This window comes from Phallusia mammillata, chromosome 8, assembly GCF_965637545.1.
Source record: "Phallusia mammillata chromosome 8, kaPhaMamm4.hap1.1, whole genome shotgun sequence".
NCBI classification, from domain to species: Eukaryota; Metazoa; Chordata; class Ascidiacea; order Phlebobranchia; family Ascidiidae; genus Phallusia; species Phallusia mammillata.
In genome coordinates this window covers 15,598,834-15,721,462 of record NC_137259.1, presented here as the reverse complement: position 1 = coordinate 15,721,462, position 122,629 = coordinate 15,598,834, and the positions used below count along the sequence as shown (strand labels likewise).

The window sequence follows — 122,629 nt, the reverse complement described above, 5'->3', positions numbered from 1 at the left end:
TCATTTCGTTATTGGCAGTGTCACTTTTTAATTAGTTTCACATTTGCAACACAACTTTTACAAAATGTGTTTTATTTTTTACCTAAATTTTTGAAGTCACGCCAGTAAAAAGAAGCACAAAGTGGTATTTTTGCACGAATACTTGATATTTACAAGCTGGCAAGCTGAGAATGTGACAGCTTAAGTGTGTTTTAATGTCACGCTTTTGTGACATATAAATACGTGCTAATTTGATCACGAAATAAGATTTGCATAGAATTTGGGTCAATTGACTGGTATATGCAATGTCAGTTTGCCATGCGCATTGTTGCAGGACTCAGTATGTGTAAAGATGCTGCATATCAAATAACTCAGTTAAAACGCAGTTTATTTTTTGAGGTATAAAAAGTTGCGGAACTGCTTTGAATTTCGAGAAAGTAGTTCTTTTTGCTACATCTTAGATTTTTAAAGCTTCTAAAGGATACTGAAATACAATTGCAAAATGTCAAAAATTACTACTATGCAACGGTGATTTTTTTTTTAAGTTGCGCCGTTTTTTCGTGTTAAACTTGTGTAAAAAAAACGATATTTTGATATTGGTGGGATTTATGTAAATGGTCATAACACTTTCGCTTGTGATTTTTTTTGCAATTCTTTGCATTTTTTGTAATCTAGCCTTTGCATTTATTTCACTTTTTTGCAATATTCTGACACTTTTATAACCTTGTGTCGTAAACCAAATATTTGCAAAACCTTTTAGGATTTACCCCGGCAGGAACAATGAGGGAGAAATATTCAATTGACACTTTACCAAACACACCGATGGTAAGTTTTTTTTTCACAAACTAATACTACGAGTATTGATGCTAAAGTAGGGGATAAATTTAATTGCTAATATTTTTCATGTGGTAAACGGGATAAAAAAGGTGATAGTTTATGGGGTAACATATATGCAAACCATTCAAGATCTTGGTCATTTTTGCAGATGTTGTTTGCGTGGTTGATGGGATTTTCTTCCATAGCAGCTGCCTACATCTATTTCAATCGCTGTTCTTTGGAAATGTCCATGCTTTTTTCTCCGGTAAGTTTTCAATCGCCAGGTTTAGCATGAAGTATTTGTTTTGTTTTTATTTTCGTAACGTGGCAATTGTGTAGACAAAGGCACTCTAACTTGGGTGCAGGATAAATTACAAGGGGCACTAAAACAATCACATAGGTAATGGGTACCAAAGAGGTATTTAGGGGTTCACTAAAAAAGGTGCATAGTGTGAGTAATTTTCTGGTTATGTATGATGACCATTTTCGAACACTTTTGTCATTTGAAAAATATAAGCTGAGACGAATACATTTATGCTGGGATCATAACGCCTTTAATTGGTCTGGCGTACTATGATTAAAAAATACAAATTCACACTTATGTTTTCCGAGCCTAAAGTTTTCATGTCGTGTATGTAATCTTCAAAAAGTCTCTAAGTTGTTTCATCAATCACACAAGTGTGTATGTATGGGGTCGCAACATCAGTTGTAAAGGATGCATAAGGTAAAAAGAGTTAAAGAGTACCGATAAAGAAGACATGCATGCTTGTATTTTATTTCTATGCTTTTTTTTCAAAGGTTTATAACATGTGCGTGGTGGGAGCATTGTCAACAGGAGTCACACCATGGGTGATTGTATTCGGATACGAGAAACTCCTTGCGTCCAATGTACTACTCTACATCGCAGCTACTTTGTTCAACATTGCTCTTGTTACCTCCGCCAAAAAACGTGCTTCAGTCAGAAATGCAGACGTGAAGGATCTATGGTGGTTTGACAGGACTGCATTGGACGGCATGGCAGTTTGCAGTGTATGGTTTGCCAACGCAGCAGTACCTTTTGGGGCACGGTCTCTTGCTTACAAAGATGGACCTAGTGAATTGGCACAGCTAAGAGGCAAGTAGAACTATCTGGATTGTCTTTAGCATAAACGTTTAGTTGTGGTAATTTGTGTTTGTTGCAACATAAGATAAATATCTGACATGACAAAATGCACAGGTAATGGTGCTAATGTGTTTATTATTCAAACGTTTCGGCAAATTACCATGCCAAGCTGTGTCGCTTTTTACGTCTATTTGGGCCTAATTTTGGTCACAGGCTGTTGGCTTTTAGTTTGGGTTCACAATAGAAAAGCATATACATTAACCCATCAATTAATGATAACCAAAATAACTTCATTATTTCAGGTTGGTGTGATCCAAATGCAACCTGTGCTACCATACTCATGCCAATCTACATTACATATGTGCTGGTCTGGTTATACCTCGATCTCTACTATTGCCCAAACTACACGAAAAACATCAAGACAATGTATCCTATGATGATCTATACAAGCTTCACAGTTTATATCATACCTTTTTCAAAAGGTATTTGGTTGCATGGGTTGGGTAATTTGTGTTCCGAGTTTAACAAAACAAATATTGCAGGTCGTACACTCAACCACGCCATTCATTTGGTTATTCTGATCATTGTGGTTTTCGTTTGGCTGTTCAGAAATTCACTCCGAAGACATGTCTGCCCTGACAAGAAAGAGACATAGCACCAAAGATCATTACATTAAAAAGCTGTTGAAAAAAGTGTTTCATTTCAAATATGCGTAAAGTGTACAGTTCAAATGGAACGCATTTTGTTTGTAACCTAAAACCTCAGTGAGACGTACTACTGCACACTTTTATTTTACACAACCTCATAATGTGCCACGGTTTTTACAATTGTAATGGAAAATAATCAAAAATATATCTCAACCATATCAACACTACACACGGATCTGTTTAAAAGTCTACTACGTAATACACTGACCTCAGTTGACGGAAAAAGCCTCATGCTTCATTATTTAGGCGTTCAGAGCTACGAACACCCTACCTTACGTCAGCCACACATTTAGCTAAATTTCGACAGGTGACCCAATAAGCTGAATCTTTAATTTTGCTGCTAAAGAGGGTCAAGGTGAGGAAAGTAAGTTTTTGAAAATGTTACATTAGGATCTAAATTTTAAAGTTTGTTTTAATAATTTTGTAATGATAATATCTAACCCTAATAGCTCACAGTACGCCAGGTCCAATGAGGGCGCCATACCGAATCAGCCGGTCACCAAGCATTAACCCCAATAGCCATAACCGTCAGCATTTATGGATATATACCGTTTAAATAGGTGTTAGTGTTTTTTGTGCCACCTATCGAAAATTAGCTAAATGTGTGGCTAACGTGAGGTATGATGTTAGTAGAATTACTTATTTTCTAAATCAGTGGTTCCCAACTGGGGTGCCGCGGCACCCTGGGGTGCCAATTGCAATGCTCAAGGGTGCCGCGAGATATTAACGTTGCATTGCTGCGGCCCATTCTTTATTTTAACTTTAACCCGTGCCTTGCGGAATTTATTTATTTTTAGCCGAGTTTCAGTAATAAATGCTAAGCACTCATTTATTTCATTTAACACTAGACGGCGATTCGCTTGGTTCATCATGATAACATTGTTGGAAACTTTTGCATGGGAATACGACACATAGCTAACCGATCTATACATAGCTAATAGCACGATGCATAGCTAATCGAGAAATGGCTAAGATATAAACCCTCTAACTGCGGCGGGTCATAAATGGCCACGAAGACATTTGTCAATTTGTAAATCGCGATAGAATACAAACTGGTACGAATTTTGTTTGCCAACTAAGGTGCGTTTGAAAGCATAGCCTATGTGCAAATGGCTTCTATGTGTGAGTGGCTTTTTCGTATTGACGAACATAAAAAAACGACAACGGCGACTTATTGTCAAAGAAGAAATGCGGGTGTCTTTATCGAATGTGCCCCCAGATATTAAGGGACTTTGTGCAAGAAGCCAAGCCCAAATTTCACACTGACTTTTAAATAGATACATTTATTTACGCGCGCTATACTGTACAACTCATTCTGTGTTATTACATACAGTTATTTGAAATACAGAAACCTCATAAAATTGATCCAATTTTGCCAGGGTGCCGCAAACCATTTATCTCTTTGATAAGGTGCCGCAAGGTCAAAAAGGTTGGGAACCACTCAGGGGCGGCTCGTGCGAGATATTACAGATAACTTCCATTATATTCTTTTTTATTCTTTAGCAATAAATAATTAGAAAAAAATCCACCTTGATCGGCATTTTTTTCCTTTTTTTTCTATGGTGGAGCTGCAGCTACAGTTTCGTGATGTTTTGCAGTGGTGCGCATGCGCACTTGGAAAAGCAACATGTCGGGCGAAATAGGCGAGAGGGGACTGTGGCTGCCGCAGTCCCTCCTGTGACGTAGCGCTAGTTGTGTTGTCTGCTTCGCGTCAGTGAACTTCAAAGCCAAACCCGTGTACTATATTCTTAAGTTCGGCAGTGAGAACAGTTAGATAATTATTTTGCCATCTTATAATTTATTTGTTTGAAGGTTAGTGGTAACTTTTTAGGATGACTGTAAGTGGGTTTCAGTTGTTGCAGTTATCATTGAATTAAATAAGTGTATCTAACACCTTGAAAAGTCACAATTAACATTTATAATAAATAACCGAATTAAGAACTTTTAAGAAAATATGATATAAAACATCTTCTACTCCAATGCCATGCAGGAATATGGGTAGCACTAATTTACGGAATGATGAATGGTCGGAATGGTCGGAACGCTCACTAATTTACGGAATGGTCGGAATTGTCGGAATGGAATGAATAAGGCCAAAACTAATTTGATGAATGGTCGGAATAGAATGAACTGTCGGAATGGAATGAATGACGCTGTAAGAGCAGAATGAACTGTCGGAATGAAATGAACGAAGCTGTAGGAACAGAATGAACTGTCGGAATGAGATGAACGAAGCTGTAGGAACAGAATGAACTGTCGGAATGAGATGAACGAAGCTGTATGAAAAGAATGAACTGTCGGAATGGAATGAACGAAGCTGTAGGAACAGAATGAACTGTCGGAATGAGATGAACGAAGCTGTAAGAGCAGAATGAACTGTCGGAATGAAATGAACGAAGCTGTAGGAACAGAATGAACCGTCGGAATGAGATGAACGAAGCTGTAGGAACAGAATGAACTGTCGGAATGAAATGAACGAAGCTGTATGAACAGAATGAACTGTCGGAATGGAACGAACGAAGCTGTATGAACAGAATGAACTGTCGGAATGGAATGAATGACGCTGTAAGAGCAGAATGAACTGTCGGAATGAAATGAACGAAGCTGTAGGAACAGAATGAACTGTCGGAATGAGATGAACGAAGCTGTAGGAACAGAATGAACTGTCGGAATGAAATGAACGAAGCTGTATGAACAGAATGAACTGTCGGAATGGAACGAACGAAGCTGTATGAACAGAATGAACTGTCGGAATGGAATGAACGAAGCTGTAGGAACAGAATGAACTGTCGGAATGAAATCAACGAAGCTGTAGGAACAGAATGAACTGTCGGAATGAGATGAACGAAGCTGTAGGAACAGAATGAACTGTCGGAATGAGATGAACGAAGCTGTATGAACAGAATGAACTGTCGGAATGGAATGAACTGTCGGAATGGAATGAATGACGCTGTAAGAGCAGAATGAACTGTCGGAATGAAATCAACGAAGCTGTAGGAACAGAATGAACTGTCGGAATGAGATGAACGAAGCTGTAGGAACAGAATGAACTGTCGGAATGAGATGAACGAAGCTGTATGAACAGAATGAACTGTCGGAATGAAATGAACGAAGCTGTATGAACAGAATGAACTGTCGGAATGGAACGAACGAAGCTGTATGAACAGAATGAACTGTCGGAATGGAACGAACGAAGCTGTATGAACAGAATGAACTGTCGGAATGGAACGAACGAAGCTGTATGAACAGAATGAACTGTCGGAATGGAACGAACGAAGCTGTATGAACAGAATGAACTGTCGGAATGAAATGAACGAAGCTGTATGAACAGAATGAACTGTCGGAATGGAACGAACGAAGCTGTATGAACAGAATGAACTGTCGGAATGGAACGAACGAAGCTGTATGAACAGAATGAACTGTCGGAATGGAATGAATGACGCTGTAAGAGCAGAATGAACTGTCGGAATGAAATGAACGAAGCTGTAGGAACAGAATGAACTGTCGGAATGAGATGAACGAAGCTGTAGGAACAGAATGAACTGTCGGAATGAAATGAACGAAGCTGTAGGAACAGAATGAACTGTCGGAATGAGATGAACGAAGCTGTAGGAACAGAATGAACTGTCGGAATGAGATGAACGAAGCTGTATGAAAAGAATGAACTGTCGGAATGGAATGAATGACGCTGTAAGAGCAGAATGAACTGTCGGAATGAAATCAACGAAGCTGTAGGAACAGAATGAACCGTCGGAATGAGATGAACGAAGCTGTAGGAACAGAATGAACTGTCGGAATGAAATGAACGAAGCTGTATGAACAGAATGAACTGTCGGAATGGAACGAACGAAGCTGTATGAACAGAATGAACTGTCGGAATGGAATGAATGACGCTGTAAGAGCAGAATGAACTGTCGGAATGAAATGAACGAAGCTGTAGGAACAGAATGAACTGTCGGAATGAGATGAACGAAGCTGTAGGAACAGAATGAACTGTCGGAATGAAATGAACGAAGCTGTATGAACAGAATGAACTGTCGGAATGGAACGAACGAAGCTGTATGAACAGAATGAACTGTCGGAATGGAATGAACGAAGCTGTAGGAACAGAATGAACTGTCGGAATGAAATCAACGAAGCTGTAGGAACAGAATGAACTGTCGGAATGAGATGAACGAAGCTGTAGGAACAGAATGAACTGTCGGAATGAGATGAACGAAGCTGTATGAACAGAATGAACTGTCGGAATGGAATGAACTGTCGGAATGGAATGAATGACGCTGTAAGAGCAGAATGAACTGTCGGAATGAAATCAACGAAGCTGTAGGAACAGAATGAACTGTCGGAATGAGATGAACGAAGCTGTAGGAACAGAATGAACTGTCGGAATGAGATGAACGAAGCTGTATGAACAGAATGAACTGTCGGAATGAAATGAACGAAGCTGTATGAACAGAATGAACTGTCGGAATGGAACGAACGAAGCTGTATGAACAGAATGAACTGTCGGAATGGAACGAACGAAGCTGTATGAACAGAATGAACTGTCGGAATGGAACGAACGAAGCTGTATGAACAGAATGAACTGTCGGAATGGAACGAACGAAGCTGTATGAACAGAATGAACTGTCGGAATGAAATGAACGAAGCTGTATGAACAGAATGAACTGTCGGAATGGAACGAACGAAGCTGTATGAACAGAATGAACTGTCGGAATGGAACGAACGAAGCTGTATGAACAGAATGAACTGTCGGAATGGAATGAATGACGCTGTAAGAGCAGAATGAACTGTCGGAATGAAATGAACGAAGCTGTAGGAACAGAATGAACTGTCGGAATGAGATGAACGAAGCTGTAGGAACAGAATGAACTGTCGGAATGAAATGAACGAAGCTGTAGGAACAGAATGAACTGTCGGAATGAGATGAACGAAGCTGTAGGAACAGAATGAACTGTCGGAATGAGATGAACGAAGCTGTATGAAAAGAATGAACTGTCGGAATGGAATGAATGACGCTGTAAGAGCAGAATGAACTGTCGGAATGAAATCAACGAAGCTGTAGGAACAGAATGAACCGTCGGAATGAGATGAACGAAGCTGTAGGAACAGAATGAACTGTCGGAATGAAATGAACGAAGCTGTATGAACAGAATGAACTGTCGGAATGCAACGAACGAAGCTGTATGAACAGAATGAACTGTCGGAATGGAATGAATGACGCTGTAAGAGCAGAATGAACTGTCGGAATGAAATGAACGAAGCTGTAGGAACAGAATGAACTGTCGGAATGAGATGAACGAAGCTGTAGGAACAGAATGAACTGTCGGAATGAAATGAACGAAGCTGTATGAACAGAATGAACTGTCGGAATGGAACGAACGAAGCTGTATGAACAGAATGAACTGTCGGAATGGAATGAACGAAGCTGTAGGAACAGAATGAACTGTCGGAATGAAATCAACGAAGCTGTAGGAACAGAATGAACTGTCGGAATGAGATGAACGAAGCTGTAGGAACAGAATGAACTGTCGGAATGAGATGAACGAAGCTGTATGAACAGAATGAACTGTCGGAATGGAATGAACTGTCGGAATGGAATGAATGACGCTGTAAGAGCAGAATGAACTGTCGGAATGGAACGAACGAAGCTGTATGAACAGAATGAACTGTCGGAATGGAACGAACGAAGCTGTATGAACAGAATGAACTGTCGGAATGGAATGAATGACGCTGTATGAACAGAATGAACTGTCGGAATGGAACGAACGAAGCTGTATGAACAGAATGAACTGTCGGAATGGAACGAACGAAGCTGTATGAACAGAATGAACTGTCGGAATGGAACGAACGAAGCTGTATGAACAGAATGAACTGTCGGAATGGAATGAATGACGCTGTAAGAGCAGAATGAACTGTCGGAATGAAATGAACGAAGCTGTAAGAGCAGAATGAACTGTCGGAATGAAATGAACGAAGCTGTATGAACAGAATGAACTGTCGGAATGGAACGAACGAAGCTGTAGGAACAGAATGAACTGTCGGAATGAGATGAACGAAGCTGTAGGAACAGAATGAACTGTCGGAATGAAATGAACGAAGCTGTATGAACAGAATGAACTGTCGGAATGGAACGAACGAAGCTGTATGAACAGAATGAACTGTCGGAATGGAATGAACGAAGCTGTAGGAACAGAATGAACTGTCGGAATGAAATCAACGAAGCTGTAGGAACAGAATGAACTGTCGGAATGAGATGAACGAAGCTGTAGGAACAGAATGAACTGTCGGAATGAGATGAACGAAGCTGTATGAACAGAATGAACTGTCGGAATGAAATGAACGAAGCTGTAGGAACAGAATGAACTGTCGGAATGGAACGAACGAAGCTGTATGAACAGAATGAACTGTCGGAATGGAATGAATGACGCTGTAAGAGCAGAATGAACTGTCGGAATGAAATGAACGAAGCTGTAGGAACAGAATGAACTGTCGGAATGGAATGAACGAAGCTGTAGGAACAGAATGAACTGTCGGAATGAGATGAACGAAGCTGTAGGAACAGAATGAACTGTCGGAATGAAATCAACGAAGCTGTATGAACAGAATGAACTGTCGGAATGGAACGAACGAAGCTGTATGAACAGAATGAACTGTCGGAATGGAACGAACGAAGCTGTAGGAACAGAATGAACTGTCGGAATGAAATGAACGAAGCTGTATGAACAGAATGAACTGTCGGAATGGAACGAACGAAGCTGTATGAACAGAATGAACTGTCGGAATGGAACGAACGAAGCTGTATGAACAGAATGAACTGTCGGAATGGAATGAATGACGCTGTAAGAGCAGAATGAACTGTCGGAATGAAATGAACGAAGCTGTAGGAACAGAATGAACTGTCGGAATGAGATGAACGAAGCTGTAGGAACAGAATGAACTGTCGGAATGAAATGAACGAAGCTGTATGAACAGAATGAACTGTCGGAATGGAACGAACGAAGCTGTATGAACAGAATGAACTGTCGGAATGGAATGAACGAAGCTGTAGGAACAGAATGAACTGTAGAAATGAAATCAACGAAGCTGTAGGAACAGAATGAACTGTCGGAATGAGATAAACGAAGCTGTAGGAACAGAATGAACTGTCGGAATGAGATGAACGAAGCTGTATGAACAGAATGAACTGTCGGAATGGAATGAACTGTCGGAATGGAATGAACTGTCGGAATGAAATCAACGAAGCTGTAGGAACAGAATGAACTGTCGGAATGAGATGAACGAAGCTGTAGGAACAGAATGAACTGTCGGAATGAGATGAACGAAGCTGTAGGAACAGAATGAACTGTCGGAATGAAATGAACGAAGCTGTAGGAACAGAATGAACTGTCGGAATGGAACGAACGAAGCTGTATGAACAGAATGAACTGTCGGAATGGAATGAATGACGCTGTAAGAGCAGAATGAACTGTCGGAATGAAATGAACGAAGCTGTAGGAACAGAATGAACTGTCGGAATGGAATGAACGAAGCTGTAGGAACAGAATGAACTGTCGGAATGAGATGAACGAAGCTGTAGGAACAGAATGAACTGTCGGAATGAAATGAACGAAGCTGTAGGAACAGAATGAACCGTCGGAATGAGATGAACGAAGCTGTAGGAACAGAATGAACTGTCGGAATGAAATGAACGAAGCTGTATGAACAGAATGAACTGTCGGAATGGAACGAACGAAGCTGTATGAACAGAATGAACTGTCGGAATGGAATGAATGACGCTGTAAGAGCAGAATGAACTGTCGGAATGAAATGAACGAAGCTGTAGGAACAGAATGAACTGTCGGAATGAGATGAACGAAGCTGTAGGAACAGAATGAACTGTCGGAATGAAATGAACGAAGCTGTATGAACAGAATGAACTGTCGGAATGGAACGAACGAAGCTGTATGAACAGAATGAACTGTCGGAATGGAATGAACGAAGCTGTAGGAACAGAATGAACTGTCGGAATGAAATCAACGAAGCTGTAGGAACAGAATGAACTGTCGGAATGAGATGAACGAAGCTGTAGGAACAGAATGAACTGTCGGAATGAGATGAACGAAGCTGTATGAACAGAATGAACTGTCGGAATGAAATGAACGAAGCTGTAGGAACAGAATGAACTGTCGGAATGGAACGAACGAAGCTGTATGAACAGAATGAACTGTCGGAATGGAATGAATGACGCTGTAAGAGCAGAATGAACTGTCGGAATGAAATGAACGAAGCTGTAGGAACAGAATGAACTGTCGGAATGGAATGAACGAAGCTGTAGGAACAGAATGAACTGTCGGAATGAGATGAACGAAGCTGTAGGAACAGAATGAACTGTCGGAATGAAATGAACGAAGCTGTATGAACAGAATGAACTGTCGGAATGGAACGAACGAAGCTGTATGAACAGAATGAACTGTCGGAATGGAACGAACGAAGCTGTAGGAACAGAATGAACTGTCGGAATGAAATGAACGAAGCTGTATGAACAGAATGAACTGTCGGAATGGAACGAACGAAGCTGTATGAACAGAATGAACTGTCGGAATGGAACGAACGAAGCTGTATGAACAGAATGAACTGTCGGAATGGAATGAATGACGCTGTAAGAGCAGAATGAACTGTCGGAATGAAATGAACGAAGCTGTAGGAACAGAATGAACTGTCGGAATGAGATGAACGAAGCTGTAGGAACAGAATGAACTGTCGGAATGAAATGAACGAAGCTGTAGGAACAGAATGAACTGTCGGAATGAGATGAACGAAGCTGTAGGAACAGAATGAACTGTCGGAATGAGATGAACGAAGCTGTATGAAAAGAATGAACTGTCGGAATGGAATGAATGACGCTGTAAGAGCAGAATGAACTGTCGGAATGAAATCAACGAAGCTGTAGGAACAGAATGAACCGTCGGAATGAGATGAACGAAGCTGTAGGAACAGAATGAACTGTCGGAATGAAATGAACGAAGCTGTATGAACAGAATGAACTGTCGGAATGCAACGAACGAAGCTGTATGAACAGAATGAACTGTCGGAATGGAATGAATGACGCTGTAAGAGCAGAATGAACTGTCGGAATGAAATGAACGAAGCTGTAGGAACAGAATGAACTGTCGGAATGAGATGAACGAAGCTGTAGGAACAGAATGAACTGTCGGAATGAAATGAACGAAGCTGTATGAACAGAATGAACTGTCGGAATGGAACGAACGAAGCTGTATGAACAGAATGAACTGTCGGAATGGAATGAACGAAGCTGTAGGAACAGAATGAACTGTCGGAATGAAATCAACGAAGCTGTAGGAACAGAATGAACTGTCGGAATGAGATGAACGAAGCTGTAGGAACAGAATGAACTGTCGGAATGAGATGAACGAAGCTGTATGAACAGAATGAACTGTCGGAATGGAATGAACTGTCGGAATGGAATGAATGACGCTGTAAGAGCAGAATGAACTGTCGGAATGGAACGAACGAAGCTGTATGAACAGAATGAACTGTCGGAATGGAACGAACGAAGCTGTATGAACAGAATGAACTGTCGGAATGGAATGAATGACGCTGTATGAACAGAATGAACTGTCGGAATGGAACGAACGAAGCTGTATGAACAGAATGAACTGTCGGAATGGAACGAACGAAGCTGTATGAACAGAATGAACTGTCGGAATGGAACGAACGAAGCTGTATGAACAGAATGAACTGTCGGAATGGAATGAATGACGCTGTAAGAGCAGAATGAACTGTCGGAATGAAATGAACGAAGCTGTAGGAACAGAATGAACTGTCGGAATGAGATGAACGAAGCTGTAGGAACAGAATGAACTGTCGGAATGAAATGAACGAAGCTGTATGAACAGAATGAACTGTCGGAATGGAACGAACGAAGCTGTATGAACAGAATGAACTGTCGGAATGGAATGAACGAAGCTGTAGGAACAGAATGAACTGTCGGAATGAAATCAACGAAGCTGTAGGAACAGAATGAACTGTCGGAATGAGATGAACGAAGCTGTAGGAACAGAATGAACTGTCGGAATGAGATGAACGAAGCTGTATGAACAGAATGAACTGTCGGAATGAAATGAACGAAGCTGTAGGAACAGAATGAACTGTCGGAATGGAACGAACGAAGCTGTATGAACAGAATGAACTGTCGGAATGGAATGAATGACGCTGTAAGAGCAGAATGAACTGTCGGAATGAAATGAACGAAGCTGTAGGAACAGAATGAACTGTCGGAATGGAATGAACGAAGCTGTAGGAACAGAATGAACTGTCGGAATGAGATGAACGAAGCTGTAGGAACAGAATGAACTGTCGGAATGAAATCAACGAAGCTGTATGAACAGAATGAACTGTCGGAATGGAACGAACGAAGCTGTATGAACAGAATGAACTGTCGGAATGGAACGAACGAAGCTGTAGGAACAGAATGAACTGTCGGAATGAAATGAACGAAGCTGTATGAACAGAATGAACTGTCGGAATGGAACGAACGAAGCTGTATGAACAGAATGAACTGTCGGAATGGAACGAACGAAGCTGTATGAACAGAATGAACTGTCGGAATGGAATGAATGACGCTGTAAGAGCAGAATGAACTGTCGGAATGAAATGAACGAAGCTGTAGGAACAGAATGAACTGTCGGAATGAGATGAACGAAGCTGTAGGAACAGAATGAACTGTCGGAATGAAATGAACGAAGCTGTATGAACAGAATGAACTGTCGGAATGGAACGAACGAAGCTGTATGAACAGAATGAACTGTCGGAATGGAATGAACGAAGCTGTAGGAACAGAATGAACTGTAGAAATGAAATCAACGAAGCTGTAGGAACAGAATGAACTGTCGGAATGAGATAAACGAAGCTGTAGGAACAGAATGAACTGTCGGAATGAGATGAACGAAGCTGTATGAACAGAATGAACTGTCGGAATGGAATGAACTGTCGGAATGGAATGAACTGTCGGAATGAAATCAACGAAGCTGTAGGAACAGAATGAACTGTCGGAATGAGATGAACGAAGCTGTAGGAACAGAATGAACTGTCGGAATGAGATGAACGAAGCTGTAGGAACAGAATGAACTGTCGGAATGAAATGAACGAAGCTGTAGGAACAGAATGAACTGTCGGAATGGAACGAACGAAGCTGTATGAACAGAATGAACTGTCGGAATGGAATGAATGACGCTGTAAGAGCAGAATGAACTGTCGGAATGAAATGAACGAAGCTGTAGGAACAGAATGAACTGTCGGAATGGAATGAACGAAGCTGTAGGAACAGAATGAACTGTCGGAATGAGATGAACGAAGCTGTAGGAACAGAATGAACTGTCGGAATGAAATGAACGAAGCTGTATGAACAGAATGAACTGTCGGAATGGAACGAACGAAGCTGTATGAACAGAATGAACTGTCGGAATGGAACGAACGAAGCTGTAGGAACAGAATGAACTGTCGGAATGAAATGAACGAAGCTGTATGAACAGAATGAACTGTCGGAATGGAACGAACGAAGCTGTATGAACAGAATGAACTGTCGGAATGGAACGAACGAAGCTGTATGAACAGAATGAACTGTCGGAATGGAACGAACGAAGCTGTATGAACAGAATGAACTGTCGGAATGGAACGAACGAAGCTGTATGAACAGAATGAACTGTCGGAATGGAATGAACGAAGCTGTAGGAACAGAATGAACTGTCGGAATGAAATCAACGAAGCTGTAGGAACAGAATGAACTGTCGGAATGAGATAAACGAAGCTGTATGAACAGAATGAACTGTCGGAATGGAATGAATGACGCTGTAAGAGCAGAATGAACTGTCGGAATGAAATGAACGAAGCTGTAGGAACAGAATGAACTGTCGGAATGAGATGAACGAAGCTGTAGGAACAGAATGAACTGTCGGAATGAAATGAACGAAGCTGTATGAACAGAATGAACTGTCGGAATGGAACGAACGAAGCTGTATGAACAGAATGAACTGTCGGAATGGAATGAACGAAGCTGTAGGAACAGAATGAACTGTCGGAATGAAATCAACGAAGCTGTAGGAACAGAATGAACTGTCGGAATGAGATAAACGAAGCTGTAGGAACAGAATGAACTGTCGGAATGAGATGAACGAAGCTGTATGAACAGAATGAACTGTCGGAATGGAATGAACTGTCGGAATGGAATGAATGACGCTGTAAGAGCAGAATGAACTGTCGGAATGAAATCAACGAAGCTGTAGGAACAGAATGAACTGTCGGAATGAGATGAACGAAGCTGTAGGAACAGAATGAACTGTCGGAATGAGATGAACGAAGCTGTAGGAACAGAATGAACTGTCGGAATGAAATGAACGAAGCTGTAGGAACAGAATGAACTGTCGGAATGGAACGAACGAAGCTGTATGAACAGAATGAACTGTCGGAATGGAATGAATGACGCTGTAAGAGCAGAATGAACTGTCGGAATGAAACGAACGAAGCTGTAGGAACAGAATGAACTGTCGGAATGGAATGAACGAAGCTGTAGGAACAGAATGAACTGTCGGAATGAAATCAACGAAGCTGTAGGAACAGAATGAACTGTCGGAATGAAATCAACGAAGCTGTAGGAACAGAATGAACTGTCGGAATGAGATGAACGAAGCTGTATGAACAGAATGAACTGTCGGAATGGAATGAACTGTCGGAATGGAATGAATGACGCTGTAAGAGCAGAATGAACTGTCGGAATGAAATCAACGAAGCTGTAGGAACAGAATGAACTGTCGGAATGAGATGAACGAAGCTGTAGGAACAGAATGAACTGTCGGAATGAGATGAACGAAGCTGTAGGAACAGAATGAACTGTCGGAATGAAATGAACGAAGCTGTAGGAACAGAATGAACTGTCGGAATGGAACGAACGAAGCTGTATGAACAGAATGAACTGTCGGAATGGAATGAATGACGCTGTAAGAGCAGAATGAACTGTCGGAATGAAATGAACGAAGCTGTAGGAACAGAATGAACTGTCGGAATGAGATGAACGAAGCTGTAGGAACAGAATGAACTGTCGGAATGAAATGAACGAAGCTGTATGAACAGAATGAACTGTCGGAATGGAACGAACGAAGCTGTATGAACAGAATGAACTGTCGGAATGGAATGAACGAAGCTGTAGGAACAGAATGAACTGTCGGAATGAAATCAACGAAGTTGTAGGAACAGAATGAACTGTCGGAATGAGATGAACGAAGCTGTATGAACAGAATGAACTGTCGGAATGGAATGAACTGTCGGAATGGAATGAATGACGCTGTAAGAGCAGAATGAACTGTCGGAATGAAATCAACGAAGCTGTAGGAACAGAATGAACTGTCGGAATGAGATGAACGAAGCTGTAGGAACAGAATGAACTGTCGGAATGAGATGAACGAAGCTGTAGGAACAGAATGAACTGTCGGAATGAGATGAACGAAGCTGTAGGAACAGAATGAACTGTCGGAATGAGATGAACGAAGCTGTAGGAACAGAATGAACTGTCGGAATGAGATGAACGAAGCTGTAGGAACAGAATGAACTGTCGGAATGAAATGAACGAAGCTGTATGAACAGAATGAACTGTCGGAATGGAACGAACGAAGCTGTAGGAACAGAATGAACTGTCGGAATGAAATCAACGAAGCTGTAGGAACAGAATGAACTGTCGGAATGAGATGAACGAAGCTGTATGAACAGAATGAACTGTCGGAATGGAATGAACTGTCGGAATGGAATGAATGACGCTGTAAGAGCAGAATGAACTGTCGGAATGAAATGAACGAAGCTGTAGGAACAGAATGAATTGTCGGAATGAGATGAACGAAGCTGTAGGAACAGAATGAACTGTCGGAATGAAATGAACGAAGCTGTATGAACAGAATGAACTGTCGCAATGGAAAGAATGACGCTTTAAGAGCAGAATGAACTGTCGGAATGAAATGAACGAAGCTGTAAGAGCAGAATGAACTGTCGGAATGAAATGAACGAAGCTGTAGGAACAGAATGAACTGTCGGAATGAGATGAACGAAGCTGTAGGAACAGAATGAACTGTCGGTATGGAATCAACTGTCGGAATGGAATGAATGACGCTGTAAGAGCAAAATGAACTGTCGGAATGAAATCAACGAAGCTGTAGGAACAGAATGAACTGTCGGAATGAGATGAACGAAGCTGTAGGAACAGAATGAACTGTCGGAATGAGATGAACGAAGCTGTAGGAACAGAATGAACTGTCGGAATGAGATGAACGAAGCTGTAGGAACAGAATGAACTGTCGGAATGGAACGAACGAAGCTGTAGGAACAGAATGAACTGTCGGAATGGAACGAACGAAGCTGTAGGAACAGAATGAACTGTCGGAATGGAACGAACGAAGCTGTATGAACAGAATGAACTGTCGGAATGGAACGAACGAAGCTGTATGAACAGAATGAACTGTCGGAATGGAACGAACGAAGCTGTATGAACAGAATGAACTGTCGGAATGGAACGAACGAAGCTGTAGGAACAGAATGAACTGTCGGAATGAAATGAACGAAGCTGTATGAACAGAATGAACTGTCGGAATGGAACGAACGAAGCTGTATGAACAGAATGAACTGTCGGAATGGAACGAACGAAGCTGTAGGAACAGAATGAACTGTCGGAATGAGATGAACGAAGCTGTAGGAACAGAATGAACTGTCGGAATGAAATGAACGAAGCTGTATGAACAGAATGAACTGTCGGAATGGAACGAACGAAGCTGTATGAACAGAATGAACTGTCGGAATGGAATGAACGAAGCTGTAGGAACAGAATGAACTGTCGGAATGAAATCAACGAAGCTGTAGGAACAGAATGAACTGTCGGAATGAGATAAACGAAGCTGTAGGAACAGAATGAACTGTCGGAATGAGATGAACGAAGCTGTATGAACAGAATGAACTGTCGGAATGGAATGAACTGTCGGAATGGAATGAATGACGCTGTAAGAGCAGAATGAACTGTCGGAATGAAATGAACGAAGCTGTAGGAACAGAATGAACTGTCGGAATGAGATGAACGAAGCTGTAGGAACAGAATGAACTGTCGGAATGAGATGAACGAAGCTGTAGGAACAGAATGAACTGTCGGAATGAAATGAACGAAGCTGTAGGAACAGAATGAACTGTCGGAATGGAACGAACGAAGCTGTATGAACAGAATGAACTGTCGGAATGGAATGAATGACGCTGTAAGAGCAGAATGAACTGTCGGAATGAAATGAACGAAGCTGTAGGAACAGAATGAACTGTCGGAATGAGATGAACGAAGCTGTAGGAACAGAATGAACTGTCGGAATGAAATGAACGAAGCTGTATGAACAGAATGAACTGTCGGAATGGAACGAACGAAGCTGTATGAACAGAATGAACTGTCGGAATGGAATGAACGAAGCTGTAGGAACAGAATGAACTGTCGGAATGAAATCAACGAAGCTGTAGGAACAGAATGAACTGTCGGAATGAGATGAACGAAGCTGTATGAACAGAATGAACTGTCGGAATGGAATGAACTGTCGGAATGGAATGAATGACGCTGTAAGAGCAGAATGAACTGTCGGAATGAAATCAACGAAGCTGTAGGAACAGAATGAACTGTCGGAATGAGATGAACGAAGCTGTAGGAACAGAATGAACTGTCGGAATGAGATGAACGAAGCTGTAGGAACAGAATGAACTGTCGGAATGAGATGAACGAAGCTGTAGGAACAGAATGAACTGTCGGAATGAGATGAACGAAGCTGTAGGAACAGAATGAACTGTCGGAATGAGATGAACGAAGCTGTAGGAACAGAATGAACTGTCGGAATGAAATGAACGAAGCTGTATGAACAGAATGAACTGTCGGAATGGAACGAACGAAGCTGTAGGAACAGAATGAACTGTCGGAATGAAATCAACGAAGCTGTAGGAACAGAATGAACTGTCGGAATGAGATGAACGAAGCTGTATGAACAGAATGAACTGTCGGAATGGAATGAACTGTCGGAATGGAATGAATGACGCTGTAGGAACAGAATGAATTGTCGGAATGAGATGAACGAAGCTGTAGGAACAGAATGAACTGTCGGAATGAGATGAACGAAGCTGTAGGAACAGAATGAACTGTCGGAATGAAATGAACGAAGCTGTAGGAACAGAATGAATTGTCGGAATGAGATGAACGAAGCTGTAGGAACAGAATGAACTGTCGGAATGAAATGAACGAAGCTGTATGAACAGAATGAACTGTCGCAATGGAAAGAATGACGCTGTAAGAGCAGAATGAACTGTCGGAATGAAATGAACGAAGCTGTAAGAGCAGAATGAACTGTCGGAATGAAATGAACGAAGCTGTAGGAACAGAATGAACTGTCGGAATGAGATGAACGAAGCTGTAGGAACAGAATGAACTGTCGGTATGGAATCAACTGTCGGAATGGAATGAATGACGCTGTAAGAGCAGAATGAACTGTCGGAATGAAATGAACGAAGCTGTAGGAACAGAATGAACTGTCGGAATGAGATGAACGAAGCTGTAGGAACAGAATGAACTGTCGGAATGAGATGAACGAAGCTGTAGGAACAGAATGAACTGTCGGAATGAGATGAACGAAGCTGTAGGAACAGAATGAACTGTCGGAATGGAACGAACGAAGCTGTAGGAACAGAATGAACTGTCGGAATGGAACGAACGAAGCTGTAGGAACAGAATGAACTGTCGGAATGAAATGAACGAAGCTGTATGAACAGAATGAACTGTCGGAATGGAACGAACGAAGCTGTATGAACAGAATGAACTGTCGGAATGGAACGAACGAAGCTGTATGAACAGAATGAACTGTCGGAATGGAATGAATGACGCTGTAAGAGCAGAATGAACTGTCGGAATGAAATGAACGAAGCTGTAGGAACAGAATGAACTGTCGGAATGAGATGAACGAAGCTGTAGGAACAGAATGAACTGTCGGAATGAAATGAACGAAGCTGTATGAACAGAATGAACTGTCGGAATGGAACGAACGAAGCTGTATGAACAGAATGAACTGTCGGAATGGAATGAACGAAGCTGTAGGAACAGAATGAACTGTCGGAATGAAATCAACGAAGCTGTAGGAACAGAATGAACTGTCGGAATGAGATAAACGAAGCTGTAGGAACAGAATGAACTGTCGGAATGAGATGAACGAAGCTGTATGAACAGAATGAACTGTCGGAATGGAATGAACTGTCGGAATGGAATGAATGACGCTGTAAGAGCAGAATGAACTGTCGGAATGAAATCAACGAAGCTGTAGGAACAGAATGAACTGTCGGAATGAGATGAACGAAGCTGTAGGAACAGAATGAACTGTCGGAATGAGATGAACGAAGCTGTAGGAACAGAATGAACTGTCGGAATGAAATGAACGAAGCTGTAGGAACAGAATGAACTGTCGGAATGGAACGAACGAAGCTGTATGAACAGAATGAACTGTCGGAATGGAATGAATGACGCTGTAAGAGCAGAATGAACTGTCGGAATGAAATGAACGAAGCTGTAAGAGCAGAATGAACTGTCGGAATGAAATGAACGAAGCTGTAGGAACAGAATGAACTGTCGGAATGAGATGAACGAAGCTGTATGAACAGAATGAACTGTCGGAATGAAATGAACGAAGCTGTATGAACAGAATGAACTGTCGGAATGGAACGAACGAAGCTGTATGAACAGAATGAACTGTCGGAATGGAATGAACGAAGCTGTAGGAACAGAATGAACTGTCGGAATGAAATCAACGAAGCTGTAGGAACAGAATGAACTGTCGGAATGAGATGAACGAAGCTGTATGAACAGAATGAACTGTCGGAATGGAATGAACTGTCGGAATGGAATGAATGACGCTGTAAGAGCAGAATGAACTGTCGGAATGAAATCAACGAAGCTGTAGGAACAGAATGAACTGTCGGAATGAGATGAACGAAGCTGTAGGAACAGAATGAACTGTCGGAATGAGATGAACGAAGCTGTAGGAACAGAATGAACTGTCGGAATGAGATGAACGAAGCTGTAGGAACAGAATGAACTGTCGGAATGAGATGAACGAAGCTGTAGGAACAGAATGAACTGTCGGAATGAGATGAACGAAGCTGTAGGAACAGAATGAACTGTCGGAATGAAATGAACGAAGCTGTATGAACAGAATGAACTGTCGGAATGGAACGAACGAAGCTGTAGGAACAGAATGAACTGTCGGAATGAAATCAACGAAGCTGTAGGAACAGAATGAACTGTCGGAATGAGATGAACGAAGCTGTATGAACAGAATGAACTGTCGGAATGGAATGAACTGTCGGAATGGAATGAATGACGCTGTAAGAGCAGAATGAACTGTCGGAATGAAATGAACGAAGCTGTAGGAACAGAATGAATTGTCGGAATGAGATGAACGAAGCTGTAGGAACAGAATGAACTGTCGGAATGAAATGAACGAAGCTGTATGAACAGAATGAACTGTCGCAATGGAAAGAATGACGCTGTAAGAGCAGAATGAACTGTCGGAATGAAATGAACGAAGCTGTAAGAGCAGAATGAACTGTCGGAATGAAATGAACGAAGCTGTAGGAACAGAATGAACTGTCGGAATGAGATGAACGAAGCTGTAGGAACAGAATGAACTGTCGGAATGAGATGAACGAAGCTGTAGGAACAGAATGAACTGTCGGAATGAAATGAACGAAGCTGTATGAACAGAATGAACTGTCGGAATGGAACGAACGAAGCTGTATGAACAGAATGAACTGTCGGAATGGAACGGACGAAGCTGTATGAACAGAATGAACTGTCGGAATGGAACGAACGAAGCTGTATGAACAGAATGAACTGTCGGAATGGAACGAACGAAGCTGTATGAACAGAATGAACTGTCGGAATGGAACGAACGAAGCTGTATGAACAGAATGAACTGTCGGAATGGAATGAATGACGCTGTAAGAGCAGAATGAACTGTCGGAATGAAATGAACGAAGCTGTAGGAACAGAATGAACTGTCGGAATGAGATGAACGAAGCTGTAGGAACAGAATGAACTGTCGGAATGAAATGAACGAAGCTGTATGAACAGAATGAACTGTCGGAATGGAACGAACGAAGCTGTATGAACAGAATGAACTGTCGGAATGGAATGAACGAAGCTGTAGGAACAGAATGAACTGTCGGAATGAGATGAACGAAGCTGTAGGAACAGAATGAACTGTCGGAATGAGATGAACGAAGCTGTATGAACAGAATGAACTGTCGGTATGGAATCAACTGTCGGAATGGAATGAATGACGCTGTAAGAGCAGAATGAACTGTCGGAATGAAATGAACGAAGCTGTAGGAACAGAATGAACTGTCGGAATGAGATGAACGAAGCTGTAGGAACAGAATGAACTGTCGGAATGAGATGAACGAAGCTGTAGGAACAGAATGAACTGTCGGAATGAGATGAACGAAGCTGTAGGAACAGAATGAACTGTCGGAATGGAACGAACGAAGCTGTATGAACAGAATGAACTGTCGGAATGGATTGAATGACGCTGTAAGAGCAGAATGAACTGTCGGAATGAAATGAACGAAGCTGTAGGAACAGAATGAACTGTCGGAATGGAACGAACGAAGCTGTATGAACAGAATGAACTGTCGGAATGGATTGAATGACGCTGTAGGAACAGAATGAACTGTCGGAATGAAATGAACGAAGCTGTAGGAACAGAATGAACTGTCGGAATGAGATGAACGAAGCTGTAGGAACAGAATGAACTGTCGGAATGAAATGAACGAAGCTGTATGAACAGAATGAACTGTCGGAATGGAACGAACGAAGCTGTATGAACAGAATGAACTGTCGGAATGGAATGAACGAAGCTGTAGGAACAGAATGAACTGTCGGAATGAAATCAACGAAGCTGTATGAACAGAATGAACTGTCGGAATGAGATGAACGAAGCTGTAGGAACAGAATGAACTGTCGGAATGAGATGAACGAAGCTGTATGAACAGAATGAACTGTCGGAATGGAATGAACTGTCGGAATGGAATGAATGACGCTGTAAGAGCAGAATGAACTGTCGGAATGAAATCAACGAAGCTGTAGGAACAGAATGAACTGTCGGAATGAGATGAACGAAGCTGTAGGAACAGAATGAACTGTCGGAATGAGATGAACGAAGCTGTAGGAACAGAATGAACTGTCGGAATGAAATGAACGAAGCTGTAGGAACAGAATGAACTGTCGGAATGGAATGAATGACGCTGTAAGAGCAGAATGAACTGTCGGAATGAAATGAACGAAGCTGTAAGAGCAGAATGAACTGTCGGAATGAAATGAACGAAGCTGTAGGAACAGAATGAACTGTCGGAATGAGATGAACGAAGCTGTATGAACAGAATGAACTGTCGGAATGAAATGAACGAAGCTGTATGAACAGAATGAACTGTCGGAATGGAACGAACGAAGCTGTATGAACAGAATGAACTGTCGGAATGGAATGAACGAAGCTGTAGGAACAGAATGAACTGTCGGAATGAAATCAACGAAGCTGTAGGAACAGAATGAACTGTCGGAATGAGATGAACGAAGCTGTATGAACAGAACGAAGCTGTATGAACAGAATGAACTGTCGGAATGAAATCAACGAAGCTGTAGGAACAGAATGAACTGTCGGAATGAGATGAACGAAGCTGTAGGAACAGAATGAACTGTCGGAATGAGATGAACGAAGCTGTAGGAACAGAATGAACTGTCGGAATGAGATGAACGAAGCTGTAGGAACAGAATGAACTGTCGGAATGAGATGAACGAAGCTGTAGGAACAGAATGAACTGTCGGAATGAGATGAACGAAGCTGTAGGAACAGAATGAACTGTCGGAATGAAATGAACGAAGCTGTAGGAACAGAATGAACTGTCGGAATGGAACGAACGAAGCTGTAGGAACAGAATGAACTGTCGGAATGAAATCAACGAAGCTGTAGGAACAGAATGAACTGTCGGAATGAGATGAACGAAGCTGTATGAACAGAATGAACTGTCGGAATGGAATGAACTGTCGGAATGGAATGAATGACGCTGTAAGAGCAGAATGAACTGTCGGAATGAAATGAACGAAGCTGTAGGAACAGAATGAATTGTCGGAATGAGATGAACGAAGCTGTAGGAACAGAATGAACTGTCGGAATGAAATGAACGAAGCTGTATGAACAGAATGAACTGTCGCAATGGAAAGAATGACGCTGTAAGAGCAGAATGAACTGTCGGAATGAAATGAACGAAGCTGTAAGAGCAGAATGAACTGTCGGAATGAAATGAACGAAGCTGTAGGAACAGAATGAACTGTCGGAATGAGATGAACGAAGCTGTAGGAACAGAATGAACTGTCGGAATGAGATGAACGAAGCTGTAGGAACAGAATGAACTGTCGGAATGAAATGAACGAAGCTGTATGAACAGAATGAACTGTCGGAATGGAACGAACGAAGCTGTATGAACAGAATGAACTGTCGGAATGGAACGGACGAAGCTGTATGAACAGAATGAACTGTCGGAATGGAACGAACGAAGCTGTATGAACAGAATGAACTGTCGGAATGGAACGAACGAAGCTGTATGAACAGAATGAACTGTCGGAATGGAACGAACGAAGCTGTATGAACAGAATGAACTGTCGGAATGGAATGAATGACGCTGTAAGAGCAGAATGAACTGTCGGAATGAAATGAACGAAGCTGTAGGAACAGAATGAACTGTCGGAATGAGATGAACGAAGCTGTAGGAACAGAATGAACTGTCGGAATGAAATGAACGAAGCTGTATGAACAGAATGAACTGTCGGAATGGAACGAACGAAGCTGTATGAACAGAATGAACTGTCGGAATGGAATGAACGAAGCTGTAGGAACAGAATGAACTGTCGGAATGAAATCAACGAAGCTGTAGGAACAGAATGAACTGTCGGAATGAGATGAACGAAGCTGTAGGAACAGAATGAACTGTCGGAATGAGATGAACGAAGCTGTATGAACAGAATGAACTGTCGGTATGGAATCAACTGTCGGAATGGAATGAATGACGCTGTAAGAGCAGAATGAACTGTCGGAATGAAATGAACGAAGCTGTAGGAACAGAATGAACTGTCGGAATGAGATGAACGAAGCTGTAGGAACAGAATGAACTGTCGGAATGAGATGAACGAAGCTGTAGGAACAGAATGAACTGTCGGAATGAGATGAACGAAGCTGTAGGAACAGAATGAACTGTCGGAATGGAACGAACGAAGCTGTATGAACAGAATGAACTGTCGGAATGGATTGAATGACGCTGTAAGAGCAGAATGAACTGTCGGAATGAAATGAACGAAGCTGTAAGAGCAGAATGAACTGTCGGAATGAAATGAACGAAGCTGTAGGAACAGAATGAACTGTCGGAATGAGATGAACGAAGCTGTAGGAACAGAATGAACTGTCGGAATGAAATGAACGAAGCTGTATGAACAGAATGAACTGTCGGAATGGAACGAACGAAGCTGTATGAACAGAATGAACTGTCGGAATGGAATGAACGAAGCTGTAGGAACAGAATGAACTGTCGGAATGAAATCAACGAAGCTGTAGGAACAGAATGAACTGTCGGAATGAGATGAACGAAGCTGTAGGAACAGAATGAACTGTCGGAATGAGATGAACGAAGCTGTATGAACAGAATGAACTGTCGGAATGGAATGAACTGTCGGAATGGAATGAATGACGCTGTAAGAGCAGAATGAACTGTCGGAATGAAATCAACGAAGCTGTAGGAACAGAATGAACTGTCGGAATGAGATGAACGAAGCTGTAGGAACAGAATGAACTGTCGGAATGAGATGAACGAAGCTGTAGGAACAGAATGAACTGTCGGAATGAAATGAACGAAGCTGTAGGAACAGAATGAACTGTCGGAATGGAACGAACGAAGCTGTATGAACAGAATGAACTGTCGGAATGGAATGAATGACGCTGTAAGAGCAGAATGAACTGTCGGAATGGAATGAACGAAGCTGTAGGAACAGAATGAACTGTCGGAATGAGATGAACGAAGCTGTAGGAACAGAATGAACTGTCGGAATGGAATGAACGAAGCTGTATGAACAGAATGAACTGTCGGAATGGAACGAACGAAGCTGTATGAACAGAATGAACTGTCGGAATGGAATGAACGAAGCTGTAGGAACAGAATGAACTGTCGGAATGAAATGAACGAAGCTGTAGGAACCGAATGAACTGTCGGAATGGAACGAACGAAGCTGTATGAACAGAATGAACTGTCGGAATGGAATGAATGACGCTGTAAGAGCAGAATGAACTGTCGAAATGAAATGAACGAAGCTGTAGGAACAGAATGAACTGTCGGAATGAAATGAACGAAGCTATATGAACAGAATGAACTGTCGGAATGAAATCAATGGGTCTGTAGGAACGAATGAACGTTGGAATCGAATGAATGTTATCGTATGAACGAAACAAAATGAATTTAGATGATTCCAATGTTATATTATTTCCGGCTCGATGTTTGTTAATAATACAATTTACTTGTTCAATGTTCTTCGGTCAGGCAAATATATTAATCTGAATAAAAGTTTTAACAAAGACTAAGCTTGTCCAAAAACGGCAACCTACGGCCTTTGGCTTTCTTAAAAACGAAGCTAGGTTACTTTGGAAAAAATACTTTTTAAGTAAAATAACGTCTCCCAAGTGGATAAATGTTATTTTCAGCACAATCGTTAATCTTCACAAATTGCATAGTCGTGAATTCAACGTAGCGTTGTCCGAACTATTTTTCAAGTGTGTTTGGTTTCGCAAAGTAAGGTAGAGCAAGGATGGCAGTACGGTACAGTCGCTTTGAATGATTAATGTCACGTTTTTGAGCCTGCAGAATGAGAAGTCACGTAGCATATCTGTTAAACTCGCAATTGGTAAATATTTCTACCCTAAATTCCCTTTTTAGAAATGCAATTGTCTAAGCCCAAAATAGACGAATGTGTCATTGCATGTTGGGGACTGTAAATAATCCACATGATATCACTGACCCAAAAACCTATACGACTAAATCACAAAGTATGTGTCAAATGATCATCTCACTTGCGTGTCTGGTGTTACGTTTTACGATTGTACAACACTGAAAAACTAACCTATTAAACTACCCTATTATCGCAATAGAACTTTTGATTATTATTTTGCAAAATGGGTCCTTTTTCGATTGTTTTCAACTGTTTCAATGGACTTTTTTTCTTCAAAGCGAGAAGCTGAAAAGCACGCCTTCTTGAGTTATTTTTCTCGTTTGCAGTGCACAAACAAAATCGTACAGCACACATTAAACAGTTTCGGCAAATAATTTGTATCTTTAAATCGGCACATAATTTACCTGGTTCACCAACGGTATTAATATACCAGCTTTATTTGACAATGTTACTGGGATTCGAGTGGCATTTAGCCTATAGCAATTTGCCATCTTAGTGTGGGAAACATAAAAGTAATGCTTTTTTCCAAGTATAGTGCGGCGGCAAGTAAAAGTTGGAACATGGCCAAATCTATGACAAAACCGTATTGAGCATCACATTGTCAGTCTTGTCATACTTTGCATTCCTTACACAGCCATAATGGCGTAATTATCACTTTACTGTGGCTTTACAGCGTTTGGAAATAGTTGGACAGTCAAACTAGTGTTGTAAGTGGGTCCTTCTTAAATGGCCTGAGTCCAAATCATTTGGAAACAAAGCTTGTATTAGACAGGACGTTGGTGCAATTACGGGACAAATGTCGAGTGCGAGGCCAAGTCCGAATTGAACCTGTTTCGTACAAACTTAAGCCGGAAACCGGGCTGACCTATCAACTGAGAGGCAAACTTGTGAAGATGTGAGACGTTGGCAATGTGTACAAAAGTGCTGTTTTACCAAATGCAAATACCGTTTTGCAATGCCAACCACGTAAGCTGTGCATAGTTTTGGACAATAGTTGCAATCAGTAGTGGAATTCAATTTTTTTCAGTCGGTTCTATTACAAAAGTCTTTTTTTTTTTCAGTTGGTTCTACAAAACCGTTGCGAGCCGGCTGAATCCCACCACTGGTTTTTTTCAGTTCATTGACAGTAACCAGTAATGCTAACCGGTTCGCTGATCTGATAAATCTTCGTGAGACTGAGGCGGTTCTACAAAACCGGTGCGAACCGGCTGAATCCCACCACTGGTTGCAAAACAAAACGGCTGTCAGCAGATTAATGATGTTATTACTTCAGCTGATTAAATTGGGCATCCTTAAAAAAACATTTTGCGGGCGTTAGATCGCTGGCACCGGACCATCTCATGGCGTCCAGTCGTGTCTATCAGTTGACAGAAACGAGAAATGACATGTTTTCTTGGTTGGTAACCATGTATGCTGTTTAGCTACACGTTTTGCTGTTGTTTCGCAAAGGGCCTTCCCGGTTTTAGTTTTACGTGTAAAGTAATGTTAAGAAAGTAACATGTTGCTTTGGCCTATTCTATCGTATCCTTCATTAATGGTCATTTTTTTCCCAGTAGGCGTCAAAAACAAGTATATCCGCCACGTGAGTAAACACATAATTCCTCCAAGACGATTTTTGATCATTTGAAACGATATACGGATGCTCAAATGTTTTTGTATTTACGCCTTCAAGTATTTTTCAGGGGTGTCGATTACACTTTAGATTTTCATCAATTTTGTTATTATCGTCAATTAACTTTAAGTTATCGAATTAACCGGGTCAAACTAGTTAATTTGGAAGTCTGAACACACAATACGATAGTAGCGGGTGAGATAGTTGCATCCAGGTTTTTTAAGGTTTGGTTTGGGTGACCGCTAAGTAGTTTTAAGAGACCGCAAGTGTTTCATTTAAATACCAAAAACTGTAGTTGTAGTTGCAAGTCCAAATTTTGGGAAACCGCTGGATAAATTTGGGGGACCGTTTCGGAACACCTTAAAAAAACACTGGTTGCATCCTCAAAAATTATTCATATCATTTAGTTATCGCAGGTCAGGTCCGCACAGCTATAGGGCCCACGGGCATAAACGCAGGGAGTTTTCTGGACCACTTGTTTTCTTGGCTCCTGGTCATATTTCGTGCCAAGTGGTTTACGATTTTTTTGCGCCCGGCAAGTCGTGATTAAATGTCGCCTAAAGCAAGGCTTTTTTCCGAAAACGTTTTGCAGAGATTTTGGCTTGGTACTAAAATGCTATCTTATTAGAAGTGTGCATTTGTGCACATTAACAGGCACTGCGGTTATGCACGCTATTGTGGTGTAAAAACGAATTATTTTAATTTATTTTGACAAAAATATATCTAGTCATAGTTTTGGTCACTATTTTTCCATTAGGCTTGATATTTTTTTTTCTTTTTTTGTCATATTTGAATCAGACTTTTTAATTTTATCATAAAAATGTGTTTAAAAAAGAGCTGGCAGAAAATTTTAGCGGTCACACCTGGCTATTGAGTTTTATCGTCTGTTTTTGTTCAGTCAGTCTAGAACCAGATTAACAAACAAACTTTTAAACAGCGCATGATGTGGTGTTACAAACTACTTCGTTTTTAAAAAACCTTACAGTAACAATTGTTAGTCTGGCAAAAAACTGTGCGCGGCAGTAATTCAAAAAAGGGCGTCCAACTTGAAAATATATCTGTTTCACATAGAAAATACAAACCGCCCTCGATTGAAAACCCACTAACCGTATGCTAAGAAAGGTTCGTTTGCCGCGGCTTGCAATCGAACAGATACGGTAGAACGAAAAAGCGAAACTGTTTAAATGGCACAAACACAACTATTTTTTATAATTTTCTTCACTTTTGTGATAGTATATTGTCTTTTTGTTTAGCTATATGCGTAACACGTATTTTAGGCGCAATTGTTGGCGCTAAAGTATTTTACTTGTGACGATGAATGTTTACTAAATAATGCTAATCCGTTGACACGTTCTTAGACATCAACTTTCCAAGTCACCCAGCAAGAATTGAAACCTAATGACGGAAAAATCTTTGAAAACATTTTAAAGCCAATGTAACACGCATGTTTTTTTTATCGCAGACAAAGTGCTGCAAAATATCAATTAAATTTAGGAAAAATAACTACTGTGAAAAAATGATACCTCGCCAGAAATGGGTTTCGCGTATGGTGTTGTCAATTGTACTGGTCTCTTTTTCGACAATGGCTTGTTATCCAAAACTTCCAGTATGGCTGCCAGGTATTTACATTTGCGGTTGTTTTGAATCTTTAAAGATGAGATTTCTTATTTTCTTCTGTTTTATCATATTGCCACTTTTGATAATTAATTTTCACTTTTGTTTTTCCTCACTAATTTAGCAAAAGTATTTAAAAAATGTTCGCCTACTTAATTTCTAGTTAGTGACCTTGTTAAATTGCCGACTGCGATGATGGCATTGTGACAATAACAGGAAAAGGAGATTTGTAAAAGAAAGTTGCGATTGCTATCATTTCGTTATTGGCAGTGTCACTTTTTAATTAGTTTCACATTTGCAACACAACTTTTACAAAATGTGTTTTATTTTTTACCTAAATTTTTAAAGTCACGCCAGTAAAAAGAAGCACAAAGTGGTATTTTTGCACGAATACTTGATATTTACAAGCTGGCAAGCTGAGAATGTGACAGCTTAAGTGTGTTTTAATGTCACGCTTTTGTGACATATAAATACGTGCTAATTTGATCACGAAATAAGATTTGCATAGAATTTGGGTCAATTGACTGGTATATGCAATGTCAGTTTGCCATGCGCATTGTTGCAGGACTCAGTATGTGTAAAGATGCTGCATATCAAATAACTCAGTTAAAACGCAGTTTATTTTTTGAGGTATAAAAAGTTGCGGAACTGCTTTGAATTTCGAGAAAGTAGTTCTTTTTGCTACATCTTAGATTTTTAAAGCTTCTAAAGGATACTGAAATACAATTGCAAAATGTCAAAAATTACTACTATGCAAGGGTGATTTTTTTCCTCACAAATAAAACAAGTTGCGCCGTTTTTTCGTGTTAAACTTGTGTAAAAAAACGATATTTTGATATTGGTGGGATTTGTGTAAATGGTCATAACACTTCCGCTTGTGATTTTTTTGCAATTCTTTGCATTTTTTGTAATCTAGTCTTTGCATTTATTTCACTTTTTTGCAATATTCTGACACTTTTATAACCTTGTGTCGTAAACCTAATATTTACAAAACCTTTTAGGATTTACCCCGGCAGGAACAATGAGGGAGAAATATTCAATTGACACTTTACCAAACACACCGATGGTAAGTTTTTTTTTTCACAAACTAATACTACGAGTATTGATGCTAAAGTAGGGGATAAATTTAATTGCTAATATTTTTCAAGTGGTAAACGGGATAAAAAAGGTGATAGTTTATGGGGTAACATATATGCAAACCATTCAAGATCTTGGTCATTTTTGCAGATGTTGTTTGCGTGGTTGATGGGATTTTCTTCCATAGCAGCTGCCTACATCTATTTCAATCGCTGCTCTTTGGAAATGTCCATGCTTTTTTCTCCGGTAAGTTTTCAATCGCCAGGTTTAGCATGAAGTATTTGTTTTGTTTTTATTTTCGTAACGTGGCAATTGTGTAGACAAAGGCACTCCAACTTGGGTGCAGGATAAATTACAGGGGGCACTAAAACAATCACATAGGTAATGGGTACCAAAGAGGTATTTAGGGGTTCACTAAAAAAGGTGCATAGTGTGAGTAATTTTCTGGTTATGTATGATGACCATTTTCGAACACTTTTGTCATTTGAAAAATATAAGCTGAGACGAATACATTTATGCTGGGATCATAACGCCTTTAATTGGTCTGGCGTACTATGAATAAAAAATACAAATTCATACTTATGTTTTCCGAGCCTAACGTTTTCATGTCGTGTATGTAATCTTCAAAAAGTCTCTAAGTTGTTTCATCAATCACACAAGTGTGTATTTATGGGGTCGCAACATCAGTTGTAAAGGATGCATCAGGTAAAAAGAGTTAAAGAGTACCGATAAAGAAGACATGCATGCTTGTATTTTATTTCTATGCTTTTTTTCAAAGGTTTATAACATGTGCGTGGTGGGAGCATTGTCAACAGGAGTCACACCATGGGTGATTGTATTCGGATACGAGAAACTCCTTGCGTCCAATGTACTACTCTACATCGCAGCTACTTTGTTCAACATTGCTCTTGTTACCTCCGCCAAAAAACGTGCTTCAGTCAGAAATGCAGACGTGAAGGATCTATGGTGGTTTGACAGGACTGCATTGGACGGCATGGCAGTTTGCAGTGTATGGTTTGCCAACGCAGCAGTACCTTTTGGGGCACGGTCTCTTGCTTACAAAGATGGACCTAGTGAATTGGCACAGCTAAGAGGCAAGTAGAACTATCTGGATTGTCTTTAGCATAAACGTTTAGTTGTGGTAATTTGTGTTTGTTGCAACATAAGATAAATATCTGACATGACAAAATGCACAGGTAATGGTGCTAATGTGTTTATTATTCAAACGTTTCGGCAAATTACCATGCCATTATCAGTGATAAGTGGCCACATCAGTTCCACCCTTTTATAACCGCTTAAGCTGTGTCGCTTTTTACGTCTATTTGGGCCTAATTTTAGTCACAGGCTGTTGGCTTTTAGTTTGGGTTCACAATAGAAAAGCATATACATTAACCCATCAATTAATGATAACCAAAATAACTTCATTATTTCAGGTTGGTGTGATCCAAATGCAACCTGTGCTACCATACTCATGCCAATCTACATTACATATGTGCTGGTCTGGTTATACCTCGATCTCTACTATTGCCCAAACTACACGAAAAACATCAAGGCAATGTATCCTATGATGATCTATACAAGCTTTACAGTTTATATCATACCTTTTTCAAATGGTAATATTACATTGGTTGGGTAATTTGTGTTCCGAGTTTAACAAAACAAATATTGCAGGTCGTACACTCAACCACGCCATTCATTTGGTTATTCTGATCATTGTGGTTTTCGTTTGGCTGTTCAGAAATTCACTCCGAAGACATTTCTCCGCTGACAAGAAAGAGACATAGCAAGGAAGATCATTATGTTAAAGCGCTGTTGAAAACAGTGTTTCATTTCAAAATATGCCTAAAATGTGTGTACAGTTCAAGTGAAACGCATTTTTTTGTAAACTTCCTCATAATATGCCACGGTTTTTACAATTGTAATGGAAAATAATCAAAAATACATGTCAACCATATCAACACTACACACAGATCTGTTTAAAAGTCTACTACGGAATACACTGACCTCAGTCGTAAAAGCGACATGCTTCATTCTTAAGGCGTTACAGAGCTACAAACACCTTACCTTACGTCAGCCACACAATTAGCTAAATTTCGATAGGTGGCGCAAAAAGCTGAAATATTTATTTTGCTGCTAACATAAAAAACCTGATCGGGATTCGTCCCCGGGAGGTTCCTGGGTTCGAACCCCGTGAAGAAAAAAAAAAAATAAATAAAAAAAAAAAAAATAAATAAAAAAAATAGGAATAGGCGGGCAGGAACTTGGCAGAATGGTCTGGCGCGCCTGACCCACATACAAACATTAAAAAAAAACTTGATCGGGATTCGTCCCCTGGAGTGTCCTGGGTTCGAACCCCGTGAAAAAAAAGTAAGTTTTTGAAAATGTTTTATTAGGATCTTTTAAGTTAGGTTTAATAATTTTTATTGTTTATACTTTACCCTAATAGCCCTAACCGTCAGCATTTATGGATATATACCGTTTTAAAAAGATGTTAGTGCTCTTTGTGCCAACTATCGAAATTGGCCTAATTTGCGGCTAACGTGAGGTATGGTGTTAGCAGAATTTCCTATTTTCTAAATGATGTCAAATATTTGAAATGACCACTTTTGTGTTTTAACTAATCTCCGCTAGTATAATTACTTTACATGCAGATAAACTTTTGCATTAAAATAGTACAGTCATAAATACACACAATTTTATTTGGAATTCGTTTTCGCCTAACTGGTTTTTAAGTCCTACTTATATATTGTTCATCAATTTTTTGTTTGCGAAATTATCTGTGATCAGAAAAGAGTGAGGTTCTAACAAAGTTATAACTTATTTTGCCCATTTGGTTAAAAATTTCTGAGTTGGATCATTCGAAAGGTGCTTTATTTTCCCTTGTTAAAATGAAGAAACAACAACAACAACAAATAAGTAATGCCTTTTTGTGTGTAATGTCCCCACACATTAAAAAAAATACATGCATTAAGTTTACACTTTTCTGATTATTGGTTGCGAGTCGTGTAATAACCGGGCTAATGTGTCTAAGAATATACACTAAAAAATAACCAAACGCCTTACTCACGATACGTCATCCGTTTTCGTGACTTTATCGAGTAAAATTATTTCCGGTTGTTACCCCTGACTACAAGATTCTTAAAGAAATTGCGTTTGTTTAACTTCCGGTACTATTACAGAGATTGCATACAAACTATCACGAGCTTGAGTTGACAAAGAATACATGACATGACTATTATTCGGCCAGGCTTTAAAAGTATACCAAGAAAGAACGGGCAGGAACTTGGCAGAATGGTCTGGCGCGCCTGACCCACATACAAACATTAAAAAAAACTGATCGGGATTCGTCCCCGGGAGTGTTCTGGGTTCGAAACCCGTGAAACAAAAAGAAAAAAAAAATTTACCCCACCACTTCATTTTACCCCGCTCTCCCCTATATGCGTAACAACAACATAACTATTTCTTCCGGTCGTGTTTAATTATACTGCGACAAAAAAACATTCTTGTGAGCTCCTATAGACTCATATCACGGTATAGCTGTAGCGGGTTTAGCCGAAACAATTAGTGTCCCCGACTGTTTCGCAAACACAATTTGTTTGAAAGCTTAAAACAGTAAAACCAAAGGACGGTAAAGTCCTTGGTTTAAACAAAATCAGTCAGTTTCATGTGAAGAAATATATATGAAAAAATTCATAATCGATTTCCAGAAACGGATCATACCATTTGGGCGAAAAATATATTCCTTAGCATGAATCGGACCGATTTGGTTTAAACCAAGGATTTTACCGTCTTTTGCAGGGGTCGGCAACCCGTCGCACGCGTGCCAAGGTTGGCACATTTGAGTACGTGACAAATTCTTCGTTGTCTACTGTCGAGCTACTTCACAATGCCATTTCTTTGTTTTACTTTATAATTACATCGTTGTATTTTCATTGCGCAATTAAATCAATGTAAATTCATCGTGGTAATCTCATTGCGGTAATTTCCCTGTTATAGCAACATTGCAGTACTTTCAACGTGGTAATTTCATCGTTATAACCATAACCAGGGCACGTGCCCCCCGCTGCGGACGCCCATGGTTAGGGTAGGGATACGATTGTACGGTCCTCCATTATTGCGTGCCACCGTACTAAAAGCGTACCGTCCCACCGTCTTGGTACGCATAACGAATGCAGATACAACGGTCATTTTTGAATCATTACCTTTTGCAGATAGTACTGAGATTGCCTCAAATTTGCATTAAAAGTTGTTTATGACATGATTTTATCCAATGCCACTGTATCAAAACAGGATTAAAGTAAGTTGATGACGTCACTAATATTTTGCGCTTACAGGTTTTTGGAAGTAAGGTACGATTTTGTGTTCCGTACCTCAAGTACGGTACGTTTCGATTTTTGACATTCGGTACGGTACGCTCTTCGTAACGAGGTACGTTCAACGCAATACGTACCGTACTGCCATCCTTGAACATAAAGTACTCAAAATCCCAGGAGGAGGGCTAGTAGGCGATCCGACTACTCCTACTTCCACGTTTTAATGCAACAAATAGACGTGACTGGGTGGCGCATACCGACTTCGATCAAAACAAGCCAGCACCGCCCACATGCTTTAATGCTAGCGCGAAAGAACCTTTTCAGAATGCCCACATTGTGGAGCCGATAAGCAAAATACCGATCATGTGGTCTTAATTGACCCTTCAACCGATGTACAAAATGGTTATCAGACAGTACAGGAAAGTGATCAGCATTCATTCATTGCTGGCTTCGACAGATATCCGATCAAACTTAATTTATGGAGACGTGCAAATCGTACGAGATTTTGTAAACTGATCATATCAAGTAGGTAAGCAGTTAAAAAACATGGTTTTATTACCAGTTAATGTGATTGTAGTGGTTGGAGTTGAATGAAGACAAAGTGTGTTAAAGTTACTAATGGAGTTAATCAAAAATTGTGTAGTTTCAAAGATAACATCATTTCTTTTTTTTTGTAGAAATTTCCTTTCACAAACAAGTAGCCAGCATATGGTTATCTGAAGGTTTCCCTTATGACATTTTTGAAAACATCAGTTATGTTTAACCATCTGCAAAACAGTAAACACCATATTTAACATATACTGAAGAAAGAGGTCAATTACTTAAAAGACAATTATACTTATACATCAAATGTCCTTTATAAGATTTCTGTTAGCAAGTGATATTGGATATCCCTCAATTGTCTACAAACAAAGCCAAGTGTCTGTTAACATGTTATTACATAATGAAAAAAAAGTATTTTCCTAAATCTAACTTCCTCATACATGTTTACTTGTCAGCAACTCAGCCATAAACATTTGGGTTTAATGCCAATTACATGCCACTTTGGTAACAAAATTCTTTCCCTGATAGAATTCCCTTGATTGTTCAATAATAATCCATGCCATATACAGTAAAATCTGTTGCATCATTAGGTTTTGTACAGGACTCTGCAACAAATTAAACACTGAAAATATGTAATCATTAAGCATAAAGTTCTGGTGTAAAAGCATTGATATTGTGGAAAGGTAATTTCTTTACCACTTTTAAGCACTTACCAACAGAACTGTAATAATTTGGAAAAAAATGCAAGTGGAAGTACCTTAGAATGTAAGTGTCATACTTGATAACAATACGTTGTTGTGAGGTCCACTTTACTCAGTCATTCAGTAACAGTGTCCTAATACAAAAAAAAACATTATGACACCACATCTTTTATAAATCATACATATGTGACAACAACCGAAATGTTTGGAATTAAATAGTCAAAAGCATCATATTCACCAAACAAATCTTTTGGTCATTACATGCACAAATATATGTAAATAACCCACTTTTCAATAGATTTGCAACACCATTTCTGTCCACATTGTCTAAAAGTCCCAACTACATTAAAACTTCTCGTAAATTAGTACTCAATTTTAGCACACAAACTCCTATTAGCCTTCTATATAGTGGGTCTTAACTATTAACTACCTTTAGGTCAATTGAAAGAAAAAAGAACCTAAAATACGTTTCGCCCGATCCCGCCTTTACGGTTGAGTAATCGGCGTGTTGAAACAACACACTGGTTAATTACATCGAGGTAATTTCATGGCAGCAATTTTATCGTGGTAGCTTCATAATAAAAATCACAACGCGGCAGTTTTATCCTGGTAATTGCTTTGATATGTATTGGTAATATGGCGTCACAGTATCGTATATTCAAACTTGTGAAAATAAGGAATTTAAGTGAAATAACTTGAAATATGATGTCAGCAAAAATTTTTGGTTTTTGCAACTTGTTTCTGTATGCCACGCCTGCTGTGAATGGCTAAATGTTAAACTGAAGTGCGGCAAAGCGCCAACGGCTGCTTATTTCACTTATTTGTAATTATAAACGTTTCGCGCTGTGATCTACATAGCCCCTCATTTGTATGTTATTAAACACGCCTATACGTAAATTTCCCACCATTTAGTGAAGACTTTTATAATATAATTTTTAACGGGTGGTTTATGGACGACTTATTTTGAGTGGTCCACAGGACATTAATTATATTTAGTGATAAAATGGAAAAAAAGTTGCATATATTTTATCGAATATGCAGTACGAAAACAGCTTATCCAAGTTATTGGTCATCTATTGTTAGCTGTCAAAAAGAATTCAGCAGTTGAAGGGTTAATTACACCTAGAAATTCTATATGAAAGGAATATATTTTAAGCCAATATGCCATTATATGCATCGATGCTTTCTTTATCCGTACTTAACAATCTACTGGTCCACGGTATTCATTTAATTGAACTGGTGGTCCATGGCCTGAAACGAGTTGAGAACCACTGACTTAGACGAAATACGTATTTCCGTTTTGGTGATTTTATGGAATCCACTCTGTTTCCGGTTGTGACCAGATTGAAAGCCATCGTGTCTTTACTTTAAGACGTCTGAAAATTTTTATAAGTTGACGCATATCTCGTGAAGTGTCTGTTCTCCAATCCAGCTTAAAAGTAGGCGTTGCAAAGAGAAAGGTATCAGTGTATGAACGTCAGTATAACAAATTTAACATGCCTATGCTGGGCTGTTAAGTAAGAATGGTAATACCTCTTTGTTAAAATTTTGTTTACCAGTTTTTGGCAGAATCACTGTTTTGTCGTCATAATTGTAAAGTATAATGCATCAAGTTTGTAATGTTACAGTTACATCGAAACTACTCTGTTTACATCAGGACAACTCTTGCAGGAAAAATGACATTTACTCAAAAAACAATTTCTCGCTTGGGTTTATCATTTTCGGCGTTTTGTATTTCTACACTTTTCTGCTATCCTAGGCTTGCTAGATTGCTCCCAGGTAACTGTTTTGACAAAGTTTTAGCCAGCAGTTACTATAATTTGCATAAAAAATTATATTTAGGTTGAGTTGACATATACGACATCATTGCCTCAATTTAATGTGGCTCTTTCAGGCCATTGGTTATCATTAGTGCCTATACATTTGTTTCAGACATATATTAAACCAATAGTGGTAGACGTAATAGCCGCTAGACGGTGCGGATAAACTCTGTTCCGTCGATGACTAAACATACAATCATTTGATTTGTATTTAAATTGTTATTTTTATGATGCAGTTACAAAATCTTTAAAGTCGTGTTTTATTTTGTAGGTTTTAGCCACGCAAGTATAATGCGGCGGAAATACACTTTAGACGTTGTGCCGAATGCGCCAATGGTAAAGTTTTGTTTGTAAAGTATTTTATTTTTCACACAGTAAATACATCCATATAAGGCAAATTAATTTTTGATTTATACAGTAAATACAAACTCACAGCAATTTTTTTTATTAAATTGCTGTTAAACAGTTCAAACGATCTAGTTATAACGCTTTTTCGAAAGTTTTAAAGTTCATATTGCCCTACCTATTATTACACAAATATATTTGTTGTAGATTTTGCGAAATATAATTTCATTAGAATGTCGTGCATTTCTAAACATGTCGGCCATCGTAAAGGTTACTTTTTTGCAGATGTTTGCAGCATGGACCCTTTGTTTTTTGTGCGTAATAGCCATTTTCGTTTATTTTGGCCGTTGTTCATCTAAAACTGCCAAGCTTTATTCAACGGTATGTATTTATGCTAAAGGTATAAACTTATCTAAACCCAATAAAAGGTACTTTTGTTAGGGCATTTCTGGCAACAAATCATTGCACCAACCACGTATGCTTATTATATGCATAACTAAAACATTATTTCTTCCAGTCATGTTTAGTTATACCGCGCCAAAACATTCTTGTGAGCTCCTAAAGACTCATATCACGGAATAGCTGCAGCGCGTTTAGCCAAAACAAATCGTGTCCTCGACTGTTTCGCAAACAAAATTTGTTTAAGTTGCAAAGCTGATAAAAACGACAGTTTCAGTAATTCAAAACCATTAACAGCTTAAAGCTTAAACTGACGAGCACCGTTTGCCTTTTATAGCTGTAAAACCAATAAAAAACCAACAAAATCCTTGGTTTAAACAAAACCAGCCAGTTTGATGTAAAGGAATATATGTGTAAACTGTCATCATTGATTTTTAGGGACTAATGATGCCAATTATGCAAAATATACATTTCTCTAACTCCGAAAATTGATTTATTGTTTCTTGTAACGATCAAAATGCAATTGACGCAAGTTAACTTAACGATCTTAACGTGCAAGGGTGATGTACCTGATCAACTTGAATAATTGTGTTTTCAACCATGATCTGTTTCTACAGACCTTCCACATTGTTCACATTGCCGGCTTGTCAATAGGAGTCACACCATGGTGGATGGTGTACGGATATGAAAAATTCTTTGCGGCCAGTGCAATAATTGTCATTTCGGCCGGCCTTTATAACTTGGCTCTTGTGACGGTCGCTAGAAAACGGGCATCTGTTGGTAAAGACACGGACCAAAATGAGCTTTGGTGGTTTGACAGGACGGCAATAGATGGAACGGCGATTTGTAGTGTATGGATTGCTAACGGAGGTGTCACGTTCGGATCTCGCGCACTTGCTTACAAAGATGGATTTAACGAATTGGCAGAATTGCGTGGTAAGCTATATGGATGGGTAAATTATTTTGGGATGTTAAACTAAGCGTTTATGCTATTGGTATGTGCAGCATTATAACAGATTGCTGAGTGCCAAATTGCTAAGTGCCAAATGGTGTAGACATGTCGCAAAAACAAACAGTCTCCTATTTTAATGAAAAATTACAACGATCACAAAAAATTTAAACTTCATTAATTCTGGTCCACGGAAAAATACGCTATATACTTGAAAGTTTGGCATGCACATACCGTAAGATTGCGCAAAGGCATTGAGGCCTAGGGTGAAGGAAAGTTCAGTAAAAATGCTAACGATTAGGGATATTGGGACTTCTTAACCCTTCACAGCAGTGGTGGGATTCGTTCTATCACAAAAGTCATATTTTTCAGCCGGTTCTGTTCATTGACAGTAACCAGTAATGCTAGCCGGTTCGCTGATCTCATAAAATTTCACGAGACGGTTCTATAGAACCGGTGCGAACCGGTGCAAACCGGCTGAATCCCACCACTGCTTCACAGTAATATTAATTTATTTTTTATCAACGCTCTTTACGCTACGTATCGGTATTAGTATGACAATTTTTTGTCTTAGTGGACCTTCCAATAAAACTATTGTTAACCAACTAAACCCGCGATTTCAGGTTGGTGTGATCCAGATGCAAACTGTGCAACTTATGTTCTTCCTTTTTATGTGGCATATATTCTGGCCTGGATATACCTTGATCTTTACTATTGCCCACACATCACCAAGAACATCAAAGCTATGTATCCTATGATGATCTTCATATCTCTTTCGGTCTATATTGCGCCGTTTGCAAAAGGTAAGTTACACTCGTTGGTTGAATTACACATAACTTATGAAACACAATATAACAACAAAAATCTTTGCAGTTCGAACTTTTAACCATTCTATTCACCTGATCCTTCTACCGGTTCTTGGCTTTTGCTTTATTCTTCGGAATTCTCTCCAAGGGAAATTTAGCAACGAGAAGAAAGTACAATAATTTGTTAAGAAAAGTAATTCAAGGAGATTTTAGTATATTTATTCATGTATTTCATGTGTATATTTAAAACATGATTTAATTTCTATCGAATCATATGTTGTTTTTTGACATGTGGACACAATGTCGGCTACATAATTTATATTTTTTACCATAATCACCACCATACCTAAACAATTATAATATTATGGCGATGTTATTACCGTATTTTGACAAAGCATAAATAACTCCCACACATAGGCTGATAAAGTTGTAAAAATTGTTTTGTCTTTTTATTTCCCATCTACATTAAATCCTCTGACGTATGTTTTTGTCAGTATTTAACCTAAACTTTGGGCGTTAAAAGTCGTGATTGCAAATAGCTTAGCTGCTATGCAGTTTATGACTTTTCTGTATTGTATTGAACAAAATGTGAAATTGTAAAGACAAATGTATTTATATTCGAGCACAATCCTTCGCACGTAATCTCACGTAACAAGCATGCCACCTTGTCATTAACAAATTACCACTTGCTATGTTAGGCTACTTGTCCGTTTTTAGAAACTCATATCTGTCTAAACAGCTTAATTTTCGCAAAATTTGCACTTAAATCTAGTGCATGTCAAAATATTTTGCTTCGCATTTGTGCTTGATCAACCAATAAGTTACAACGAATAAACTACTATACTCTTATTTTTTTCTTTTTTATTTGTCGTGGTTTTTACGATTCGTGTATTAGTTTCATGTAGAATAAAGCTTTTGAGCTGCAGGGCTCTACGATGGGCATTCTGTAAACATTTAGCATAACGTACGCCAGGGGTAGGCAACCTTTTTAGCGGCGCGTGCCGATTTACCTTTATTTCTATGTGGCAACGGTTTCGCGTGCCAACATGTTTGTGGGTAATAGTGGTTGGTGCCAGGTGATCTTATAACTAGACAGAAAGAGTGTGTCAGGGGTTGCCGACCCCTGCGGTACGTACTTTGGCAATACAGTACGTTACATTATGTTTGTGGGCTAATTATTACAAAAAAGTATAGTGCAAAACAAAAAGCTGGAATCTAGATTATACTGTAGAGAAAACTTGATTTGAAATTAGATGTAAAGATGTAAAAGTTCAGCGCATAAGGCATTATAATGGATTTTATGACACCAAACTATGTTAAAAGCGATTTCAAGGTCTACTTATAGGCCAAACACAAATTTACAGTTTTCGTAAAAAAACAGCTCTATCGTTTTATCTTGAAAACATAATTTGGATTTCAAAATTACAAAGTGACGGTTTGAATTTATACACTAACTACAAACAGAAAAGCGAAGGCATTACAGGCACATAGAAATTTTAAAGGCCCCCGGGGCACTAGAAAATAGGCAGCGTGCGGTGTACTGAAATAGATCCAGTAATTACGAAGCAGCCTCGGTACCAGACAAGTGCCAGCTTAAGTCATGAATGGAGCCCATTGAAATGCCATTCTGTATAATGCTAGGAAATCAAATGGCAAAAGTTTTGGTTGCAGATTTCGGTTATTGTGTCTGAGTCTTAGACGACAGCAGCTGCGTTTCCACACTCCATCTCTTACTAAGCATAAAAGTATTTCTTAAACTATCTAGAGTGTTTTCTTGAAAGATGAGCAGATAAGTGTGATAAGTGTACATATAAAAGCATGAAGCCATACCTTGATAAGTAAGCTGCAGAAAGTACACACAGTTGTGACCTTAAACGTCTTATTAATGCAACTTGTAACAAGACGTCGACTGTTTTGGCTGGTGTAGCCTAAGAAAACTTGTATTTCAAAGTATGGTTTACAGCCAGTCAATGTGTTGTCACCAACTGCACAGATGAGACCTTGTATGCCTAAACGGTGCGTACCGTCTTTTAATGACTTCATAAATGGTGTGTATTTTGTTCATAGATTTTTAGAAATTAGCATAAAAGGTTCATACTAATCCGTTTAACAGTTTCAAACATAAACAAGAAAAGCAGCAGCACTTTTTTCAGACATAACGTGTTGCATAGTACAGCCGACTGATTTGAATCGTGACTTTAAACCACGTTGTATAACTTCCGGTGTTTCTCTCTCGTAGTGATCTGCCGATTCTGCCAAAACATAGTGCATTCTGATATATAGTTGGCAAGCAAACGTGAGAAAAATGACGGCGGAACAAACAACAATCGTGGTTTCGGTCTTGATGATGTTTTTTGGATTAGCCTGTGCATTGGTGAATTTTACTGGAAATATGGTCAAAATAATACCAGGTCTGAAGCGAAATAGATGAGGTTTTTTTGTTATACAATTATTTGGTTTGTGCAGGAACTCTCATGAAAATTGGAACTATGAGGAATAAATTCCCAGTAGATTTTAACCCTCCAGGATTTATGGTAAGTAAGTTGTTTAAAGGTCTTTCAAGTGGTCCAACGTATAGTTCAATTACTAAACACTAAACGTCTGTAAAGTCGTAACCCAAACAAGCCAAAACAATTTTTTGCGACCTATTCGTTGCAAGCAGAACAAATCTATATAAGATCGTTATATTTAACTGACGCTAGTCAAAAAAACTTATGTCAATGGTTAAACCAGTGGTTCTTAAACTTTTCTTCGGCCGAACCCCTATGATATTCTTCAGTCTTTGGTCGAACCCCAACAAGTTACATCCTAAATTGCTATTTTAAACGACTATATATTCCTATAGTTTGATTAAAACGTTTGCCGAGCATTTGTACTTCAAAAGACCTTCGTCGAACCCATGATACAGCGTTGCCGAACCCCTGGGGTTCGATCGAACATAGGTTAAGAACCACTGTGTTAAACACAGACTTGACTGTTTTTGCATATTTGTTTCAGTTTCCCTTAAGTTTTGTCACACATATTCCAACTATTGCACTTGGATTGATTGTAACATACAGGATTGCAGGATCAATGAAGGTGTTTGATAAGGTAAGATTCAAAAAAAGTATGCGGTTTTCCTTTTTAATCCAGGACATAACTTGAAAGAAGCAAATAAAAGCTAATGCTAAAAAATCGTGCAAGTATTTTCATGTTTACGGATACACGTCAGCACTTCCGCATCACAAACTAGATTAAACGGTTTAGATGCGCCATGGGCACATACAACTTTAGCGTTGGTTTGTAACTAAAGAAAGGATAGCTGAGGAGTGAAGATGAAAGTCAAAATTATTGTTGCAAAACTAATATAAACTGACCCTGTATTAATTTCGTCACATCACAATTCGGTTTTAAAAAGTTTGTGTAGCCCTAATGGTTTAAGCACACATATACTTTGCCTAATGGTTAACAAAGCCTTGCAAAACTTATGTTATCGAGTACATGACTTGCAATACCACCCAACAAATACAAAAAGAGTCCAAAGAAGCGCTGAAAACGTTTATTTTACATGTTTTGTGTCAAGCTTAGAGTTATGCTATAATTAAAACGGAACGTATAATGTTATAGCCATGATGCTTGAAGTGCTATGAAACCATAAACATGCAATTTACTTAACCGAGCTCTTTTATTCAGGCTTTCTACTTTCACACTCTGAGCTTTGCACTGATGAGTATTCTCTACGTTTTCTTCTACGGTTTCGAGTTATTATCGTTTACCGCCTATTCAATTGTAATTATTACTTTCAACTCGATTGTAATGTTTATCATGGCTTTACAACGAAGAGTGTCGACGGAAAAGGGCACCACACCAATACCAAGTAAAGTACAATTACATCATTTGTTTCATATTGAATATAAACCATGGTTTGTTTATTACGTAAAACTTAAATGCACATAGAACTATTTAAGAACATGTTTAAAAATATTTAAAGGGTTGATGCATATACTAACAACCTGACCGACAAAAATATATGTAAATATTGGTAAATAGTGTGTAACGCTTGCTAACATATTAAACTTTTTTCGTAAGGTGACCACCACAATTATGTTAAAAAATAAACTGCAAGTTTATTGCATGAAAAAGAAATGCTGAATTACTAAAAGATGATCTTCAAAATTGTTTTCTACTAGAATCGTGGGAATGGTGGTACGATTTACTTGTCATCAACTCATATCCACCATTTATCGGTTGGTACGTGCATTCCGTATGTTGGTTTGGGGCAGTCGCTCTATCATACGTTGACCAGCCTGGGCCAGTGGCTCAAGAAAGAGGTAAGATTAAATGTTGTTGATAGAGAAACAGTCTTTCAAATTCCAGTAATGTTTAAACTATTAATTTTTTATTGAACGGTTTCATCATGAAGATTTTCAGATATGCCCGGATTTCATCATATTTATGTTTTAATTACTGTCACGGCGCCATTAGCTGGAAAAAGAGAAACGATTGCTGTTACTGGTTTGCATACATATTGATATTTTGTCCCCAAAGCGTTATCAATATGAGACTCGAACAGGAGTTCCCCAAAATTGTAACGCGCTGCGTGCCAATTTGCTTGTGATGTTGTAATGAGTTTAAGTAACACCATTTTTGCTTGTAATTAATAGCTTCAATTACTTCCATTATCGGTTGGCAGGCAATGCCTGAATGTGTTATGCCCACATCAAGTCGGTCGTCGAGCTGGCTGTTATATTACACTTTCGATGAACGTTTTTGGTTTGAGTTTATTGACCTTGCGTTGGTTACTTAAATCAGTTGAATTCATCGAGTTCTACTGGGTGAGCAATGTCACTCGAATTTCATGCTTAAGAAAACACAAGTGGTCAAGCAAGATTACCACTCACAACATGTAGACACAACCGGCGACCTAGTTACAAACTCTAATGGTTTGGTTTAAAACATTGTGTCCATATATATTCCAGAGCGAATCGTTTCCATATATTTCTTCAAATCCATTTGCAAAAACTTACAAACCAAAACAGGTTGTTCTTTTGCAAATCAACATCTTGTAATGAGACGATACTATGGTGTTAAAGTTTTTTTAAAAGAGAAATTTCTCGAATGGTAGTGCTTGGTACACCAACTTCTTCTTCACTTTCCAGTCGAATCTTTTTGAAGCTACAGCCTGGTTAATATTCTAATTGTTGCGTCCTTTGTACAACCAGCCCTTGTGGCCAACATTGGCAGGCGTTCCAGGGATTCCAGGAAACACTACATGTTAGGGTTTGTAACAAAATTAATTCGGTCAATATTTCTTCGCAGGATGGCTCAGCATTCCAGAAGCAGGTACTGTTTTAATTTGCGGCATGCTGGCACTTGTTTGTGTTTGGATTGTATTGGATTGGTTTGTCTATCCTCAATACACGAAGTACGTGTGGACGATGTACCCTGAACTTGTGCTGGTCGGATTCGCTGTTTATATCCACAGCGTCAGGCAAGGCCACGGTAAGACTCATAATATTGTAAATGTTCTAATTCGGCGCCTGCTAAATAAACTACATAATCGAAAACGCTTGCTCAACTCTCCAGAGTTTTAAAATGACACGAAGCTATTTCTTCCTCATCGACAGTTGTACTTTATTCCCTTTCCCCTTTTTTTGCACCAAGCCCAATAAGCTTAACTAAAATACTTTCCCGCAAAACTGAAAAATAGTGAATAAACCAAGTTTGCCTGAAAATAGAATAGTATTAGTACATGTTCTGGTTGAAATCGTATTCCATTTTTGTTTTTAATCTGTACTAGCACAAAATTTCTGTTTTTAGGAGGAAACTTCAACTATCTGATGTACCTCGTTATGGGGGTGATTTCCCTCGTCGGATGGGCGTTCCGTGGGCGGTATCATGGAAAGAAACATTCCGTTAAGTACGATTAACCAATGGCACACGAAACTAATATATAAAGATGTTGTGTGGGTTTAATGTAAAGCCAAAGCGTGTCTCGTCAATGTTATGGTTTTTAATTACACAAATACAATCAGATTATGATACTGTGTAGCGTGATTTTAAGTTTTCAGAAATTTTCAGGGAACTCCCAACATAAACTTGAAAAAGCCGAAATAAACCTGTAACTACCGTTGGTCTTGTTAAGGTAAAAATTTCGGTTCCTTATTAAATAATTCAAATCTACTTCGAGTTTTTGTTTTAACGTCTTCAGCATGTAGTTATGTAGGCGTATCAACCATATGTTAATCCTGAAATAAGGAATCCATGAATTTCCGCTGTTTGGCCTTTTTAAGGGCACCTGCAGCGGCGATGTGACTTTTATAATGTTGGGCCAATTTAATTCCAATGTTTCGGACGGTTAAAAAATACTGAGCTATACTTAGACATTTGTAGTTTTTAAGACATTCTTGCAAACGTCAGGCTCTCTAGCGACACCCGCCGTAGAAGCTGTTTCGCCGTTATGACGCCACCTCGTGCCAAAATTAAAAGTTAACTGCCGTATTTATGTTTTGTTTGAAACTTAAAAACCTTTTTAAGTAGACATTGGTTAGCAGCAGCCTTTGGGTCAAATGAGCAGTATTAGTAATAATAAAAAAACACTAGAGCGAGTTTATGTAAAATCGTAAGGATAAATTTTTGATTTTGTAGCTTGGAAAGAGTGCACCAATCTGGAGATTTAGTCCAGGTTTAGCTGCTTTTTACTTGTTTAATTGTCTTTTTCTTAACTGTACAAATATGACAAACAACCCTCTAGCAATATAATGGCTTTTTATCAGGGCCACCAATCACATTAGGAGCAGTGAAAATCAACTCAAGGGCAAAACGCCCTACTTAAGACTTTTTCCAGCAAGAGACTTGCATTGCATGTCTAAACAAAGCGGTAAACGCTGTTTGTTGATTGTTGTGCACAACATATAACGATTTCATTGCCCACTGATACGATACGATGATTTCATTCCTCGCTGCTCTATGAACGTGTAAGCATTGAGATTGTTTACAGGATACGTTAAGGTGACTGCAGCTTTACAAACAGAACCTTTGTTTGTGGTAAGAATATAAATATGTAATGTTTCAGAGTTCGGAACGCAGATGGGGTTGAAATTGCTAAGCGAAATATTTTAAAAATTTGAGGCAACTGGAATAACAAAATACTATTCAATTTCATATATTAGTTGTTGTATGTTTTGAGTTCGATATTTTAAATGCATGGTTCTGCAGTTATTGAAATGTAGATCTTTTTAGGAAATAATTCCTATAGTTATTAAAATGTTTGTGTTTGTCATTCTATAACTTTATAAATCTTGCTTCAACTGGGGGTGACAATTATTTCGCCGAAATCAGTAGCCTAAAGAATTGCCTTAAGAAACACAGTGGGTAATTTAAGAGTTCTGAAATTTTCAAGGGTTGTACGAATTATTTCTTGTTTGTTAAGTTTCGGTACTAAGCATGCTCAGATTGAGACTATTCGTGGTATGCAACTTTAACTTAAATGCAAAACCTTGTACAAAAAATTCTGCACAAAAACTCACATCACCTCCAGTTAGCTGTATAATAACGTACAAGTGCATCATTTGGTTATAAACGCCAAAGGTCATATTGCCTTAAACTAATGTACATTTGCACCATACATGTCTTTGGTGATCACCGCCACTGCAATGGATTCTATTTGTAACTTTTATAGACCTAAATACAACGCAGGGAACACTTCTTAAACACAAATATACAAGCCTAAACCCGAAATGTTGAAAAAATTAAAGCCGTAATTAGGTCACAAAGTTGGTAAAATTCCGGCAACAATAATGCTGCGTGGAAAAGCTGAGCCGTTTTATGTTAGAATCAGGTGCCGAAAAAAAACCTCGTGCCGAAAAAACGGCCAAACATCTCTAAGCTGGACAAATAAATGAATATTTTGGGCCTAACACTAATTGTTCGTGTTTTTGGACAAATTAAGATGAACATGTTTGGGAGAAAAACGGCCCTTTATTTATATCTTAAGAGTGAAATTTAATTTAAGTTCATAACTTTACTTCAACTGGAAACGCTTTGGAATCGTTTGAGTATGTAAAGCTGTGACTTTTGGTTGGCATTTAAAATTAAGCGCAAAAATAAGGTCACAATCATTTAATGTGTACACTTTCTGCATCGCAATGCAAGTTTGTCGTTCGCGTTGCACTGACTATAATAAATGATTACAAGTCCGTTACGTCATCGATAATTGCCTTAGGCCAGGTTGCGTCACGAATGCTGTCTGTGCACATTACCATGGTAATGTCACATTGATTTAAAGCAAAGAGAAAATGGCATTTTTTTTAAAGCAGACTTATCAGCTGTGTTGGTTTTTGTTGTTTGGTGGCTATAATTTGTTGTTTTTTCTTAACCGTACTTGTAACTTTAAATTGCTTATGTCGGGATGAAACAACGTTAAAAATGCTTAACTAAGTCAGGTAAATTTATGCATATACTATATAAACGCTGATGAGTGTTTTGAATTTTAGCTATCCAGTAGTTCATGTCCTTTTAGCTATTTTGGTTATTTAATGGATGCCTTTGTCATAAATTATTTATTTAACGTAGAGCATAGTGCAGCAGGCTACCAAAGGCGTGATACCGAATCAGCCGGTCATCAAGCATTTCCACATATGGCAGGGCATAGGCTAGAAACATTAGGCCTGCGGTGGGATTCGAACCAACAACAGGGGGACTTGCGCTTAACTCTTTGTTTGGATATTTTTGGTTGATCGTTTTAAGCAAAGTTTGTAAGCAGGTTGCAAACACAGCCCTAACCCGATTGTTTTTACAAAAAAGGCTTGAATATGATTTACAACACAAATTTTGCATAGTGTAAAGTTCGACCCAAATCCAATTTGGTTATGCAAAATTTCTCTCAAACATGATCTGATACACTGTTTCCAACATGTTTTTTTCTGCATGTCTTCCGGTGTTAACTTCCGTGAATGCAAATACCCCGTTGATATTGAATCAGCATAAAATCGGCTGTTTCTCAACTGTCTACTGACATTAACTAAGCACTGCTAGGTTTTGCCGATGTATGTTTATCAAGTAAGTTAGGAAAAATGAATGCAGAACAAATGATGATCGTCGTTTCGTTTTTGCTGATTGCTCTTGGGCAAATTGTTGCCTTGCTAAACTACACGGGGAATATGGACAAAGTGTTACCAGGTGTGAAAAAAACGGGCAAAATTTGATATGTTTTGCTTAGAAATGATTTACAACTATTTTGTTTTTGCAGGAACTATTCTAAGAATCGGAAATTTAAGAAACAAGTTTCCCATTGACTTTAATCCTCCCGCTTTTATGGTGAGTAATGTTATGGTAAAGCCTTTTGCGGATTATAACGTACGGTTTATTTGCTAAACAAATGTCGTAAACAACCCAAAAAAGTCTTTTTCCAGTGCCAACGGACTAAAAGTAAATTTATTTAAAGTCAACGGTTTTAAATTTGAACGCCGGGTTAATAAGGTTTTATTGTGTGTTTTAGTTTGCTTGGAGTTTTGCAACACATGTGCAACATATTACACTCGGACTAATTGTAATATATAAGATGGCAGGATCAATGAAGATGTTTAACAATGTAAGGTTCGGATTCACAAAATTATTTTGGGATATTTCAAAACTTTTTTTATTGCTTAAAGTGTTTTTTGTTGTCATACACTTGAATTTAAAAAGTGCTACAATATACGATATTACTTTGCTGATAGTTTTTAAAGTTGCTTAACATGTAAGAGAGATATGTTTTATTTTACTTTTGGAACATTCTCTCTTGATCAGACCACTTTTTAAAGTCTGCATTCTAAGCAACAAAATACACAACCATTAAAGTAAAATAGAAAGATTTCGTTGCACATATGTGTATTAATCTACCTCAAGTTTTGCAAGGGTAGAAGTGACATGAACTCATTTTTAAAAAACGCCCCTTACCGTTCAATAAGTTTTTGTTGGCGGATGTACGTATAACTGCTTCGTTTGCACAAACAGATCCTGTGGCTAATTTATGTACACGTTCTGTCAATACCACGATAACAAAGTAAGAAAGTTATGCAAATAGGGTAAATGTTGGACGTTATAGGCTAAGTTATCAAAATCCTTGTTCACCATAAACTTTCGTTGGAACCGTTCCACAAAACAAAAAAAACTACAAGATGTTGAAAGGACTAGATCTTATAGGTCGATACAGTGTGCACTGTCTGCAGCTTAGTTATCATTTGTTGGCAGTGCTGGATTCACCATTAAGCAAAATAGGCACGTGCCTACAGGCCAGTCAAAAATCCAGGCCACTTTAAATGATTTGGCAACACTGATAGTTCTAATTTTTTAGTTGGAACCCTGATTTTCAGGCCACTTATAAAATGTGCCTACAGGCCAGTGGACCCTTAATCCGGCACTGATTATTGGCTTGAAGCTTTTTCATTTTGACATTTTCCATAATTGATAACAAACCACTATTACGCCAACAAATTTTAAACTCAATTCATCTTTTATATTTAGGCTTTTCACTTGCATGCTTGGAGCTTTGCACTGATGAGTAGTCTTTATGTTCTCTTTTACGGACTAGAAAGATTATGCTACACAGCTTTGGCAACTGGATTGTTTGCTTTTAACTCAGTGGCAATGTTTTTGATGGCTTTGCGACGACGAGTGAGCCCTGAAAAGGGAGTCAACCCAATTCCAAGTAGAGTATTGCAATTAATTTGTCTCTATTATTTGGTAGAACGCGGGATGTTGTGCCAATCCCATGACAAAAGGTACAACTTGGGTAAAAGAGTTTAGATGTGTGGTCTGGTACGACTTTTGAAACCATAGTCTACATTTAAAGGGTAAATCTTTCTTACTTTGACTTTCTGGCCAAGTAGTAAGATTTAAATTAATTTGGTGCATTTCTACACTGGTGTGCAAACATACACAGGTGTGCGCAAACATACACATAACAATATAATCAGGGTTGCAGCTTAAATTACACCGAATTAAGGCTTACGTAAACTTTCTAGTTTTCATTTTGTGTTTCTCTTCATACTATTGTAGAGGCCCCACCCCGCCTAAACATGTGACGACCGACCGATGACACGTCAATTTGTCGTCCCCAGTGTAAATAGTAATGGCATGCAAAAGGACAGGCTTATTATTACAGCAATGCAATGTTAATATTGAGGAATTAGAGGACAATTGTTACCGTTCGGTTTTAAAAATATATAACTTAACTTGTTAACTTGCATAAGTTGGTTTTAACGGAAAAGATCGTTCGTAAAAGGATTTCCTGCTTCTCGTGGGGGGTAAAATTTTGACCAACCAAACACATTAGATGCGAAAAGCCACACTTTCTTTTGTTTTGCTGTTTGCTCAAAGCTCGTATTATTTCCTCGTAGAATCATGGGAATGGTGGTACGACACATTCGTTATCAATTCATTCCCCCCATTTATCGGTTGGTATGTCCATTCTACGTGCTGGATTGGCACTACCTCTCTATCATATGTTGATATACCCGGCTCAGTTGCCCAACAAAGAGGTAGGAAGAAGAGCTTGCTGTTGTTATTTTAGTAACAAATGAACAATTTTTCAAAGAATATAACTATAAGTTTTCTGACTGTTTGAATCAAGTTAGTTTTATGGCCTTCCCTGGGTTCCAGACAGATTACTATCATGATTTTAATCAAACAGTTTACGAAAGATCCATACAAAGCTTGCTTTATACTTCGCGCACTTTTAATTTTTTTTATTCGCATACCTTACCGGGTAAAGAGCCATGGTATAAAGGTGGAATATGTAGTAGGGATTTGATTTTTGTAACAGATTTTATTTCGTGTGATTGGTTACAGGATGGCTTGACATTCCAGCAGCGGGTAGTATCTTCTTGTGTGGCATGCTGTGTCTCGTCTGTGTTTGGATTATATCGGATTTGATGGTCTGTTCTCAATACACGAAGTACGTGTGGACGATGTACCCGGAACTTGTGCTTGTCGGATTCGTTGTTTATTTCTACAATTTCAGTCAAGGCCACGGTAAGAGAATGCAGAAATTTGACGTGGATTTTTGAAGAATATTATCTATTGTGTTATATCACCTTTGTTCATGTAATTTTCGGCGACAAAGCTGCTATGGTGGTGATAATTCGAGGCTGTTTTTTGTTGTCCATGTCCCTTTGAACTGTCTCACGATCGCATCATACAGCATTGGCAGTTGGTAATGCAGAAAAATCTCTAACCAGTGCCTAAGTCAGCTTTGTGTTCTGTCGGAGGCAAAAGTTTTAATCACTAGCACCTCGATTCGACTTAAAGAGTTTCAATAAATACAAATCAAGAACCTTTTTTTTGTTATTTGGGAAATTTTGTCTTTGCATCATTTGAAATAGATTTAGGAATCCATTAATTAGTTTTTTGTCAAATATCCACAATTATACAAACTGTTTTTTGTCGCTTCCCACTTTAGGTTTTTTAAACTGTTAGGTAAAGTTTCTTGTGTGGATTTTGTTTAGGGCAATTGTGTCGCTTCAAAATATTATAAGCTTTACCAGACAAACTTTTGCTGTTCAACAATAGATAGAGTTAGTTTTAGGAAGCGTGATCAATCTGAGTTATTCAGTACTTGCACCGGCTAAAAGCCTTAAAGTTTTGTTTTTAGGTGGAAACTTCAACTGTCTGATTTATCTCGTCATGGGGGTGATTTCCCTGGTCGGATGGGCGTTCCGGGGGCGGTGCCATGGAAAGAAACATTCTGTCAAATACGATTGATTTGCATTTTATGGCTTCGTGTGGAAATATATGCTTTTTAAAGACGAAAATATCATCACATTTTCACACTAAATTATAATAATGTTTCGTGGCATTTTTAGAGCGGTTTCCATCATGAAACGTTTATGTAATAACGAAATATTCAATTGATCACAACTTCGGTTGTTTGTGTAAAGGTTCAAAATTCAAAAACATGTGATATGGTTTTGACACTTTGTTTCTGTACGAAGCGAGGTATACTTATGTATGAGTCAGAAACGTTATTTCTAATCCAAATAATTTTCTAATTGGTTACCTTTTCTTTTCTTAAAAGTTACCCTTTCAGCTTGAAAAAGGCGCACCGACGTTGTCAACAGAAATAAAGTTGCAATTTAAGGCAACAAAAATATTAATCACTTGTATTACTATAGAAGTGTGCGAATTGTGTGGCGAAATTTCAAATAAACGTTTATTGCTTAATAAGTGACTTTAAATCGTTTTACCATGGATTGCAGGTTCTATTTAATAAAGTTGCACTTGTTTAAATTATAGGAAACAAACAATTCTATAGAGTCAGATTTAAGAAACAAACATATATTCAACGCCCTATTTATCTTGTTACGACTGATTATACTCACTGTTATTTCGTCAAGAGCCACGCCTCATTTACTGTTTGATTCTGCCGTGTTAATTTCGATAAGTTTGCTTTCAAGTTGTGTAAGCCATGAATTTTGTTCACTTTGTGAAACTAGACATAAATCGTATTCTAACATTAACTTATCTGCTTTTTTGAGATTCGACCATTGTTCTGGCATTAGCGTACGCTATAAAACTAACAGCTGCTTCCGGCTTGTTAAGTTTTGGGTCGATTGGTTTTTCTTTACTCTAGCAAAACATTTACACAAACTAATGCAAGTCCGACGAAACGTTCAACTAAAACCAAGGTCAATAAAGATAGGGATTTCGGGCTATCGCGAGAAAGCAAGAAACGCTTGCGGGACCTGTAGACAAAACCATTGCCGCTTTACAACCTCAAGTTATGCTCAGCAAAGGGGATATGCTTAGAAAAAATGATTCAATGACCCATGATCATGAATCCACCGCCAACGTCGGTAACTACTGAAAAGTACCTACGAAGTAGTTGGACATTCTTCAAAGGCCCATAAAGATTATCCTTGCTCAAGTGTTATGCGCATACCAGAGCATACGACAACTGCAAAAATAGTCGTTTATCAGGCTGTATGTCTTGATATACACCATCGTAATAACTCCGTCATTAGAATGTCAGTCAATGTTTGACAAAATATTTGGCAAGGGTGCTGTTCTTTGAATTCAAAGATTGGAACTTTTGATTTTCGTAAAATTAAAAGACAAAAAAACAGCAAACAGATGCTACCATGCAGGCATTTACAGTTATAGGCTACCAACCTGTTTTTACAGACGCAAGAACAACGAGTTTCCTGTAACGGTGAAAAATTTTACACATCTGCTAAAGTTTCAGCATTTAGAAGAAGGTGACATATTTTATTGAAAATCTGGACTTACTATATTGAGAGAAATTGGCTAGTTTTACAGCATAGGAAAGCAACTTTACACGGGCAATGAGAATTGCAATTTATATTATGACTTCTAATCAGGATTGTAGTCATTTGCTTGATGAACGAACAGAAGACACAACTTTGACAAATCCACACAATAATGAAGACATCGTAAAACTATCGCCCGAAAGATGGCTAGTAGCTGGCATACTGACAGTGGTCACTTTGTTCCAAAGCATTAACATATCAGGTTTGGGTACTATCAACAACGTCATGGCACAATACTTTGACGTTATGCCCTGGAAAATTGATTGGATGTTCAATACTGCTGCTTTGTCTAATGCTGTATCATGCGTACCTGTGTTATTCGTACTGAGAAGGTTCAATGTCAAATTGTCTTTGGTTGCTGGGATCCTATGTGTTGCAATAGGTTTAACTCTCACCTGCATATCGCTTGTTAGTCACAAAGGGTACATTGCTTTACTTCTGGGTCAGATGTCATATGGTGTATCCTATGCCATTTTGACTCCACTGCGAAGCGCAATCGCTGCAGTGTGGTTTCCTGCCAACGAAATTGCCTACGCTCTAGGTTTTATGTTTGTAGGTCGGGCTCTTGGTGAAGCTACTGGTGGTGTAATCACTTCTCACTTGGTTTCAATCAGTGATAGTCCATCAACGGTCCGAATACGTTTGTTGGCATTGTTTGGATCATTAACTGTCACCATATGGATCATCTTAGTTTTGGCTGCAGTGTTTTTGAAACAACAGCCAAAGCATCCTCCAAGTGTAGCTCAAGCCAAAGCGTTGCAGTTATTAGAAAAGCAACAAAGCAGCAGCTTTAGAGAAGATCTGTTAAAATTCGTAAATGTTCAAGTTAAACTCTTGAGAGACGTAAATTTTCTCACAGTTTTACTTGCTTGCCTAGTTATTGGGCCGTTGGCGCGTTCAATCACCATTCTTATTACCTCAATCTTACACAGTGGATTTCCAAATGAGAAGAAATTAAATCAGGCTGGTGGTTACATGCTGATGGGCTTATGGATTTTATCTATCGTAGGTGGTTTATTAGCGGGACCCTTGCTCAGCGGAACTAGGCGTTTTAAAGCGGCGAGTGCAGGTGGTTTATGTTTGGCAAGTTTCTTCGTTGCTCTCACCATCATTGGGATCAAAGTTTCAACAATTGCAATAGTTTATGCAAGCTTGATTATGTTGGGACTTGTTGGTGGATTTGCAAACGTGACCGTTACAGATCTTTTCGTGGAAGTTACTTATCCCACCAATATTCAGGAGATTTATGTCATTTTGCTGATTGGAACAGGAGTGACTTTGGTAATTGAAAACTTTGCTGTAAGGATGTTATTGGACAAATTTGGCCCAAAAGAGTCTCTTGCGTTTCCTCTTAGTGTCATGTTGCTTTCTACAGTTTTGCTTGTGGTAAAAAAGCTGACATTCTATCGTCAACAAGCAGAAGAATCAACGTAAAAACCACTGCTGCAAACGGTAGACATGTTTGTCGTTATGTATGCAAACAAGTCTTGTATTTTTGACAATATGGAACATGACAACGATGATTTTTTTGAAAAAAAGGTAAATACTGACGGTGGTTTCAGAATCATTGACTACTAGATAATTGTTGAAAACATATATTTCTGTCGATCTGTCGTTCGTTCGTTGCCAATGCATCACATGCACATCCCGCCACAACTTTCCAGCTGTTTCCGGGATTGCTAATGTTTTGAAAGCCTTTGTTTCGGTTGGTTTGCCATGGATGTGCAAAATATTTCCTCAAAACAATACCATCCGTCCTAGGACGCTAGAACGATATCTCAAAAATAAATACAACCGAAAATCACATAAACACATCAGTCGAAATACTGAACAGGCGTTTCGTCCACCAGGTTGCATATTAAAAAAAAAATTTTGTTCAACTGGTGTAATGCTTAACAAAATACTAGTTGTTGTTTCGAGAAGTTTTCGAGAAAAAGTTTGTTAAACCCATCAGTCGTTACACTGTTTTGCTTCCTTTTGCTTGCCTATGATACAATGTTTATATTTTAAGTGCTTTCTGTGGAATCGTTTACTGGGCAGTTTGGATAGAGATATTCAATAAAGAAATGCTACCTGCAATAAACTAAACACCCGTAGGAACTTATGTTTGGTGACCGCCATCATCAATTTTTTTGATGCAAGAAAATTGCGCAAAACTTAAACAAAATTCTTATTACAAGATTCTTTCTCAAGTGACTCGACTTCAGCCGAGTTACCAATGAAAAGCACTTGAGTATTTCTCGAAGGAGGTTGTCTGTATGTACTAACTTGTGCTGTAATCACATGACATATTTGCTTAAATGTTTCTGGATTGTTTTATTTGTTCAAATCACATTACACAATGTAACCGGTTTATTATTGACCTTCAATGGTACTGGCTTCTGCTTCTTGGCGGTAAAATGGCATCTTCATGAAGGGCAACAAACATGTTGGTAACAGTAGATACAACAGTTCCATAGCAAATGCTGCGATGGGTCCAAACTTTTCGAGTAACAATCTAGCAATAGTGGTTTGAATGACCAACATGATTCCTAAACCAAACACGTTTAGCACGAATGCATCTGTAATGCGGGTTGGATAAGTAACTTGCACTATAAGTTCTGTAACACTCACTAATGCAAGTCCAACGAAAAGCCCCAGCAATATTTGGCTCGCATAAACCAAGGAAATGGAGTTAATGGCGAGACCAGCTATCCCAAGAAAGAAAGAAACGCTTGCCAGGGCGGTAGACACAACTACCGATGCTTTATAACGTCCAGTTATGCTTAGCAAAGGTCCTGCTGAAAAACTACCCACAATCGACATGAGCCAAAGACCCATGATCATAAAGCCTCCGTCAACGTTGGTATTTCCGTTTTTGCGAAAGTTTGCTTGTAATATCGATGATAACAAAGTGGTTGTGGATCGTGGAACTGGGTCGATAGTAATTCGTGTAAACCACGCTGTTAAAAAGTGGACATTGGTCAACAATTTTAGCTGCCCATTTTTGAACTTTATTAGCTCTGCTTTGAGGCTAGTGCTTTCTTGTAACTCTTGTAACTGCAAAACTTTGGCTTGAGCAATGCTTGGGGGATGTTTGGGTCGTTTTTTAACAAAAACAACAACAAACACAAGGATAGCCCATGTGACTGCAGCGAATGACCCAAACACTGCCAACAAACGCATTCGGATTATTGATGGACTGTCACTGACTGAAACCAAGTGTGGAGCAACGACAGCGCCAATAGCTTCTCCAAGAGCCCTTCCTATAAACATGATACCGACAGCGTAGGCAATTTCGTTGGCTGGAAACCATACAGCAGCGATTGCACTTTTCAGTGGAATCCGGATCGTTGTGGAGAAAGCAGACATGGCCTGGCCCAATATGGCGATAAAATAACCTTGACGAAATGAAACTGCTAAACTGGCCAGGGTTAAACTTGTAGCTGAGAATACGACCACTGCAACGATAGACGTTTTCACACTGAATCTTCTCAACATAAACAACAGAGGTATGCAAAACAAAACCATGGTTAAAGCGCGAACATTCGAAAGCCAGTCAATTTGCCAAGGCTCCACGTTGAAGTACTTTGCCATGACATTGTTGGTGAGACCAAATGCTGCCAATACAAAGCTTCGCATGCACGACGCAACACACATGATGATAACTATCACCCATCTTTCAGGAGAAGGTTGTCCAACTTCTGTATGTGCATTTGGGCCTTCTCTTGCATCACTACTTTCTGGGTTGATCAAATGAGTTGATTCTTTTTGTTTTTTCATTATACCTTCTGATTTTCTTGCATTCAAAAGTTACCCAACCTAACCGATGTGTCACAAAATGCTTTGAATTATTCAAAAATATGTTTTATGGCAAATCTCGCATTGCTAACCGCTGATACTAAACCAGCAGTCTAGAGAACAAACATAACACAAACTTGTTTATGATTTTCAGAAAGCTGTACATGCTAACAACACAATCCAGTTAAAACGATGTTGAAATATTCAAGAACTTTGCATGTGTCTCACAAGAAACTGTGAAACGTGTGTTCCTGTGACAGAACACTGCTGCAGAACCAAATGCTTCGTACTTATAATAACAACAATCCATACTGGGTGATTTGCCGCAAACGGGAGAACAATGGTAAACAAACTTCTTTTACGTTGCCAAAATTGTTAAAAGTGCTAAGCCGGAGGAAAACAATAGAAAATAAATGCTCGCCAGTGTTTTAGGCCTAAAATTCAACACTAAGTCAACGTAGTGAGGGAAATTCTCCAAATATTTCATGTCAAAAGTTTACTTTTCTACATAAAAAAAAACTTTTTTGTAGGGTAGTTGCTCTAAGTCAGTGGTTTTCAACCTGTGGTACACGTACCAGCGGTACGTCGGAGCTTTTCAGGTGGTACTCGAGGTATTCTTTTGTCCTACTTTAAGTCAGACCACGAATTGCAACTCATCTGCATCAACTGATTAATTAGCCTTGTTTTTTGGCGAAACTCTTGTCTTAGGGATTCTTATGGAATTGCTGACCGTGCTGTTTTAGTAAATATGTAACACGTTAATTGACAATCATTAAACAGCCTAAAAAAGAAAGTTAAACCTATAGAATTTTTGAAAACCCAAAATTTATGTTTTTACTGCATGCACTAGAAAATAGTAAGCACAACAGCCAACACATCCTCCAAGTGGAGCTCATGCTAAACTGTAGCAGTTAGTGGATAAAATAACAAAAAAGCTTTAGAGTGGATCTGTGAAAATTTAAAAAATTTAAGCTAAACTGTTGAAAATTATCTCACAGTTTTGCTTTCTTCAATAATCGGGCCGATCCGTTGCTGTTCTTTATACTTCTATCTTGCATAACGAATTTCCGATGATAAAAACTTGAACCAGGCTGGGGGTTTCATGCTTATGGCCTCATTGATTCCGTCTATTTTCGGTGGTTTCTTAGCGGGACCTTAGTCAGCAATTCCAGCTGATACAAAGCAGTCACTGTATTTGTTTGCCCTTGCTGTTATATTTTGTCTACTAGCCATAATTCGGATCAGAGTTTCATCAGTTGCAATTGTTTATATCAGCCAGATTGTGGTGCATTTACTTTTATTCCTTTTACCCTTTTTGTATTATACTATTGAACTGGATAACTTGGTCACATACAAAAGAACAAAAAACTTCCGTAGGATTCGGTCTTTTTAGATCAGCCATCCGGGTCGAAGACAAGCAGCAGCTTTCACAACGAAAAACATCTGAGATCTCGCTATCGATCTTACAAAAACAGAGGAGGAGATGCTCGACGGCAACATTGTCATCGTCACAAAGCACTTTCCTCGCGACACCCTGGTCTACCTACGGGATCACAGGAAACGTTCCGAGAAACCGCGCTGGTGTTTCCGTTTAGTCGGGTTTCATTTGGCCAGCAGAACCCGCGGGTTCAACCACCATCTCATACAACCGGACGTACCCCGTCAGGTTCGTGCGGTCGGTTTCCATCCTACAGCAGGACATATCCAGAAAACGGAATTCAACCACAATTCAAATAACAAGACACTTGACTCGATAGACTATATTTTTTTCGGTGTCCCTGCTGTTTACGTATCCGTTCAACAATGGAACTGTGATGATGAAGTGAATGTGTAAATAAAATTTGACTTGACTTGACTTGCTGCTGTAAACGTCACAAACTTGTCGTGGAAATTACTTGTCAACATATTTGAAATTAAAAACATGTAGCACTTAATCGTCGTTTGATAGTTGAAGGTTAAGAAAGCTTTTTGGAGCACAGCCACTAATCCGGTTAAATAAATTAGTACTAAGTGCACAACTTGTGGTGCAAAAGTCCGTAAAGATGCAAAAAATCATTTAAAATTAAACGAAATTTCCACCACACGACTCTTACTAAAGTGACTTAACTTGGGTCGGGTTGATAATAAAGACACTTGAGTGTAACGTGAATACGGTTGCCTGTACTAACCTGTGCTCTAATCACATGACATATTTGTAAACTTAAACGTTTCTGGATTGTTTTATTTGCTCAAATCACATTACACAACGTATCAAATATACTGTCAACCGGTTTATTATTGATCTTCAATGGTACTGGCTTCTGCTTCTTGGCGGTAAAATGGCATCTTTATGAAGGGCAACAAACATGTTGGTAACAGTAGATAAAACAGTTCTAGAGCAAATGGTGCGATGGGTCCAAACTTTTCGAGTAACAATCTAGCAATTGTGGTTTGAATGACCAACATGATTCCTAAACCAAACACGTTTAACACGAATGCATCTGTAATGCGGGTTGGATAAGTAACTTGCACTAGAAGTTCTGTATCACTCACTGATGCAAGTCCCACGAAAAGCCCCAGCAATATTTGGCTTGCATAAACCAAGGAAATGGAGTTAATGGCGAGTCCTGCTATCCCAAGAACACAAGAAACGCTTGCTAGGCCAGTAGACACAACTACCGATGCTTTATAACGTCCAGTTATGCTTAGCAAAGGTCCTGCTGAAAAACTACCCACAATCGACATGAGCCAAAGACCCATGATCATGAACCCTCCGTCAACGTTAGTGTTTCCGTTTTTGCGAAAGTTTGCTTGTAGTATAGATGATAACAAAGCGGTTGTGGATCGTGGAACTGGGTCGATAGTAATTCGTGCAAACCACGCGGTTAAAAAGTGTTCGTTGGTCAACAGTTTTAGTTGCATATTTTTAAACTTTGTTAGCTCTTCTTTGAGGTTAGTGCTTTCTTGTAACTCTTGTAACTGCAACACTTTGGCTTGAGCAATGCTTGGAGGGTGCTTGGGTCGCGGTTTGATAAACAGCACAACGAACACAAGGATAACCCATGTGACAATAGCAAATGAGCCAAACACTGCCAACAAACGCATTCGGATTATTGATGGACTGTCACTGATTGAAACCAAATGAGAGGCGACCACAGCACCAGTAGCTTCGCCAAGGGCCCTTCCTATGAACATGATACCGACAGCATAGGCGATTTCGTTGGCTGGAAACCATACATCAGCTATTGCGCTTCTTCGTGGAATCCGGATCGTTGTGGCGAAAGCAGACATGGCCTGGCCCAATATGGCGATAAAATAACCTTGACGAAATGAAACTGCTAAACTGGCCAGGGTTAAACTTGTAGCTGAGAATGCGATCACTGCAACGATAGACGTTTTCACACTAAATCTTCTCAACATAAACAGTAAAGGTATGCAAAACAAAACCATGGTTAAAGCGCGAACATTAGAAAGCCAGTCAACTTCCCAGGGCTCCACGTTAAAGTACTTTGCCATGACATTGTTGGTGAGACCAAATGCTGCCAATACAAAGCTTCGCATGCACGGCACAACACACATGATGATAACTATCACCCATCTTTCAGGAGAAACTTGTACTACTTCTTTTTGAGTATTTTGGCCTCCTCTTGCATCACCACTTTCCGTCAACGGGTTGATCAAAGTGGTAGTTTCTATTATATTTTGCATTTAACCTTCGGTCAGTGTGCACTCAAAAGTTATTTAACATATCCAATGTGTCACAAAATTCTTTAATGAATGCTAAATGATGTCGTATGCAGGCATTTACAGTTATAGGCTACCAACCTGATTTTACACACGCAAGAACAACGAGTTTCCTGTAACGGTGAAAAATTTTACACATCTGCTAAAGTTTCAGCATTTAGAAGAAGGTGACATATTTTATTGAAAATCTGGACTTACTATATTGAGAGAAATTGGCTAGTTTTACAGCATAGGAAAGCAACTTTACACGGGCAATGAGAATTGCAATTTATATTATGACTTCTAATCAGGATTGTAGTCATTTGCTTGATGAACGAACAGAAGACACAACTTTGACAAATCCACACAATAATGAAGACATCGTAAAACTATCGCCCGAAAGATGGCTAGTAGCTGGCATACTGACAGTGGTCACTTTGTTCCAAAGCATTAACATATCAGGTTTGGGTACTATCAACAACGTCATGGCACAATACTTTGACGTTATGCCCTGGAAAATTGATTGGATGTTCAATACTGCTGCTTTGTCTAATGCTGTATCATGCGTACCTGTGTTATTCGTACTGAGAAGGTTCAATGTCAAATTGTCTTTGGTTGCTGGGATCCTATGTGTTGCAATAGGTTTAACTCTCACCTGCATATCGCTTGTTAGTCACTAAGGGTACATTGCTTTACTTCTGGGTCATATGTCATATGGTGTATCCTATGCCATTTTGACTCCACTGCGAAGCGCAATCGCTGCAGTGTGGTTTCCTGCCAACGAAATTGCCTACGCCCTAGGTTTTATGTTTGTAGGTCGGGCTCTTGGAGAAGCTACTGGTGGTGTAATCACTTCTCACTTGGTTTCAATCAGTGATAGTCCATCAACCGTCCGAATACGTTTGTTGGCATTGTTTCGATCATTAACTGTCACCATATGGATCATCTTAGTTTTGGCTGCAGTGTTTTTGAAACAACAGCCAAAGCAGCCTCCAAGTGTAGCTCAAGCCAAAGCGTTGCAGTTAACAGAAAAGCAACAAAGCAACAGCTTTAGAGAAGATCTGTTAAAATTCGTAAATGTTCAAGTTAAACTCTTGAGAGACGTAAATTTTCTCACAGTTTTACTTGCTTGCCTAATTATTGGGCCGTTGGCGCGTTCAATCACCATTCTTATTACCTCAATCTTACACAGTGGATTTCCAAATGAGAAGAAATTAAATCAGGCTGGCGGTTACATGCTGATGGGCTTATGGATTTTATCTATCGTAGGTGGTTTATTAGCGGGACCCTTGCTCAGCAGAACTAGGCGTTTTAAAGCGGCGAGTGCAGGTGGTTTATGTTTGGCAAGTTTCTTCGTTGCTCTCACCATCATTGGGATCAAAGTTTCAACAATTGCAATAGTTTATGCAAGCTTGATTATGTTGGGACTTGTTGGTGGATTTGCAAACGTGACCGTTACAGATCTTTTCGTGGAAGTTACTTATCCCACCAATATTCAGGAGATTTATGTCATTTTGCTGATTGGAACAGGAGTGACTTTGGTAATTGAAAACTTTGCTGTAAGGATGTTATTGGACAAATTTGGCCCAAAAGAGTCTCTTGCGTTTCCTCTTAGTGTCATGTTGCTTTCTACAGTTTTGCTTGTGGTAAAAAAGCTGACATTCTATCGTCAACAAGCAGAAGAATCAACGTAAAAACCACTGCTGTAAACGGTAGACATGTTTATCGTTATGTATGCAAACAAGTCTTGTATTTTTGACAATATGGAACATGACAACGATGATTTTTTTGAAAAAAAGGTAAATACTGACGGTGGTTTCGGAATCATTGACTACTAGATAATTGTTGAAAACATATATTTCTGTCAATCTGTCGTTCGTTCGTTGCCAATGCATCACATGCACATCCCGCCACAACTTTCCAGCTGTTTCCGGGATTGCTAATGTTTTGAAAGCCTTTGTTTCGGTTGGTTTGCCATGGATGTGCAAAATATTTCCGCAAAACAATACCATCCGTTCCAGGACGCTAGAACGATATCTCAAAAATAAATACAACCGAAAATCACATAAACACATCAGTCGAAATACTGAACAGGCGTTTCGTCCACCAGGTTGCATATTAAAAAAAAATTTTGTTCAACTGGTGTAATGCTTAACAAAATACTAGTTGTTGTTTCGAGAAGTTTTCGAGAAAAAGTTTGTTAAACCCATCAGTCGTTACACTGTTTTGCTTTCATTTTGCTTGCCTATGATACAATGTTTATATTTTAAGTTCGTTATGTGTGCTTTCTGTGGAATCGTTTTCTGGGCAGTTTGGATAGAGATATTCAATAAAGAAATGCTACCTGCATTTGCTACAACTAAACACCCGTAGGAACTTATGTTTTGTGACCGCCATCATCAATTTTTTTGATGCAAGAAAATTGCGCAAAACTTAAACAAAATTCTTATTACAAGATTCTTTCTCAAGTGACTCGACTTCAGCCGAGTTACCAATGAAAAGCACTTGAGTATTTCTCGAAGGAGGTTGTCTGTATGTACTAACTTGTGCTGTAATCACATGACATATTTGCTTAAATGTTTCTGGATTGTTTTATTTGTTCAAATCACATTACACAATGCAACCGGTTTATTATTGACCTTCAGTGGTACTGGCTTCTGCTTCTTGGCGGTAAAATGGCATCTTCATGAAGGGCAACAAACATGTTGGTAACAGTAGATACAACAGTTCCATAGCAAATGCTGCGATGGGTCCAAACTTTTCGAGTAACAATCTAGCAATTGTGGTTTGAATGACCAACATGATTCCTAAACCAAACACGTTTAGCACGAATGCATCTGTAATGCGGGTTGGATAAGTAACTTGCACTATAAGTTCTGTAACACTCACTAATGCAAGTCCCACGAAAAGCCCCAGCAATATTTGGCTCGTATAAACCAAGGAAATGGAGTTAATGGCGAGACCAGCTATCCCAAGAAAGCAAGAAACGCTTGCCAGGGCGGTAGACACAACTACCGATGCTTTATAACGTCCAGTTATGCTTAGCAAAGGTCCTGCTGAAAAACTACCCACAATCGACATGAGCCAAAGACCCATGATCATAAAGCCTCCGTCAACGTTGGTATTTCCGTTTTTGCGAAAGTTTGCTTGTAATATCGATGATAACAAAGTGGTTGTGGATCGTGGAACTGGGTCGATAGTAATTCGTGTAAACCACGCTGTTAAAAAGTGGACATTGGTCAACATCTTTAGCTGCCCATTTTTGAACTTTATTAGCTCTGCTTTGAGGCTAGTGCTTTCTTGTAACTCTTGTAACTGCAAAACTTTGGCTTGAGCAATGCTTGGGGGATGTTTGGGTCGTTTTTTAACAAAAACAACAACAAACACAAGGATAACCCATGTGACTGCAGCGAATGACCCAAAAACTGCCAACAAACGCATTCGGATTGTTGATGGACTGTCACTGACTGAAACCAAGTGTGGAGCAACGACAGCGCCAATAGCTTCTCCAAGAGCCCTTCCTATAAACATGATACCGACAGCGTAGGCGATTTCGTTGGCTGGAAACCATACAGCAGCGATTGCACTTTTCAGTGGAATCCGGATCGTTGTGGAGAAAGCAGACATTACCTGGCCCAATATGGCGATAAAATAACCTTGACGAAATGAAACTGCTAAACTGGCCAGGGTTAAACTTGTAGCTGAGAATACGACCACTGCAACGATAGACGTTTTCACACTGAATCTTCTCAAAATAAACAACAGAGGTATGCAAAACAAAACCATGGTTAAAGCGCGAACATTCGAAAGCCAGTCAATTTGCCAGGGCTCCACGTTGAAGTACTTTGCCATGACATTGTTGGTGAGACCAAATGCTGCCAATACAAAGCTCCGCATGCACGACGCAACACACATGATGATAACTATCACCCATCTTTCAGGAGAAGGTTGTCCAACTTCTGTATGTGCATTTGGGCCTTCTCTTGCATCACTACTTTCTGGGTTGATCAAATGAGTTGATTCTTTTTGTTTTTTCATTATACCTTCTGATTTTCTTGCATTCAAAAGTTACCCAACCTAACCGATGTGTCACAAAATGCTTTGAATTATTCAAAAATATGTTTTATGGCAAATCTCGCATTGATAACCGCTGATACTAAACCAGCAGTCTAGAGAACAAACATAACACAAACTTGTTTATGATTTTCAGAAAGCTGTACATGCTAACAACACAATCCAGTCAAAACGATGTTGAAATATTCAAGAACTTTGCATGTGTCTCACAAGAAACTGTGAAACGTGTGTTCCTGTGACAGAACACTGCTGCAGAACCAAATGCTTCGTACTTATAATAACAACAATCCATACTGGGTGATTTGCCGCAAACGGGAGAACAATGGTAAACAAACTTCTTTTACGTTGCCAAAATTGTTAAAAGTGCTAAGCCGGAGGAAAACAATAGAAAATAAATGCTCGCCAGTGTTTTAGGCCTAAAATTCAACACTAAGTCAACGTAGTGAGGGAAATTCTCCAAATATTTCATGTCAAAAGTTTACTTTTCTACATAAAAAAAAACTTTTTTGTAGGGTAGTTGCTCTAAGTCAGTGGTTTTCAACCTGTGGTACACGTACCAGCGGTACGTCGGAGCTTTTCAGGTGGTACTCGAGGTATTCTTTTGTCCTACTTTAAGTCAGACCACGAATTGCAACTCATCTGCATCAACTGATTAATTAGCCTTGTTTTTTGGCGAAACTCTTGTCTTAGGGATTCTTATGGAATTGCTGACCGTGCTGTTTTAGTAAATATGTAACACGTTAATTGACAATCATTAAACAGCCTAAAAAAGAAAGTTAAACCTATAGAATTTTTGAAAACCCAAAATTTATGTTTTTACTGCATGCACTAGAAAATAGTAAGCACAACAGCCAACACATCCTCCAAGTGGAGCTCATGCTAAACTGTAGCAGTTAGTGGATAAAATAACAAAAAAGCTTTAGAGTGGATCTGTGAAAATTAAAAAAATTTAAGCTAAACTGTTGAAAATTATCTCACAGTTTTGCTTGTTTCTTCAATAATCGGGCCGATCCGTTGCTGTTCTTTATACTTCTATCTTGCATAACGAATTTCCGATGATAAAAACTTGAACCAGGCTGGGGGTTTCATGCTTATGGCCTCATTGATTCCGTCTATCTTCGGTGGTTTCTTAGCGGGACCTTAGTCAGCAATTCCAGCTGATACAAAGCAGTCACTGTATTTGTTTGCCCTTGCTGTTATATTTTGTCTACTAGCCATAATTCGGATCAGAGTTTCATCAGTTGCAATTGTTTATATCAGCCAGATTGTGGTGCATTTACTTTTATTCCTTTTACCCTTTTTGTATTATACTATTGAACTGGATAACTTGGTCACATACAAAAGAACAAAAAACTTCCGTAGGATTCGGTCTTTTTAGATCAGCCATCCGGGTCGAAGACAAGCAGCAGCTTTCACAACGAAAAACATCTGAGATCTCGCTATCGATCTTACAAAAACAGAGGAGGAGATGCTCGACGGCAACATTGTCATCGTCACAAAGCTCTTTCCTCGCGACACCCTGGTCTACCTACGGGATCACAGGAAACGTTCCGAGAAACCGCGCTGGTGTTTCCGTTTAGTCGGGTTTCATTTGGCCAGCAGAACCCGCGGGTTCAACCACCATCTCATACAACCGGACGTACCCCGTCAGGTTCGTGCGGTCGGTTTCCATCCTACAGCAGGACATATCCAGAAAACGGAATTCAACCACAATTCAAATAACAAGACACTTGACTCGATAAACTATATTTTTTTCGGTGTCCCTGCTGTTTACGTATCCGTTCAACAATGGAACTGTGATGATGAAGTGAATGTGTAAATAAAATTTGACTTGACTTGACTTGACTTGCTGCTGTAAACGTCACATACTTGTCGTGGAAATTACTTGTCAACATATTTGAAATTAAAAACATGTAGCACTTAATCGTCGTTTGATAGTTGAAGGTTAAGAAAGCTTTTTGGAGCACAGCCACTAATCCGGTTAAATAAATTAGTACTAAGTGCACAACTTGTGGTGCAAAAGTCCGTAAAGATGCAAAAAATCATTTAAAATTAAACGAAATTTCCACCACACGACTCTTACTAAAGTGACTTAACTTGGGTCGGGTTGATAATAAAGACACTTGAGTGTAACGTGAATACGGTTGCCTGTACTAACCTGTGCTCTAATCACATGACATATTTGTAAACTTAAACGTTTCTGGATTGTTTTATTTGCTCAAATCACATTACACAACGTATCAAATATACTGTCAACCGGTTTATTATTGATCTTCAATGGTACTGGCTTCTGCTTCTTGGCGGTAAAATGGCATCTTTATGAAGGGCAACAAACATGTTGGTAACAGTAGATAAAACAGTTCCATAGCAAATGCTGCGATGGGTCCAAACTTTTCGAGTAACAATCTAGCAATTGTGGTTTGAATGACCAACATGATTCCTAAACCAAACACGTTTAACACGAATGCATCTGTAATGCGGGTTGGATAAGTAACTTGCACTAGAAGTTCTGTATCACTCACTGATGCAAGTCCCACGAAAAGCCCCAGCAATATTTGGCTTGCATAAACCAAGGAAATTGAAGTAATTGCGAGTCCTGCTATCCCAAGAACACAAGAAACGCTTGCCAGGGCGGTAGACACAATTACCGATGCTTTATAACGTCCAGTTATGCTTAGCAAAGGTCCTGCTGAAAAACTACCCACAATCGACATGAGCCAAAGACCCATGATCATGAACCCTCCGTCAACGTTAGTGTTTCCGTTTTTGCGAAAGTTTGCTTGTAGTATAGATGATAACAAAGCGGTTGTGGATCGTGGAACTGGGTCGATAGTAATTCGTGCAAACCACGCGGTTAAAAAGTGTACGTTGGTCAACAGTTTTAGTTGCCCATTTTTGAACTTTGTTAGCTCTTCTTTGAGGTTAGTGCTTTCTTGTAAGTCTTGTAACTGTAAAACTTTGGCTTGAGCAATGCTTGGAGGGTGCTTGGGTCGCGGTTTGATAAACAGCACAACGAACACAAGGATAACCCATGTGACAATAGCAAATGAGCCAATCACTGCCAACAAACGCATTCGGATTATTGATGGACTGTCACTGATTGAAACCAAATGAGAGGCGACCACAGCACCAGTAGCTTCGCCAAGGGCCCTTCCTATAAACATGATACCGACAGCGTAGGCGATTTCGTTGGCTGGAAACCATACATCAGCTATTGCGCTTCTTAGTGGAATCCGGATCGTTGTGGCGAAAGCAGACATTACCTGGCCCAATATGGCGATAAAATAACCTTGACGAAATGAAACTGCTAAACTGACCAGGGATAAACTTGTAGCTGAGAATGCAATCACTGCAAAGATAGACGTTTTCACACTAAATCTTCTCAACATAAACAGTAAAGGTATGCAAAACAAAACCATGGTTAAAGCGCGAACATTCGAAAGCCAGTCAATTTGCCAGGGCTCCACGTTGAAGTACTTTGCCATGACATTGTTGGTGAGACCAAATGCTGCCAATACAAAGCTTCGCATGCACGGCACAACACACATGATGATAACTATCACCCATCTTTCAGGAGAAACTTGTATTACTTCTTTTTGAGTATTTTGGCCTCCTCTTGCATCACCACTTTCCGTGACCGGGTTGATCAAAGTGGTAGTTTCTATTATATTTTGCATTTAACCTTCGGTCAGTGTGCACTCAAAAGTTATCTAACATATCCAATGTGTCACAAAATTCTTTAATGAATGCTAAATGATGTCGTATGATAAGTCTAGTATTACAAATCGCTAATTGTAAACCAACACACTAGATGAAAAAGAAAAACAAACTAACACAAACTTCTTTATGTTTTCGGAAAACTGTAAATGCAAACAACACAATTTCCTTCTAGTTTTTATGTATGTTTCCATGTCAGTATTTGAAACACAGAAATGCATGTTAACCCTAAGCTTTCGTTCAAAGTTTGCCGTTTATATTGAAGCAGTTACGTGCTTTGAAATCCACATTTCGGCACTTTGGTTTAGCTCATCATTAAGTAATTTAAAATTGTAACTTTTCATGCATGCCTTTTTGTTACCGTGGAAATTATATCTTGTTATGGTGACATATGGTATTGAGCGTTGTAACTTTACTGTTGCATGTGTTTTCATGATTCAGTATCTATAGGAAGTTGGAAGTCAATATTCAGTGTCGTTGTTGCCACAACATTACATGTGTCCGGTTTCCTGTTATGTTTAAACAGCCTGACGGAATGATGGGGTGTTACGTAATCCGGGTATTTCGAAAAAGTTGTGCGATCCATTATAGTGCTGCATACCTTTGCCAACTTTTAACTTAAAGCAAACTAATAACTGTTGTGAGTAAAAGAAGGTACTGTTTGCAATGCTCGCAAGAAAAACGAGTATCAGTTTAAAAATCAATGTTTTATCGTTGATCTCTCTTTTCCGTCCACTTGATGTGTGTTGCGTAACCAGAATAAAAGACAAGAACTAAATTGATATTTTTTCGATCATGTCGGATCGTAAAAATGAACTTACTTGCCACTGCAGACGGCCGGTGCAAACCACGAGAAGCAGAAGAAACAAGAAGTTTCCAATTAAAGAATAACGTAGCCCAAAAAGTTAAGCTGACGCTGGAGAACATGTCCAAACCAATACTCAGCCCAAGGGCTTAAAAACAGTTGTTATTCATAGCGGAAATCTCACGAACGCCCGCAATATTAAGTCGGAAATTTAAAATTAGACAAAAACAAGTGAAAACATAGCTAAAATATTCCCTAACGTTTAACTATTTATGCATGATCGAAAGAAAAAAATTCACAACCCATTTTGTCGTGATAGAACACTGCTGCAGAATGAAATGCGTTGCAGTTTAACAACGAAACATAATAGTTTTTTTGCCGCAAACGGGAGAACAATGATATACAAAGTTTTCTTACGTTGGAAAAAATTGCTAAATGTTTTTGGAAAACAAGCAGACAAGTTCACGCCAGTGCTATAGGCCAAAAAAAGAAAATTGTATAAAAAATTCCTTTGGGGTGAAAGACATTTTCCTGTACGTTATAACAACTGGAACTTTTTTGTAAAGTAGTTGCACTAAGTAAAAATGATATAATTATAAACATTACTGCCAAGGTACTGGTGTATATAGAATACATCGTTCAGACGTTGGGACAATCTCTGTTGTCATCATTAGTGCAGGTATTTACACCAGTACCTTGGCAGTAATGTTTATGATTAAATTGCTTTTCAACCGTGTATAGTGTTCCTAAAAATGATATAGATTTAGTTGAAAGTAGCTAGCCATGTTTATACAAGCCAAATTGTAGTGTGTTTTTAAAAAATCAAAGTTCCAATTTTTAATCCGGCATAATGAACAACGTCTTTGCCAAAAACTTTGTCAAAAGTTGACTGACTTTCTAATGTCGGAGGTATTACAATGGTGTACAAATTATATAAATAATATAAACTTATTTCTCCGCATCTTAGATTTTGAAACAAAAACGAGCTGAGGGTTGGCGGCCGTTAGTAAAATAAGGTTCTGCGATGCGGCCGTTATAACGAAAAGGTTGTGCGCCTCTGCTTTATACAAACACAATTGTCCACACCTACACGTAGATAGATCAAAACGTTTAACGCAGTTATTTCTTCATTGGTGTTCGTATTATTCAAAGTCGTATGTTTCGCATTTTCTTTGAGCATATGACTATAGTCCTAATTGAAACACTTTGAGATTATTTTAATGTTCATATAAGTTAAGCCACTTCTGCAATTCCAACAAATTCTAAATCAGTTTGATCAGTTTTTAGCGCAGTGGTTCTCAACCTTGGATTAATCGCGTACCATCCGAAAACTTGTTACTATCGCTGCGTACCAACTACACCCTGTTTGAATAAGTAAAGTAGGAGACAAGCCTACTTTTCACGACCAGGCTAGTGAATTTCCGAAACTAGCAAGTTTGCAAATTCAAAAGAATGTCTAAGGCCCGAGTTTGGCCTAAAGAAAGGGCTAATCAGTTGGTGCAGATGACTTGCAAATTCTTGGTCTCACTTGAAGTAGGGCAAAAAGATACTCGAGAACCACCTGAAAGGATCCGACATACCACTTATAGTACGCGTACCACAGGTTGAAATGCACTGAAAAGTGTGTAGAAAAGTAAACTTTGAGGTGAAATATTTGGAGAATTGCCCTCACTACGTTGATATTTTATTGAATTTAAGGCCTTAAGCACTGGCGAGCATTTATCTTCTATTGTTTTCCTCCAGCTTAGCACTTTTAACAATTTTTGCAACGTAAGAGAAATTTGTTTATCATTGTTCTCCCGTTTACGGCAAAACACCCAATATGGTTTGTTGTTATTACAACTGCAAAGTATTTGATTCTGCAGCAGTGTTCTGCCACGGCAATATACGTTGCGGAGTTTATAGCCAACATGCATTTCCTGAAATGCTTGATACAGAATTAGGCACCATAGATAACTACAAGCAGGAAACTGTGTTGTTTACATGTACAGTTTTCTGAAATCATAAGAAACGATGTGTTATGTTTGTTCTCTAGGGTGCTGGTTTAGTTTTAGCGGTTTGCAATACTAAACTTGCCATAAGACATATTTTTTTGAATTAATTCAAAGCATTTTGTGATACATCGGTTAGGTTGGGTAACTTTAGAATGCAAGAAAATCAGAAGGTTTAATGAAAAACCAAAAAGAAACAACCCCTTTGATTAAGCCAGAAAGTAGTGATGTAAGAGAAGGCCAAAATGCACATGCAGAAGTTGGACAACCTTCTCCTGAAAGATGGTTGATAGTTATCATCATGAGTGTTGTGCCGTGCATGCGAAGCTTTGTATTGGCAGCATTTGGTCTCACCAACAATGTCATGGCCAAGTACTTTAACGTGGAGCCTTGGCAAATTGACTGGCTTACGAATGTTCGCGCTTTAACCATGGTTTTGTTTTGCATACCACTTTTGTTTATGTTGAGAAGATTCAGTGTGAAAACGTCTATCGTTGCAGTGGTCGTATTCTCAGCTACAAGTTTAACCCTGGCCAGTTTAGCAGTTTCATTTCGTCAAGGTTATTTTATCGCCATATTGGGCCAGGTTATGTCTGCTTTCGCCACAACGATCGAAATTCCATTGAAAAGCGCAATCGCTGCTGTATGGTTTCCAGCCAACGAAATCGCCTACGCTATCGGTATCATGTTTATAGGAAGGGCTCTTGGAGAAGCTATTGGTGCTGTCGTTGCTCCACACTTACTTTCAGTCAGTGACAGTCCATCAACAATCCAAATGCGTTTGTCGGCAGTGTTTGGCTCATTTGCTATAGTCACATGGGCTATCCTTGTGTTTGTTGTGTTGGTAATCAAACCACGACCCAAACATCCCCCAAGCATTGCTCAAGCCAAAGTTTTGCAGTTACAAGAGTTACAAGAAAGCACTAGCCTCAAAGCAGAGCTAATAAAGTTCAAAAATGTGCAACTAAAATTGTTGACCAATGTCCACTTTTTAACAGCGTGGTTCGCAAGAAATACTATCGACCCTATTCCACGATCCACAACCACTTTGTTATCATCTATACTACAAGCAAACTTTCGCAAAAACGGAAATACCAACGTTGATGCAGGATACATGATCATGGGTCTTTGGCTCATGTCGATTGTGGGTAGTTTTTCAGCAGGACCTTTGCTAAGCATAACTGGACGTTATAAAGCATCGGTAGTTGTGTCTACTGGCCTGGCAAGCGTTTCTTGCTTTCTTGGGATAGCTGGTCTCGCCATTAACTCCATTTCCTTGGTTTATGCAAGCCAAATATTGGTGGGGCTTTTCGTGGGACTCGCATTAGTAAGCGTTACAGAACTGATAGTGCAAGTTACTTATCCAACCCGCATTATAGATGCATTCGTGTTCAACGTGATTGGTTTAGGAATCATGTTGCTCATTCAAACCACAATTGCTAGATTGTTACTCGAAAAGTTTGGACCCATCGCAGCATTTGCTATGGAACTGTTTTATCTACTGTTACCAACATGTTTGTTGCCCTTCATAAAGATGCCATTTTACCGCCAAGATGCAGAAGCCAGTACCATTGAGGATCAATAATAAACCTGTTGACAGTGAGTTCGATTTATTGAGTAATTTGATTTGAACAAATACAACCATCCAGAAACGTTTACGTTTAAAATGAGTCATGTGATTATAGCACAACTCTAACTCTTAACTCTTTTTGGAGTTAATCAAAAATGATATCCTATTTGTACAACATTTGCAATAAATATTCGTTTTAAGCAAACTTTATTTTACGGTTTAGGATTGAGTTATTCTTTGGTAATATCCTTTTGGATTTCAGTAAAGTTCTCTAAAACGGCCGGACGAGAAGCTTTTGCGGGTCGAATTCAGAGAATGGAAAATAAATTGACGCTTTCCTCAGTAGAAAAATCAAGTTACGTATTAAATACAACTATCGATGTTCACTGTGACTTATTTTTAAGCTATATGTCGTGGCCACGCTAAATGTCACAGCAAAAAGGGATAAATGTCACAGCAAAACATATGTGAATTATTTCCCCTTTAAGGCGTGACTACGTTACCGTCTACAATTCAAAAGAAACAGAAAAAATAAGCGTATTTGTTCCTTGTCGTCAGTTTCTTATTCACGAACTAAATAGTGGTATTTAGGTTCAGAAATATAACTAAAATGACAAAATGGCAAAAAGGACAGTTGTGGGGTTGTTTTGTCACGTTTTCCGGCTTCCATCAGCATGCAACCAACTCCCGAGATGTCATTGGGTAAAAGTGCTCAAACACTGCAAGCTGTCGTTCAGTTTCCAGATAGTTTTTCGCAGGCAATTCCTAAACATGCGAGATTTGACAGGAATAATTTTTTAAGTAGATTAGTAGAGAAATTAAATGCGAAAATTGAACAATGGAAAGTAAAGAAAATGGATGTGTTCTACCCTTTAGATACTGAATACTATAACCAAAACTGTGTGGCATGGTACAGCAATGGTGAGGCATGGCTTTGTAGTATATTACTCCCAACAAACTGGAGTGCCTATCGAGCCAATGCAACTCATGTCTTGTCACCAACTGCACTGATGAGGTCGAATCAGTGTGCACTGCGTCTACCTCCAACTTATCCTTTGTTTGCTCGACGCTTCTTTTATTTTAATTTTTTTTACATATATATTAATATTAATATTTTATTTTTACAAATATAGTTGTCACACTTAAATTATATCATATTATAGTTTCAGTTTCACTTGACTGGTGTTGTTTATTAGCAAATATGGCAAATGAGTGCGATCTTACGGAATCAACCGCTTCTCCTAATTCACGTCTGCTTAAAGAAACGACAGGACAGGAAATCAAATCGTATCCGAGCAGATGGTTTGCAGCTATTCTGATGTTTACAGTCAGTTTTTGTAGAGGTTGGGTTGCATCGTGCTACCCCTCAGTAAACGATGTCCTTGCTAAATATTTCCAAGTCCTGTCGTGGCAAATAGACTGGCTGGTGATCTCACAAGCAGTTGTGTTTGTCCTTTGTACCGTTCCGCTTTCGTTTCTTATGAGCAGTGTAAACTACAGAACTGCATTTATTCTTATGACCTCCTGCCAAACTGTGGGGGTGCTTCTTGTAGACATGTCATTTTTGTCAAGACAAACTTTCGCCCTTGCAATTGCAGGACAATCTGTTTCAGGAGCCAGTAACATCCTCGCAATGTCTTTGGTTCCCAGCACAGCCGCTGTATGGTTTCCAGCCGACGAAATTGGGCCAGTTATATCTTTTTGTACAGTAGGATGGGGACTGGGTGAAGCTTTTGGATCGCTAACGACCCCACTTTTAGTGAAAATGGACCAAACGTCGTCCACAGTAAGGTTCCGTATGCTTCTTCTACTCAGTTCAGTGGGTTTAGTACTGGTTATATGTTTAATAGCAGAAGTATTTTTTCTTAAAAGTCGTCCCCCTACACCGCCGAGCAAAGCCCAAGCAAAGCTGATAAAGTATAACGAGACAACGAGGAAAGTAAATTTCACGGAACAACTTGTTCGTTTCAAGGATCTAATGTTGAAACTGTATACCGACCGTTACTTTTTAACCCTGTGGTTAGTGTATGGCCTAAGTCTTTCAGTTATGCGAAGTTACACCGTCCTTCTTTCCTCTATTCTGCACAATAAGTTTGAAAAAGCTTCTGGTTTAAACACTAAAGCGGGATTGGTGCTTATGACATCCTGGGTTATGTCAATATTTGGAAGTTTGGTCGCTGGACCCTTAGTCACTAAAACTAAAAGATACAAAGCTATAGTAGTAGCCTGTTTGGCCACACAAACTGGGTCGTGCATGTTAGGCCTTATAGGTGCTCAATTGTCGAACTTTGCTGTGATTTATGCTGGGATGGCAATTCTTGGATTTGTTACTGGTTCAGCGTCTGTTGCTCTCTATGAATTACTTGCAGAAATTACCTACCCCTCCTCCGTTAAACAAGTTTCAATGTTGGCGATGATTGGTTTGGGAATAATGAGACTTTTGTACCCGGTGATTGGACGTGCGTTGTTGTCATACGTCAGTGCTTCAGCATCCGTCTGTTTCCCGATGATCACAACATTTATTGCCGTGGTCTTGATTGCTTCGCAGACTCTGCCATTTCACAGGTTAAATGCCGAACAGTCAGAAATGAAACTACTACTGGAAAAGCAGGAATTGTTTTCAGATTAGCGTGAAATGACGCAATTAAAAATAGTACATAACACACTTTGTTTTGTGTTTTAAACCTTTGCCACGGCAAAGTTTTGGCAAGCTCTAGTTATTGGCTGCCACTTTTGCTTTTGTGGTCGTTTAAAATTAACACCCTTGTATTTGGCCACCTTGTCTGTTTTTGTCACACTTTTCTTAGTTGTTGCTGCTTGATCCATAGTTCCACAAACTCGAAATGGACAAATAGTTGAAAAAATACAACTTTTCTTGTATATATGTAAATGTATGGAGATTAATGATTTTTTTTTAGTTAGCATTATTTGCAGTTCATACCAACCTGTACATATTTTTTCAACAATGCAAAAAAAACTGCTAAATTGTGATACAGAATTGCTTTCAAACAGTTAGCACAAGTCAAAACCCACACTGGTCAGCAAAAAGTGTATTTCGATACTAAATGTCAAACAAAAGCACACGCGACAGCATCACGATTTCAATGGAACAGGATATGTGGTTACAAAAGAAGGTTTTCCCAAACTGGATACCACAACATGCTGCCCTGACTTCACTGCCCTTAGCAGTTTTCTCTGGCAAAGATCCAGCTGTGCCAGAAACTCCATTTACTTTTGTATTTGTTGATACATGAACCGAATGCTCGGTCGCAGTAACAGGCGTCTCTGCCCAGTGATGCACCTCCAGCTGGTAAAGCATTGAAGTTCAAATTGGTTTGCAACCATTTCATACTTGCTTACAGTTTATGTAGAGCGTGAGTATACAAGTAGTTGTTACACGTAGGAGAAAGATTTGCACTCGTTCACACGTTTATTAAATCAGTGACATTTAAGATGCTTAACATGTACTAATAATTATACCTCAAAGCTAAAAGTGTAAAAGATAGCAAAACCATAAAGAAACAAAGATCTTGTATTATGAGTAAAAATAAATCGTACTTACGGCACGAGATTCTGCGATTCTTACAGGAAGCAGTGTAATATGTGTTGTAAGAATAAGAGGTTTTCCAAACTGAGGAGAGACCATGTCGACTGGAAGCCGCATTTAAGCATACGTCGTGTGCTTTGCAGCATCTGCATCAAAACAACACAATAAGTTGACGTCCACGTTCAATAATAATAATACGTAAAAAACTAGGTTGTGATATTTTGCTTGGAGATAAGACGCGTAAAGTAATCCCAGTCACCCCTTTAAGACGATGATGCTCTCCGCGAGTTGTTTATTTTTGATATTGAAATAGACACAGCGCAAAGATGTGGCAGTCGTAACAGAAACCAGCTCATCAAGCCACTTTTGTAAACTCTTAAAATGCTGGTAATCCCTATAACTTTGCTTTGGATTTTGTTTTTTGTTTCTTTTCATAACATTAGGATCACTTTTCATCGTATGCCTATGCCTTGATACACTAGACATAAGATTTCTTGCAAATAGCTTTAACTTGTGCTTTTAAGTGCGACATTAATAACAATTTTAGGTATAACTTACTTGTCAATTTTGTCAACGGTTCTTCCCGAGCCACCAAACCCGCACCAGCAACCGTACCTGGAATATTTGCTCATTATAAGCAAACTATTACCAATATTAAAAGATTTGCCTTGGTAGCAAGAAACTGCATAGGCCAGATTGACAACGGCGTTTTCCTTTTGATCCGAAAACCCATTTGCAGAAGGAATTTCCTGATCAATGTTGTCTACCTGTTGTAACCAGTGAATTAGGTTAGATTGTGCATAGGCCGGGAACTCGGGCAAAAATATAACTTACGTCTAATAGTTCGTCTTCAATAGGAAGACCATGGCAGTTGGAGATGGTAAATAAAATAATAGCAAGTGTAAGATAACTCATGTTTTACTACAATCCGGCTGTCATAAAGCAATTACAATATGTGTAAACGTATTTGAAAACTGGAAAACTCCCAATCTAGTTTGTCTTTTAACCTTTTTTCTACGCCTCGCAAGATCACATGAAAATTCCCAATGTCTCCCATTCAACATAAACGACTTATCCTTGAAAAGATTCAGCTAAAGATTTTAAAACACCAAAGATGTGTTTTAAATATTCTACTGAAGAACATTGCGTGTTAAAGCGAAATAAGCTCAGCTCAAGAATAAACGAAACCATTAAAGAAATTGAAATTACCAATCAGGTATTTACAGACTAAAACAGGTTACCACCTACTCTTCGAAAACAAAGCTTATTCTTGCGTCTTGGCGGCGTTTATGCACAAACTAGTGTTTGGTTTCATACAGAGCTGATCTCAAACCATATTGTGCATAACCTGTCACGTTTTCTTAAGTTGTCTCTATTGTAGAGATCTAACAACGAGTGTGTAAACGCTTCCTGTAAAATGCAAGTCATAGAGATGACTCACCCTGCTTCTTTATTAGTTTCCCATCTAATCGTGGATTTAAAAAGAACTTTTTCTCATGAATTTTTAAAATATGTTGCACTCATATTTCAAAGCGGTATAAAATAGGTCCCAACAAAGGCAAATGGGTTTGGTGTTGTTCTGGTTTCGAAATTTCTGAATAAATAAGCAACTACAAACTATTGGACATGAGCAACCTAGTGGATTAATTTATTTTTAATAGTACTAACCAAAACTGAATACTTCCAGCTATAAATAAACCAAAATATTGAAACAAGATAACTTAGATTAACAAACAAAAAGTACAATTTTCATTTCATTTCGATTTTTTACGGCGATACGAAAAATATTTATGGTGAACATTCAAATACATGGCATGTTAATTGCCATGATACAACACACTGACAAGAAATGTTTTTTACAAGCTGTTGGCTAAACTTGTATGCATAGTGGTTGATGCGTCAAAGTTTTTTTTTCGTACATAGAGGAAAAACATAATCACTACATCAAGATTCAATTAATTTATGTGGGCATAACGATTAGTGCACAACCGCTGGTATAACTTTTCACTTGTTTTTTGTAATGTTTAACCTCTATTGGTAGTTATTTTCGTATTGTTACACAAGTAAATGTTTGTGGTTCAAATACAACGCATATAATTAAGGTATAATATCGACTGGTTAATCAATGGTCTTTACTAGCGTTGTCTTGTGCCAGGCCTTCAGCTTTCTGGCGATGGAATGGCATTTTTATGAAGGGCAACAAACATGTTGTAGCATTAGGAAAAACAACACCAGAGCAAATGGCGCGATAGGTCAAAACTTCCCTATAGCAATATCCTAGCTAAGGTGACTTGAGTAACCCACATTAGTCCTACACCAATCACGTGAAATACAAATGCATCTGTTATGCGGATTGGGTAAGTAACTTGGACCACAAGTTCTGTAGCGCTCACTATTGCAATACCCACAAAAAGTCCAACAAATATTTGGCTGGTGTAAACCGCATGGCTAATGATGAAATTTCGATTCCAGCTATCCCAAGAATGTAAGAAACGCTGGCCAGACCAGTAGACACAACAACTGCCGCTTTATAACGTCCAGTTATCGTCAACGAAGGTCCTGCAGAGAAAAAGCCCACAGTTGTCATAATCCAAAGGCCCATGATCATGAAGACTCCGTCAATATTTGTGTTCTTACTGAAGTTTGCTTGTAATATCGATGATAGCAAAGTGGTTGCACATCTAGGAACTGGAGCTATGACCATTCTCGCAAACGATGCTGTTAAAAAGTGAACATTGGTCAAAAGTTTGAGTTGCACGTCTTTAAACTTCGTTAACTCTTCTCTAATGCTGGTGTTTTCATTTTGATTTTCTGACTGCAATCGTTTTGCTTGAGCAATGCTTGGAGGGTGCTTGGGTCGTGGTTTAATAAAAAACACAACAAACACAAGGACAGCCCATGTAGCGAAGGCAAATGCGCCAAAGACCGCCAGCAAACGCATTCGGATTGTTGATGGACTATCACTGATTAAAACCAAGTATGGGGCAACCACAGCACCAGTAGCTTCTCCAAGAGACCGGCCTATAAACATGACACCAAGGGCGTAGGCGATTTCGTTGTTGGAAACCACACAGCTGCTATTAAGCTTTTTAACGGAATGTGAATCGTTGTTGATATTGCTGACAATACCTGACCAGAAATGGCTATAAAATATCCCTGTTGCACTGAAACAGCCAAACAGGTCAGAGATAAGCCTATAGCGGAGCAAAAGACCATTGCAACAATAGATGCTTTCACGCTGTATCTTCTCAACACAAACAACAGCGGAATGCAAAGTGATACCATCGTTAAAGCCCGAACATTAGAAAGCCAGTCAATTTGCCAAGGTGCCATATGGAAGAATTTGGCCATGACATTGTTGGTGAGACCATATGCTGCCAACACAAAAGTCCGCAAACTAGACACAACACACGTGATAAAAGCTATCACCCATCTTTCAGGTAATGGGGCATAATGGAATTTTCGATTAACTCGGAAATACCGTTAGCGAAACCGTTCCGAGTAACAAAATTTCGTTCCAAATTGAACAATTTCGTTTCGGAACGAAAATTTTGTTCCGAATTTTGTTCCAAGTTACAAAAATTTCTGGTATGTCGTAACGAAAATTTTTGAACAGAAAAACATCGTTAAATTGGGTGTAACAAAAAATTTTGTTACCGTATTTTTTTGTTCATTAGGTGGCGACAAAGAGAATTTTTAAGCATATTTTAAACATTTTGTGTTTTAAATGTGCACATACATGGTGAAACCATACAAATTGAATCTCGTTCCCAAAAGTGTTAGCTGTCACAAAATTTTGATACAAAATTGTTAATTGGAAGAAATTACGTTACAAAACTATTTGGTGGAACAAAATTTTGTTGCGGAAAAGTGTTAGCTGGAACTAAAATGTGTTAGAAAAGGTATTTGTTAGCAGAAAAATTGGTCACGGAAAAGTGTTAGCTGGAACAAAATTTTGTTACGAAAAGTGTTAGTTAGAACAAAATTTTGTAGCGGAAAGTATTAGCTGGAAACATACTTTAAGTTTCAAAATCATCGGTTTTAAACAAATTTAGCTCACAAAAAGCTATAGCTGTAAGAAAATTTTGTTACGGAAAAGTGTTAACTGGAACAAAGTTTTGTTACGAAAAGTGTTAGATGGAACAAAGTTTTGTTACGGAAAACTGTTAGATGGAACAAAATTTTGTTACGAAAAGTGTTAGCTGTAACAAAATTTTGTTGCGAAAAGTGTTAACTGGAACAAAGTTTTGTTACGAAAAGTGTTAGATGGAACAAAATTTTGTTACGGAAAACTGTTAGATGGAACAAAATTTTGTTACGGAAAACTGTTAGATGGAACAAAATTTTGTTACGAAAAGTGTTAGCTGTAACAAAATTTTGTTACGGAAAACTGTTAGATGGAACAAAATTTTGTTACGAAAAGTGTTAGATGGAACAAAATTTTGTTACGGAAAACTGTTAGATGGAACAAAATTTTGTTACGAAAAGTGTTAGCTGTAACAAAATTTTGTTGCGAAAAGTGTTAGTTGGAACAAAATTTTGTTACGGAAAACTGTTAGATGGAACAAAATTTTGTTACGGAAAACTGTTAGATGGAACAAAATTTTGTTACGAAAAGTGTTAGATGGAACAAAATTTTGTTACGGAAAACTGTTAGATGGAACAAAATTTTGTTACGAAAAGTGTTAGATGGAACAAAATTTTGTTACGGAAAACTGTTAGATGGAACAAAATTTTGTTACGAAAAGTGTTAGCTGTAACAAAATTTTGTTGCGAAAAGTGTTAGTTGGAACAAAATTTTGTTACGAAAAGTGTTAGCTGTAACAAAATTTTGTTACGAAAAGTGTTAGTTAGAACAAAATTTTGTAGCGGAAAGTATTAGCTGGAAACATACTTTAAGTTTCAAAATAATCGGTTTTAAACAAATTTAGCTCACAAAAAGCTATAGCTGTAAGAAAATTTTGTTACGGAAAAGTGTTAACTGGAACAAAGTTTTGTTACGAAAAGTGTTAGATGGAACAAAGTTTTGTTACGGAAAACTGTTAGATGGAAAAAAATTTTGTTACGAAAAGTGTTAGCTGTAACAAAATTTTGTTGCGAAAAGTGTTAGTTGGAACAAAATTTTGTTACGGAAAGTGTTAGTTGGAACAAAATTTTGTTACGGAAAACTGCTAGATGGAACAAAATTTTGTTACGAAAAGTGTTAGCTGGAACAAAATTTTGTTACGAAAAGTGTTAGTTAGAACAAAATTTTGTAGCGGAAAGTATTAGCTGGAAACATACTTTAAGTTTCAAAATAATCGGTTTTAAACAAATTTAGCTCACAAAAAGCTATAGCTGTAAGAAAATTTTGTTACGGAAAAGTGTTAACTGGAACAAAGTTTTGTTACGAAAAGTGTTAGATGGAACAAAGTTTTGTTACGGAAAACTGTTAGATGGAACAAAATTTTGTTACGAAAAGTGTTAGCTGTAACAAAATTTTGTTGCGAAAAGTGTTAGTTGGAACAAAATTTTATTACAAAAATTGTTAGTTGGAACAAAATTTTGTTACAAAAAATTTTAGCTTGAACAAAATTTTGTCACAAAAAGTGTTAGTTGGAACAAAATTTTGTTACGAAAAGTGTTAGCTGGAACAAAATTTTGTTACGGAAAGTGTTAGTTGGAACAAAATTTTGTTACGGAAAACTGCTAGATGGAACAAAATTTTGTTACGAAAAGTGTTAGCTGGAACAAAATTTTGTTACGAAAAGTGTTAGTTGGAACAAAATTTTGTTACGGAAAACTGTTAGATGGAACAAAATTTTGTTACGAAAAGTGTTAGCTGGAACAAAATTTTGTTGCGAAAAGTGTTAGCTGGAACAAAATTTTGTTACGAAAAGTGTTAGTTTGAAACATACTTTAAGTTGCGAAAATCATCGGTTTTCAATACATTTAGCTCCCAAAAAGCTAAAGCCCTAAGGAAATTTGTTACGGAAAAGTGTTAGTTGGAACAAAATTTTGTTACGAATAGTGTTAGCTGTAACAAAATTTTGTTACGAAAAGTGTTAGTTTGAAACATACTTTAAGTTGCGAAAATCATCGGTTTTCAATACATTTAGCTCCCAAAAAGCTAAAGCCCTAAGGAAATTTGTTACGGAAAAGTGTTAGCTGGAACAAAATTTTGTTACGGAAAGTGTTAGTTGGAACAAAATTTTGTTACGGAAAACTGTTAGATGGAACAAAATTTTGTGACGAAAAGTGTTAGCTGGAACAAAATTTTGTTGCGAAAACTGTTAGCTGGAACAAAATTTTGTTGCGAAAAGTGTTAGCTGGAACAAAATTTTGTTACGAAAAGTGTTAGTTTGAAACATACTTTAAGTTGCGAATATCATCGGTTTTCAATACATTTAGCTCCCAAAAAGCTAAAGCCCTAAGGAAATTTGTTACGGAAAAGTGTTAGTTGGAACAAAATTTTGTTACGAATAGTGTTAGCTGTAACAAAATTTTGTTGCGAAAAGTGTTAGTTGGAACAAAATTTTGTTGCGAAAAGTGTTACCTGGAACAAAATTTTGTTACGAAAAGTGTTAGTTTGAAACATACTTTAAGTTGCGAAAATCATCGGTTTTCAATACATTTAGCTCCCAAAAAGCTAAAGCCCTAAGGAAATTTGTTACGGAAAAGTGTTAGTTGGAACAAAATTGTTACGAAAAGTGTCATTTGGAACAAATTTTTGTTACGAAAAGTGTTAGCTGGAACAAAATTTTGTTACGAATAGTGTTAGCTGTAACAAAATTTTGTTACGAAAAGTGTTAGTTTGAAACATACTTTAAGTTGCGAAAAACATCGGTTTTCAATCAATTTAGCCCGCAAAAAGCTAAAGCTCTAAGAAAATTTGTCACGGAAAAGTGTTAGTTGAAACAAAATTTTGAGGCAACAAGTGTTAGTTGGAACAAAATTTTGTTACGAAAAGTGTTGGCTGGAACAAAATTTTGTTACAAAAGAATAGTTAGTTGGAACAAAATTTTGTTACAAAAAATGTTAGTTGGAACAAAATTTTGTTGCGAAAAGTGTTTGCAAACACGCTAGACCGCACGATACTGAATACGTCATTCACATGCTAAACTGCCACTAACTCCAATTCACAGAAAGAACAAATAATTTTCGCGACAGCTTTGTAGTTTCCTGATTTTGCCGCTGGTATCTAGCTTACTCAGCAAAACTGCAGCTGCAAGATAAGCGATAAGCGTCAGGTGATCAAAATCGTTGCTTAAAAAGGGGGAACAGATTCTCAAGGACTGAACGCCTTTCTAAAGCGATAATGCTAATGTTAAGTTGCGCAATGTCACGAATGCACTAAAGTTGGTTACTGTAGAAGGCATAAATTGTGGCAGTCACAAATTCCTTGTATTCTAATAACATAACTCGATTAACATCGATCTAATGTTTGGGACAAAACTATTACGTGTTTGGCAGGTCGAAACAATACAAATGCAAAAACAGTTTGATATGTTGCATTAAGTGCAGTTAACACTAACCAAGAAATTGCAACCAGCGTTCCAGGCGGAACGTAACTTTCCGATTGTTAGCGCATAAAACTCCTTATTAAACCCTTGTTACGTCACAATTGGCGATTAGATAACAAGCGAATACAAGAGATTAAAGGCTCAGCGCCTTGAGATAACGACTCCCTGTTATCAGCGGTAACGATTTGGGCCTATTTAATTTACGCAAAACTTTTTTAAAAGGAGCGGTCCGGATTTATTATCACATTAACTTACAACTTGATGAACAGATTGAGTTGCACAATAAAGATCAGTTTTAATGTTTATTAAGTCATAATCTATATTGTGATGCTTTTACTACCTGTTCGCATTGTTTGCACACAATAGGCCTACAAAAAGACTGACACATGTGACTGCTAGGCTTGTAATACTCTTTTCAGTAACACAACATCTGTTTCGGGCAGTTTGAAAATCAAAAGTTTTGGCAAAGGAGTTTTAATTACATCACGGCCGCCAGTACATATATTTTAATGTGGCCGTACGGCTGCAGATTGCACAGCCTTGACTGAAAGTTTGAGGAACGGTTTAATTCATATCGTTTCTATTCATAACATAAGAATTTGTATTTACAAATTAGATTTTGCTAAATGTCTGTTTAAATAATAGCTTTGAAAAGTAAGAAAAATTTAGTTTTATCAAAAAAATCTAAAAAAATACTACAATTGTTATTGACTGTTCGTGAGCCGCATGCGGCCGACGGACCGCGAGTTTGACAAGCCTGCTGTATCTGACTGCAATTTGGAGTTGGCCAGTGAAAACCGTTTGAAGTTATGTCAAACTGTTCGTGTTTTATAACCGAAAGGTGCTTGTCTGTATGTCAGCGCGCCTTAATTTTAACGGTCGTTCCTTGCGAATAATGACCATGTATACGCTTCTGAATTCCGATTCACTCACTGGAATGACCTATAACTTTGCATGCTGTATCTGACTGTAATTTGTAGATGACCAGTGAAAACCGTTTGAATTTATGTCAAACCGTTCGTGTTTTATAACCGAAAGGTGCTTGTCTGTATGACAGCGCGCCTTAATATTAACGGTCGTTCCTTGCGAATAATGACCATGTACGCTTCTGATTTCCGATTTACTTACTGGAATGACCTAGAACTTTGCATGCTGTATCTGAGTGAAATTTGGAGTTTGCCAGTGAAAACCGTTTGAATTTATGTCAAACCGTTCGTGTTTTATAACCGAAAGGTGCTTGTCTGTATGTCAGCGCGCCTTAATTTTAACGGTCGTTCCTTGCGAATAATGACCATGTACGCTTCTGAATTCCGATTCACTCATTGGAATGACCTAGAACTTTGCATGCTGTATCTAAGTGAAATTTGGAGTTGGCCAGTGAAAACCGTTTGAATTTATGTCAAACCGTTCGTGTTTTATAACCGAAAGGTGCTTGTCTGTATGTCAGCGCGCCTTAATTTTAACGGTCGTTCCTTGCGAATAATGACCATGTACGCTTCTGAATTCCGATTCACTCATTGGAATGACCTGAAACTTTGTACGCTGTATCTAAGTGAAATTTGGAGTTGGCTAGTGAAAACCGTTTGAATTTATGTCAAACCGTTCGTGTTTTATAACCGAAAGATGTTTGTCTGTATGACAGCGCGCCTTAATATTAACGGTCGTGACCTGCGAATAATGATGATGTACGCTTCTGAATTCCGATTCAATCACTGGAATGACCTATAACTTTGCATGCTGTATCTAAGTGAAATTTGGAGTTGGCCAGTGAAAACCGTTTGAATTTATGTCAAACCGTTCGTGCTTTATAACCGAAAAGTGCTTGTCTGTATGTCAGCGCGCCTTAATTTTAACGGTCGTGACCTGCGAATAATGATGATGTACGCTTCTGAATTCCGATTCACTCATTGGAATGACCTATAACTTTGCATGCTGTATCTAAGTGAAATTTGGAGTTTGCCAGTGAAAACCGTTTGAATTTATGTCAAACCGTTCGTGTTTTATAACCGAAAGGTGCTTGTCTGTATGTCAGCGCGCCTTAATTTTCATGGTCGTGACCTGCCCAAAATGACCATATACGCTTCTTATTTCCGATTTACTCATTGGAATGACCTGAAACTTTGCATGCTGTATCTGAGTGCAATTTGGAGTTGGCCAGTGAAAACCGTTTGAATTTATGTCAAACCGTTCGTGCTTTATAACCGAAAGGTGCTTGTCTGTATGTCAGCGCGCTTTAATTTTAACGGTCGTTCCTTGTGAATAATGAGCATGTACGCTTCTGAATTCCGATTCACTCATTGGAATGACCTGAAACTTTGTACGCTGCATCTGACTGTAATTTGTAGATGACTAGTGAAAACCGTTTGAATTTATGTCAAACCGTTCGTGTTCTATAACCGAAAGGTGCTTGTCTGTATGTCAGCGCGCCTTAATTTTAACGGTCGTTCCTTGCGAATAATGACCATGTACGCTTCTGAATTCCGATTCACTCATTGGAATGACCTGAAACTTTGTACGCTGCATCTGACTGCAATTTGTAGATGACTAGTGAAAACCGTTTGAATTTATGTCAAACCGTTCGTGTTTTATAACCGAAAGATGCTTGTCTGTATGACAGCGCGCCTTAATATTAACGGTCGTGACCTGCGAATAATGAAGATGTACGCTTCTTATTTCCGATTCACTCACTGGAATGACCTATAACTTTGCATTCTGTATCTAAGTGAAATTTGGAGTTGGCCAGTGAAAACCGTTTGAATTTATGTCAAACCGTTCGTGTTTTATAACCGAAAGGTGCTTGTCTGTATGACAGCGCGCCTTAATTTTAACGGTCGTTCCTTGCGAATAATGACCATGTACGCTTCTGATTTCCGATTTACTTACTGGAGTGACCTATAACTTTGCATGCTGTATCTGAGTGCAATTTGGAGTTGGCCAGTGAAAACCGTTTGAATTTATGTCAAACCGTTCGTGTTTTATAACCGAAAGGTGCTTGTCTGTATGTCAGCGCGCCTTAATTTTAACGGTCGTTCCTTGCGAATGATGACGATGTGCGCTTCTCAGCTGCATTAAGTCTTTAATTTTGGAGCTGATATTGTACGTCATAACATTACTGTTCACATAAAAATTCGGTAATAGCACTAGATAGTCTGTAAACACTGCATTCCTCTCAGTACACAATCAAATATTCACTTCTTTAGAAGTATGAAAAAAAGTTTCAAGTGCACTGGTCAAAAACAAGTACTCTACGACAGATGTAATCAAAGCATGAACTACAGAAATTGCCAAAGATTAGAACAACAACAGAAATGATCACTTTTAACAAAATCATTTAAAGCCATGTGCAAAATATGGGTGTACGTTATCTAGTGATGTGTTATGTATTCTATTAAAATGATGAAATCTATCACTGTTTCGTGTTTGTTTTGTGTCATGTTCATTGTACCTTGATGTGTGTAATTTTGATTGGAATGGAAGCAATAATTTACCGACCAAAGTATTTTATCGTTTTGTAACACACCTTTTGTTACATCTTTTGTTAATGCTATAGCTAATGTTGCAAAAAAAGGAATATATTCTTTAGAATCATTTTGAACTAGCTATGGGACGTCTTGACAATAATTGATGAGTCAACAATATGCAACTTGCTGATTCAGCACTTATTGTCACTGTAAAAGCCTACGCTTCGTTGCGTCATCTACCACAAATTCAGAAAGAAACAGAAAGAGAAACGTGAACAATATGTAAAAGAAAAAAGTAGAAAGAAGCTTAAGGATCTCGACACACCAAAACTTAAAAAAAACATTTGGAGCTTTTGTTGGGCGACATTTTCTGTCGTGTTATATGCAGACTAGGATGCAGGGGTGGAATATTTAGAGGAATGAGGCGAGATGAACTGTTAGGAAAAGAGGAAACTGCCCAAGGAAATTTTCAATTTTAGTTGAAAAGCAGAAAGAACAAAATCGACGTGGTTGCATTGTTTTGTCCAAACTTGAATATGATCACCTCAAGGTTGCATCTGACCATGCATGGGCTTTTTTGAAACATAAGCCGGGAGAGAAATCTCAAGCTTTTCCATCATTGGTTACTGCTGGTGCTGAAATGGAAGCCACTACATTGAATAGGCTTTTCAAACTGGTTTCTATCAACGTAAATGGCAGTTTCAGCAACTGATGTCAGAAAAGTAATAACAACTAAAATGAGAGATGCTCCAGCAGAAGTTCAAAAAGCAGTTGCCAGGGCCTAGGGGCACTCAATCGAAATGGCAAATCGGGTGAATGACTTGTCTCATCCTTTGGAAATTGTTGAAACAGCTAGGATGGCTATGGAGGAGGTGGTTTCAAGTAAGCACCCATTTACTAATTCATTTTCAACTACCCTGCAGGATTTTTCTTCAATAGTTTTTGTTTCGCAATTTGGTCAGTTAAAACCTTTTCATCATTATATTCTAGATGATATAAGTATGTTTTAATATGGTATTAAATAGTTGTTTGTTTTGTACAGAAGATATATCTCAATCTCAACCGGATCAGGAGTCGTCAGAATCTGGTATGTATATGACCTACATACTACAATCAATGTTAGACACTAGACAGGCATTCACATGTTATAAGTAAGCACTCTAGTTGTACATGGTGTGCTTGCCACTTATACAGTCATTCCATAATGACCATTGAGGCTGTAATCTAACTTTATATTACATTATACAAAAGCAGCAATGCCAATAAATTTGACATAAGAGTCACAACTCAAGCATCTTCCTGCCATAAGAAGGAAATTTTAAACTAAAGTCTGCCAGAATTTTGACTGTCATGTCAAGTTATTTTTAGAGTTACGCTTATTTTGCACTAACTTAATATTATACTTGTCCAATCTCATTTACTGTGTCACAGAAAGTGGAGAAACAATCGTAACCACAACGTCAGAAAATCAAAAACTCAGCACTGGTAGGCTTGCGTTTTTTGCTTTTAGTATATATTTTATTTATTTCAATGCAATTTTAATAACTGACAAGTTTACTTGATTGCAACCAATCGCTGTCATGAACTACCTCTAAACATAGTGCATTGAAGTTGTTATAGTCCAAGTCATGGCAGTTATAATTGTATTTACAATTATTTATATTATGTTGCAGATGAATCATTGTATATAATGGTTCAGTTTGTGGACGATAATGAAGTTTTACAATTTTTTCAAATCTCTGACTTAAAAACATTGGACAACAAGAAATTTAAAGACTTCTCTCAAATTCCTGAAGGTGGTTTATGCAAAGTGAGGTGGCCAGCAGACAAGCTGCTTTATAAGGCTAAAAGATTCCATAGTCGCTATGTAAGTTTACTAGACTTGAACTTTTTAAAGCTTAGTAATACCAGATACAAGTAGGATAATTGTAACAGCCTAATGACATCCCATTAAACGTACATGAAATAATATAAAATTGCAATCTTTCCAAGAAATATTAATATTTTTTTGTCTACTTCCAGGTACACCAACTAAAGAAAAATGCCGCTCAGATTTTGAAGCATCACCAAAAAAGAGAAGACTTTTCTAAATTATTTAAAATAACATGTCATGCAGTTACATTGTTTCTGTAAAATAACTTTTTTCTATTCATATTTCTCACTGTAGTTGACAGTCTGTGATGCAGCTTTAAAATTACCTAATTTATTGACTGCAAAACAAACATACATTTACTTACATTTTACATGTCCCAAGCTATTTTAGAAACTTAAAATCATTGCATTTCTGTTTTGCATTGCCATTAACCTTATTATCTTAGTGAATGTTTCCAATGTTCAGTGTTCATTTTCATTATTTTTGTAAATAATCATTTATTTTCATCGCTGTATGTTCTTTTTGCAACAATGTTGTTGAAGCCCTAAGCCCCATTTTACTATTGAATGTTTCCAATGTTCGGTGTTCACTTCCCTTTTTTTGTACATAATCATTTATTTTCATCGCTGTATGTTCTTTTTGCAACAATGTTGTTGAAGCCCTAAGCCCCATTTTAATATTGAATGTTTCCAATGTTCTTTTTGCAACAATGTTGTTAAAGCCCTAAACTCCATTTTACTATTGAATGTTTCCAATGTTCGGTGTTCACTTCCCTTTTTTTGTACATAATCATTTATTTTCATCGCTGTATGTTCTTTTTGCAACAATGTTGTTAAAGCCCTAAACTCCATTTTACTATTGAATGTTTCCAATGTTCGGTGTTCACTTCCCTTTTTTTGTACATAATCATTTATTTTCATCGCTGTATGTTCTTTTTGCAACAATGTTGTTGAAGCCCTAAGCCCCATTTTAATATTGAATGCTTCCAATGTTCTTTTTGCAACAATGTTGTTAAAGCCCTAAACCCCATTTTACTATTGAATGTTTCCAATGTTCTTTTGCAACATTGTTGTTGAATCCCTAAGCCCCATTTTCCCATTGAAAACTTTCACTTCATCAAAATTCCGAACTAATAAACACATAAAATTAATTTAGCTGTGCGGTTTGAATGCTAAAATTTGCAGACCTCTACCTCCATCTAACGGTTTTTCGTTGACTTGAAAAAATATGTTCCGAACAAAAATTGTAACATTATGTGGTCGTTAGAAACCGTTACCTATGCTAACAAAAATTATGTTACAAAAAAAAATCTCGTTCCGAACCATTACATAGGGGATGGTTTTATAATTTCTTCATTCCATTTCTTTCGTTTATCTTCATTTTCTTCAGAGAATGGATTTATCAAAGGCTTTATTTCATTTCTTGTTTCCATTAAACTTCCTTGCTTTATGGCTACATTTTGTAAGTAGAGTTTGTCTCGCTTGGTGAAAACATTATCTAAATATTGCACTAAAATATTCACTTTGCCGGAAATATTTAAGGCATCAACTTTCGAATCTTTTACATGCGAGAAGCAACCTTTAAAACAAATAAGATTTTTGCTGTGACGAATACTTTTATGGTTTTCACAGCATTCCAAGTTTGGACCATTAGCGCCATTTTTGCTCTCGTGTTGTTTTTCCTTACGTTACCGACATTTTTGTTATCCTTCATACAGATGCCATTTCATCGCCAAGAACCACAGGCTATATGGTACAATGCAACCATAATGAAGAATCGTAACCAATCAGCTTTCTTCAAAGCCATGAGCAGCTGAAACATTTTCCCAGACTTAAATGATGCAACAACGTAGATGTGCAATTCAAATCTTTACCTCAAAATTGGTTATTGACAGGCGACACAGTATTATTTAAACACTTAATTGAATGTTAAATTGTGCTGGTATATCGTTTCACCTATCAATTGAGCCTATAGTAAGCAAAAGATGTAACACAACAGCCGCCATACGGTGGAAAATTTCAGCCATCAGCTTGTACAGCATTATTATCCTGCGATTGCAAAATTATTGCGGAGTGTGTTTAAAGTACCTTCCTTATCAAATAGTAAAAATGAAATAAATGCTATTCTATGTAACCTGTTTTATTACCAAACTTTTTGTAGGTGAAATTATGTGTGATTATAAAGCAATCAATTAAATGCGTTGCTGTTGATGATCATGATCATGCTTAACCCTACTTTTTTCATTCGTCGTAAAAAGTCAAACATTTAAAAACCAGAACCAATTTTTTAACCAATTTGCCGTTCCTACAGTGTGCTATCTTTTCCTAAAAAACAAATGTGTGTTAGTCATTATTAAATCTACGATTATTTAAGGATAGTAATAAAGCAATAAAACGAGTCATTCATATATCACGCTTTGTGCAGGAAGCGTTTCTGTTGTTGTTGTGAAATCTTCTTATCAATCGAGACGCCTAAAGGAAACGTGACAGGTTAAGCACAATATCTTTTAGGTTAGTTCTGTAATAAACAAAAAACCTAGTTTGGGAGACAAATAAAATGTTAGCCACTGCATCGACTGATTAGCCCTGGTTTTGAGCGAAACTCGTGTCTTAGACAATCTTTTGAATTTGCTGACCTTGCTGGTTTCGGAAATTAACTAGCCTGGTCGGAAAAAGTAGGCTTAGTTCATGGGCCTTTGGATTATGACCATTGTTGGGTATTTATTGGCAGTTCCATTGCTCCATATATCTGGACGTTCGGTCTGGCAAGTGTTTCTTGCGTTCTTGGGATAGCTGGAATCGAACTTTCGCCACTAGCCATGGTTTATACCAGCCAAATTCTAGTGGGGTTTTTCGTTAGTAAGTGTTACCGAGCTTGCAGTTCAAGTTAATTATCCAATCCGCATTGCAGATGTATTTGTACTCATGTGTTTGGAGAAGGAATCATGTGGATTATTCAAACACCATTGCTAGACTCTTACTGGATAAGTTTGGCCCTGTAGCGCCATTTTCTTTCGTCCTTTGTTTCCTGCTGCTACCTACCCGTTTTATGCCGTTTATAAACATGCCATTTTATCGTCAAGAAGCAGAAGGTTTGTTATATGACAGCACTAGAGAAGACAAGTGACGAACCGGCTACCATTACCACCGTCTGGACAAAAATGCATTGTCTTTAATTTGCGAAAACGTTACAATTAATACAACGGTCGAACAGTGTGCTAAAATATAGGGTATGAGTTTAGAAAACACTCATTTAAGATATATGTCCATCTTTTCGATTGTCAATATGAGTAAAGACAAGATATGTCCGAGCTTTGTATAAGTTGGGACAACTTCAATATGTAAAAGATCTAAAAATAGACGCCATAAAACAGATTGCAGACATTAAACCGCATTAAAAGTAGTGTTTCAAACCTTAAGAACCTTTCAAACTACCAACAATTTAAACACCATACGAATTATATTTAGTGTTGTGTCCTTGCCAGCATTTAATGAAGTTAAATGTTTCGCTTGATTATAAAAAAATACGATAGAAACGCTTTCAAGCAAAAGTAAATCGCAAACGGCTGATCAACGCAAAGTTATAATGAGCGAAGTATGTAGGCGCGCAGATAATAATGAAATCTTTAACCACGCAAATTAAGCCTTAGGCAAAGGGTGTTCTTCATGGATTAACAAAAACATGAATAACGCAATAATGGCTGAAAAGCAAACCTAGAACATACCACAGCTTGTCCACATTGGTATCGTGGTCACAAACTATTTTAGACCACGGATAAATAAGTTTATTACCCTACAACCCAGTTGTGAATTATTTAGAACTACTGAAAAATTTAGTGCAAACCAGGTACTAAAACGAAATTCTTACAACACATATTACACTGCTTCCTGTAAGAATCGCAGAATCTCGTGCTGTAAGCACGATTTATTTCTACTCATAATACTAAAGCCTTGTTTCGTTATAGTTTTGCTATCTTTTACACTTTTATGTTTGAGGGATAACTTTTTAGTACATGTTAAGCATCTTAAATGTCACTGATTCAATGAACGTGTGATCTTGTTGATATAGGATCTAAAAATTTAACTTGTAACGAGTGCAAATCTTTCTCCCACATATAACAACGACTTGTATACTCACGCCTATATAAACTGTAAGCAAGTATGAAATGGTTGCAAACCAATTTTAACTTCAATGCTTTACCAGCTGGAGGTGCATCACTGGGCAGGGACGCGTGTTACTGCGACCGAGCATTCGGTTCATGTATCAACAAATACAAAAGTAAATGTAAAGTTTCTGGCACAGCTGAATCTTTGCCAGAGAAAACTGCTAAGGGCAATCTAGTCAGGGCAGCATGTTGTGGTATCCGGTTTGGGAAAACGTTCTTTTGTGACCACATATCCAGCTCCATTAAAAACGTGATGTTATTGCGTGTTCCTTTGGTTGACATTGAGCCTCGAAATACACTTTTTGCTTGTGCTAACAGTTTGAAAGCAATTCGGTATGGACATTTAGCAGTTTTTTCGCATTGTTGTACAAATATGCGCAAAGTTGTATCAACAGAAAACAATGCTGACTAACACAGAAACAATAAACATTCATTTATCTCAATACTCCAAACGTCCACATATTTAGTGTTTGGTACAGGATCTATCCCGCAAGTAGTAGGCATATTTTTTTTTATTTTTTTTTATTTTTTTATTTTTTTTGTTAAATATTTTTTTTCGACGATCACTGATTATAAGTAAATTTTTTGTAAGAATAATTGACGAAGCAACAGTGCTTCCTAATCAAAATCAGTCAACAAAGTTGTTTAACGATATATGTTTCACCTCAAAAGGGCATCTTCAGTCGTTCTGTGAAACAACGGGTGTAAAAGTAAAACAAAACAAGCAATGAACTAAATCCATATCAAACACACCAAAAAATTACAACAACCTGCTACAAGCCCTTGCTAACTATGCAAGATCTGCGACAGAACTGCATCTAAGCTACACGAAGAGCTAACACTACAACAAGCGATAAGGGAACAGTGCTCACCCATATAGAAAGAAGGAAAAGGAGAGAGACGAGATAACCGTCTAGTCTAGGGGCAACGAAAGAACTCTAGAGTGGACACAAACAAACAACCCAGTTCAAATGGAATTACCAAATAAAATCGATAAAAAACAGTAAAAAAATAAATAAAATAATAAAATATAGTTATCGCACGCTGGGCAAAACCATTTTTTGAATATTGATAGTAGCTTGGGTAATTTTAAGCCACTTTGCTTCGCAAGCGTCCAAGTCTTTAGAAGGCGGCTGCTGTAAAAACGTGACATAAAACACACTCGGCAATGTCGGGATAGGTGGCGAAGAGTTCAGGGTGTTTAACTGCGTAATGGCGCAACAGCGCTGCATTATCGTTACCTTCTTTAATATCATGTTCTTTCCATACCGATCTATGGTGGTGTAATTTTGCCACACGCGGCAAAGATATTAGATTAAAACAGGTGCTGGACTGCAAAAACTATGGTGTGTATGCGGCCACATGCCGTATGTGTAAAGAACAATACATCGGCCAAACAAAAAACCGGTTTAGCACCCGATGGAACCACCATAGATCGGTATGGAAAGAACATGATATTAAAGAAGGTAACGATAATGCAGCGCTGTTGCGCCATTACGCAGTTAAACACCCTGAACTCTTCGCCACCTATCCCGTCATTGCCGAGTGTGTTTTATGTCACGTTTTTACAGCAGCCGCCTTCTAAAGATTTGGACGCTTGCGAAGCAAAGTGGCTTAAAATTACCCAAGCTACTATCAATATTCAAAAAATGGTTTTGCCCAGAGTGCGATAACTATATTTTATTATTTAAAAAATTTTTTTTTTTACTGGTTTTTATCGATTTTATTTGGTAATTCCATTTGAACTGGGTTGTTTGTTTGTGTCCACTCTAGAGTTCTTTCGTTGCCCCTGGACTAGACGGTTATCTCGTCTCTCTCCTTTTCCTTCTTTCTATATGGGTGCGCACTGTTCCCTTATCGCTTGTTGTAGTGTTAGCTCTTCGTGTAGCTTAGATGCAGTTCTGTCGCAGATCTTGCATAGTTAGCAAGGGCTTGTAGCAGGTTGTTGTAATTTTTTGGTGTGTTTGATATGGATTTAGTTCATTGCTTGTTTTGTTTTACTTTTACACCCGTTGTTTCACAGAACGACTGAAGATGCCCTTTTGGGGTGAAATATATATCGTTAAACAACTTTGTTGACTGATTTTGATTAGGAAGCACTGTTGCTTCGTCAATTATTCTAACGTCCACATATAAGCGAAAAAGTTGTATTATCACACCTATTTGTCCATTTCCAGATTGTGGAACTATGATAAAGCAGCAAAAACTAAGCTAAGTGCAACATAAAACAGCCAAGGGTGGGCAAAGACAAGGATGTCAATTTTAAACGACTACAGAAGCAAAAGTGGCAGCCAATCACTTCAGCTTGCTAAAGCTTCGTTGCTTCGGAGCGAAGCAAAAGTTTAAAGCACAAAACACAATGTGCTATTTGCTATTTTTAATTGCATCATGTCCGAAAAAGCAAAGCAAAAATAATATTAATTGCTTCTTGTCGCGCTAATCTAAAAACTACTTTTCAAGTAGTACTTCCATTTCTGACTGTTCGGCATTTAGCCTATGAAATGACAGATTCTGCGAAGCAACTAAAACCACGGCAATAAATGTTGTAATTATCGGAAAACAGATGGATGCTGAAGCATTGACGTATGACAACAACGCTCGTCCGATCACTGGGTACAAAAGTGTCATTATTCCCAAACCAATCATCGTCAACATTGAAACTTGTTTAACGGATGAGGGGTAGGTAATTTCTACGAGTAATTCATAGAGAGCAACAGCCGCTGAACCAGTAACAAATCCAAGTATTGCCATCCCAGCATAAATCACAGCAAAATTCGACAATTCAGCACCTATAAGACCTAACATACACGACACAGTTTGTGTGGCCAAACAGGCTACTACTATAGCTTTGTATCTTTTAGTTTTCGTGACTACGGGTCCAGCGACCAAACTTCCAAATATTGACATAACCCAGGATGTCATCAGCACCAATCCCGCTTTAGTGTTTAAACCAGAGGCTTTTTGAAACTGATTGTGCAGAATGGAGGAAAAAAGAACGGTGTAACTTCGCATAACTGGAACAGAAAGGCCATACACTAACCACAGCGTTAGAAATTGACGGTTGGTATATAGATTCAACATTAGATCCTTGAAACGAACAAGTTGTTCCGTGAAACTTACGTTCTGCGCTGTTTCTTGATGCTTTATCAGCATCGCTTGGGCTTTGCTCGGCGGTGTAGGGGGCCGGCTTTTGAGAAAAAATACTTCTGCTATTAAACATATAATCAGGACTAACCCAACTGAACCAAGTAGAAGAAGCATACGGAACCTTACTGTGGACGACGTTTGGTCCATTTTCACTAAATGTGGAGTCGTTAGTGATCCAAAAGCTTCACCTAGTCCCCATCCTACTGTACAAAAAGAAATGACTGGGCCAATTTCATCGGCTGGAAACCATACAGCGGCTGTGCTGGGAACCAAAGACATTGCAAGGATGTTACTGGCAGCTGACACAGATTGTCCTACAATTGCCAAGGCAAAAGTATGTCTTGTCAAAAAAGCCAGGTCCACAAGAAGCACCCCCATAGCTTGACACGAGGTCATAAGAATGAATGCGGTTCTATACTTTGCACTGCTCATAAGAAACGAAAGCGGAACTGTGCAAAGGACAAACACAACTGCTTGTGAGATCAACAACCAGTCTATTTGCCATGGCAGGACTTGGAAATATGCAGCAAGGACATCGTTTACTGAGGGGTAGCATGATGCCACCCAGCCTCTAGAAAAACTGAGTGTAAACATCAGAACAGCTGCAAACCATCTGCTCGAATACGATTTGATTTCCTGTCCACTGATTTCTTCAACTTGGCGTGAAATAAGAGAAGCGGTTGATTCCGTAAGATTGCACTCATTTGCCATCTTTGCTAATAAACAATGCCAGTTAAGTAAACCCAAAACTAAAAAACGGCATACTTTAACTGTTACAAAAAAAATGTAGAGTAAGACATATAAGCTTCGAGCAAACAAATAAAAAACACATTCTTGTCAAATCTCACATGTTTCATAATTGCCTGCAAAATACTCTCTGGAAACTAAACAACAACATTCAGTGTTAACCAAAATGGAACTGTTACGTATTAGTTTTTTGGGAGTTGGTTGCGTGCAGATGTAATCACGAAAACGTGACAAAACAACCACACATCTGTCTTTTTGTCCTTTGTCATTTTAGTTAAACTTCAGAACCTAAATACCTCTTAGACATCCTGACGTCAAGAGCTAATACGCATTTATTTTCTGCTGTGACGTTTATCTCATTTTTGCTGTGACATTTTGCGTGTCCACGAAATAGCTTTTAAAATCAAATGCAGTAAACGTTTATAGTTGTATTTGATTCGTAACATGATTTTACTGCTGAAGAAAGCGTCAATGTATTTTTCATCCTTTGATTCCGACCCGAAAAAGCTTCTCGTCCGGCCGTTTTTTGGAAAAAATTAGTGAAATTCAAAAGGATATATACAAAATGTACTCAAAAAGAGCAGCAGACGATCAGCGTCAGTGTAATGTTTTATTTTTGAAAAACAGAAATATTAATTTCGCCTATTTGGGCATCGTCAGTTTCCGTCTTATTCAAATAGAATCGAATTCTATTCTATTTGAATATATCTGATAAGTGTAGACAGATCCGTCGGTCACCGCCCTGTCACACAGGCTGATTCTTGTAGTCTGCTATGACATTACACTTACATTCAAAAGGATATTGCGAAAGAATAACTCAATCCTTAACCGTAAAAGAAACGTTGCGAGCATAGTGTTGTACGTAAGAGCAAATAAACAATGTGTTTAACCTCAAGTCCTTCAACTGCATAAAGCGCACTCCTCGCGTAAATACTTGTAATGACCTCTAGGGCAAAGCACGAGCTTATAAAGCGGTCGTTACGCTTAAGCGAACACACGTGGTGATACAAGACACGCACGAATAAACACAAATATATAACACTCCTCACTACAAACAAATTCTAATTCTCAAACCCATATCTGGTTGGCGGTTGTCGGGTTCTCGTGGGGTAACGAGTATAAGAATCGTTCGACATGTTGGAACGGTTATCAAAAACAAAATCATCAAAACACGGCGAATTACATTTACATTGCCACGAACATTATTTTCCGACATGTCAATTAACTGATTAGTGTGACGCTTCCAAATAAATTTGCAGTTTATACGTACAAGATAGGTCAGAGACCCGAGAACTTTTTGTATGACACCAATCGCCCAACGTTTACTGCGAGCACGATAGTCTAAGGCTGCCACTTTTTGACCAACTTCAAATGTTCGTGGTGACTGCACGTGGTGCCTGTCGATGTGCTTTTCTATACAATTCTCAACCCTTTCTTCTCCCGTGGGTTGAACCAGATCTAGCCGTGTTCTACAATTGCGCTTGAGGAACAGCTTGGCGGGGGACTCCCCTAACAATGCATGGGGAGCATTGCGATAGGACAACAAACATCTTGAAAGTTTGCTTTTTAGGGTTCCAGGATCGTTTGCCATAGATTGTAAACCTCTCTTGACAGTTTGTACAAATCTCTCCGCTTGGCCGTTAGTGGCTGGAGAGTAAGGAGTAGTCTTGGAATGACGAATACCGTTCATCTTTACGAACGTCTCGAACTCCTGTGAAATAAATTGAGGACAGTTGTCTGAAACCATTTTTTCAGGAATACCGTTCCTTGAGAAAACGTTGCAAAGTTCGTCCATGGTTGCAGCCGCCGTGGTCGAACGCATCGGGATTACTTCTGGCCACTTAGAATAAGCATCCACGATCACCAAGAGCATGTGGTTTTCAACAGGACCTGCAAAATCTAAGTGAATGCGTTGCCATGGTTTAACACATGTTTGCCACGGGTGGTATTTTACGATGGCTGGTGCGTTTCTGTTTTGTAAACGCCCCGAACAGTTTTTAGACAATTCCTCGATGTGCTTATCGAGGTTTGGCCACCAGACATAATTTGGAGCGATTTGTTTCATCTTCACAACACCCAGGTGTCGGTTGTGTAATTCCTGCAAAATGGAAGGTTTTAAACTTTCTGGAATAACCACCCTGGGTCCCCAAACCAAACATCCTTAATATGTTGATAACTCGTTTCTTCGATAATAATACGGCATGATGTCACTTTCCTGCACCCAATTGCCCGATGTCACGCAAGCAAACACCCGTGACAAAGTCTTGTCCGAGCGTGTGTGATTGGCAATCTCATCAGCCGTTACAGCAAAAAAGGCAATCTGCTTGAAATAAAAACTGCTCGCAACATCGGACGAAGTCTCAGTGGAGCATTGGGGCAATCTAGACAAACCATCAGCATTTCCATGTTGAGTTGCAGTGCGGTATTCTATCGAATAATTATGAGCGGACAAAATTAAAGCATAACGTTGCAAACGTTGTGCCGACATTACAGGAATGCTTTTTTTGATGAAATATAGAAGTAAGAGGCTTATGGTCTGTCACAAGCGTAGAATGTCGACCAAACAAATAAATGTGAAACTTTTGTACAGCTCACACAATAGCTAAAGCTTCTTTATCAATTTGCAAATAGTTTTTCTCGGACTTTGACAGAGATCTCGAGATGTAAGCAATGGGTCGTTCACTGCCTTCCGGCATTACATGCGACATAACTGCTCCAATACCGTACGGCGATGCATCACATGCTAACTTAATTGGCAAATTTACATCATAATGTGTAAGAACCTTATCAGAAGCCATAAGTTTACGAGCTTTGTCAAATGACTGAGCGCATTCCAAGGACCAGTTCCATTCACGACCTTTCTCTAAAAGTTCACATAACGGATGTAAAAGGGTTGACAGATTGGGCAAAAATCGATGATAATAATTAACTAAGTCAAGAAACGAACGTAGCTGGGACACATTCTGTGGGGTTGGACAACTCGTCACTGCCCTAATTTTATGGTGGGATTTATGCGATCCCTCTTTATCCACCACATGACCACAAAATTCGATTTGGTCCTTAAAACTCACACTTGTTCCGATTTACTTCCAAGCCATGCCCCGACAGTCGCTTGAGAACATTCCTAAGATTTTCTTTATGTTCTACATCTGTTGTTCCAGTGATTATCATATTATCTAATAAACATTGTACCCCTTTCAAACCTTGCAGTACTTGATCCATAGCCTTTTGCCATAACGCTGGGGCTAAAGCTAAACCAAACACTAGGCGGTTGTAACGAAAAAGTCCTTGGTGGGTATTAATGGAATCATGAATCATGAAAACACATGCAACAGTAAAGATACAACGCGGAATACCATATGCCGCAAAAACAAGGTATAATTTCCATGGAAACAAAAAGACATGCTTGCAAACTTAAAATTGCTTGACGATGAGCTAAACCAAAGTGCCAAAATGAAGATTTGAAAGCACGTAACTGCTTCAATACAAACCGCAAACTTTGAACGGAAGCTTAGAGTCAACATGCATTTTCTGTGTTTCAAATACTGACATGGAAACATACATAAAAACTAACAGGAAATTGTGTTGTTGGCATTTGCAGTTTTCCGAAAACATAAGAAAGTTTGTGTTAGTTGGTTGGTTTTTCATCTGGTGTACTGGTTTACTGTTAGCGGTTTGTAATACTAGACTTATACGACATCATTTAGCTTTCATCAAAGGATGTTGTGACATATTGGATAAGTTAGGTAACGTTTGAGTGCAAACTGACAGAAGGTTAAATGCAAAATAATACAGAAACTATCACTTTGATCAACCAGGTCACGGAAAATGGTGATGCAAGAGGAGGCCAAAATACTAATATACAAGTTTCTCCTAAAAAATGGGTGACAGTTATCATCATGTGTGTTGTGTCATGCATGCGAAGCTTTATTAGTAACCCGACTCAAGTCGAGTCACTTTAGTAAGAGTCCTGTAATGAGAATTTCATTTAATTTTCAATAATATTTTTTGGACTTTGGCACCACAAGTTGTGCACCAAGTACTAATTTATTTAACCGGTAAGTGGTTGTGGCCCCAAAAGCTTTAGTAACCTACAACTATAAAACGACGATTAAGTGCTACAAGTTTTTAACTTCAAATATGTTGACAAGTAATTTCCACGAAAAGTTTGTGACGTATACGCAGCAAGTCAAGATGAAATGTTTGGAGAATTTCTCTCACTACGTTGACTTTGTGTTGAATTTTAGGCTTAAGGCCAGGGTTGTCATACTGTCCTTATTTCTAAGATTTTCTTAGAAAAATGTATTGTCCTTATTTCTAAGAAATGTCCTTCTTTTTGACCTACGTCCCAATCTTGTCTTATTTTCAACAATTAAAAGGCAAATCCCTGTTGCAAGTAAAAGTAAACCTAGACCTAAGCTGTCGTGAGATGCACGAATTATTTCGTACAAACAAGGACTTGCTGGAACCATAGGCGCCGACATTGAATTTTTTCCGGGTATGCCGTATTATATGACGTCATATAATACCAAATATATTTTCTGCGGATGCATATGGTAAGAATGCATTAAAGTTGCAGTATATAAGCTTTACACAACGTAATTCCACCGCCAGGCCGTTTTGCTACTGTTGCAATTTAACGACCTATTTGCCGAAATTACGGGTAGGCAAAACAATAAAGACAGAAAAGATTTAGTTCGACTGTCACCTAACATACTTTGCCGTGCGTCGCAAATTACTTTAATGTTTAACATTTATCTTCTCTGTGATAACTATAACAAAAATGCTTAGTTTTCACGCAACAAAGCGCACACACTTCTGGCCTAACAATCACAATGTTCGTTTTAACGTCGCTTGTTTCGTTTACAACGTGTTGCATATTTAACGCAGTGAGTTGTATGTGACGCATAATTAATTTTAAAGTTCAGTGTACTTTGTTTCAACGATGTTCTGACCTGCCTGAAACTTTCGACAACGTTATTTTTGTAGGCTAAGTACCAACCTTACGTTTGTGACGTAACATTGGGTGTTAAATGTGTTGTTTTTTTTCGGTTGAAACTCGCCAGTCGTTGTTCTTGTGGTGTAGGAAGTTACAACAAAGGTTGGGCTTTATTTTTATAATTTAGTTCACAAACGGTAAACTTTTTTATCACGTGGTTGTTGACAAAATACCCGGGGCAGCGGCGTTTCTACCATAGGACAGCGCCAATACCTTTGTTGTGCTATTTACCACTTTTTATTGTTTAAATTCCAATGCTTCTCGAATACGTTTCACAACTGTAATGAATGCGAACAATTTAATGCTTGTGAGACAATAACCTAGATTGAAATCATTTGCGTATGTTACGTATTAGTCGAAATAATTTTAAAAAGCAACAACGCATGACTAACGTTGGTGCGATTCTCGGGTATGCGGCATACCCGAGTTTTTCGTCCGGGTATGCCACGCATACCCGGCATATCCGTGTTCGGCGCCTATGGCTGGAACAGATTGTTTCTGGCAAACAATATAGCATGTGACATGTCATGACTCATATAAAAGCAACCATTTATTTTAAGACATTTGTTTCATTTCCTGTGGAAACTTAATTTTTCGGTTGTCTTCATTTTCAGCTCCGTGTCGATGGTAAACATATTTAAAGCACTGGCGAGCATTTATCTTCTCTTGTTTTCCTCCCGTCCAGCACTTTTAACAAATTTTGAAATGCAAGAGAAATTTGTTTGTCATTGTTTTCCTGTTTGCGGCAAATCACCCAACATGTTTTGTTGTTATTATAACTGCAAAGCACTTGCTTATGCAGCGGTGTTCTGACACGACAATATATGTTGAAGAGTTTTTTGCTTGGCTCGTGCAAAGTACTTATAAGTATTTCAAAATTGCATGTTTTTGTCGTAACTTTTAATTTCTGATTTTGTGTAAACCGCGAAATTTTAATTGCGGTTTGGAGCCAACATGCATTTTTTTGAAATGCTTGATGTATGGATTAGGCAAAATGGAAAACTTCCAGCAGGGATTAGTGTTATTTGCATGTACAGTTTTCGAAAGTTTGTGTTATGTTTGTTCTCCAGAGTGCTGGCTCATTGTTAGCGGTTTGTAATACTAGACTTGCCATTAGACATATTTTTGAATAATTCAAAGCATTTTGTGACACATCGGTTAGGTTGGGTAACTTTTGAATGCAAGAAAATCAGACGGTTTAATGAAACAACAAAAAGAAACAACTCATTTGATCAACCCAGAAAGTAGTGATGCAAGAGAAGGCCAAAATGCAAATAAAGAGGCTGTAAAATCTTCTCCTGAAAGATGGGTGATAGTTATCATCATGAGTGTTGTGTCTTGCATGCGAAGCTTTGTGTCGACAGCATTTTGTCTCACCAACAATGTCATGGCCAAGTACTTCAACGCGGAGCCTTGGCAAATTGACTGGCTTTCTAATGTTCGCGCTTTAACCATGGTTTTGTTTTGCATACCTCTGTTGTTTATTTTGAGAAAATTCAGTGTGAAAACGTCTATCGTTGCAATGGTCGCATGCTCATCTCCAAGTCTAACCCTGGCCAGTTTAGCAGTTTCATTTCGTCAAGGTGATTCTATCGCCATATTTGGCCAGTTAATATCTGCTTTCTCCACAACGATCCGGATTCCACTGAAAAGCGCAATCGCTGCTGTATGGTTTCCAGCAAACGAAATTGCTTACGCTGTCAGTATCATGTTTGTAGGAAGGGCCCTTGGAAAAGCTACTGGTGCTGTGGTCGCCCCTAATTTGGTTTCAGTCACTGGTAATTCATCAATAATCCGAATGCGTTTGTTGGCAGTGTTTGGTTCATTTGCTATTGTCACATGGGTTATCCTTGTGTTTGTTGTGTTGTTCATCAAACCACGACCCAAGCACCCTCCAAGCATTGCTCAAGCCAAAGTTTTGCAGTTACAAGATTTACAAGATAGCACTAGTTTCAAAAAAGTGCTAACAAAGTTCAAAAATGTGCAACTAAAATTGTTGACCAACGTACACTTTTTAACCGCGTGGTTTGCAAGAAATACTGTCGACCCAATTCCACGGTCCATAACCACTTTGTTATCATCGATATTACAAGCAAACTTTAGCAAGAACGGAAATACCAACGTTGACGGTGGATACATGATCATGGGTCTTTGGCTCATGTCGATTGTGGGCAGTTTTTCAGCAGGACCTTTGCTAAGCATAACTGGACGTTACAAAGCATCGGTAGTTGTGTCTACTGACCTGGCAAGCGTTTCTTGCTTTATTGGGATAGCTGGTCTCGCCATTAACTCCATTTCCTTGGTTTATGGAAGCCAAATATTGGTGGGTCTTTTCGTGGGACTTGCATTAATGAGTGTTACAGAACTGATAGTGCAAGTTACTTATCCAACCCGCATTACAGATGCATTCGTGTTTAACGTGATTGGTTTAGGAATCATGTTGCTTATTCAAACCACTATTGCTAGATTGTTACTCGAAAAGTTTGGACCCATCGCAGCATTTGCTGTGGAATTGTTTTATCTACTGTTACCAATATGTTTGTTGCCCTTCATAAAGATGCCATTTCACCGCCAAGAAGCAGAAGCCAGTACCATTGAGGATCAATAATAAACCTGTTGACAGTGAGTTCGATTTATTGAGTAATTTGATTTGAACAAATACAACAATCCAGAAACGTTTACGTTTAAAATGTGTCATGTGATTATAGCACAACTCTAACTCTTAACTCTTTTTGGAGTTAATCAAAAATGATATCCTATTTGTACAACATTTGCAATAAATATTCGTTTTAAGCAAACTTTATTTTACGGTTTAGGATTGAGTTATTCTTTGGTAATATCCTTTTGGATTTCAGTAAAGTTCTCTAAAACGGCCGGACGAGAAGCTTTTGCGGGTCGAATTCAGAGAATGGAAAATAAATTGACGCTTTCCTCAGTAGAAAAATCAAGTTACGTATTAAATACAACTATCGATGTTCACTGTGACTTATTTTTAAGCTATATGTCGTGGCCACGCTAAATGTCACAGCAAAAAGGGATAAATGTCACAGCAAAACATATGTGAATTATTTCCCCTTTAAGGCGTGACTACGTTACCGTCTACAATTCAAAAGAAACAGAAAAAATAAGCGCATTTGTTCCTTGTCGTCAGTTTCTTATTCACAAACTAAATAGTGGTATTTAGGTTCAGAAATATAACTAAAATGACAAAATGGCAAAAAGGACAGTTGTGGGGTTGTTTTGTCACGTTTTCCGGCTTCCATCAGCATGCAACCAACTCCCGAGATGTCATTGGGTAAAAGTGCTCAAACACTGCAAGCTGTCGTTCAGTTTCCAGATAGTTTTTCGCAGGCAATTCCTAAACATGCGAGATTTGACAGGAATAATTTTTTAAGTAGATTAGTAGAGAAATTAAATGCGAAAATTGAACAATGGAAAGTAAAGAAAATGGATGTGTTCTACCCTTTAGATACTGAATACTATAACCAAAACTGTGTGGCATGGTACAGCAATGGTGAGGCATGGCTTTGTAGTATATTACTCCCAACAAACTGGAGTGCCTATCGAGCCAATGCAACTCATGTCTTGTCACCAACTGCACTGATGAGGTCGAATCAATATGCACTGCGTCTAGAGCCAACTTATCATTTGTTTGCTCGACGCTTATTTTATTTTAATTTTTTTACATATATATTTATATTTATATTTTATTTTTACAAATATAGTTGTCACACTTAAATTATGTCATATTATAGTTTCAGTTTCACTTGACTGGTGTTGTTTATTAGCAAATATGGCAAATGAGTGCGATCTTACGGAATCAACCGCTTCTCCTAATTCACGTCTGCTTAAAGAAACAACAGGACAGGAAATCAAATCGTATCCGAGCAGATGGTTTGCAGCTATTCTGATGTTTACAGTCAGTTTTTGTAGAGGTTGGGTTGCATCGTGCTACCCCTCAGTAAACGATGTCCTTGCTAAATATTTCCAAGTCCTGCCGTGGCAAATAGACTGGCTGGTGATCTCACAAGCAGTTGTGTTTGTCCTTTGTACCGTCCCGCTTTCGTTTCTTATGAGCAGTGTAAACTACAGAACTGCATTTATTCTTATGACCTCGTGCCAAACTGTGGGGGTGCTTCTTGTAGACATGTCATTTTTGTCAAGGCAAACTTTTGCCCTTGCAATTGCAGGACAATCTGTTTCAGGAGCCAGTAACATCCTCGCAATGTCTTTGGTTCCCAGCACAGCCGCTGTATGGTTTCCAGCCGACGAAATTGGCCCAGTTATATCTTTTTGTACAGTAGGATGGGGACTGGGTGAAGCTTTTGGATCACTAACGACCCCACTTTTAGTGAAAATGGACCAAACGTCGTCCACAGTAAGGTTCCGTATGCTTCTTCTACTCAGTTCAGTGGGTTTAGTACTGGTTATATGTTTAATAGCAGAAGTTTTTTTTCTTAAAAGTCGTCCCCCTACACCGCCGAGCAAAGCCCAAGCAAAGCTGATAAAGTATAACGAGACAACGAGGAAAGTAAATTTCACGGAACAACTTGTTCGTTTCAAGGATCTAATGTTGAAACTGTATACCGACCGTTATTTTCTAACCCTGTGGTTAGTGTATGGCCTAAGTCTTTCAGTTATGCGAAGTTACACAGTCCTTCTTTCCTCTATTCTGCACAATCAGTTTCAAAAAGCCTCTGGTTTAAACACTAAAGCGGGATTGGTGCTGATGACATCCTGGGTTATGTCAATATTTGGAAGTTTGGTCGCTGGACCCTTAGTCACTAAAACTAAAAGATACAAAGCTATAGTAGTAGCCTGTTTGGCCACACAAACTGGGTCGTGCATGTTAGGCCTTATAGGTGCTCAATTGTCGAACTTTGCTGTGATTTATACTGGGATGGCAATTCTTGGATTTGTTACTGGTTCAGCGTCTGTTGCTCTCTATGAATTACTTGCAGAAATTACCTACCCCTCCTCCGTTAAACAAGTTTCAATGTTGGCGATGATTGGTTTGGGAATAATGAGACTTTTGTACCCGGTGATTGGACGTGCGTTGTTGTCATACGTCAGTGCTTCAGCATCCGTCTGTTTTCCGATGATAACGACATTTATTGCCGTGGTTTTAGTTGCTTCGCAGACTCTGCCATTCCATAGGCTAAATGCCGAACAGTCAGAAATGGAACTGGAAAGGCAGTAACTCTTTCATATTAGCACGACAAGAAGCAATTAATTATCGTTTAGCTTCTACGGACATGACGCATTTAAAGATAGTAAATAACAAACAGTGTGTTGTGTTTTGAACTTCAGCCTCTCTCTGAAGTAACAAAGCTTTAGTAAGCTTAAGTGATTGGCTGCCTCTTTTGCTTCGGTAGTCGATTGAAATTTCCACCCTTTGCTGTTTTATGTTACACTCAATTTTGCTGCTTTATCATAGTTCCCCAAACAGGAAATGGACAAATGGTTGCAAAAAATCAACTTGTTTTGCTTATATGTACACGTATTGAGATAAATGAATGTGTATTTTGTTTTAGTTAGCATTATTTTCACTTCATACCACTTTGCGCATATTTTTATCACAACGCAAAAAAACTGTCAAATTATGATACAGAATTGCTTTCAAACAGTTAGCACAAGTCAAAACCCACACTGGTCAGCAAAAAGTGTATTTTGAAGCTAAATGTAAAACAAAAGGACACGCAGCAGAATCACGACTTTAATGGAACATGATATGTGGCCACAGAACAACGTTTTTCAAACCGGATACCACAACATGCTGCCCCGACTTGACTCTTAGCAGTTTTCTCTGGCAAAGATCCAGCTGTGCCAGAAGCTCCATTTACTTTTGTACTTGTTGATACATGAACCGAATGCTCGGTCGCAGTAACATGCGTCTCTGCCCAGTGATGGACCTCCAGCTGGTAAAGCAGAAAGGTTTAAGTTGGTTGCAACACTTTATGTAGGGGGTAGGTATTTTTTCTACGATTTTTTTTGTTATAAGTAGGAGAAAAATGCACACGTTATATGGTAATTTTTAAAGCCTTTAAATCAATAAGAAAACGCATTTATTATAACAGCGAGATCTGTGATGCTTTGGTTGCTGTAAAATTCATTTTCCTGTGATTTGTAAAGTTTTCAAACCAATGTTTATCAAGTGGGATTGAATTAACGGTTTCACACAACTTCGAAATAGTTGTAAGGAATGCGTAGATAATGAGATACTTGTACAAAAAACGCGGGAACGTTTCGCAATTAACCCTGAACTATACGAAGCAAAGATCATGCATTATGAGTAGATATAAATCTTACTTACAACACGAGATTCTGCGATTCTTACAGGAAGCAGTGTAATATGTGTTGTAAGAATATGAGGCTTTCCAAACTGAGGAGCGACCATGTCGACTCGAAGCCGCATTTAAGCAAACGTCGTGTGCTTTGCAATATCTGCATCAAAACAGCGTATTTGTGTTGATGTCCTTTCAAATGATACACATGTCCAAATCTAGGCTGTGATCTTTGACTTGAAAGCAAAAGGCGTACACCAGGAATGTCCAAACTTTTTTAATGGGGGCCAATTTTATTCAGGTGCCGACGCCCGCAGGCCAACGTTTATTTGCAAAGTTTTGATTTTTAACCAGACTATTATGACACAAAATATACGGCATACAAGGAAATTGTGGGATTTTGTTTCGTCAGCACCGTGTATACTTTCTTTTTACCGGTAAACGCAAGTCGGCACAACCCAAAACCCTATGATTCAAATATGGCGGGCCAACCGCTAAGAAATTTGAAACAACGGTTACGGGCTACTTGAAATGTCGTCGCGGGCCGCATATGGCCTGGCGTAAACTAATACCAGTCACCCTCTTTAATACGATGATGCTCTCCGCGTGTTGTTTATATTTGATACAGCAATAGACACAGCGCAAAGATGTGGCGGTCGTAACAGAAAGCAGCTCAAAGAGCCACTTTTGTATGCTCTTAAGACGCTGGTAAGCCTTTATACTTTGCTTTGGGTTTTGTTGCTCATTTATGTTTCTTAACATTAGGATCACTTATCCATCTTGTGCCTCACAATGTACTCACATAAGCTTTCTTATAAAAAGCTTTAACTTGGGTGTTGTTTTGAGCCACACTAAGAAGGATTTTAGGTATAACTTACTTGTCAATTTTGTCAACGGTTCTTCCGGAGCCACCGAACACGCACCAGCAACCGTACCTGGAATATTTGCTAATGAAAAGCAGATTATTACCAACATTGAGAGATTTGCCTCGGTAGCAAGATACCGCATAGGCAAGATTGACAAAGGCGGTTTCTTTTTGATCCGAAAACTTATTTGCAGAAGAAATCTCCTGATCAAATCTACCTGTTTTTTCAGGTGCAATAGGTTAGATCAGTGGTTCTTAACCTTTTTGGTGTGATTTCCCACTAAAGTAAATCACCAAGTTCGAATTTCCTCCTCTGTTATTTTTATAATGATGTTTTGTGCCCAACATTAACAAAAAAATATTCTTTAATCGAAATAATTTTGTGAAGCGATTTGGTCGGGACCTTAAAGGTATACTGCAATCTTATTTAGTTTGCATAGTGATTTCGTGAGAAAGTAAAATCGTGTGGAATTTTGAAAAATCTCATGTGCTTGAATTAGTCATTTATTGCAGCACAATCAACAGATCAAATGCATTTATTCCCGAACAATAACAAAGTCATTGATACTTTTAGTAATGTCTGTGACGTAACTCCTTGTAAAACTAGGTGAAGTTAATCTTACTTACATGTTATTGCGGAAAATATTGTATTAAATTAACTTTCAACGGTTAATTTCAAACCACGGGCCCGAGTTTGGTGACTTCTGACTCACATAATTTCCCTCTAAAAACATTAAATTTCCCACTAGTGGGAAATTTCCCACCGGTTAAGAACCACTGGGTTAGATAGTGCACAGGTTGGGAATTCAAGCAAAAATATGACTTACGTCTAACAGTTCGTCTTCAATAGGAAGACCATGACAGTTGGAGACGGTAAATAAAATGATGACAAGTGTAAAATAACTTATATCTCACTATAGTCCGGCTCTTATAAAATTACAAGATGTGTAAACGTATTTAAAAGCACAAAACTCTCAGTCTAGTGTAGATTCCAACCTTTTTATTTACGCCTCGCAAGATTACATGAAAATTTTCAATGTCTACCATTTAACATATAAGTTACGACTTATCCTTGAAAAGATTTAGCTAAAGATTTTCAAAACACCAATTATGTGATTTAATACGCTGCCGAAAAACATTGCGTGTTAAAGCAAAGAGAGCTCAGCTCAAGAATAAAAGAAACTTTTAAACAAATTAAAAATACTATTTCAGGAATCTGGAGACTGAAAAAAAGATTACCACCTATAGGTGAGTATTCTCATGAAAAACCTCACTTGAGGTATATGCTTGCGTCTTGGTGGCGTTTATACACAAATTAGTGTTTGGTTTTGCACAGAGTTGGTCTAAAACATACTGTGCACAACATGTCACGTTTTTTTAGTAGACTCTATTTTTAAGTAGATTTAACAACCAGTGTAAACGCTTCCTGTAAAATGCAAGTCATAAAGATGACTCACCCTGCTCCTCATTTACTTTCCCCAACTAATCGTGGATTCAAAAATACCTTTTTCTCATGATTTTTTTAACTCGCACTCATATTTCAAAGCGCCACAAAATAGGCCTCAACAAGACAAAAGCAAATCGGTTTAGGTTTCGTTCTGGTTCCGAAATGTCTGAATAAATAAGCAACCGTAAACTATTGGGCATGAGCAACGTAGTTGATTAATTTCTTTTTGATCGCACTAATCAAAACTGAACACTTCCAGCTATGAATAAATCAAGATAATGAAACCAGTGAACTTAGATTAACAAACACAAACTACAATTTTCATTTCATTTGGAACTTTTTACAACGATAAGAAAGGTTATAAAAGCAAAATATCTATTGTGAAACTTCAAATACCATGGGATGTTAATTGGCATGATCAACACATTGATAAGATATGTTTTTGCAAGCTGCTGATTATACTTGTCTGTATAGTGGTTGATGCGGTGCGCCTTTTTCGTATTTTCAGGGAAAAACATACTCACTACATCAACACTCAGTAGTATAACTTGTCACTTCTCTTTTGTATTCTCTGACCTCTTCTAGTAGTCATTTTCCGAATACGAGCACCTGTATAGGCAATCAAAGTATTGTTACATCAGTAAAAAGTTGTGGTTTAAAGACAACGCATAATAAAGGTATACTATCGACTGGTTATTCAATGATCTTCACTAGAGTTGTCCTGTGCTAGACCTTCAGCTTTCTGGCGATGGAATGGCATCTTTATGAAGGGCAACAAACACGTGGGTAGCATTAGGAAAAACAACACCAGAGCAAATGGCGCGATAGCTCCAAACTTTCCTAGTAATATTCTGGCAAAGGTGGCTTGAGTAACCCACATTATTCCTACACCAATCACATTGAGTACAAATGCATCTGTTATGCGGGTTGGGTAAGTAACTTGGACCACAAGTTCTGTAGCGCTCACTATTGCAACACCAACAAAAAGTCCAACAAATATTTGGCTTGTATAAACCAAGGCTAATGACGAAATTTCGATTCCAGCTATCCCAAGAATGTAAGAAACGCTTGCCAGGCCAGTAGACACGACCACCGCTGCTTTATAACGTCCAGTTGTGCTCAACAAAGGTCCTGCAGAGAAAAAGCCCACAATGGTCATTACCCAAAGGCCCATGATCATGAAGCCTCCGTGGACGTTGGTATTTGCGTTCTTGCTGAAGTTTGCTTGTAATATCGATGATAGCAAAGTGGTTGCGCATCGAGGTACTGAAGCGATGACCATTCTTGCAAACCACGCTGTTAAAAAGTGGACATTGGTCAAAAGTGTGAGTTGCACTTCTTTAAACTTCGTTAACTCTTCTCTAATGCTGGTGTTTTCATTTTGATTTTCTGACTGCAATCGTTTTGCTTGAGCAATGCTTGGAGGGTGCTTGGGTCGTGGTTTAATAAAAAACACAACAAACACAAGGACAGCCCATGTAGCGATGGTAAATGAGCCAAAGACCGCCAACAAACGCATTCGGATTGTTGATGGACTATCACTGATTGAAACCAAGTATGGGGCAACCACAGCACCACTAGCTTCTCCAAGAGACCGGCCTATAAACATGACACCAAGGGCGTAGGCGATTTCGTTGTCTGGAAACCACACAGCAGCGATTGAGCTTTTCAGTGGAATGTGAATCGTTGTGGATATTGCTGACAATACCTGACCAGAAATGGCTATTAAATATCCCTGTTGTACTGAAACTGCTAAACAGGTCAGAGATAAGCCTATAGCGGAGCATAAGACCATTGCAACAACAGATGCTTTCACACTGTATCTTCTCAGCACAAACAACAGCGGTACGCAAACTAATACCATCGTTAAAGCCCGTACATTAGAAAGCCAGTCAATTTGCCAAGGTGCCATATGGAAGAATTTGGCCATGACATTGTTGGTGAGACCATATGCTGCCAACACAAAAGTCCGCATACTAGACACAACACACGTGATGAAAGCTATTAACCATCTTTCAGGGTATGGTTTTATAATTTCTTCATTCCATTTCTTTCGTTTATCTTCATTTTCTTCAGAGATTGGATTAATCAAAGGCTTTCTTTCATTTCGTGTTTCCATTAAACGTCCTTGGCTACATTTTGTAAAACAGCGTCCAATTAAACTAATTTGATCAGGTAACTTAAATCCGTCATGACAAAACGGTTGCAAATTTGAAACACAAACAAAAACGCTACTATTAAAAAAGTCTGTTTATATTTTGTACTTGCATCTTTATTATGTGCACACATTTTATTAGCATTGCTTCGGACACGTTACCAAATAATTGGTTTATTTTGCTAAGGCAACTGTTTGTTATCATGAAGTATACCGGATTAGCCCCGCGGGCAAGAAAAAGTTTTATTTGATTTAGAAAATTCTAAATATTTGACTGGAATGCCTTTGGCTATCGAATCCTATTCGCTGAGTCTTGATCAACAGTCAGGTACTATTCACTTTTACACCAATGTTTTTAATTACAATTTCTTTAACAAGCCGTGGAGAAACAACGGCTTTATTGTATTTATAAATGATTCACACAATCTACAAATAGCTAATTTGTCTGTGGAGAACATATGCTTTTCATGCAAACCAACATTCTTAAATATGAGCAACATGCACCACTTTAGTCAAACTGCCAAACATGGACATAAAAACAACAGAAATCTACCTAAACTGATAAATCTAGCTCCATTTTTTCGAAAAAGTTACAAGAATTCGCTTTAGATAGGCTGTTTAGCAATTAAAGTGAATTTAGTCTGAAGCCAATGTCGCAACGCAAGAAACAACAGTTTGAAAAAGGTTTTATTGCCCCAAGCTACAATTTTCGTTTCACCTTTTGTAGTTATTCGACAAGAAACAACACGAAACAATATCACGTAAAATATGTTTTAGGATAATTAGAAAACCCACTAAGTTGAGTTGTCTCGCTTGTTGTAGACATTGTCTAAATAATTCCCAAAAATATTCACTTTACCGGTAATAGTTAAGGCATCAACCTTCAAACCTTTAACATGCGAGAAGCAACCTTGAAAACAAGTAGGATTTTGCTGTGACAAATACTTTCATGGTTTTCACAGCATTCCAAGTTTGAACCATTAACGCCATTTGCTCGTATGTTGTTTTTCCTTACGTTACCGACATTTTTGTTACCCTTCATAAAGATGCTATTCAATCGCCAAGAATCAGAGGCTATGGTACAATGCAACCATAATGAAGAATCGTAACCAATCAGCTTTCTTCAAAGCCATGAGCAGCCGAAACATTTTCCTGGACTTAGATGATGCAACAACGTAGATGTGCAATTCAAATCTTTACCTCAAAATTGGTTATTGACAGGCGACACGGTAATATTTAATTAGCATTGGCAATGTCCAACGTGGTAGAATACATTTACATCATACTGCGACAATTGATTGAATGTTAAATTGTGCTGGTTAATGGTTTCACCTATCAATAGAGCTTATGGTAAACAAAAGATGTAACACAACAGCCGCTATACAGTGGACAATTTTAGCCATGAGCTTGTATTAGTATCCTGCTATTGCAAAATTATTGTGGAGTGTGTTTAAAAGTTCATTATCATTGTAAAAATGAAATACATGTTATTCTATCTAACTTGTTTTATTAACAAATTTTTTGTAGGTGAAATTGTTCGATTATGTGTGAGTATAAAGCAATCAATTAAATTCGTTGCGGCTCATGATCATGGTTAACCTTACTTTTTTCACTGGTTATAAAAAGTCAAACATTTAAAATTCAGAAATAACACTTAACTAATTTGTTGTTTCTACAGTGTGCTATCTTTTTCTAAAAAAACTAAAACAAATTTGTGTTAGTTATTCGAAAATCCATGATTATTTAAGGGTAGTAATAAAACAACTCAATAAAATGAGTCATTCCTTGTAATGCTTTGTGCAGGAAGCGTTTCTGCTAATGTTGTGAAATCTTCTTATCAATAGAGACGCCTGAAGAAAACGTGACAGGTTCAGCACAATATGTTTTAGACCAGCTCTGTAATAAACTAAACACTAATTTGAGTACAAGCGACGCTAAAACGTATATGTGTCAAGTTGAGTTTTAGATCAGTAGGTAGTAGTCTATTGCAGTCTGAAGATTCCTGAAAGGATCATTTGACTGTGTTAAAGAATTTATGTTGGTCTTGAGTTAATTGACCCTTTGGTAGCATGTTTAAATCACATTATTGGTGTTTTAAACATCCTCAGCTGCAATTTTTGTAGGATAAGGCATATATATTGAATGAGAGACATTGGGAAACAGGTTAGGGAAACACTGTCATATACCTAAAAAGTTTACATTTATAAATTTAAAATTTAACTGCTTTTACGTAGACATGTCTTATAATTACTTTAAGGTCAGCCTAATTATACTTAAAAGATGAATTATTTAACGTGGGCTATAATTTTGTTTGTCTCCTCCTATTGTCGTGGTCTCCCTATTGAAGACGAACTGTTAGACGTAAGTTGTATTTTTGCTTGAGTTCACGGCCTGTGGATAATTAATCTAACCAATTTCATTGGTTACAACAGGTAGATTCCATTGATCAGGAAATTCCTTCTGCAAATGAGGTTTCGGATCAAAAAGAAACCGCCTTTGTCAATTTGGCTTATGCGGTATCTTGCTACCAAGGCAAATCTTTTAATGTTGGTAATAGTTTGCTTATCATGGGCAAATATTCCAGGTACGGTTGCTGGTGCGGGTTTGGTGGCTCGGGAAGAACCGTTGACAAAATTGACAAGTAAGTTGTACCTAAAATCGTTAAACAGCGCAAGTTAAAGCTCATTACAAGAAAACTTATGTCTATAGCGAGTACATTGTAAGGCAGACGGTGCATAAGTGATCCTAATGTTATGAAAAGGAAAAAAAGAAACAAAACCCAAAGCAAAGTAATAGGGTTGACCAGCATTTTAAGAGTATACGAAAGTGGCTCTATGACCTGCTTTATTACGACCGCCACATCTCTACGCTATTTCTATGTCAGTATAAAACACAAACTATACGCGAAGAGCATCATCGTCTTAAAGCGCTGGTCTTAGTATTAGTCTCTTGTTTTCAAGTTAAAGATTACAATATAGCTTTTGTAACGTATAGACTATATCATTTAATGTAGACGTTAACACTTTGTGTTGTTTTAATGCAGATGCTGCAAAGCACACGACGTTTGCTTAAATGCGGCTTCGAGTAGACATGGTCGCTCCTCTGTTTGGAAAGCCTCTTACTCTTTCAACACATATTACACTGCTTCTTGTAAGAATCGCAGAATCTCATGTTGTAAGTATTATTTATGTCTACCTACCGTGCATGACCTTTGCTTCGGTATAGTTTAGGGTTAATCGCAAAACAATCTCGCGTTTTTTGTCCAAGTATCTCAATATCTATGCAATCCGTACCACTTTTTCGAAGTCATGTCAAATTCCCCACTTAAAGTCAATTTAAATCCCACTTATAACAAAACATCAAACGAATTAGGACGTAAACAGAGAAACTGAATTTGTTGATGTTTTACAATTTTAGGTTTAAGTTATAACATGTTTAGCACGCAAAGTGTTTCAAATCTCACTGTTTTAATAAATTTGTTATGTTTATGATATAGGATCTAAAAAATTGAACTTGTAACGAGTGCAAAATCTTTCTATCACTTATAACAACGACTTGTCTGATATACTCACCCCTACACAAACTGTAGGCAAGCAAGAATAAAATGGTTGCAAACCAATTTTAACTTTCATGCTTTACCAGCTGGAGGTGCATCACTGGGCAGAGACGCTTGTTACTGCGACCGAGCATTCGGTTCATGTATCAACAAATACAAAAGTAAATGGAGCTTCTGGCACAGCTGGATCTTTGCCAGGGAAAACTGCTAAATAGGGCAGTCAAATCGGGGCAGCATGTTGTGGTATCCGGTTTGGGAAAACGTTGTTTTGTGACCATATCCTGTTCCATTAAAATCGTGATGCTGTTACGTGGGTTTTGAATTACTCTGTGTTAGTATTTAGTAGTTTTGTATTGTGGTAAAACAATGCGTAAAGTGGTTTCAACAACAAAGGTTGACTATTAAAAACATAAAAACATTCACTTATTCCAGTACATTTTCAAGAAACGATAACATATATGCAAAAACTGTTGTGTACCAACACTCATAAAGCAGCAAAATGTTGAAATTAATAAAAGTGTAACATAAAACAGCCAATGGTGGCCAAATACAAGGGTGTCAAAGTTGATCTAAAAAGTGTTACTGCCTTTCCAGTAGTAGTTCCAATTCTGACTGTTCGGCGTTTAGCCTATGGAATGGCAGAGTCTGCGAAGCAACTAAGACCACGGCAATAAATGTCGTGATCATCGGAAAACAGACAGATGCTGAAGCACTGACGTATGACAACAACGTTCGTCCAATCACCGGGTACAAAAGTCTCATTATTCCGACACCAATCATCGCCAACATTGAAACTTGTTTAACGGAGGATGGGTAGGTAACTTCTACGAGTAATTCATAGAGAGCAACAGACGCTGAACCAGTAACAAATCCAAGTATTGCCATTCCAGAATAAATCACAGCAAAGTTCGACAATTGAGCACCCATAAGGCCTAACATGCACGACACAGTTTGCGTGGCCAAACAGGCTACTACTATAGCTTTGTATCTTTTAGTTTTAGTGACTAAGGGCCCGGCAACCAAACTTCCAAATATTGACATAACCCAGGATGTCATAAGCACCAATCCTGCTTTAGTGTTTAAACCAGAGGCTTTTTGAAACTGTTTGTGCAGAATAGAGGAAAGAAGAATGGTGTAACTTCTCATAATTGGCATACAAAGGCCATACACTGACCACAGCGTTAGAAAATAACGGTCGGTATACAGTTTCAACATTAGATCCTTGAAACGAACAAGTTGTTCCGTGAAACTTACTTTCCTCGTTGTCTCGTGACATTTTATCAGTTTCGCTTGGGCTATGCTCGGTGGGGTAGGGGGCCGACTTTTAAGAAAAAAAACTTCTGCTATTAAACATATGATCAGGACTAACCCAACTGAACCGAGTAGAAAAAGCATACGGAACCTTACTGTGGACGACGTTTGGTCCATTTTCACTAAAAGTGGAGTTGTTTGCGACCCAAAAGCTTCACCCAGTCCCCATCCTACTATACAAAAAGATACAACTGGGCCAATTTCGTTGGCTGGAAACCATACAGCGGCTGTGCTGGGAACCAAAGACATTGCAAGGATGTTACTGGCTCCTGACACAGTCTGTCCTACAATTGCCAGGGCAAAAGTTTGCTGTGACAAAAATGACATGTCTACAAGAAGCACCCCCACAACTTGGCACGAGGTCATAAGAATGAATGCGGTTCTGTAGTTTACACTGCTCATAAGAAACGACAGCGGAACGCTACAAAGGACAAACACAACTGCTTGTGAGATCACCAGCCAGTCTATTTGCCACGGCAGGACTTGGAAATATTTAGCAAGGACATCGTTTACTGAGGGGTAGCATGATGCAACCCAACCTCTACAAAAACCAACTGTAAACATCAGAATAGCTGCAAACCATCTGCTCGGATACGAATTGATTTCCTGTTCTGTGGTTTCTTTGACCGGACGTGAATTAAGAGAAGCGGTTGATTCCATAAGACCGCATTCATTTGCCATATTTGCTGATAAACATTACCAAATAAGTAAAACCAAAACTAAAAAAGCACATACTTTAATTGTGACAACTATAATGTAAAAATATAAAAGCGTCGAGCAAACAAATGATAAGTTGGGTGTAGACGCAGTGCATATTGATTCGCCCTATCTGATCAGTGCAGTTGGTGACAAGACATGAGCCGCATTGGCTCGATCAGCACTCCAGTTTGTTGGGAGTAACATACTGCAAAGACATGCCTCACCATCTGTACCATGCCACATAGTTTTGGTCTTCAGTAGCTAAAGTTCTCAGCTAAGTTACTTTAAAAAAATCATTCTCGTCAAATCTAACATGTTGCCTGCGAAAAACTCTCTGGACACTCCTCAACAACTCGCAGTGTTCGAGAACTGTTACCCAATGACATCTCGGGAGTTGCTTGCATGCAGATGTGAGCCGGAAAACGTGACAAAACAACCTCACAACTGTCTTTTTGTCCTCTTGTCATTTTAGCTAAATTGCTGAACCACTATAGGTTTCCAGATAAGGATGTACGTGAATAAGAAACTGAAAAAAAAACAATGCACAGATATCTTCTGTTTTTTTGTGTGTTTTTTATTTGTAGACTGTAATGGAGTCACGTCTGTAGCGATTGCGACATAATTTGAGCAAACTTCGCAATAGTTGTTTACCAAAATAGCTCGTTTTGACTCGCTAGCATAAAGCTTGCGAGGAAGTTAAAATGTGTAGCAACCAAATCCAACTGTATTGAAAAATCATGTTCGGACTTAGCAATATTTCCTGTCGCAGTTTATTAGGATGCAGATGCGACTTTTTTATCTGTTGTTTGCGAGCTTTTATAAAATACCGGATGCGCTATATCGTATGTTTTGTCCCGTGATATGATTGGACGCTGCTTTGTGTGAGAATTTGTGCAAGAGCCAATCGCAAGAGCACATGTGTACGATTTAACGCCTTTATCCGGGGAATACATCAACCGCAGTGGTTCATTTCGTTCTCTTTCCCTTTCCCTTCTTGTTGCTTTCAGAAGTTATCAACAAACGAAACGAAGTGCTAGACACTTGTGTGAAGTTTTCAGGTCTAGGTCCTGACAAGCTCAGGAGCTTGGGGGTTAAGAACGGTGGTATACCTCTTTATTTGTAGTGATGCGGTTATAACCTTAAGACTCATTAGCCACCATTAACATAAATCGATCACTACACGTCTTAGAGGAGAAATAATTCACATATGTTTTGCTGTGACATTTGTGACATTTAGCGTGGCCACGACATAGCTTAAAAATAAAACGCAAATCAAATTACTCAATAAATCAAAGTCACTGTCAACAGGTTTATTATTGATTTTCAGTGGTACTGGCTTCTGCTTCTTGGCGGTAAAATGGCATCTTTATGAAGGGCAACAGACATGTTGGTAACAGTAGATACAACAGTTCTAGAGCAAATGCTGTGATAGGTCCCAACTTCTCGAGTAACAATCTAGCAATTGTAGTTTGAATGACCAACATGATTCCTAAACCAATCACGTTGAACACAAATGCATCTGTAATGCGGGTTGGATAAGTAACTTGCACTATCAGTTCTGTAACACTCACTGATGCAAGTCCCACGAAAAGCCCCAGCAATATTTGGCTGGCATAAACCATGGAAATTGAAGTAATTGCGAGTCCAGCTATACCAAGAACGCAAGAAACGCTTGCCAGGGCGGTAGACACAACTACCGATGCTTTATAACGTCCAGTTCTGCTTAGCAAAGGTCCTGCTGAAAAACTACCCACAATCGACATGAGCCAAAGGCCCATGATCATAAAGCCTCCGTCTACGTTGGTATTTCCGTTCTTGCTGAAGTTTGCTTGTAGTATAGATGATAACAAAGTCGTTGTGGATCGTGGAACTGGGTCGATAGTAATTCTTGCAAACCACGCTGTTAAAAAGTGAACTGGGTCAACAGTTTTAGTTGCACGTTTTTGAACTTTATTAGCTCTTCTTTGAGGCTAGTGCTTTCTTGTAACTCTTGTAACTGCAAAACTTTGGCTTGAGCAATGCTTGGAGGGTGCTTGGGTCGTGGTTTGATAAACAACACAACGAGGACAGCCCATGTGA

At 38.5% G+C, this 122,629-nt stretch overlaps 21 protein-coding genes across 26 annotated transcripts in view; 13 read left to right on the top strand and 8 right to left on the bottom strand.

The window, feature by feature from the left end:
- Nucleotides 1–2,999, top strand: part of LOC145205641 (uncharacterized) — a 3,411-nt gene extending 412 nt beyond the window's left edge. The window contains exons 1-6 of one of the 3 annotated variants that reach the window (XM_080078375.1): nucleotides 254–378; nucleotides 740–804; nucleotides 965–1,060; nucleotides 1,594–1,909; nucleotides 2,200–2,379; nucleotides 2,440–2,999. In XM_080078375.1, the coding sequence (XP_079934501.1) occupies nucleotides 760–804; nucleotides 965–1,060; nucleotides 1,594–1,909; nucleotides 2,200–2,379; nucleotides 2,440–2,552 (750 nt within the window). In that variant the 5' untranslated portion in view covers nucleotides 254–378; nucleotides 740–759 and the 3' untranslated portion in view covers nucleotides 2,553–2,999. The other 2 variants (XM_080078374.1, XM_080078373.1) reach the window with 2 other exon arrangements.
- A 26,765-nt stretch (nucleotides 3,000–29,764) lies between these two features.
- On the top strand, nucleotides 29,765–33,006 carry LOC145205640 (uncharacterized). Of its 2 annotated transcripts, none has more exons than XM_080078371.1 (6): nucleotides 29,765–29,917; nucleotides 30,914–30,978; nucleotides 31,140–31,235; nucleotides 31,768–32,083; nucleotides 32,423–32,602; nucleotides 32,661–33,006. In XM_080078371.1, exons 1-6 carry the CDS (start codon nucleotides 29,815–29,817, stop codon nucleotides 32,771–32,773), a joined length of 873 nt encoding a protein of 290 aa, XP_079934497.1. In that variant the 5' UTR covers nucleotides 29,765–29,814; the 3' UTR covers nucleotides 32,774–33,006. The 2 variants fall into 2 exon arrangements, with proteins under 2 accessions (XP_079934497.1, XP_079934498.1); XM_080078372.1 differs by lacking the exon at nucleotides 29,765–29,917 and adding an exon at nucleotides 30,426–30,542.
- Nucleotides 33,007–38,125: 5,119 nt separating this feature from the next.
- Nucleotides 38,126–41,386, top strand: LOC145205095 (uncharacterized). Its single transcript, XM_080077744.1, has 6 exons — nucleotides 38,126–38,325; nucleotides 38,638–38,702; nucleotides 38,997–39,092; nucleotides 39,728–40,046; nucleotides 40,683–40,862; nucleotides 40,933–41,386. The coding sequence occupies exons 1-6, from the start codon at nucleotides 38,166–38,168 to the stop codon at nucleotides 41,043–41,045; spliced, it is 933 nt and encodes a 310-aa protein (XP_079933870.1). The 5' UTR covers nucleotides 38,126–38,165; the 3' UTR covers nucleotides 41,046–41,386.
- A 1,118-nt stretch (nucleotides 41,387–42,504) lies between these two features.
- LOC145204656 (uncharacterized) lies at nucleotides 42,505–46,888 on the top strand. 3 transcript variants are annotated; one of them, XM_080077246.1, is made up of 8 exons: nucleotides 42,505–42,881; nucleotides 43,149–43,276; nucleotides 43,332–43,399; nucleotides 43,863–43,955; nucleotides 44,538–44,721; nucleotides 45,035–45,175; nucleotides 46,164–46,346; nucleotides 46,665–46,888. In XM_080077246.1, the coding sequence occupies exons 1-8, from the start codon at nucleotides 42,859–42,861 to the stop codon at nucleotides 46,772–46,774; spliced, it is 930 nt and encodes a 309-aa protein (XP_079933372.1). In that variant the 5' UTR covers nucleotides 42,505–42,858; the 3' UTR covers nucleotides 46,775–46,888. The 3 variants fall into 3 exon arrangements, with proteins under 3 accessions (XP_079933372.1, XP_079933375.1, XP_079933374.1); XM_080077248.1 differs by having other exon boundaries at nucleotides 42,510–42,881; nucleotides 43,105–43,276; XM_080077249.1 differs by lacking the exon at nucleotides 43,149–43,276 and having other exon boundaries at nucleotides 42,508–42,881.
- A 2,542-nt stretch (nucleotides 46,889–49,430) lies between these two features.
- Nucleotides 49,431–54,028, top strand: LOC145204877 (uncharacterized). Its single transcript, XM_080077489.1, has 7 exons — nucleotides 49,431–50,024; nucleotides 50,095–50,162; nucleotides 50,344–50,436; nucleotides 51,351–51,534; nucleotides 52,226–52,366; nucleotides 52,677–52,859; nucleotides 53,479–54,028. The coding sequence occupies exons 1-7, from the start codon at nucleotides 49,919–49,921 to the stop codon at nucleotides 53,586–53,588; spliced, it is 885 nt and encodes a 294-aa protein (XP_079933615.1). The 5' UTR covers nucleotides 49,431–49,918; the 3' UTR covers nucleotides 53,589–54,028.
- Nucleotides 54,029–55,189: 1,161 nt separating this feature from the next.
- LOC145205585 (choline/ethanolamine transporter FLVCR2-like) lies at nucleotides 55,190–56,587 on the top strand. The gene has a single exon (XM_080078318.1). The coding sequence runs from the start codon at nucleotides 55,190–55,192 to the stop codon at nucleotides 56,585–56,587; it is 1,398 nt and encodes a 465-aa protein (XP_079934444.1).
- Nucleotides 56,588–57,508: 921 nt separating this feature from the next.
- Nucleotides 57,509–58,915, bottom strand: LOC145205584 (choline/ethanolamine transporter flvcr2a-like). Its single transcript, XM_080078317.1, has one exon. The coding sequence runs from the start codon at nucleotides 58,913–58,915 to the stop codon at nucleotides 57,509–57,511; it is 1,407 nt and encodes a 468-aa protein (XP_079934443.1).
- A 2,292-nt stretch (nucleotides 58,916–61,207) lies between these two features.
- Nucleotides 61,208–62,620, bottom strand: LOC145205583 (choline/ethanolamine transporter flvcr2a-like). Its single transcript, XM_080078316.1, has one exon. It carries the CDS (start codon nucleotides 62,618–62,620, stop codon nucleotides 61,208–61,210), a length of 1,413 nt encoding a protein of 470 aa, XP_079934442.1.
- A 722-nt stretch (nucleotides 62,621–63,342) lies between these two features.
- Nucleotides 63,343–64,329, top strand: LOC145205582 (choline/ethanolamine transporter FLVCR2-like). The gene has a single exon (XM_080078315.1). The coding sequence runs from the start codon at nucleotides 63,343–63,345 to the stop codon at nucleotides 64,327–64,329; it is 987 nt and encodes a 328-aa protein (XP_079934441.1).
- Nucleotides 64,330–65,151: 822 nt separating this feature from the next.
- LOC145204955 (choline/ethanolamine transporter flvcr2a-like) lies at nucleotides 65,152–66,716 on the bottom strand. The gene has a single exon (XM_080077570.1). It carries the CDS (start codon nucleotides 66,671–66,673, stop codon nucleotides 65,267–65,269), a length of 1,407 nt encoding a protein of 468 aa, XP_079933696.1. The 5' UTR covers nucleotides 66,674–66,716; the 3' UTR covers nucleotides 65,152–65,266.
- Nucleotides 66,717–68,973: 2,257 nt separating this feature from the next.
- LOC145205581 (choline/ethanolamine transporter FLVCR2-like) lies at nucleotides 68,974–70,386 on the bottom strand. The gene has a single exon (XM_080078314.1). It carries the CDS (start codon nucleotides 70,384–70,386, stop codon nucleotides 68,974–68,976), a length of 1,413 nt encoding a protein of 470 aa, XP_079934440.1.
- Nucleotides 70,387–73,400: 3,014 nt separating this feature from the next.
- On the top strand, nucleotides 73,401–74,807 carry LOC145205580 (choline/ethanolamine transporter flvcr2a-like). The gene has a single exon (XM_080078313.1). It carries the CDS (start codon nucleotides 73,401–73,403, stop codon nucleotides 74,805–74,807), a length of 1,407 nt encoding a protein of 468 aa, XP_079934439.1.
- Nucleotides 74,808–75,960: 1,153 nt separating this feature from the next.
- Nucleotides 75,961–77,682, top strand: LOC145204984 (choline/ethanolamine transporter FLVCR2-like). The gene has a single exon (XM_080077607.1). It carries the CDS (start codon nucleotides 75,994–75,996, stop codon nucleotides 77,419–77,421), a length of 1,428 nt encoding a protein of 475 aa, XP_079933733.1. The 5' UTR covers nucleotides 75,961–75,993; the 3' UTR covers nucleotides 77,422–77,682.
- A 140-nt stretch (nucleotides 77,683–77,822) lies between these two features.
- LOC145205151 (acidic phospholipase A2 CTs-A3-like) lies at nucleotides 77,823–79,415 on the bottom strand. Its single transcript, XM_080077804.1, has 5 exons — nucleotides 79,347–79,415; nucleotides 79,174–79,271; nucleotides 78,898–79,106; nucleotides 78,355–78,485; nucleotides 77,823–78,099 (listed from the first exon to the last, which is right to left on the bottom strand). The coding sequence occupies exons 2-5, from the start codon at nucleotides 79,252–79,254 to the stop codon at nucleotides 77,975–77,977; spliced, it is 546 nt and encodes a 181-aa protein (XP_079933930.1). The 5' UTR covers nucleotides 79,255–79,271; nucleotides 79,347–79,415; the 3' UTR covers nucleotides 77,823–77,974.
- A 9,556-nt stretch (nucleotides 79,416–88,971) lies between these two features.
- On the top strand, nucleotides 88,972–92,325 carry LOC145205329 (uncharacterized). The gene is made up of 5 exons (XM_080078017.1): nucleotides 88,972–90,184; nucleotides 90,345–90,389; nucleotides 90,734–90,787; nucleotides 90,976–91,169; nucleotides 91,325–92,325. Exons 1-5 carry the CDS (start codon nucleotides 90,103–90,105, stop codon nucleotides 91,433–91,435), a joined length of 486 nt encoding a protein of 161 aa, XP_079934143.1. The 5' UTR covers nucleotides 88,972–90,102; the 3' UTR covers nucleotides 91,436–92,325.
- A 5,463-nt stretch (nucleotides 92,326–97,788) lies between these two features.
- LOC145205579 (choline/ethanolamine transporter FLVCR2-like) lies at nucleotides 97,789–99,198 on the bottom strand. The gene has a single exon (XM_080078312.1). The coding sequence runs from the start codon at nucleotides 99,196–99,198 to the stop codon at nucleotides 97,789–97,791; it is 1,410 nt and encodes a 469-aa protein (XP_079934438.1).
- A 6,557-nt stretch (nucleotides 99,199–105,755) lies between these two features.
- On the top strand, nucleotides 105,756–106,841 carry LOC145205578 (choline/ethanolamine transporter FLVCR2-like). The gene has a single exon (XM_080078310.1). It carries the CDS (start codon nucleotides 105,756–105,758, stop codon nucleotides 106,839–106,841), a length of 1,086 nt encoding a protein of 361 aa, XP_079934436.1.
- A 1,153-nt stretch (nucleotides 106,842–107,994) lies between these two features.
- Nucleotides 107,995–110,244, top strand: LOC145204787 (choline/ethanolamine transporter FLVCR2-like). Its single transcript, XM_080077377.1, has one exon. The coding sequence runs from the start codon at nucleotides 108,027–108,029 to the stop codon at nucleotides 109,431–109,433; it is 1,407 nt and encodes a 468-aa protein (XP_079933503.1). The 5' UTR covers nucleotides 107,995–108,026; the 3' UTR covers nucleotides 109,434–110,244.
- A 3,282-nt stretch (nucleotides 110,245–113,526) lies between these two features.
- On the bottom strand, nucleotides 113,527–114,948 carry LOC145205577 (putative MFS-type transporter C09D4.1). The gene has a single exon (XM_080078309.1). It carries the CDS (start codon nucleotides 114,946–114,948, stop codon nucleotides 113,527–113,529), a length of 1,422 nt encoding a protein of 473 aa, XP_079934435.1.
- A 2,250-nt stretch (nucleotides 114,949–117,198) lies between these two features.
- On the top strand, nucleotides 117,199–118,884 carry LOC145205305 (acidic phospholipase A2 CTs-A3-like). The gene is made up of 4 exons (XM_080077992.1): nucleotides 117,199–117,345; nucleotides 117,417–117,625; nucleotides 118,028–118,158; nucleotides 118,627–118,884. Exons 1-4 carry the CDS (start codon nucleotides 117,265–117,267, stop codon nucleotides 118,749–118,751), a joined length of 546 nt encoding a protein of 181 aa, XP_079934118.1. The 5' UTR covers nucleotides 117,199–117,264; the 3' UTR covers nucleotides 118,752–118,884.
- A 55-nt stretch (nucleotides 118,885–118,939) lies between these two features.
- LOC145205304 (choline/ethanolamine transporter FLVCR2-like) lies at nucleotides 118,940–120,532 on the bottom strand. The gene has a single exon (XM_080077991.1). It carries the CDS (start codon nucleotides 120,530–120,532, stop codon nucleotides 119,120–119,122), a length of 1,413 nt encoding a protein of 470 aa, XP_079934117.1. The 3' UTR covers nucleotides 118,940–119,119.
- Between the last annotated feature and the right edge of the window lie 2,097 nt (nucleotides 120,533–122,629).

Coding starts and splice junctions, on each gene's coding strand:
- LOC145205640 (XM_080078371.1), top strand. CDS start 29,815: ATGATACCTCGCCAGAAATGGGTTTCGCGTATGGTGTTGTCAATTGTA. Junction 30,979..31,139: donor CTTTACCAAACACACCGATG/GTAAGTTTTTTT, acceptor TCATTTTTGCAG/ATGTTGTTTGCGTGGTTGAT. Junction 32,603..32,660: donor TATCATACCTTTTTCAAATG/GTAATATTACAT, acceptor CAAATATTGCAG/GTCGTACACTCAACCACGCC.
- LOC145205095 (XM_080077744.1), top strand. CDS start 38,166: ATGTTACAGTTACATCGAAACTACTCTGTTTACATCAGGACAACTCTT. Junction 38,326..38,637: donor GCTTGCTAGATTGCTCCCAG/GTAACTGTTTTG, acceptor TTTATTTTGTAG/GTTTTAGCCACGCAAGTATA. Junction 38,703..38,996: donor TTGTGCCGAATGCGCCAATG/GTAAAGTTTTGT, acceptor ACTTTTTTGCAG/ATGTTTGCAGCATGGACCCT.
- LOC145204656 (XM_080077246.1), top strand. CDS start 42,859: ATGAGACCTTGTATGCCTAAACG. Junction 43,400..43,862: donor TTAACCCTCCAGGATTTATG/GTAAGTAAGTTG, acceptor TATTTGTTTCAG/TTTCCCTTAAGTTTTGTCAC. Junction 43,956..44,537: donor CAATGAAGGTGTTTGATAAG/GTAAGATTCAAA, acceptor TCTTTTATTCAG/GCTTTCTACTTTCACACTCT.
- LOC145204877 (XM_080077489.1), top strand. CDS start 49,919: ATGAATGCAGAACAAATGATGATCGTCGTTTCGTTTTTGCTGATTGCT. Junction 51,535..52,225: donor GGGAGTCAACCCAATTCCAA/GTAGAGTATTGC, acceptor ATTTCCTCGTAG/AATCATGGGAATGGTGGTAC. Junction 52,860..53,478: donor CAATTTCAGTCAAGGCCACG/GTAAGAGAATGC, acceptor TTTTGTTTTTAG/GTGGAAACTTCAACTGTCTG.
- LOC145205585 (XM_080078318.1), top strand. CDS start 55,190: ATGACTTCTAATCAGGATTGTAGTCATTTGCTTGATGAACGAACAGAA.
- LOC145205584 (XM_080078317.1), bottom strand. CDS start 58,915: ATGAAAAAACAAAAAGAATCAACTCATTTGATCAACCCAGAAAGTAGT.
- LOC145205583 (XM_080078316.1), bottom strand. CDS start 62,620: ATGCAAAATATAATAGAAACTACCACTTTGATCAACCCGTTGACGGAA.
- LOC145205582 (XM_080078315.1), top strand. CDS start 63,343: ATGTCATATGGTGTATCCTATGCCATTTTGACTCCACTGCGAAGCGCA.
- LOC145204955 (XM_080077570.1), bottom strand. CDS start 66,673: ATGAAAAAACAAAAAGAATCAACTCATTTGATCAACCCAGAAAGTAGT.
- LOC145205581 (XM_080078314.1), bottom strand. CDS start 70,386: ATGCAAAATATAATAGAAACTACCACTTTGATCAACCCGGTCACGGAA.
- LOC145205580 (XM_080078313.1), top strand. CDS start 73,401: ATGAAAAACCAAAAAGAAACAACCCCTTTGATTAAGCCAGAAAGTAGT.
- LOC145204984 (XM_080077607.1), top strand. CDS start 75,994: ATGGCAAATGAGTGCGATCTTACGGAATCAACCGCTTCTCCTAATTCA.
- LOC145205151 (XM_080077804.1), bottom strand. CDS start 79,254: ATGAGTTATCTTACACTTGCTATTATTTTATTTACCATCTCCAACTGC. Junction 79,107..79,173: donor TTGAAGACGAACTATTAGAC/GTAAGTTATATT, acceptor TGGTTACAACAG/GTAGACAACATTGATCAGGA. Junction 78,486..78,897: donor ACCGTTGACAAAATTGACAA/GTAAGTTATACC, acceptor GTTTTGATGCAG/ATGCTGCAAAGCACACGACG.
- LOC145205329 (XM_080078017.1), top strand. CDS start 90,103: ATGGCAAATCGGGTGAATGACTTGTCTCATCCTTTGGAAATTGTTGAA. Junction 90,788..90,975: donor AAATCAAAAACTCAGCACTG/GTAGGCTTGCGT, acceptor ATTATGTTGCAG/ATGAATCATTGTATATAATG. Junction 91,170..91,324: donor AAAGATTCCATAGTCGCTAT/GTAAGTTTACTA, acceptor GTCTACTTCCAG/GTACACCAACTAAAGAAAAA.
- LOC145205579 (XM_080078312.1), bottom strand. CDS start 99,198: ATGGCAAATGAGTGCAATCTTACGGAATCAACCGCTTCTCTTATTTCA.
- LOC145205578 (XM_080078310.1), top strand. CDS start 105,756: ATGGTCGCATGCTCATCTCCAAGTCTAACCCTGGCCAGTTTAGCAGTT.
- LOC145204787 (XM_080077377.1), top strand. CDS start 108,027: ATGGCAAATGAGTGCGATCTTACGGAATCAACCGCTTCTCCTAATTCA.
- LOC145205577 (XM_080078309.1), bottom strand. CDS start 114,948: ATGGAAACACGAAATGAAAGAAAGCCTTTGATTAATCCAATCTCTGAA.
- LOC145205305 (XM_080077992.1), top strand. CDS start 117,265: ATGAATTATTTAACGTGGGCTATAATTTTGTTTGTCTCCTCCTATTGT. Junction 117,346..117,416: donor TTGAAGACGAACTGTTAGAC/GTAAGTTGTATT, acceptor TGGTTACAACAG/GTAGATTCCATTGATCAGGA. Junction 117,626..118,027: donor ACCGTTGACAAAATTGACAA/GTAAGTTGTACC, acceptor GTTTTAATGCAG/ATGCTGCAAAGCACACGACG.
- LOC145205304 (XM_080077991.1), bottom strand. CDS start 120,532: ATGGCAAATGAATGCGGTCTTATGGAATCAACCGCTTCTCTTAATTCA.